Source organism: Peromyscus maniculatus, chromosome 11 (genome assembly GCF_049852395.1).
Source record: "Peromyscus maniculatus bairdii isolate BWxNUB_F1_BW_parent chromosome 11, HU_Pman_BW_mat_3.1, whole genome shotgun sequence".
In the NCBI taxonomy this organism is placed as follows: domain Eukaryota; kingdom Metazoa; phylum Chordata; class Mammalia; order Rodentia; family Cricetidae; genus Peromyscus; species Peromyscus maniculatus.
The window spans coordinates 43,802,091-43,940,449 of record NC_134862.1 but is presented as its reverse complement, the minus strand read 5'-3'; the positions used below and the strand labels follow the sequence as shown (position 1 = coordinate 43,940,449).

Sequence of the window (138,359 nt, the reverse complement as noted above, 5' to 3'; positions counted from 1 at the left end):
CTCTGAGTGCCCCGCGGGCACAACACACCATCTCCCTAGGTTCCTCATTCTCAGTGGAACAGAGGAAACCTCACTGGGGTTGGCATCAGCAAACAACAACCACCAAAAGCCCTGTTTGGGCACTCCTGACGAAGATGACCCCAGTAATGGCGTCTGTTGAGAAACTGAGATCCGGGAGAGCCAAGCGCAGGTTCAAGGTCACTCCTGTAGCTGGTGCAGGTCAGGGATTCCCTCAGAGATGGTTTAGAGTTCATTGACCAAGGTGCCTCCTTCCCAGAAATGGCTTCTGTTCAGCCCGGAAGGTGGCGAGCCAAGGAGACCATGGGGACCCTGGTGGTGCCTGTAGGCGTTGGCCACTTTTGGTACTAGGGTGGAGAGTGCAGGGCAGCACTTAGCACCATCACCTAGCATGACCTGTTTGGTCATCCGGGATGACGGCCAGGTCTGGTGTGCTGACCCGCAGGATGATCCAGGAGGAGAAAGAGTCCACTGAGCTTCGCGCGGAGGAAATCGAGACCCGTGTGACCAGCGGCAGCATGGAGGCCCTCAACCTGACCCAGCTGCGCAAGCGCGGCTCCATACCCACCTCTCTGACCGCCCTGTCCCTGGCCAGTGCTTCGCCTCCGCTCAGTGGCCGCTCCACACCCAAGCTCACTTCTCGAAGTGCTGCCCAGGATCTGGACCGAATGGGGGTCATGACCCTGGTGAGTCTGCGCAGTGGTCGAGGGTCCTGGGAACCACAGGCCTGTGCCGGGGAGTGTATGCGGGGGCGGGAGGGGGGCTGGTCTCTCTCTCTCCCCATCACTGGCATCCTTTTCCCATGACATGACGTGCTAGGTCACCAGCATGCCCTTCTGGGTAGGAAAGGGCTGTAACATCTCCCCTGCTCCCTCCCTTGGATGATCGCAGAAGGCTTAGGGCCATATGCCCATTGTCCGGCCGCTCTCTCTTCCGAGGGAGCCACGATTTATCTTTCCAGGTGCTCCGTTCTGCTGTGGTACCTTTTCCAGGCTCGTGTGAGTCCCTGACTCCTCTGCTGTCACCCTAAGCAGGCTCACCTTTTCCTCTTTCTCTTTTTCAGCCCAGCGACCTAAGAAAACATAGGAGGAAGCTGCTGGTGAGTGTTTCCGGGCACCCAGGTACTAGCGGGGTACCGGCTCCCAGGCCCTTCCCTCTGGGCCTCTGCCCCCAGCCCTGGGGTCTGAGTTTACCTCCAGAGGCCACGGGGGGCCTCTCTGCTGCGCTCTCCGGTTCTCTGATCCTCTGCCTTGTCGGGGCTGGGTAGGCAGGCCCCAGCTCTCTCCCTCTACCCCCTGACAACCCACTGTCTGTTCAGTCGCCAGTGTCTCGGGAAGAGAACCGAGAGGATAAAGCCACCATAAAATGTGAGACTTCTCCTCCTTCCTCACCCAGGACGCTGCGGCTAGAGAAGCTTGGCCACCCAGCCCTGAGTCAAGAAGAAGGCAAGAGGTAAGCGGGTCAGGCTGCACTTCCGGCCTCCGAGGGGCTGCATCTCACCTGCCAAGGGTGCTTGACTGCCTCGTTTCTCTTTGGGCTACCATCAGGCATGGATGTTCCCACATCCACCCCCCCTTGGTCACCCGCGCTGGCCACGCTCCCTTACCCCCGCCCCAGCGCTGACACTGAGCCCCCTTCCTGAAGTCTAACTTCCGTCTCTCTTGCTGCAGTTGAAGTATGTTTCTTCTTATTCACTCCCCTCCTGCCTGTCATCCTGTAGTGCCTTGGAGGGTCAGGACAGCAACCCCAGCAGCAGCAACAGCAGCCAGGACTCTCTGCACAAGGGTGCCAAGCGCAAGGGCATCAAGTCATCCATCGGCCGCCTGTTTGGGAAGAAGGAGAAGGGCAGGCTGATCCAGCTGAGTCGGGACGCTGCAGGCCATGGTCTCTGCCCCCTTCAGAGCAGAGGGCTGGGTGGGACCGGGGCATCGGCAGCTGGAGGGTCTGCCTCTCTGTCCAGCCTTGTTCGCCCGTCTCTCGGGCCTGTGGGTGTGGACCACACAGCAACAGCTTTTGACTGGAGAGATGGAGGTTTCTCAGAGCTGTCATGGCGGGCCAGGTTGAGTGCCAGGCAGTGGCTGGTGGCGTGTCACCGTGGGGAGTCGGTATGGAGTCAGAGTTGGCTCCCCGCAGAGGCTTCCGCTTTAGAGCTGTTCTGATGTGCACTGCAGCTGTCCTAGCTCTGAAGAGTGGGGTCTCCACTACATCTTCCTCCTAAGCACATCTGGTTTTCACAGCGCTCAGTGTGAGGCTTGCTTTGTTTGCTTCATGACAAGGGATTGAATTCAGGGCAAGCGCTAACTCAGACAAGTGCTCTACCACTGGGCTCTAGCCCTAGCCCTGTGTTTATCTGAAGACTGGGTTTCACTATGCTGTCCAAGCTGGCCTTGAGATTCACTCTGTAGTCCACACTTGAACTTATGATCCTTCTGCCTCGGCTTCTCAATAGCTGGAATTACAGGCGTGAGCGACCAGGCTGGGTTCTAATTATAACTTAATGTGGGTTTTTGTTGTTGTTGTTTGTTTATATGAGTGTGTGTGTGTGTGTGTGTGTGTGTGTGTGTGTGTGTGAGAGAGAGAGAGAGAGAGAGAGAGAGAGAGAGAGTCTTTCTTGCTATGTAGCCTTGACTGGCCTGGTACTTGCTATGTAGCCCAGGGTGGCTTTAAACTCATGGCAATGCTCCTGCCTCTGAGTCCTGAATGCTGGGCTTACAGATTCTCTGGCCTAGCAGCCTTTCTCTTGGAGAAGGTGGTTGGGCAGGAGTGAGTCCTTCTGTTGTCCTGTGGCATGTGGGAGGCACACAAGAGACGTCTGCTTTCTCCTTCCCTTGCTCCACTTCTCTCCTCTCTTCCCTCCCTCCGCCTCCTCTTCTCCTCTTCTTCCATCATTTCCCGGTCATTTGCTCACACACCGAGTGACCCAGTTCAGCACAGCACAAGCGGATGGCGCACAGCTCTTCAGGGGCCCTGGCAGCCAATAGAAAGGGAAACACAGGAGATTATTCCGAACACGGTGGTAGTGGAGATGGCCCGGGTGCTTCAGGATGCAGCAGTAGCTGTGGAAGGCCTGGGGACGGGGACAGGCTTCCTTCCTGTGCAGCTCGTGAGCTGAGGCTTGCGGCCTCACAGAAGTTAGCTAAGACAAGAAGGGACTCTTGGGAGAGGGTGCAGCTTGAGGAAGGGAGAGACATGGGGAAGAGGTCTGTGTGTGCACTGTCTGCTCTGGTAGAGGAGGAAGAGATGGGTCAGAGGAATGGCTGGCTGGCCCAGACCAGCGCCTGAGTCTAAGAAGAAAGTTAGAGGTCCCTCAGAGCGGTGGGAACATTGTAAATCACTCGGGGAGGAACTGGATCCGAAGGAAGGAAGGAACCTTTGGACCCAACTGCATAGTTAGACCTTCCCTGACTCCACATCCCAGGGAAGGCGTGAATCAGAACACAGCTGTCTGAGTGAAGAGGAGGGCTGGAGGGTGGCTGTCTCTGCTCAAGATGTGAGTCTCAGCCTGGGAGTAGGGCAGAGAGGGCAGGCAGGGTGTGCGGAGCCAGCCTCAGGAAGGTCTGCTTGGTGGGCGGAGCCAGCCTCAGGAAGGTCTGCTTGGTGGGCGGAGCCAGCCTCAGGAAGGTCTGCTTGGTGGGCGGAGCCAGCCTCAGGAAGGCCTGCTTGGTGGGCGGAGCCAGCCTCAGGAAGGTCTGCTTGGTGGCGGAAGCGCTCTGGGAGAAGTTGTGTGATTTCTTGGTCCTCACACAACGCTGACACCCAAGCTTGTCAGTGTCACAGAGTAGCTTCTGCGTTCTTCATTTCTGCTGCCACGTGAACCAGTGACCAGGCCTGCGGTGACTTCAGTGACAGTGCCCTTTCTCAGGGGTTCTCCAGGGAGATCGTCAACAGGAGAGAGTGATGTGTTCCCCCTTTGTAGTCTATGCGAGTGAATGCACCTAGAGAAAGAGGCTGGTGTGCAAGAGCACACTCAGAGTGTGTGTGTGTGTGTGTGCAGTGAGGGCACATGGAGGAGACTGTTGTGAAATGCATGCATGTGGCGGCAGGCACAGAAAGAGACAGACAGATACACACAGAGACAGGGAGGGGGAGCAGAGAAGGAGGGAGGGAGAGAAAGAGGGGTGTGCAATGAGTGTAGACAAAGATTTTGCCCAAGAGTTTCAAGAGTTATCAAGTCAGGAGAGTTGTTTCTGAATTCTTGCACATGTCTATACATATTTACTTGGGGTGTGCTTTGCACCCTGGCTCAGAGAAGTCAGGGGCTCTGTCTCGGACACTGGAGTGGGACAACTCGGGTCCGTGTCTCTGGAAAACTCTCCTAGGGCTGAGGATCCCCAGGTTAACCCAGTGTCACTCTGGGGCTGCCTGGAAGGCAGAGACTTTGGCAGACAGCCCCGGGAATACGCAGGGACCCTTCAGATTTGGTTGGGGGTACTCTATGCTTGGAGGCATCCGCTGCTGCTTCTCTGTTCCCTTGGTCCAGGCCAAGGCAGAAGCAAAATGGCTGCTGACATGCCCATGTCTTCCTTTCCAGTTCTGCTGGCAGACTCGGAGCTCAGTCTGCAGGAACCAATGGTACCTGCCAAGCTGGGGACCCAGGCAGAGAAGGACCGGCGGCTGAAAAAGAAGTAAGAGCCTCAGAGCAGGAGCTGCTAGGGTGGCCCCGGCCGCCGGCTGCCTCCCTTCCCCTGTTCAGTCACAGACTGAGCTCAGAGAGACAGAGCCCAGCAAGGCTCGGTCCGCGCGGGCACGTCCGGGCAGTCCGGAGTTGAGAGCAGGGTCTTATGATGATCCTAGGGACCAGGAAGCAAGAGGGCTGGTGGAGAGTAATCTGGGATCCATGGTTCTCTTGCAGGGCACATGGAGATGGCTAAGTCAGTGTGTGTGAGGTGTGAGAGCACTGTGGGCATGGAGGGGGTTCCTGCCCCCACTTCGAAGTTTCATGTTGCTTCAGGCATAGAGCAGAATTCCAGGGTGGGGAGCTGGGGAAGTACGAATGCCAGCTCTTGGCCCAGCCTGGAGTGGTCCCCAGGAGTCAGCCTGGTTGAGAGAGAGAGAGAAAAAAAAAGACTAGTGAGCCTGTTGTTCCTCCCCCCAAGACACCAGCTGCTTGAAGATGCTCGCCGAAAAGGAATGCCCTTTGCTCAATGGGATGGCCCCACGGTGGTCTCCTGGCTGGAGGTGAGGCTGGGCAGGGGACATGCTCTGGGATCTGGAGGGAAGACCGTGTGGGGGTAGGTTTGTCCGTCTCCCCCTCCCTCCCCGAGTCGGGCTAGTCCTCCCTGAACTTAAGTCTCCTGTGTCTGCTCTTAGGGTTTGCGTTGCCTCTTTGTTGGGCGGGACAAGGACTCCTGAGCAGCAGGCTCGGTGCCCCTATAACTTGACCAGGGTGTTCCTCCCAGATCAATGTGTGTGTGTGCCACACCAGGAGTCAGGCAACCGATCCCAGAGGCAGCAGTCTTTCACAGGCAGACTGGCTCTTCCATCGGGCAGCCACCCACGTGATGCTGAGCCGCTCCCCTGTGCTCCATGTCTGCAGCTCTGGGTAGGGATGCCTGCCTGGTACGTGGCGGCCTGCCGGGCCAACGTCAAGAGCGGCGCCATCATGTCCGCCCTGTCCGACACAGAGATCCAGCGGGAGATCGGCATCAGCAACGCCCTGCACCGGCTCAAGCTCCGCTTGGCCATCCAGGAGATGGTGTCCCTGACCAGCCCCTCGGCCCCACCTACCTCCAGGACTGTGAGTAGCCTCCTTCGCCCTCAGCTCTACAAAGGGCCTGACGTGCTGTTTATACAGTCTCCCGCTGGCCTGCAGGAAGAGGGAACATTGAGTTCTGCCTTAATCTCCCATATCCACAGAAGTCCCTCCCTGGTGTTCGGGAGAGTACAATGTCGATTGGAGGAGGATCCCAGCGGGTCTGGGTCCCTGCCTCCATAGGCTCCATTTCTCCATGCCTACCTGACAATAACTGCAGATCTCTGGATAGCTTCTAGGATGGACTGCTTAGAACCAGACACTGGGGAGCTATGGGCTGGGCCCATGGGAGGAGTCAGGAGAAGGGAGAGTTGTACTTGGGGACACTCCTGCTGGGGATCTTGGGGTGGGCATGGGGCACATCCAGGACCAGGGTGCTTTCCTCTCTGCCTGCAGTCTTCAGGGAATGTCTGGGTGACCCATGAAGAGATGGAAACTCTGGCAACATCTACCAAAACAGTGAGTCTGGCCCTTGGCCCAAGCACTAGCGACACCATGAGGTTAAGTGAAGAGTATGGGAAGCCAGAGGGGCTGGAGGAAACCTGCATCCCTGATGCTGGCCCGCTCTGTTCTCAGCGGGGAGGATTGCAGGAGCGCAAGATGAGATTGGGAATCATTGCTGTGTACCTTGGAGGCTCTGTCCCAGGGGTCAGAAGACCCTTAGCAGCTTTGGGCTGGTTCTGCCCTGTTATGGCTCTGAGTCACAAGCTCCCTGTTCTTGGCTTGGTGCTTGGAGCAGGAGGGAAGAATGGAAGTGTCTGGCATCTTGGTCACCCCCAGGCAAGCCTGGGAACCACGGAAGTGCGTTTTTGCCACACAAATTTGTTACCCTCACCGCGAACATGCATGTATGTACCAGCTTTCTCAGCTGTCCCAACAAGCTTATCCTGGTTCCCCGTGAGCTACCGGGGTGTCTTTTCGCCTCTTTTGGGAGCCTGGGTGGAGGCTCCAGGTTTCTTGACTTCCGTGTCTTCCCTGACATGCGGCACTGTTTCCTGCTAGGACAGTGAGGAGGGCAGCTGGGCCCAGGTAAGACCCCTCCCTCCCTCCCTCCCTCCCTCCCTCCCTCCCTCCCTCTCTCCTCAGAACTACTCTCAGAAGGGCAGAGCAGTGTCCTTCACCGGGCTGTCTGAATGGCACAGCTGGCCGAGTCCAGTGTGTGCATGTCACAGCTGGAGCCCTGGACCAACTTCCTTCTTCCCCCCAAACTCCTATTCCATTCCTCCTCTGCTTTCGAAGGACGGCAAGTGAGAAGTCCTGGGGGCGGGGGGCTGGGCCTGCAGCATCCAGACCCTCCACAGTCTGACTCTCGTAAACGATGAGACTTAGATTCATACAATTTTCTCACATTCCTTATCCTTCCAAAGGATGCCCCGGGGAATGAATCTTTCACTCGTTTACCTCATGAGCACGTATTTATTGAGCATCTACAAGATCGGCCTTTCTCAACTTTCTAACCGAATGAAAGGATAACATTAATGAACAGAAGAAAAGGACAGTGTGGGATAGTTGCTACCAGGGTGGAGAATGAGGCAGGGCGGCCATGCTCGCAGTCTCCGGCCATACCAGTGACAGCACATTCCCATGATGCAACACCAGAGGAGTCAGGAGCGTAATGTCAAGTGAAAAGGGCTAATCCTGATGGCTTCGTAGAATCCGATCAATCAGCACACACACAGAGCTAGTGTATTGTCCAGCAAGTGTATACACTGGTGATCGTAAAGCCTCTTTTCTTAGGGCAGAAGGATGTAGGAAACAGAGGATAGCAGTTTCCTGTGGGAAGGGCGGTGGGGAACGGGGCCCAGGGGGACAGAAAGGGCAGGGGCTGTGCTAGGCCTGCACTCGGATGCTGACCACGGAGGATAGCCTCCTTTGTACGCTTGGTAGTGAACATGTGTGGCATACAGTTTTACACTCATCAGCCTGTAACGCTTCCTTTAGAAATAGAACTTTTCAGTCTGGAAACACCCGGCAGTTAAGGGGGAGGTGGTGGAGGGCTGCTCTCAAGACTGAACCTTTCCGAAGCGCAGTGGTCAAGGAGCCCGTTGGCTCCCATCCAGAGGCAGTGCCCGCCGCGTAGCGTGGGCATCGTGAGTCAGGTGACTGTGTGAGTGCGGACATGGACAAAAGGCCTGGCGGGTGCCTGGAGGGATGGCCAGGCCCTAGGGAAACAAGCCGGCTGTTCAGTCACAGGCTGCTGCCCCTTGCTTTGTGTCTCTTTCCCTGGGCTGTGAAGCTAGCCGTTCACCAGAGCCAATCTTTCACCGGTCCACTGTAACCTGGCCTCTCCTCTGGCTCAGCAGGCTGGGGACCAGCTGGGATAAGGGAGGCAGGTTATCCACACACCACTTACACATGCAGAGGTGACAGGAAGGACTGTTTCTGTTGCTCTTGTTCGCTGGTGTGGACAGTTGGTACCTGAGCAGAACTGGGTCATTGTGAGGTCCTGGAATATTCTTTCGCTTCCCACCACTACCAGCTCCTTAGTGCCAAGAAGCTGAAGTATTATTGAACAGCTTGCCCTCTCTCATGGATGGAGGGTGGATTGGTATTTCTCCCAAACAGATATGCCACCTGTAACCTACTGGTACCGCCCTCCTCCCCATGTCCTCTTCCTTCTCATGTCCCCAGACCCTGGCCTATGGAGACATGAATCACGAATGGATTGGAAATGAATGGCTGCCCAGCCTGGGGCTCCCTCAGTACCGCAGTTACTTCATGGAGTGCCTGGTGGATGCACGCATGCTGGACCACCTCACCAAGAAGGACCTGCGGGTCCACCTCAAGATGGTAGACAGCTTTCATCGGTGAGCCGGGCTGGAGCCAGGGCCGCCACCTTGATGTGGCATCTCCCCAAGCCCTGGGGCTCTGTCTTCGGAAATGGAGGGGCCCCTTGTCTCTTTCCAGGGCCGGTTCTGGGTAGTAATCGGTGTTCCTGTTATGAAACGCTCCCATGTTCTTGTCTCATTCTGCAGTTTGTAAATTTGATCTTGTCACTTTTAACCCTTAGAGCGCAAGTCACTTTTCATTAGCATCATCTTTGAGAGTTTTCTCTCTCTCTCTCTCTGAGTATCCTTGCTTGTCTTTGGGCTTGCTAGTTCTCTGTGTTAACTAAGGAGGCTTACAGTGAATCTGGCCCTGAATTTAGGTACTGTATTTCTTCTGAGTGTGTCACTGAGATAAAATACCCTGTCAAAAGCAACTTAGGGAAGGAGGGACTTCTTTTGGTTCTCAGTTCCGGGGTACAGTCTGTCATGGCGGAGGAGTAAAGATGGCGGGAACATGAGGCCGCTGGCCACTTTGCTTTAGTAGTCAGGGAGAAGGGGGAGGTAAATGCTGGTGCTCATTTGGCTTCTCCTTTATCTACAGTCTAGGACCCCAGCCCGGGGAACGGTGCTGCCCACTTTTAGGGAGGACCTTCCTACCTCAGTTAACCCGATCAAGAAAATCCCTCCAAGACAGACTAGAGGATAATCTAATCTGGATAACTCCTCAAAGGGACCCGAGGCTCATTTTTTAGACAATTATAGATACCCTCACACTGATGATCGGTACTAAGCATCTGTATTAGTTTCTTTTCTGTTGCTCTGATAAAAATACCTCCACAAAACAACATACTGGAGAAAGGATTTATTTTGGCTTATAGTCCCAGACCATTATGGTGGGAAAGACGAGGCAGAAGGCAGGGGAGGCCATGGCACAGGAGCAGGAAGCTGGCTGACCATATCACATTTGCACCAGAAAGGAGAGAAAGAACAGTTAGTGAGGCCAGACTGTGAAACTTCAAAGGCCACCCCTACGACTTATTTCACCTCCCGAGGCTTTTCCTCCTAAGAGTTCCGTGATGTTTCCAAACGGCACTCCTGTCTGGAGACCGAGGGTTCAAACACACGAGAGACTGTCACAGGATCAGTGGGCTCGCTGCACTATTACATCACCAATGGAAGTCCCTTAGCTTTGGACCTGTACCTAGTCCTTGTCTTCTTGTGACTGAAAAGATCTGTCAAAACCTGTCATGGGCGAGGTCCCAAGCTGGCAGCCTGTGAGCAGAATGGCCTAGAGATACATTTTATTTGGCCCACATGTTTTTTTTTTTTGTTTTTTTTTTTTAAATCATGAATTTGGTTGCCAGCATTTTGTTTTCATTTTAATTTTTATTATTTTATGTGTATGGATGTTTTACCTGCATGTATATCTGTGAACCCATGTGTACCTATTGCCTGTGGAGGCCAGAAGAGGATATCAGATCCTGAGGAACTGGAGTCACAGACCATCGTGAGTCACCAGGTGGGTGCTGGGAACTGAACCAAAGTCCTCTGGAAGAGCAGCCAGTGCTCCTAACCACTGAGCAATCCCTCCAGCCCCAGTTGCTAATGCTTTAACAGTAATTTCTATACAGATGTCTTTTGAAAGACGGGAAGCTCTGTGGACACATTGTAGCCTGGGCACAACGGCCCCTCTAGCCTGCTCCCCAATAGCTCATGGGCAACAGCCAGTGTCTCTGCCTGGTCCCAGTCAGCACTGGCGGGTGGCCACAGCTCGAAGAGTTGACTCCAATAGATGTTCTCACCCAGCTTCACACAGCCCCGCTTGCTGCTCAAGCCCGGGCTTTGTCTCACGCAGATGGTAAGATGGCAGGTGGCACTGGGCGTCTGTGGCTTTTCTGGCTCCTTCAGGACTCTGTGGATGTCCTTCCAGTTGACACACCGTAGAGATTTAAATCGGGGCAGGATCTGGTTAACCCCCTCGTGGATGAGGAGACGGAGCCGTCTCCCTCATGAGGAAGGAGCAGTAGCTTCGGGGTGATGACTGGGCACAGGTGGAGCTAAGTCTCAGGACTAAGTTCAGTCCTGGGCCCCTGCGCCTTTGTGACCCCACGGCGACTTGTGAGGGCCGCAGGGAAGCTAAGCTGTGGCCTCCCTGCCCTTCACCCCTCGCTGAAAAGGAGTCTTTTGTCTTTGCCTGGGCGGCTGCCAGGCCCAGCTGCACCTGTCACCTCCCGTGTGATTGACAGGTGGGGAGATGTGCTGCTCCTCTCTGCCTGTCTGTCACGTGCCCGGACTGCTGGAGAAGGTGCGCTCCAGTCCTACCAGGACAGCGGGAGCCCCCCTGAAGCCCCACTGTGAGGAGCAGGGAGGAAGCCAGCCTGCCCCGGGGCTCTGGGGCAGCTAGCTCTGCAGCTCCAGAGCTCCAGGGTTCTGAGGTGTCCCCTCTGCCATTCACTCTGGGTTATTCCCGCAACATTCCAATAGCATGTTCTCCCCCCCCCCCCCCCCCGCTGTTGGAGTTTGGGGACAAGGACTCATGCTGCGGCTCACACTGGCCTCAAACTCAGCACTCCTCTCCTGTCTCGTCCTCCAAATCCTGGGATTACAGGCACGAGCCCTCACGCCCGGCTTCCAAAGCATGTCCTTGGGTCTGGGTATTATCTCTCAGCTGCAACCCTCAGGATTGAGCGTAGGCTCTCTACAGGCAGTCAGGCGTGCTGATGCTGAGCTTTACCCTCAGCGACCCCCCCCCCCCAACTTCGTTTTGAAACAGGAACTCATGTAACCCAGGATGGCCTTAAACTTTCTGTATAGCCAAGGATGACCTTGAGTTTCTGATCCTCCTGCCTCCACTTCCAAGTGTAGGGATTATAGGCACGTGCCTCTGTACCTGGCCTCCTCGGCATTTTTTTGCATTTTGAGACAGGGTCTCACTAAGTTGTCTGGTCTTGAACTCATTCTGTAGTAGCCCTTGAACTTGGGGTCCTCTTGCCTCAGCCTCCTGAATAGCTTGGATTACAGGCTTGTACCACCAAGTCACCTTTGGAGACATTCATGTAAGTCATTATTTTTTTACGACCTGAAAGGGTTATTTACGTCTTACTCTAAACAGCGGCGGGAATCCTGCCTGCTCGCTTGGCCAGGTGGAGCTGACACCCTCATCTTTTGACATCTTACCCAGTGCTTCTCCTCAGACTGGGGTAGTCTGTTGAGTGAGGGTCTGCTGTTTGGGCCGACCCCCACCCGACACATACATTAATCACACCTCCCTTCCGAATAGTGGTCCTGTTTCTGAGTCCCTGAGATGTGCTGAGCCCTTCCATTCACGATCATTTTTAATCCTCACCACAACCCTGAAAGAGAGGTAGGACCCCATCTACCCGGTGCCCTCAGGGAGGATGTGGCAGAGTTGGCATTCAAACCTGTCTTGACCTAACGTTAAGGGCTTTATGGTTTTGCTGTGTTGACCAATAGCTTTGAAAGTCACAGGAACTGTGTAAAAGATTACAATGAAACTCAACACCAGGGTCATTTCCCATCAGGGGTTGTGTGTGCTCACGCCTCTTCAGAGTCACCCAGAGTTTAAGACAGCAGCAGCCCAAGCACTAAACCCAGGCCGCCCAGGAACGGGTCTCTGAGCCATGAGTGTTCCGGGCAGGAGAGCTTCGGAGGCCGTCCGGATAATTTCATCCCAAAGTGACTGGAGTCGGGGTGGGCTTCTGTTCTGTTGCTCTGTGGAAGGGAACACCCAGAAAGGGAAAAAGACAGAGTAGCGGTCCAGTCTAGCCAGGACCCTTACCTGTGTCCCAGGGGGAACCAGCTGCCAACCTCTGGAGTGCTCCACAGCCACTGTGGAAGGGCTGTCTGGTGAGTCCTAGATTCGGAGGAGCTCAAGTGAATGGCTGTGGGAGTCCCTTCTAACCCAAGGTTCTCTCCCAACTCACTGTTTATTCACTGCTTATTATGACCTGCTGCTCTCTCTTGTGGCGTAGTTAGTAAGTTAAGTAAATGGTTTAATTTTGTCAGTGAGCACTTACAGAGCACCTATGATGTCTTAGAGATTTATGACCAGTAAGTCAAACAGTCCCCTGCCCTCATGAAATGTATATTCAGACTTGGCGAGCCAAGACAGTTAAGGAGTGAGGGAAAAGATTAGACCTAGTGTGGGAGTGTGGGGTGGTGATGGTGATGGTGTAGGGTGAGTCTACTTTGGGTGACTGCTGAGTTGGACTGAGCAGGAGACATTTGAACAAAGACTTAAAGGTGAAGAAAGAGTGAGCTATTTAGAAAGCTGGGGGGGGGGGTGCCATGTTCTGGGTAGGCATAACAGCCAGTGCAAAGGCCCCGAGGCACCCAGGCCTCAGAAGCCTGCTGTGTGACAGGGTGTCAGTGTGTCTGAGGAACAACATGGGTGTCAGTGTGGCTGCGGCACGGAGAGCATTTGCACAGGGAAGGGGACACCTTTGGCATCTTGTAGGCCGTTGAAAGGACCGAGTGAAATGGCAATATGGAGGAGAGTCTTAGAGTTCCTTTTCCTCTGGCTTGTGAGTGGTAGTTAGTCTTTATCATTCCAACGCCTGCAGTGAAGGGACCGGCTGGTTTCATGCAAGCCCTGTCACCAGTCAGGCCCTTTGTTAGTTTCTTCTTGCTGTAACAGAATACCTGACACAACCTAGGAGAGAAAGGACTTATTTTTGCTTCTGGTTCGAGCCAGTTGAGAAGGGGGAAGCAGAGAGAATGTCTCGGCCATCAGGCCGTCTCCTTCTCCCCTTTTATTCCGTCTGGGTGCCAGCCTGTGGGATGGAGCTGCCCATATTCAGGATGGGTCTTACCACCTCCCTAATCCCCTCTGGGGATGTCCTTGAAGACACACCCAGAGATGCATTGGACTGATCTATTAGGCTAGTGGTGCATTCTAACAAGGTCAAGATTAACCTTCACAGACCCTTCTGGCCTGGGGGTGGGGTAGGGAGAGTGGGGGGGCGGGGGATGTAAGCAGCAGGAGGTGGAAGTAACCTCAGATCAGGTGCAAGCCCTGACAGCAGGAACTTGGGGGTACCAGGTGTTCTTTGTGCTGAGTGCAGTGGGCCTGCCCCTACTATGGTTGGGACAGAAGGGGGCCGTGTGGGCAGGAATGCGGTCACACCAATGCCCTGGCTCAGGTGCTGTGTGCCTACAGAACCAGTCTCCAGTATGGCATCATGTGTCTGAAGAGGCTGAATTATGACCGGAAGGAGCTGGAGAAGAGGCGGGAGGAGAGCCAGCATGAGATCAAGGGTAAGCTGGTCAGGCCTTGTGAGCTTTGCCTCCACCCCGACCCTGGGGCCCACTGAGTCTCAAGGAAGACTCAGATGTGAGAGGGGAATGCAACCCCAGCCTGTCTGATGCCGTGGACGTATTCTGTGTCCACTCAGATGTGAATCCGTTTCCTTCAGACAGTGGCCACCAACCAGACTGATGTGACCTCTGGGATGGTACTGTAGACTGATGTGCTCATCGAAGTTGGCGATCTGGGGGGAGGGGAAGGGTTAGATGGGAAAGAGGCAGGTTGTAGACAAGACTCTAATAAGGCCACTTTGGTCTGAGGTGGGGGGGATAGCCTTTGCTGGGACTCCAGGAAGAAAAGTGGATTGGCAGAGATGCAGTGAGGTGGAGCTGGCCCGCAGGAACCCAGATGCCATGGAGGACAGACAGATGTTGCAAGTTAGGGATGGAGTGGGAGCTAGAGAGCCGGGTAACAGGGGCTCTGCACTTAGGAGAACCTGGGCAAGGCACGCTCTCTTCTTGTCCGTTTCTTCCTCTGCCCTCCAGATGTGCTGGTCTGGACCAATGACCAGGTGGTTCACTGGGTCCAGTCTATTGGGTTAAGGGACTATGCAGGAAACCTACATGAGAGTGGTGTGCATGGTGCTCTGCTGGCCCTGGATGAGAACTTCGATCACAACACCCTGGCCTTGGTTCTGCAAATTCCCACACAGAACACCCAGGTAGCCCTTCAGTCAACCAGCAACCACCTAACCCCCCAGCTCCCTCCTCCCCTCACCACCCCCACCGTGGGTGAGTGTGTGTGTGTGTGTGGGGGGGGGTGAGTGTGTGTGTGTTTATGTGTGTGATCTGTCCCAAGAGGGTGCAGTGTCCTCAGACCTCTGAGTGGTCCCTGTATATCACCAAAGCTCCTAGGAAATGTGTGTCTTTCACATACAGGTATTTTTCTTGTCACCACAGGGCTGTGGGTCATTCAAGCTCTTCCCAAGTCTCTCTCACAGCTGAGGCTTGGTACTTTCCTTATCCTTAAGTTGCTTCTCTGACCCCACTTTGCAGAGGGGGGCCCTGAACAGGCCCTGGGCCTCACCAGGACCATAGAGCCTGCATCTCTTTGGGGATCTGCTCCGGGGGCCCTAGGCTTCAGCAGACTAAATATACCAGTGGGCAGAGCCCAGAGCCGCTCTGTACCAGGGTTTGTCTTCCTGTCAGCAGCTCAAAAGATTAGACATCTCCTTCAGTTACATTTCATAATTATCATCACAACAGTTATCTAGGAATACATCTAAATTCGCTTGACCCTATTTATATTTTTGGCCCTTCCAGCTTCCTGTGGGTAATGGATTCTAGATGCACTCACGGTACTTCCTGGTTTTAGTTGTCCTAAATACTCTTCTGCCAGGCTCCCCCCCCCCCCCCCCCCCCCCGGGGAAAGATCTGCCTCTTTCTTACAGTTTAGCTTGATGAGGATGTTTGTATTTGACCAGTTCTCCCCTTTTGTAAGAACTGTGAATTTCATAAACTCTGATTATATTGCCTCTGGGCCCAAGCCTTTGTCTCTCCAGACAGAATGGTCTTAATTCCTTTAGCCTTCCCTTGTGTAGACTAGCGCTGCCCCTGATCGTTTTAGCTGCCCTTGTCTGAACTGGTCGCAGCTGTCAAATGGCTTTTGAAATTCAGTCACTAGCTGTGCTGGCTATTCTGGGAGCAGACACTTTTCAGCCTGAGGGAGGGTGGGGCTGTGTTGTCTCTTGGTTCTGGACAGCGTGTTGGCCTTGGGGGCAGTGGCAGCATTCAGGGCCAATGTGTTTGTAGATCCTCTGCCGGGATCCCTACTGACCAGTCAAAACACAGAGCATGGAGCCTTTCTTTTCGAGTACACGTTTGGATTTCCTCCAGATGCAATTTCTCTACTGTCCACCTCTAACTTCATTTGCAGGTTTCCTGCCTGCTCAGGGCTCCTCGGTGGACGCTACCCTTTTAACCTCTCACTACCCAGGAGATATGTGAAATGTTACAACATTGTCCTTTCTGATCATCTGTAAGATAGAATGTTCCCTCTCTGACAAACACTATCCTGCTAGAACTCTGTGCCTGATATCCCGTCCCTCCAGAAATGGCTTTCTCTTTCCCACTTCCTGTCTCAGAATGCGGATTTCCTCTTTTCTTCTCTTCTGCTTCTCCCCCTCCTCCACCACTTTCTTCTCTTTCTTTCTTCTCTTTCTTTCTTTCTTTCTTCTCTTTCTTTCTTTCTTTCCTTCCTTCCTTCCTTCCTTCCTTCCTTCCTTCCTTCCTTTCTTTTCTTTCTTTCTTTCTTTTCTTTCTCTCTCTCTCCTCCTCCTCCTTCCTCTTCCTCCTCCCCTTTTTCTTTTTTCTTTATTTTTTTGAGACAGGGTTTCTCTGTGTAGCCCTAGCTGTTCTGGAGCTGGCTCTATAGACCAGCCTCAAACTCAGAGATCCATTTGCCTCTGCCTCCTAGGATTCAAGGCATCCACTACCACCACCTGGCATTTTCTTGACCTATTTATCTGACTCAGGATGGAATCCTTTATGGACAGTGGTTGAAAATACCCGGTGACAGGAAGTTTTGAAAACCTCCCCGTTTCTTTTTTCTCTTGACTTATTTATTTTACATGTATGTGTGCCTGCATGTATGTATGCCATGTGCATGCAGGTGTTGCAGAGGCCAGGAGAGTGCTTCTGGTTCCCTGGCACTGGAGTTACAGGCAGTTGTCAGCCACCTGCTATAGGTACCGGGAACTGAACCCGGGTCCTCGGCAAGAGCAGCAAGCGCTCTTAACTTCTGAGCCACCTCTCCACCCACTCTGGTGGTTTGTTTCCTTAATGAGTTCATCTGGAAGAGGTCTAGAGAAGTGTCTGTGTGACACACTGCTCAGGGCCCTCACTATCCACGATGGAGAATTCTTTGAGTTTGTCATGTATACCCTGTCAGATGAGTTGCTCATTTCGCTTCCTCCTGCCCTCACCAAAGGGTAGTCAGCCATGGTTTTCCCTTTAGAGACAAAATATGGGCTTTAAAAAGAATGATTTTTATTTATTCATAGAGAATTGAGTATACTTGTACAATCTGTTTTGATCATCTCTGTCTACTGTTAACTCCCTCCAATTCCCACTAATGCCTCCATTCCATCTCCCTCCCAACTTCATGTCCTCTTTCTTTTTGTCTGTGTGTCCAGTTAGTGAAGCTAGTTTTTCCAGTAGATAAAGCCTGTCTATTCATGTACTCTGTACTCCTATTCTTAAAATGACATTTACCTTTAATGTATCCCATGTGAAAGAATCTCAAGGTTAACAGTTGACTTGTAGCAGGAAACTATTAGTGATTTATTTGAAGTAGTAGCCTCAGGAAGGTGTGTGAGGCTCCTAATAGGCCAAGTGCACTAATCCCTGCCTCCCATCTCTGCCCTCAGGCTCTAGGAAACAGTTGAAAGATGCCATTAAGGGGGGCGGGGATGAGATGACTCAGTGGATAGAAGAGCTTGTCACCAAGCCTGATGACCTGAGTTTGATCCCTGGGACCTGCATGGTGAAAAGAGAGAAACAATTCTTGAAAGTTCTTTTCTAACCTCCACAGTGCGCGCGCGCGCGCACATACACACACACACACACACACACACACACACATACAAATAAAAACTGAATTAATGTAAATTTTAAAAGAGAAAGATACCAAAAATATTGTTGACCCTCTTTCTTCCTCTTACTGTGTGGGTTTCAGGCCCGTCAAGTGATGGAGAGAGAGTTCAATAACCTGTTGGCCTTGGGCACAGACAGGAAGTTGGATGACGTGAGTACCTGGATATGAGTTTAGAGCCTTGGTCATTGCTGGTTGGTGGATTGAGGTTCATGAGATCTCCTGCTACCCCAGGGCTGAGGAGTGGTGGCTGGCCCAAGGGAAGGAGAGCCAGCAGGGGTGGGGAATGGTAAGGGGTGGGGAGGCATGTTGTTGGGCATCAGTAGGCCGTGAGGAAGTCTCTGTGAAAATCATTTCCGGTATAAAAACCAAAAGCCGGTGTTAAACTTCTAGCACCTTCCACCTCAAGGCTCAGCCTTCTCAACCATGCAGGGTCAAAGGTCTTCCCGAGAGGCCGTATCTTTGGGGTGTCTCAGGTCCCGCTATGTCTCTCCGTGCTTGGTGAGATTGCAGCCTGTCCTCCAGTTGTGTGGCGTTTGAAGACATGCTCTGCTGAGGTGCAGCCGAGTGACAGCAGCTGAGTGACAGCCCTGCTCTCTGCTCCTCTCTGCGAAACAAAACCTCAGGCTTTTGTCACCCCAGATCGCTGTCGCTTCACTCTTCCGTTTACATCCAAGCCATCTTTCCAGCCCTTCTGGCCTGCAGCAGCTGCCCTTTGACCTTCGTTCTGTCAGGCCTTCTTCCCTTTGGGTTCGGGGAAGACTCTGATGCCAGCACTCTCTTCCTTCTCCTGCCAGTCAGTGTGCCTTACCTGACCACGCTTTGAGCAAGTTAAAAAAGAGCCCAGGACCGATGAGGTGGCGTAGCAGGGAAAGACTCTTGCTGTACAGGCCAGATGGCCTGGGTTTGATCTCTGGAACCTATAGAGAGGTAGAAAGAGATATCCAACTCTACAGTGTTGTCTGTCCTCCAGGTTCCACAGATGTACCATGGCAGGTGCACCCCCACCCCACTCATGTTTATTTTTAGGTTCTCCATCTCCAGACCTTGCTAAATTAAGGAAGGGGACTCCAGCTATCCATTCATTTAACAGTTACTGAGGCAGACAGCATCCCCAGACCCCACCCAGGATCAGGGAATGCATTCTTTGGGACAACAAAAAGAATCATGCATTTTGCTCCACGGAGCGTAGAGCATGACAGAGAGAAAGGAGAAGATGACAGAAGGGAGTAGAGAATGCAGGGACTGAGGGGAGCAAGGGGAGGGGATGAGGGAAGAAAGTAACGAAACAATCTTGTAAATGCATGTAAAATGCTTCGGGGACAGGCCTTACGACAGAGGGTTAGAAGCGATTAGAGCATGCGTCACTCCAAGGGCACAATTACAAATCCCAGGGCACTAGGCATGGGAGGAGTCGTTCAGGTAAAAACGGGGGTCAGTGGCCCCGTTCCTGCTCACTCTACCCATATCGTGCGGTCTGTACAGTTCTGAAAACACCAAGGTGGAAGACGAGGCTTGGCTACAAGGCACTAAACCGTGGCTCTGAAGGGTGGGATGGGTGGCCTATATCCATGTCTCTCTCTGCTTGTCTGTCTGACCCATCATGGTCTGTTCCGGTCCCACTGGAGTAGGTAGCCTGAGAAATAGGTGAGGCAGATGTTGGAATTCCCGTTTGACAGATAAGAAAACTGAGGCCCGGAGAGGTCATGTCGCTAGTAATTCACCTGAACCAAGAGTGGCAACCTAGAAGTCATGATCCCTGGCAGTGTTTTTCTGTCAACCTGGGTAGTATCTTTCCTGAGGCCCGAGGAGGACAGGAGAGCAATGCTGGGCTGACCAGACTTCCCACAGGGAGCCTGAAAAGAGAAATATTTTGAAAAAGCAGTGGACTCTCCCAGCTCAGTTTGGGAAGATTGGGGGAGGGGGGAGTAGAGCAATGGAGTTGGTCGTTGGACCAGACCCGATGGGGGGGGGGACCTCCTTCTGGATCTTGTGTGAGAGGCCACTTGTAGTCATCCCCTGTAGCTTCCATTCGTCTTACAGGAGAAAACACAGAGCTAGAGAGGGAGGTGATACCCCTCAGGGCTTCAGGGCCTGGGGCGGCAACTCCAATATGCCCCTTGGTGCAGGGGGAAGAGAAGGTGTTCCGTCGAGCACCCTCCTGGAGGAAACGCTTCCGGCCCCGGGATCACCACAGTGGTGGCATGCTGGGCACCTCGGCAGAGACCCTCCCGGTGGGCTTCCGTGTGTCCACGCTGGGCCCGCTGCAGCCCCCACCCGCCCCGCCCAAGAAGATCATGCCGGAAGGTGAGTGCGGGGCTGGCCGCGGGCGCCCTCCCCGCCGCACCCTGGGGCCGAGCGGGCTGGAGAGGGGCGAGGCCGAGGCTGCGCTGCACTAACGCTGCGGTGGGGCGCGCACTAACCCGCGCTCTGTGTGTTCTCCCGCCGCTGCCGACTCCTGCCAGCCGGGACGGCGGGGGCGCAGAGACTGGAGCCCTCCACGGTCCGGACCTACTCCTGCTGACCCCCCACCCTCCCGCCCCGGGTCTGACGGGGGTGCGCCCCCGGCTCGGGGTAAGTGGGCCTGGCCGTGGCTGCGCTCGCCCGCCTTGCCTCCGCCCCGGCCCGCCCTGCCGCCGCCGCCGCACCCTCGCTGCAGCACCGCCCGGCTTGCCCTTCCCGCTTCGCTTCGTGCTTGGCCGCATGCCGCACCTACCTGCTGCCCGCCCCCAGGACCACCTCCACTTACAGATCCGTCTCTCTCTTCTCTCTTAGCTCACTCCCACTATCTCTACGGACACATGCTCTCCGCCTTCCGGGACTAGCCGCAGCCCCCAGGGTGGGTGTCCTGGTTTCGCAGGCTCAGCCGGCCCTGACCCCTCCTGCTTGTTCCCTTTCTCCCTTGGCTCCCAGTCTCTCCTCTGTGACTTTCCAGTTGCCCGGGATCTCAGAATATGCTCATCCACTCCTTTGGCATCCCACCATCCGAGTCCTACTTCGTGCCCCTTTTCTAAGTCTCCGGTGGATGTGGCCAAGGTCTCCTGTGTGATGCGGCACCCAGGTTGTTGGTGCTTGGAATTCTGTGGGAGGGACAGAAGGGCAGCACCGAGTGAGCGTGTTACCACTTACTTATGGGTTCATCAGGCTCACGATCCCAGGCCAAGGACTGAGATGGCCCTTCCAATAAAAGGCCATTTCGGACTCCGTCCTGCTTGGACTAAGTGGCCTTTGGTCCCCTCCACTCTGGCCGCGCCAGATGGTCTGAGTGGTTTTGGTATCCCTTTTCACAGTATCACCCACTCTTCCCCAAACCCCGTCACCAGTGTCTGTAGCTCCAGCCTCCAAGTCTTGCTTGGGGGCCATGGGGGGTGTAGAATACCCGAGCCCCTCCAGGGCAAGCCAGGAGGGGAACTGAGAAAGACGAAGGTAGAAACTCTGAGCCCAAGCTGGTGACGCATCCCAAATATGTGGGAGAAACGGACCCGGAGCTTTGGGCCAAGGGTGAGGGCAAGGCAAAGTCTTCAGCGCCTTGCTCAGTAGGAGGTGCAGTCAGGTAAACTAGGAGAGCGGAAGATGGCCTTACTACCTAAGCGCAAAGGGCACTGGGAACGCTCCAGCCCCAGCCACAAGCAGAGAGCTGCTACCGGACTGAATGGATCAGATTGTGAACTGTTGACTCTGCTCTGAAAGGGAGGAGGGGGAGGTATCCTTTAGCCAATCGTGTCCCAGGTCCAGGATATTTAATGTGGCTTGAGGCAGTCTCCCTTTCGTGTCCTTAGGCCCCCCAGTCCTCCTTTAGGATTCTTTTGGGGTCAGCTGTCTATTCAAGAAATTCTTGATCTCCTCCCTCTCCACGATTTTAGATGCTTTTCTGGCAGCATGGTGGGGCAGGACAGATTTATGAGGAATGTCAATCACCTCCTCTTCCAGACCCATTTCTTAGCCTTAGGAAAGCTCAGGACCTCATATCAGGGTGGGTCCATAGAACCTGATACTTAATGGAAGAGGAAAGGAAGTGCCTGGATGGTGTTTGCTGGAGAAGGCAGTACAGTGCCATCCTGTAGGTGAGTGGAGTAGCTGGCTTGCCATCTCATCCATCCACTGGGATCCTGAACAGGGGCTAGGCTAGCAGGTGGAGAAACGAGCCAGAACTCCGTGTCTGAAAAGGGCTTAGAGCTTTGTGCTGTTGCCCAGGAGAGGAAAGCTTGACTAACGGGATGACTGAATGGGCTCACCTGGGCTGGGGCAGGCGACTACCTGTTCTCCATCCCATTGTTTCTGCTTGCCTACCAGTCAGGCTGCTGGGAATGGAGATGGGGAACAGTTGAGGAGGACGTGAATTGGGTAGAGAGAAAGAAAACCCAACTGTGAGCTCTGGAGTTACAGGGAAGTACCAGCATCCTAAAATGGAAGGAGTTGAGCTGGAAGACACCACCTGACTCCTTCTAAGGACTCTCCGTGGACTAGCCATGTGGGGGGCGTCAGCCCTGCCCCTTCTCTACCACGTGACCCTATCATGATTTTCCATGTCAGAGGTAGCAGCTGGGGAGCCAGGTGCATTCAGGGCCAGCAGGGCGGATGGACCAGGGGATCCGCATGCAGTGATGGAAGGCTGCGGTCATGGTGTACCCCTCGCCTCACAGTCAATATATATGTATGTATGTATTTTTTTTTTTTTCTGGAGAGTCACCCGTGACCTGAGCTCTCCTTGCCAGCCTCCTGTGTCTCACCAGGTCCCTTCTCAGTACTGTATTGGCTCAGTGCTTCAGGAGTGCGTGTGGGAGTGTGCGTGGGTGTGTGTGTGGGTGTGAGTGGGTGTGTACGTACCAATAAACAACCTGGTTTTAAGACAATGTACAAACGGCTTCCATTTCTTTATTAAGCACTTCGTTCACCTGATGTGTCCAGCTCCCTTCGCAGACCTTAGGTGGCTGTGCTCTGGGGAGGAAGTATCAGAGTTTTGAGCACACAGGCAATACCCTTCTGTTTATCACGCACTCGTGGGATTGATGGGAACGTTAGGGTTTGGGTGGCGTGTACCAAGGGTTTATAGAACAAGGTGAACGGGTGAGAAGCCTGGTATCAGGCTGGTTCGTTTTCTCATCTTTATTCATCTGCCCAGGCTTCCTCCACTTGGGTCCTTTCCCGCTGAGCCTGGAGTCACTGCTGCTGCCCAACTTCCAGGAGCTGTCTTAGTTACTTTTTGGTTGCTGTGATAAGATACCATGACCAAGGCAATTTATGGGAAAAAAAAAAAAAAAAACATTCAACTGGGTGCTTGCTTACAGCTTCAGAGGGTTAGAGTCCATGACTATCATGGCGGGGAGTGTGGAAGCAGGGCAGGCAGGCAGGCAGACACTGGAGAAGTAGCTTAATATTGAGACAACTAAGAGGCAGAGAGACAGCTCACTGGGTGGCATGGGCTTTTAAAGCCTCAAAGCCTGCCTGCCCTCCTTGACACACCTCCTCCAATGAGGCCACACCTCCTAATCCTTCCCAAACAGTTCCACCAGCTGGGGACCAACCATTCAAATATATGAGACTATGGGGGGCATTTTTTTTTTTTTTTTTTTTGAGACGGGTTTCTCTGTGTAGCAGCCCTGGCTCTCCTGAAACTTACTCTGCTCTGTAGAGCAGTCTGGGCTCAAACTCACAGAAATCCGCCTGCCTCTGCCTGGGAGTAAAGGCGTGTGCTGCCTCTACCACCACCACCACTGGGTGGTGCCATTCTCCTTTAAACCACCACAGGGGGTCTTCACTGCCTCCAGAAGAAGCTATTCATGACTGGGATCCCTGGCCCTCTCCTCTTCCCCCCAGTTTGAGTCTGCCTAGTCAGAAATGTCGCGTCCTCCAGAAGACAGCTCAGTGCTCTTTTCCTTACCTCTGAAGCTTTGGCCCTTCAACTCCCTTCCAAGTCTCTCACGGGAGGCAATGGCTGGCGCTGCGGCAGAGCGAGGCAGCCGACGTCCTTCCGCTCCACGCCCACTCTACAGGTGTACATGTGTACACCTTGTCTCCGTGACTGTCTATGGCCCTGGGCTGTGACGGGGCTGTGACAGCGCTCCTTAGGTCAGTCTCTTTGATCCCTACAATGAATGAGCGAATCGACTGACCTCATCTTGGGGAATGGCTGAGAGGGTTATTATTAATAAACGCTGACAAATCCCTGAGTACTGCTGTGTGCCAGACCCTTGCCTGTTCCTGCCGCTATTGCAAAATAACCTTACACGGGTCGTTTTTAATCAACAGAAATGTGTTTCTCACAGTATTGGAGTTTGAGAAGTCTAAAGGCAAGCCACTGGCAGAGTTAATGTCTGATGAGGGTCCAGTCTTCAGACATGGTACTTTGTCAAGGTGTTCTCATGTGCTAGAAAAGGTTGAAGGGAAACAAGGATAAACAGGCTGCGAGGCCTTTACATAAGGACACTAACACCATTCACGAGGGCACAGCTCTCATGTCCTAATCGCCTTCAGAAGACCTGTCTGTTAATAATATTGCACTAGGGATTAGATATTTTAAAGATTGAAACAATTTTTTAAAAAAAATCTAAGTGTGAATGTGCACATGTGTGTGTGGGTTCCAGTGGAGGCCAGAAGACACACGGGGCCCTTGGAGCTGGAAGTACAACATTTGTGAGCTGCTTGATGCAGGTGCTGGGGTCCAAGCTTGGGTCTTGGTGACAGAGCAGCAAGCCATCCTAACCGCTTTTATCCAGCCCCAAACATGAGCTGAATATGAATTTGGAAGAAGCCCCAACATCCAAATTATAACTTGTAGTAGGCAGATTAACTTGTAGTAATCAAATTAATGAGTTAATTAACCTAATCCTCACAAGCCAGCAGTGTGGCATCACTGTCACCTTATATAACGGAATTGTCAGGCTAAGATCACGCACCTTGGGAAAGACATGGGTTTCAAGCCTACCTCGGAGTCCAGTGTGCTGTCCGTAACTGTAAACTGCATGGTAAATTCCTGACCTAGCGCCCCCGAGTGCTCGGCAGCTTAACTGCTACTTCTAAGAGAGAGCATCATGATTTCTCCAGCCATCCTAATTCTCTTTCCCTCATACCTTTGTTGGTAACCACGCAAGTGGCCCTTGGCGTCCGTGAATCATCCTGGGGTCATCCGTCCACTCATCTGAGTGACGAACCGTGTGGTGTGACACATACAGCATTCTTGTGTCCCTTCCATAGCCACTGGTGCCCCAAACACCGATGAGACGGGAATGACAGAGTCCATGGGCACAGGTGACAGGAAGAGAGCCAGATACTAACTCAGGCAGAGCCCAGGCAAGGCCAAGAGAGGTGAGATGTGTCTGCAAGCCGCTCAGTGCCCCCACCGCTCATGGTCAAGGGAGGAACTGATGAGCTGTAGTAGCCGGGCTACAGGAGAGAGGTCTGACGGGTCCAGAGAGCCACGACTTCCCAGTGTTGCCAGCCACTAGGTTGGGGATCTAGAAAGAGCAGTCCTGTATGGAAATGGGTATTCAAGCATGCTGGGCTCCAGATAAGACCCTATTAACATCATGTTTCACCTTCCTTCCTTCCTTCCTTCCTTCCTTCCTTCCTTCCTTCCTTCCTTCCTTCCTTCCTTCCTTCCTTCCTTCTTCTTCCCTCCCTCCCTCCCTCCCTCCCCCCTCTCTCCCTCCCTTCCTCCGTCCCTCCCTCCCACTCTCTCCTTCCTTCCTTCCTTCCTTCCTTCCTTCCTTCCTTCCTTCCTTCCTTCTTTCTTTTCTTTTCTTTTTTTTTTTTTTTTTTTTGAGACAGGGTTTCTTTGTGTAGCCCTGGCTGTCCTGGAACTTGCTCTGTAGAGCAGGCTGGCCTGGAACTCACAGAAATCTGCTTGCCTGGGATTAAAGGTGTGCACCACTGCTGCCCAGCTTTTTTTTTTTTTTTTTTTTTTTTTTTTTTTGGTTTTTTCAAGACAGGGTTTCTCTGTGTAGCTTTGCGCCTTTCCTGGAGCTCACTTGGTAGCCCAGGCTGGCCTCGAACTCACAGAGATCCGCCTGGCTCTGCCTCCCGAGTGCTGGGATTAAAGGCGTGCGCCACCAACGCCCGGCTGCTGCCCAGCTTTAGCATCATGATTCTTTGGCATTTGGAGAAAACAGGGAAGAATCTTTCCAAGGAAGGGTCCTTAGAAGGTTTTCCTCTGCTCTCTCTGGAAATGTTCTAAACAGAGTGAGAGACAAGGAGTCTGGGTCTGGGCGGCCACCCACAGCTGAGAGAATGTAGGAGGAGGGACATCAAATGGCGGTGACACACGTTCCTATCAAGGCCTGAACTGGGCTTCTTTAGCCAACTTCACTGGGAGCTCTAGCTCCCCTTAGGCATCTGTGCCCCGGTTTGGGCCTTAGAAACCAGGAAACTAAAGAACACAGGGCATGACATGTTAGGGGATAATGGGGTGGCATTTCTTCCATGGAGCAGACACCTGAGTTGAGAGGACTCCTCTCCTACCACTGTTCTTCCACACCAGTTGCCCCAACCACCTAGCACACCTGCAGTCACTAGTGGGAAGGTTTTCTGGGAAGTTAGACACTAAGAATGTTTACTGGAGGGCACAGATGGTACTTTAATAAGCATCCTGTAATTCATAATAATTAGCCAAACACCAGGAAGTTCCTATATGCACACTAACAATTGGTATGCCAGTTTTAAGTAATTCTTGCGTTTTCATTCTTGTGGATTCCTTAAAGTCCATTATTAGGCAACATTTGATTAACCCAGTTTGATTTATTGTACTTACTTCCACTGATTGAGGGAATTTAAGTTAATTTCCCTAAAGAACGCCACCTCATTATTCATTAACATGAGTGTTATCTGTAATTCTATTGTCAAGGTGGCGAATTTGTTAATTTAAGGAAACCCTTACGCTTAATAACATTTTGTGAAACTACTCTGGGCTCCTGTGTGGCAGAGTTAGTCATTCACATCTGCGCTGTGCTGTCGTATTGTGACTTGAGGACTTGCAAGCCATGATTACACCTGCCAGTGCAGGGCTCTCCAGTGACTCCGCTGACTCCAGTGACCATTGCTGTTCTTTCAAGGGGGGATATGCACCTCAGTTTCCAGTTGACATAACTGGAAAGCACGGGCTTGAACGCTATATCCAGCAATCCCAGAGGCCACGAGCTCCCTGGTATTCATTGAGTGCCCTTACTGTTAGCCAGCGCTAGACCCTTGGAGGGGCCTGAGAGGGCAAGGGATAGACCCAGCATCACAACTGAAGGCAGTGGGGTACTATCCACCTAAGAACACTGGGAGGCACTGGGATGGAGGACATAACTCTCAGAAGGGCCCTTTTTGGTTTCGTAGTTGAGTGTTTTGGTGGCTGTAAGGAGAGCACACTAGATTAGTGGTAAGGTGTGGTGATGCAGACACTTACTTCACCTCAAGGACAGTAGGTCAAGGCTAGACTGAGATGTTGGACAATAGATCAAGGCTAGACTGAGATATTCCTCTCCAGGCTATCTGGGAAACTGTAATTCAAAGACACAAACTCAAAAAGAAGAAAATCCCACGACTCAGGATGAATGGTTGCTTATTTGAGACACACAGACTTTGATGGGACCTACCTTTTCTACCTTCTCACTCTCTCCATGTTCCCAAAGCTCTGCCACGTCTCCCTCATCCTGTCTTTAGGTATAGTTTTCCAGGTAAGGTTGGGAAGGCAGTTGGGGAGGGGCCCAGCTGAGCTTGAGCAAGTGTAGAGTGACCATCAGCATCCGCTCTCTTCAACTGGCTCGAGTCAGTTGCCAAAGGGCCCCGGAGAACTGCAGAGGGCCCGGGATGTACCATGTACTGAATCCCTGCCTGCAGCGGTTTGGAAATGATCTGCAGTAAACCAGACCAATGGCATGACAGGGCTGGAATGAGTAAAGTTGAAGTCGGTGTTCTTGGTCCATTCCCATTCCAGGGCCTTTGGACTCTTCTGTTCATCCTCACACCATCTCCAGCCGTGATCTTCGCTCTCAGTTTCCCACCCACCTTCTCCCCTTGGGAAGCTAGTCTTTGAAAAAGGAGCAACCATCACCCAGATGCATCTGACCAGGACAACTTCCTGGAGACCACTGGGCAAATGAAACACTGGGAGGTGGATGGCAAACCCATCAAAAGGAGACATCCCAAGAGGAAGAGTGGGAGGGTAACCTGGGAGACAGCAGCATTTTTAACTCATCAAGCCGAGACCTTGGGGAGACAAGGACACAATTCTACTGACCCAAAATGATGCTGTTATATTTATTGACTGTAGTAAATGTTAACTCTCAGCTTGTTAGCAAAGAATCCAAATGCTTTTTGTCAGGGGGGATAGAAGGCATGCCTGTGACAGGAGACAGTATGGTGTTGTTTTCCCATGCTAAGCATTGTTTTTAGGCTTTTTAAATTACCAATCCCAGGAATGATTACTGGCATACTATCGAGGACTATGGGGGTCCAGCCCCTCGATAGTCCCCTCCCAGGGCCCGGGAAGAATCTACAACTAGCTGATAATTAATCTTTGATGAAAAGAAATGAATCTATGTACACGAAACTCCTTAGTCCATATACTTTATTATTCTGTGACAGTTATAAGCTTATATTCTGCTCTCATATTTAGGTCATCTTTAGCCTGATTTCTCTCTACATTTGTCTACGATCCCCTCTAGGTTCTATCTTAATTCCTTCATCTAGTTCTGCCCCTTCTAGGTTCTCATCCACTTTGTTCCTTCCCATATCATCTCCTCTCCCGTCTCCTCTCTCCTCTTCTCGTTCTACTTCATCTTGTTCTTCCCCATCTGGCTCTTCCTCATCTTCCATCTCGTTCCTCTAGTACTCTCCTGTAGCCCTTCAATCTACTTCTTTCCCATCTCAGTTTGTTCCTCTCAAGTTCTTACCCATCTAGTTCTTCCATTTTCTTCTCTCTTCTCCCTGCCTCCTGGAAGTCTCGGTATAAAAGGGAGGTCCGAGCTAAATTGTGTAAAGCTATTACTTAACGTCCACCTCTCCTAGGCGGTGTCTCCTTGTGGAATTTACCTCAGGAGACTTGCATGTGGGCTGTTATCATTGTTAGTCCACCTGGGACTAACAATGGGCGCCCACCTGGGTGGTGTTTCCTGTAGTCCTTGAAAGTGGCCAAGGGAGATAATCTGATTCCAGAGAAAGCCTTTCCTGAGGCTGTTCTCCAAATACCTGGAATGTGTATGTCCAGAGAGTGATCAGTCTACACTGTTAGCCCTTCTTAGGAAAAAGTCAATTGGGAAAACTATGAAGGCACACATGATTTTCATAACAGAAGACAGCTGATATATAACAAGCCAAGTAACACCAAAAACTCCTTGGGATTTGGCTTCCTCTGGAGGAATTCCATGATCCCTCCAGGTAGTGACTTTGCCATAACCAGCTAAGTTCTTATGATATATTCCTGTGGCCCGCAGCAGCATACAAAGAGAGGTTTCACCAAAAAAAAAAAAAAAAAAAAAAAAAAAAAAAAAAAAAAAAAAAAAAAAAAAAAAAAAGAAAGAAAGAAAAAAAAAAAAAGAAAAAGGAGCAACCATAGTTTCGCCTCTGATTCTTCTCTGACTCCCAGCTCCCTCAGCAGAATCTCCTCATCTTTGAGCTGGAGGTGGGGACAGGAATATCCCTGTCCTGGAGGGAAGGGCAGAGGGTGGTAAGGGGACATGCTATTTGTCCTATGAAGGAATGACAGTGTCTGAGTCCACTTGCTCTGTGTAGCCCCCTTCTATTTCTCTGTAGAACGTAAGGTCATGTGGATCTAGGGGAGAGACAGGGCCGAGGGAGGAAAGTCCTGCAAACCCAGCTCTACAACCCTAACCCTACCTGAGCATAAGGTGTGAGCATGCTCAGTGGACCTATTGGGCCGTAAGTCAGAGCAGACTGCCCACAACCTGCACTCTGTGCAGACTGTGAATGATGTCTGAAGTACAACAGAGTGCATTGTAGGACTGCCCTGGTGTGCCCAGGATTTCTGAGGACTCTGGGTCTTTCCCAGCTGCGCATCACCTGGCTCCTGTCTGTAAGGACCCGTTCAGGACCACAGCTCCATTCACATGAATCCACCCGAGTCATCCCCCCTCCACACCTTGGGTATATGGACCCCCAGGGGAAGGGACAGTGTTGACAGTGTCCCCCCTTATACATCATTGCAGACACTTTTCTAGCAACCAGTCTTTATTCGTTTTTTAAAAAAGGAAATCCAAATAAGTTAGCAAAAGGATTACAAAAAAAAGAAATTGGCAAAACCACACAATGCTTAGTTAACAAAAGAAGCCACCCCAAGAGCCCCGCCCCCTACCCTGCCTGTCTCTGGCAACATCAGCGCAGGAGACCTTGGTCAGATGGTAGCTTTACAAACAACACACAAAACAACACAACAATACACAAACCACAGGAAGGTTCCCAATCTCCACTGCAAAAGCTTGGCCCCCAGGGACTTTGGAACAGGGCGGTTCCTCACCCTTCTCTCTCAACTCAGGGCAGGCCCAGCCCAGCCACTGGCATCAGGAATAGATCGGAACAGATGTGCATGCTTGTCCAGATCAGGGCGCTGTCTCTGTCTCTCATTTGGGGGGGTGGAATTAGAGGCATATTATGATTAAAATAAAAAAGCTCCTGAGTTTGCCCCATTGGGGGACATCCACAAGGGGGTTCTCTGGACCCCATCTTTCTTTCCTTGGAAGGGGATGCTCTCTGCTCTAAGGAGTCAGTTAAATGAGGGCATCCATTCCCTCGCTGGGCTGGGTGTTAGCCTTACATGAATGGGGAGTAGGTAATCTGGGCTGTGGCAGTCTGGGGCTCTTTTCCTAGCACCAGGACAGCCTCACTTAAAAGGCCCCTGCAGCAGAAGTCGTGGCCTTTGTCACCAACTTGGGGGCTCACACGGACACCCAGCCTGGCAGACAATCTCAGTTGGGCATAGTTTCGTCTGGGAAGGCAACAGACATATCCTCCACTGTGATGCTGTCCACGATGGAGGTGAGTGAGTGCAGGTTGTGGGCATCCGTAGGGTCAGCTGCAAGCAGATGATCTGTAAGGAGAAGAGGGGAATGTTTCCTGGGCAAGGGGGATGGGACCCTTGAGATGACACAGGTTTTCCAGGACAGATAGGTGAGCAAGAGTCAGGAGTTCCCCCAGCCATGCTGTGTGTGTGTGTGTGTGTGTGTGTGTGTGTGTGTGTGTGTGTGTTTCTGTGTGCTGCCTCTCCGAACTCCTCTCATGCACTTAGGTTTTGGAGGGTGAAGGTGAAGCCAGGATAGTGTATCCCAGGGAACTGGGCCCAGTTTGGCCGCACTGACTCAGCAATTCCCAGAGACCCCTGGGGCAGGGACAGGCCCTTCTCCCTGAGGTCAGCCACCAGACACCAGCTGGGAAGCTGTTGAAAGCTGTGACTACTCCTTAGCTGGTCAAGGCTACCGGGAGGCAAAGGGCTTCCAGCCTACCATTGGGGGCCCTCAGGTCAGCAGGTTCTTGAGAAAGCCACGGGAAGGTGACTGGAGCATGGAATAAGGTAAGGGAATAGCCCAGCCTAGTGAGGGACTGAGCGATCTGAGCCATGGCTACCAGGGTCAGGATTCACTTACCTCCTGGGTTGGGACCGAACTCCAGTGCACTGCCCCACTCTGGACTGCAGGAGGCGCTGTGGGAGTTGCATTCACTGGGCACCTGCAAGACCAGGCCAAGATCCAAGCAAGGTCAAGTCCACTACCATCCTCAGGTATACCATCTCTTTGCCTGGGTTACAGGGTGGGTCACCCACTCTAGAAGGTTCACCACAGACACCCACCCTACTTTCTAGGTCTTTCCTGGCTTCTAGGATGGGAATTTTGCCTTCACTTTGGGGATAAGGGTGATAAGCTGGAGAACTTTGTTATGGTGACCTCTGAGCAGGCCTGGGGGGGGGGGGATTCTAATGTATTTTGTCAGCTCAATCATGGAGGTTGTGGGTTTGGGGCAAAGCAGTTTTCTTTGGCCACTGGGTCTGGCCTTTTAGATGCTGACTCAAGCATGGCAATCGGCCTCATCTTCATGGCTCACCCAAGCCCTTACTGCAGGCTTGTTTCTGGGCCCCTTCTGCTCCCTAGTGCCAGACCACCTCACCCCATCTGTATTTACCATCCACTGCCTTTGTCTGGTCTGGGAGCAGTATGAGCACAGGAGGCCTCTGGGCAGCCTGGCTGAGGGGGTCCCGGGATTCCCCAGGGCCCCGCTTTACACCTGTTCCAGCTCCGGTGGCCCGAGGCTGAGCAGGCGCCTCCCTCTGGCCCTGGCCCTGGCACTGGTGCACTAGCCACTTACCACCGGCTGGGGCCCGCCCCCGCCTCGGTAGCGGAGATCTCGCTCCTCCTGGTTGAGGGAGCTGAGCAGGGCCTGGAGGCGCTCAATGTACTGGATGGCACTGCGCAGGATCTCCACCTTGGGCAGCCGCTGGTTGGGGTTCAGAAGGGTGCTCCTTTTCAGGGCCTCGAAGGCCTCGTTCACCTTCTTGAGTCTGCGCTTCTCTCTCAGTGTGGCCGCTCTCCGCCGGTCCACAGACACGGACTTCCGCTTACACACCTTACACGCCCACGGCAGGCACTGGCCGGGACAGTGCTCAGGGGTTCCCAGTCCCTTCTCTTCCAGGGGCCCTCGGGCTTCCGGGCTCAAGCTGAGCTCGGTCCGCTCATAGCCTGGGGGCTCGAAGCCCTGGAGGTGGACAGGCAGGTAGTTTTCCCCATCGTAGAAGTGGGGCTCCTGGTAGAAGTAGGGGGACGTCTCATACAGCTCCATCGGGTCGGAAAAGACTTGTTCCTGCCACTGGCCCCCAAGCTCCTGCAGCCCCTCACGCCAACTGCTGGGTGCCATTTAAACCCTCCCTGCTGGCATGGACCCAGAGATAAATATAGCCAACGCCACGGAAACCTGAGCCCACCTCTAAGCTGTTGCTGCACATCAAGACGTTTACAGTGGATTACATGTGATTCCCCTCCCCTCTCCTGTGCCCCTACCCCACCCTGCCAGCCTGCCCCTGGCCCAGGCAGCTCCCGTGCACGGGTCGGGAGGCCGTCGGCTGTAATTTGATTAGTTTTCATTTCTCCACAGCCCCTGTGGGGCAGGGAAGGTGGGGGTGGATGCATTCCCCCCCCCCCCACCTCTCATCTGCTCCTTTCAATTACTCCTACCCGGGCCGCCTGCCTGCTCTTCTCCATGGTCCAAGGCAGCTGGTGGTGGACAGGGGCAGGAGGACCCAAGAATGGGGTGGCTTTGGGCTAGAAGCGGCCTTCCGAGTCCATCTAGCCTTCTCTCCGCTGCTTGGCAGCGCCGTAAACCATACAGCACCAGTCCCATGAGACCCCTGAAGACCTACCACCACAGCAGGGCCACTCCAGATTTGGGGCCATGTGTGTGTGAATCCCTAGAGTCCATGGAGGCAAAAGACAGAAACGCAGGAGGGCAGATGGATTCAACTCCTGGGTTTCCACAGCCGTTTTGACCTTATGTGTTCTCTTGGGCATAGATTGAAGCACGAGAGCTCCTTAATTAAGGGGTATTCTTAAGTAGTAGGGGCCAGGGGAAGTCAGTGTTGAGTGAGGATTCGAACTCACAGCCTCCTCACTGCCGCCTCCCCCCCCCCTCCAGCTATTCAGCCTTCCGTCTCCCTCCTTGGTCACTCTTGATCGTCTCTCCGTACTTTGCTCTCAGTGATGTCTCCTGCCCTGTTTTGACACTAGAAGCATCTTAACTCCTTTCTGTAGATGGGGTAGTAAGGAGAAGAGTCCTTCATGTTGTCTGTGTCCCTCCTGGGCCACCAGGCTAAGTTCTTCTGTCCCTTCCTGCTCACGTCATCACCTTGTATGTACCGTACACTCTAGAATAACGGGGGGGGGGGGGGCTTTCCATTTGGTCCCCGGCTGCCTCAGTCAGTGGTTACCTCAAGGCGTTGGTGGTCAGGTAGGACAGCTCTAAGAGCAGGCTGCGGGCCACCGGCCACCTTCTTTCACCTCACCTCTGATTCCTGAATCCCCTTCCTGTGGACGTCACATGACAGCCTATTCTACTGACCCATAGCTGAAGGAATCCAAAAACTCTTACCCATGGGTCAGGATTTTCCCCAGGACCCTGCATACTACGTGTGAACCATCCTGCTCTCCCCAGTCCAGGGGCGGAGGAGATGGATGCATTGTGACCAGCAGTCAGGACAATCGGGGGAAATAGAGTTGTGTGTGGTGGGATCTCAGGAAGGACTCACTTCACGGTGGAGGTGAGAGCTGAGGGGGGCTTGAAGGACCAGCTTTCTCTCCTCCCTTAAGCCACAAGGAAGAGCCAAGAAAATGCCGCTGTCCTTTGAGGGAGAGAACAGGTGGGAAGGAGACAAGATGGACAATGAAAGAGCCCCCAGCACACTGGGACACGGAGAGGCCTTAATTCAGTTCTTGACTTCACTCATGGGATACAAAGCGCAGTACAGTATGTGGGTTCTAAACTTGGCCAGACAGTAATCTCCGCATTCAGCACGCTCCCCATCCCCTCAGAAAGAAGAAACAAACAAAAGTTTACCTTGCTTCAGTTTATACTCGAGTCCTGTAAGCCCTGAAAAAAAAGGGGGCCGGGTGGGTGCCATAGCCGCCTTGGAAATCTAAAATTGATATCTTTTTGTCCTTGTGGGACCCAGTCAGACTTACCCCTAATCTGTCTTCTTCCTCTGAGAGCAGAAAGGACTTGTTCTTAGATGGCTTACAGGACCCTGGTGAGCCTGGCTCCTCAGCAGAGAATGCTCCAGGACCAAGCTGTTAATGCCACAGCCAATGGGATGGGTGGGCATGGTGGCATACACCTTTAATTCCATAGTTGGAGAGGCCAAGGCAGGAGGACTGCCAGTTCTAGGCTAGTCTGGACTAGTTGGGGGACTCTGTCTCAGTCACTGAAGGCTAAACCTCTGGGGAGGGTGGTGGAGGGGGGAGACAAGTGCTGGATGGGGTCTTGGGGAACCAGCAGAATGAGGACATGACATGGCGAGAAGATGGATCAGCTGGGTGGGTTGATCGGTTTGTATGGATCTCAGGGTTCTGGTGAGGGGGTGTGGCTGAGAACAAGTCTGTAAGTATCAGAGGACCAACTGGGCATGGACGGACTTGAAAAGTGAGACAAGGAAACCACATTACCCACAACCCCCCTTGACAGTAAGTCAGGAGTGAGATGGTAAAGGTCTGGACTGTTGACTTGGGCAGGAGGGTGGGTTTGACTGGGAAAGCCTGCATGTTTCAAGCTGGCGTGTGTGTGTGTGTGTGTGTGTGTGTGTGTGTGTGTGTGTGTGTCCAGCACATGGAAGCACCCAGTGAATAGAAGACTTACTCCGTTCTCGCCACGTCTCTGCTTCTGTGCCCTCACTTGCTTAACCTCGTGCTCCTCCATCAGGTGTCTGCTGTAACCGCCTGGACCACAGGATCGGGACTGGAGGAGGGACGTCACCCTCCCAATTCTTTCAATCAGGAAACTGTGTGCTGGGCACTGGGTGGCACGAGCAGGATGTCATCTACCTGACACCCTGTGCTCACAGTTGAGTGGTAATTGTGTACCCGCACTCTCCAAGATAGAAAGTGCTGGGGGACAGAAGAGAAGGCAAGAGAAGGCACAGGCGTAAGCCAGAGGAGAAATGGATTCACTTTCTCCTTTCTCTGTTCAACCTGCTCTGTGTTGGTCCCTGAGTGGGGAGGAGGGCTGTGACCAGACACAGCTCTGGCCTGCAGGAAGCAACCACTGGATGCGAATGTGAGGGCGGGGCTGGGAGCTGTGTGTCTGAGTCCCTGTGAATCCTTGGCTGTAGACATCTTTGTGTATTGTGAGTGAGATGGACTGGAGAGTTTGCCAGGCCCCACCGTGGGGCAAAGATGCTCTTGGGACTGAGGTGGTGTAGTCACTCAGGTTTCTCCGAGCTCTCAAAATCCCAATGCAGACGGTAGGGGTGCTGGCCCTTTGGACACCTTATTCCCTCATCAGCCCGTGAGACACGCGTAGCCCTTGGCCTTTCTTCCCCGCACACCCCAGCACCCCACAAGCTGCCCTCTGATGGACGGGAACACATTGGTGCCAGGCACAGAGCAGCCTTTGTGTCCGCCATCAGTGGTGATCCATCAGCTGGGACCTGACAGCAGGACATCCAACCTTAATCCCCACCCCTGCTGCGTGGGCATGTGGGGGGCCCTGCCCCTGATGGAGCCTCCCCAGGCAGTCATGCTTTCTCCAGGGGAAGCCCCGATCTCCTGCAGAGGCTTCAGACCCAGGCTGGTGGCCTCCCACCCTGGCCATCTCAACTTGACTTTGTCCATTTGCATGCTGGCCTGACCTCATTTGCATGGTAGCATCGGGTTTCAGAAATCCCCTTCACCTGCTCCCGGTTCCTTCCCCTTCTGCTGCATACCGTAGTCTGGCCTCCAACCCTTTCTAGTCCTTACAGATGAGCTGACCTGGGCTGCCAGGTTGCTTGACTGGAATCAAGGCAAGTGTCTCATTCTGGAGTCTCATGTGCTTGGGAACAGAGGCTCAAGAAGGCATAGAGAGGGGAGCCCCTGGCCTCTCCAAACAGGCTGCATCTTTCGCTTTCCGAGGCAAGGTCTCTGAGAATTATTTGTAGGAACTAAGTGGGGGATTGGGTCTTGGTAATATGTATTTGTTTCAGTAAGTATTCATAAATACACTGTGCAAAGCCACACTATTTAATTGAGGCAGTAGCTTTTTTAATGGGGTGTAAACAGATCACAGGATCATAGACCATCGAAGTTACAAGGCAGTTGGGGATCCGCTAGTCCATCTTCCTTCTACACAGGAGGAAACAGAGGCCCAGAAAAGGGACTTGTTCAAGATTGCTGAGCACTCGAGTTAGGTTTCAAGGGTGTATCTTCTTGGAAGGTCTGATCTTAGACCTTGGGGCCGAACTTCTCTCCCTCTGTGAGGTCGCAAGTGAGAAAGGGTACAGCAGGTGGGTAGACAAGCTCAAGGTGGGGAGTGTGAGGCCACATACCTGTGGACCTCGGGACGTTCAGGGAGATCTTCGGGGGAGCTGTTATGGAGAGAGGAACAGAGGAGACAGGACAAGTATGAGAAGAGACACTGGGGCCTTGGGATGAGAGGTTTAGAGGTACATGAGATCAGAGATGAGCTGGGAGGGGGAGAGGTGCTGGCCTTTGGACCACATGTCAGGCAACCACGGGGAAATCCTATCCCCGCCTGGAATCTGGAGCTCAGAGCCAGGATCATCCTTTAAGAATCTTTGGCTTTGGGGTGGGGAAAGGGGTAAACCTGGAGGCGGGAGAGAGAGAGCTGGGGTCAAGAAGAGGGGGTTGTTGGAGACAAAGCGGAGAGCTGGTGACCAAAATAACTGGAGCAGGGCCCAGCAGAGCACATGGCCATGTGAACTCAGGGCCTGGCTCCTGTAGGACCTTTGAAAATAAGGGTGAGGATTGTGAGTATGCCACAGCCCATCATAGTGGCCCTTTACCCCCTGGTTGGGGCGGAAGCTGTCAGGAACTTAAGGGAAGTAGATGGATAAGGAGGATATGAGGCGGGGTGGGCGCTGTACCCCCCACTCTGGTCCTCAGTTTGCTCATCTGTAAACCCAGATGTTGTACCCAGTGGTCCAAAAAAACGGCCTTCCCCTCAACTCCACATGTCGGCCTGGAGGAAGTGCCAACAGGTGTAAGGTAAATCACATTGGTAAAGTGATTTGTGCTGTTTGTACTTGTGGAGAGCAGACTCTGGGAGTGAGGAACCTCCTCCCTCCATCTCCAATTCCGTGCTGATTTCATGTGTCCTACCAAACTTCCTGTCTTAGGGCAAGCTGGCCACCTGGGTCTGAAACAGGGAGCAAGGTGCACAGCAAACAGCTAAGGGTATTAAAAACATTGTGCCCTCGAGAGTGATGAAAGGTAAACCACTTCCAGTGGAGGGTGCTGTTCTTTATCCCACTGTATAAAAATGCCCGCAGCGGGAATAGAGGCCAGAAACATCCATGGGGAGAATGTCCTGCTTTGCCTAGAGATCTCACTCAGGAACTTCAGAACGACTCTTCCTCCGGGGCTTCCCCAGCCACTTCTGGGGGGGGGGGTTCCTGTGAGTGCCCAGTCTGATGCGGTCCCCTGTGGGTTGCTTGTGCCCTGTTCTTCCACTTCTGTTTGCTGCATACGTGATAAACTCTCTCCTTCAAACCCGAAAGTGTGGCCACGTAGACCATTCTCTGTATGGAGCATGGACTTGGGGCAGGAAGACATTGTTTTTGTGGTTGCTGTCGACTGGTCGGTCTTGCGGTGCTGGGCACAGGAGGCAAGGCCTTGGCATACACACTGGGCAAGCGCTCCACCACTCCTAGCTGGAGGAGCGCTCTGTAGGTTGGTTCAAGCAGGTCTTGCCCCAAGGGGTGAACCACTTGGATCAGACAGACATTTTTCTTTAGGGTATGTTGGTCCCAAATTTATTTTCGCTCCTATGCTCAGCCTCACTAGAACTGTGGGGTGAGTGCTCTTCACACTCACCTTTGGTCAGCCTCTTTGTCCCCTTCTCTCCTGGCCACGCTCTACATGGCTTCAGAAGCCCTAGCATGCTGCCCCACCCCCTTCCACTCCCAAACTGCTTCTATTTCTGCCTCTTTGACAAGTTGTGACATATTTGGGAGCAGCTGCTGCCTGGGTGGAGATGTCTTTGCTTTCTCTTGGCTCTGTCCTCCGCCCCATCCCTCTGCCGACAGCAACCCCTTCCCAGAACGCATCTTACATTATCTTCTTGGCAACCCAGACACTGGCTTTCTCTAGATTTCTCCAGGACTGCCTGGGGCTCCAGGGTGATCCAAGGAAGTCTTCTGGTACAGAAAGTTGATGGGAGTAGAATCCCTGTCAACCCCGGAGTTGTGTGGTTTGCGGCAAATATCCTCCACACTGAGCTTCACCCTTCTCTCTTTAAGATGGAGGTGATGACTAATGCCTTCCCTGTTAATCTGTCACTGTGGAATAAGGGAATTCCTCCATTACTCGCGTCTGCTCTGAGGGTGCCTTTCTCTGCTGGCCTTTCTTCTGACCTAATGAATGTGCCGGAATCCCTTCCATCATAAAGGTCCCTCACCTGTGGCTCTGACTCTAGCCTTCCCTTCCTCCCCATGTTTCTGGAAAGAGGAGTTAACATTTCCTCACCTCCCAGGCACCTGTCTGCTCCTTGGCTTCCACCTCCGCTGGGTCACTAAGGCCGTTCTCCCCAAGCCGAGCAGAGACCCTCAGCAGATGGCAGCTTGGTCTGCATCCCACCGGATTGCTCCGTGGCATCTGGTGGGATGGACCATGTCATTCTTGAACGGCCTCCTTCTGCCGATCTAAGCCTCCATCTTTGGGCTTCCTCATCTTATCTCCTGCATTCCTCTTCCTGCCTCATCTGTTCTCCTCCTGCTCTTCCTTGAGTCACTTTTCAGGAGGACTACTCTATTCCTCTTTTTTTTTTTTTTTTTTTTTTTTTTGGTTTTTCGAGACAGGGTTTCTCTGTGTAGCTTTGCGCCTTTCCTGGAACTCACTTGGTAGCCCAGGCTGGCCTTGAATTCAGAGATCTGCCTGCCTCTGCCTCCCAAGTGCTGGAATTAAAGGCATGTGCCACCACTGCCCGGCTCCTCTTCTTTTCTGCTGTGATCCTTGGCAACCTTATTCTCTTACCTAGGCTTCAGTGACCATGTGAACACATGCCTTGTGACCGTGAGCTGCTCCTGACTGTGATGGACCATCACTTCCTTGAGTCCCAGATCACGGATACATGGTTTTGGTGGAGGGCTCTGCTTAGCTGTCTTACAGGCTCCATTCCAGTATTAATTTTACTGCTGACTGATGCCACCATTCACCAATAATTTCTCATCATTTTTTTAATCCACCCACATTCAGTAAGTTTCAACTTTGTAATTTCTTGATTCACATAGGACCAGAAATCAGTTTCCACTAACCAAAATGAGAAATCTCACTGGAAACATGAACATTTGGCAGAGATCACAGCAGAGATATGCCTTAGTGTAAAGTAAAGGCTACTCCGTATCTGTCTTTAAAAAATGTTTAGAAGCAAGCGTAGGTGTAGCTCTGTGATTAAGCACTAGCATGCATAAGGCCCTGGGTTTGACACCTAACACACACAAGAGTTACAAAAATAAGCCTCAAAGACACCAACTTGATGTAACTGTCTGAAAAATAATGCCCAGTACTCCTCAAAGGATTACAATAAAATCTAACAATCAGATGTGCGAAGTTCTCAATGATCGTCCTTCACTTGACACCAGTAGACAACAGGGGCTGGAGAGAAGGCTCTGTAGTTAAGGGCACTTTCTGCTCCAGCAGAGGACTTGGGATTGGCTCCTAGCACCCACACAGCAGCTCACAACTGTCTGTAACTCCAGCTCCAGGGTATCCAACACCATTGTCTGGTCTCTGTGGATAATGCATGGCTATGTGTGGTACATATACAGATAAGCCAGTAACACACACACACACACACACACACACACACACACACACACACAACTAAAAATACAACGAAATAAAATAAAAAGTAGTAGACAACAAAGAAGCAAGGGAAAAATGTGACCCCCTAGAATCAGTTCATTCTAACACACTCAGAAATGTCAGGGGCGGTAGATTAGTACTCAGGCCCCTTAAAATAGCTGCTATAAATACGCTCTATATACTCAAGGGTTTAAAAGCAGGAACGCAATGAACAGACAGTTCTGGGGGCTGAGTGTGAAAGCCAGGTACCAGTGTGTCCAAATTCCTGTGAGGACTTTCTTTTTCTTGTTCTTATAAAATGGCAGCCTCCATGCTGCTGTGGTCTGTTTTGATGTGTTCATGGAATGGTCTTCTTCCCTTCCTTCCTCCCACCTTCCCTCCCCATCTCTCTCTCCTCCTTTTCTCCATTCTCCCTGACTCCATGTAGTCCAGGATGACCTGGAGTTCTTGATTCTCTTGCCCAGGCTCTTCTGTGTGGTGGCCTTACACACCTGTGCCACTCAGCCTGGCTGTGGCTTTTCCTCTGAGCACTGGTCCCATTGGATCAGGCTTCCCCCTCTTTACCTAATTATGTCTCAAAGACCCCCACCTACAAATCATATTATATTGGGGTTATGGATTCAACTTCAATTTAGGGGAGCATATAAATCACTCAATCTGTAATAGAGTAATATATGATTAGACACTGTAAAAAAAGTTATTGACGAGGAACACAAAAGCAATGGAAGCTATATAAATGAAATAGAAAAAAAGGACTAAATAACCAAACCAAACCAAAAAGAGCTTCAGTGTTCTATGGGAAATACCATACCTAGTAGATTGATTTGTATGTAACTGAGTCCCAGAAAGGGGAAGAGAAATATTAGAAGAAAAAAACCTGGAATTTTCAAAGTTGATAAAAAAATACAAATTTATATATCTAAAGCATTCAATTAGCCCCTGAAAGAACAAACACAAAGAAAACCACACTGAGACATATCACAACCAAATTGTTAAAAAACCAGTGATTAAGAGAAAATGTGAACACTTGGAGAAACAAAGGTGCATTTTATATGGAGGAACAAAGATAAGTAGTGACGGCCAATTTCTCACCAACTTCTAGGAAGGCCAGAAGAAGTAGGCCATCTTTAAAAGCTGAAGAGAGGAAAATGAGTCAACCAAATTCTGTATACGGTGAAAATAGCTTTTGAGAGCGATGATGGGATAAAGGCCTTTTCAGCCAAGAGAAATTGGCAGGATTTGTCACCAGCAGATCTTTACTGTGAGAAATGTTACAGGGAATTTCCTGAGAAGAAGAAATTGATAAAAAAAAAAAAAAGAAAAGTAGAGACTTAAAAGTACCTAAAGGAATAAAGAACACCTGAAGTGGTAAATATAAGTAAATAAATATGTAAAAGGCTATTACCTTGACTTTAAAATATAGTTACATATTTAAAGCAAAATAATAATGATGCATTAAAGATTTTATAACATATATATATGTATATAGAGAGAAACAAAATATATAATAACGGTAGCACAGAAAATAGAAGGTGGGAAATCAAGGTATATTGTGATTGCATTTCTCCTTTATAGATGAAGTGGTAACAGGTGGAGGTAAACTGTGATGAGATAAAGATGTACATTGCTAACACGAAAGCGGCTACTCAAATGTAAAACACAGAGGTCTATGGCTGATGAGCCCATGCTGAAGATCATTGGGGATAGTTAAAATAGCTTACCTAGAAGAAGGGAACAGAGAGAGGAGGAGAGATGAAACCAATGAAAAAGTCCGTGAGACGGTCGGCTTAAACCCAACCTCATGGGTAAGTGCACAGATAAGAACAGAGTACATTTTTTAAGAGCAAACGCCAGCTTTGGGCTGTCCAGAAGAAACTATGGTAAATGTGAAGTCAGGTTGAGAGTAAAAGGGTGGGAAAACACATACAATGCAAACACTATCCACAAGAAAGAGCAGTATCAGTATTAGTATCGGATAAAAGGGTTCCTGTTTTCACTGCCACGCACCCAGCTGTCCCCTCCCCAGCATGGTGGACTGACGGCTCCTGGAACATGAGCCAAAACACAGCCTCCTCCATTAAGTTGCTTCTGTGCGCTGTTCGGCCCCAGCGACGTTATACACTGTCCCCGATACCCTGGGGATAAAGAGGCCCATTGCATAATGATAAAGGCGCCAGTTTATCGATAGGATGTGATGGTCCTGTCTCTAATATGCCTTCAATATCTATGAAACAAAAACTGAAAGGAGAAAGACAAACACAGAGGTTTACAGATTTCAGCACTCCTCTCAATGATGGAGCAAGGACCTGAAGCAAGTGTGGAAACGGGGTGGGGTGGGGTGGGGCTTAAGTAGCCCTGTGGGTTTATTCAATGGGTATTTGTAGGATAGCCCACCCAACAATCACAGAATACTCTATTCTTCCCAAATGTGTATGGAACACTCTTCTAGATCCTATGCTGGACAGAAAAATGGGTCTTGGTAAATTTTGAATAATGGTGAACCTAGGTCTTGACCACAATAAGATGAAATAGGAATTGTGCTAAAATATGTCTCGTTTGATCCTTCCTAATGACTCCAGGCAAGTGACAGGTGTGCTCTACATAGGAGCAGAAACTCAAACTTGTGACAAGCTGAAGCCCAGCCCGGGATCACTGTGATTCCACTGGTAACCAGCTCTAGCTAGTGCCCCGGAGAGGATGCCCACGGGAGGTGCGGTGAGTTCAGGATTCCCAATGACTGATGAATTGCTACCATCTCATCTCAGGCCTGTACTCCAGCAGCTTCCCAAGGAAAGAAAGGCTTTTAGTGGATGTGCCTGGGTCCTCCCCACAGTGAGTGCCTGTGTCTGTTCAGTGAGGGTGCTCCTGACACCTCACTGACTCTCCTTGGGTGCTCTATCCAACTTCCTGTCTGTCATCTTGGCCTTCCTCCTCAGGGGTCTCCCTCACTACCTTTGTTCCTAGCTGGCCTTTCTCAGCTCAGCAGCCTTGCTCCTCGAGACAGGGCCTGAGGACCTCCTTGAGGCACGAGGTAGCTCAGGTAGCATACCCAGTTCAAAGGGCCCTGGATACTTGACTGTCCAGCCCTTTCCAGCGCCTCCCTTTATCTTTATGTCATTTGAGAGACTCTTCGGGCCAGACTGCTTGAGCTGAAATAATAGGCATGTCCCCCCATGGCTAGTTTCCTTATTAGTGAATCCAAATTCTTCTGCCTTGCCCTCCATCAGATGGGACAGTCCTAAGAGCAGTCTTCTGTCAGCCTGGGAACATTCTGGTGAGAGGGGCAGCATTTTCCCTCAACAGTGGGTATTCCTGATGGCTCCCTGATATCTCTTCTCAGCTAGACAGGGGCCATCTTTCATCATCGGACCCTGAATTGCCTTGCTGGCTGCCTGCCGGTGACCTGGCAGGAATGTAGTGGGGATGCTGGGGGGGGGGGGCACTTTAGAGGCTCTGCCCCGGGAGAGGAGCCCTGGGATCCTCCACAGAGGTTTCTGTCCAGGGCAGGCACATAGACCTATGCCAAGCAGCTCTCAGCACAAGTCATAAAGCGACACCAGGGGCCGTTCTCCCCGCAGGAAGGGGTAAGCTGGAGTGCTCTCCCATGACCCTTTTGGTCACTTACGTCCATCTTACTCCTCTGCAGAAGACAGGACATGCTGAGAGGCATGGGCACAGCAGACCCAGATGCCACGGAGCCCTGGCTCTGCCACTTGCTGGCTGAGCAACCTTTTTATTTAATATCTTGGAACCTTGTTTCCTCACAAGCCAAGCGCTAACCAGAGAACCCGTTTCTCTGGGATATCATGTGGTCTGTGAATGCAGGTTGAATGGAAGAATCCATATTCGTTCCCTCTCTTTGGGGGAATTTGGGAGGGGTCGGTCTAACTAGCCTCCGATAAATTCTAGTGTCTGTGGGTGGAACAGGTCACTGACATGACATTTAGTCCATTCTCGGCCTTTAATCCATCCCAGGCACACACTTAAATAAGTTCCCAAAATGGAACCCTTGGTAATGCATTCCTGAGCTCTGGTCATGAGAAAATCCCGTCCAGTGTCACCGCCGCCGCCCCCCCATGGTAAGTGGCTGGCGCGTCTTTCCTTTGACTCTTCTGGAGCTGGAATGGGGAATGTGGCGTAACTCACTGGGTCTGGATTCTAGATCTAGCGCTGCCATTAACCCCCCATGTGACCTTGGGAATTGGAGGCTAATGTTTACCGAGCCTAACTGCTAGCTGCCCGCCACATTCTTCACACGTTACCTCACTCATGCGTCACAATGCATCTGTGGGGCAGATGGTAGGCTCCCCCTTTTACAAAGGAGACACTCAAGGATCAGAGAGGTTTAGACACTTGCACCCAACCACACAGCTACTAAGGACTGCATGGAGAGCTCTCTGACGCCACAGCCTCTTTCCACAGCACAGCAGCATTCTCCAGGTCCCAGAGTCTCCTGGTCTGTAAAACAAGAAAGTTGTATTCAGTTCTCGAAGGTTCTTGCACCGGGCTTATAGAAAGATCTCTGGAAATTTCAGCTCAGCTTCTTGGCTCATCCTCTTCACACTTCCCCAGCCTTCTCTTTGTCTCTCCTAGAGAGACCCTCTTTGCCACCTTCTCCAGTGAGTTGGTGTGAGACCAAATGTTCCTCTGGAGTCTGGGCAGTCCATCTGCTGCGTTCCCCGCATAGCTGGCTGTGGGAACACTGCGTTCCGCCCTCCTGACCCTGAGGTCTGGAGTGTTTTCCCCAAGCCTCCTTTCTTGTCTGCATTCTCTTCCTACAGAGCTTAGGGCTGAGGCCACCGGTGGCAAGGCATGCTGGCCTCTCGGCCTCTGAAAGCAGATGGCCTCCCGGCATTCGGGGTGGAGCGGGGGTGGGGGTGGGGGTGGGGGGGTGGGGGGGGGTGGCTGTAGTGGCTTCCTAGGCTTGCGGAGGGAGTTCACACAGCCAGACACTCAGCGATGCCATGTTCACACTCTCTCCGTAGTGCCCCACAGCCCTGACTTCATCTCCTCAGCCTAGCTTTGGCATCCTTAGCCTCGTGAATTGCCCGTCTTCCAACACCAGGTGTCTGGCTTTCCACGTCCCAGGGTGTTCGTCACGCTCCTGCGTGGTAAGCAGGCTGCTGGAAGGAGCTGCTTCTCTCTTGGCAAGGGAGGCACTCACACTCCCTGGTCCAGGGGGTGAAGAGCACTGCTTTCTGGAAGTCTTAAACCCAGAATTAACTGCATTCTCCATCTAGTGTCATATGATAGGCCCAGAGTCAGGGAACGTACCCTGGGCCCAGCACAGGAAGCATGGAGGTAGGGGGACACTGATAATGTGATATCTTCCCATGTCATCAGCAGTAGCGAGGCCATCATTTAGGGCTTTCCTGTTTACTGGGCACCAGGAGAAATGCTTTGGACACATCGGCTGGTTCCCGCAGTGAGTCAATGACATGGGTTGCATTACCGTTTTCAGACTGAGAGTCGTGGCTTTGACGTTTGCTAATGGTGCTGACAGAAGGTTGAACCCTGCTTCAGCTAAGCCTGGCTTCCTTTAGGCAGTGACAGTCCTCCTCACTAAGTTATTCCTCTTCCGGCCTTGGGCAGCCTCGGTGGCCAGCTTGTCTTCAGAGTGTATATGCGTAGGCACCCTGCAAATGCACACCACGGCTGTCCAATACACACTTGTCAAACCACTGAGCTCAGTGATGGAGCTTCGTATCAAAACAAGTCCCTTTCTGTTATGCAGAGAAGTTTCAGGGCCATTTCACAGCAGCCTCCTGTCAAGGCCTTGGTGACTTCCTGCCCTCTGGACCTTGGCGCTACTCACCAAGTAGGAAAATTGAGGGTGTCACTCAGAGGGGCATAAAATGGTAGACCAAGAGGGCCAAGTGTCTTGATCATTAAGAAGGGGAGATGCCACCTCAAAGGTAGGTGAACTGATCAAGTGGTTGGGGGCTTTCTTTGTTCCGAGGCAGATAGCCTTACAGAGTCATGAATTTCTGAACATTCCATCCTCCCAGGAGAGGAGGAGCCTGGCACCAAAGCCTGCAGCCCCAGGGGTGGGTGTAGAACGGATGGAACCCCCCCCACCCCCACACTCCCTACACCCCCCACCCCCACCCCGCTCCATGCTATTGCAAGCATGGCCTAGAGCAGATGGCATCTTGCTTTGCTCTTGTTTCGCTTTGCTCTTGCTGGCGGTCTCACCAAGGCTTGGCTCCTGGCCTTGGAGGTTGAGAGCCAACCTCTGGCCTTTGACACCTTGAAGTACCGCGCTCCACCCCCTACCCCCACCCCCACCCCCGCCACGACTTGTTAACCACAGTGAAATCATAGATGTGTAAATCATCAGAGCTGGGAAACATCTTAAACCAACTGTCTCATTTTAACGAGGAGAAAACGAGAACTGGTTAGGGAGTGTCTTGCCTAAGGCGACAGATGGCAGAATCGAGAGAACCATATTGGACTTCAGCAGTTGGCCTGCCTTGTCCGTAAGAGCCAGGAAATGTCTCATGCCTTCCACACGTAATTCCATTACCTTTACCTGGACGATGATCACACAGGAACTCTCTCTCTCTCTCTCTCTCTCTCTCTCTCTCTCCTTTCTATGCTTCTCTAAGAGGCAGATATTTGTCTGCTACATAAAGCTTATCCAATTAAACCCCAGAGGATCTTGCCTCTGTTAGGGGGTAAGAAGCGAATGGGACATGGTGGAAGATGTCTAGACCCTTGGCTGCTTCTCCTTCCTATACAGCGCCAGCAGAGAGCCTCTGCCCACAGCTACCAGGCCCTACAATCATTACTCACTCCCATCAAGCCTTAGTTTTTTCATTTTGGAATCAAGGATAATAAGGCTCTTGGCTTGGTGCCTGGCACACCATCGCTAATAGAATGTTAACCATTATTTATTATTGGTGGAACTGTAATTACTCCTGAAGCTAGTGGGTCTCTGCAGCACTTCCCAAATAGTCTGGAGGATTGACCCTGGGCTCCATGGCATTTCCATGTGGTAGCCACCCCACGGCTCTCTCACTGCCCCTGCAACTTACATAAGCAAACTCTTACACTCTAGGGGTCCCAAATCATTGTTAGCCAAGCCTCTTGAACTTCACAGGTCTCTTCCTGTTGTGACGCATAAATAACCCCAGGCCATCTGTCTATGAAACCCCAATAGTTAGTAAGTGAAAGTTTCCTAGATCCCTGCCGCCATCCATCCTTGTCTTCCTCTGTTTCTGGCAGGCTTTTTATTTTTTCCCCTGCTGTAAGATGTAAAGCTCTTGTTTGAGCGGTTTTCTGTGCGCAGACGCTTCATCACAGCAGATGTGGAGGAAATCTCCCGGGAACACTTCTCCAGGAAGGAAGTGCCCATTTAAAGAAATTGCACAGAAGCGATGTGCTCCCTCCTCAGCCCGTGGCTGGCAGGGTGGCAGCTGCAAGGTAGGTGGGATATGCCCAGAAAACATGAGGGTCTGTGAGGCAAGGACCACTCACGGCAAGGGGCTCAGAGAAGGGCTCCTGCGTCTCCAGAGCCAAGTAACTCGTCCACCCTGTTGGGAGAGGAGAGGAGAGCCCGGGGGCTCTCTCTTTCTCTCCCTCATTACTTCACCTGCTAAGCAAGCATATCCCTAACCAGTCCTGGGTACCTTGGGCCCTCTCAACCTGTCAAAGAGACAATTAGTTGATGTGAATGGCTGTACGCTGTGGACCGAATGTGCCACCCCTTAACATTCATGTGTTGAATCATCACCCCAGTGTGATGGTATTTAAGGGAAAAGCTTGAGAGGCAATTAGGGTTACATAAGATTATGAGGGTGAGGACTCCATGATGAGATCAGTGCCCTAATAAGCAGAGACACTGGGGAGCTTGCTCTCTCTGCATGTGTACATGGAGAGAAGGTTAGGCCGACCACAGCAGGGCAGCCGCTTCCAAGCCAGGAAGTGAAACCTTACTATGACCTCAGCATACAGGCATGACGATGTCCAATTCCAGTCTGTAGCACTATGAGAAAATAAATTTCTGTTGCTTAAGCGTCTCAGTCACTGGTGTTTTGTTATGGAAGTCTGAGATGACTAATAATCACAGAAGTCAAAAAGGCAGGTCACTCTGTGTTCTCACTGTGCTTGCAGGGGCTTGCTGTACCCAGTGCCAATGACGGGAGCTAGTCCATTTGTGAAGCCGAGGACAGAAGCAGCCATACTTTTGTTCCAATTTGAGCCACCCAAGCAAAAAAATCACATGTGCATGAAATTTTAACTAAAAAGAAAAGGACATTTATAAAATTGCAATACACAGAATAACAAGTCAATCATAATCGTGGGTTAACTAGACTTTTTCCTGGCGATTATCAAACACCTGAGAGAAACAGCTTCGGGGAGGAAAGAGTGACAGAGGTTCTGGTTTCCATCTCTCATGGCAGAGAAGGCGTGGCGGGTGCCGCTCATTTGATGATGGATGAGAAGCAGAGGACAGTAGCAACAGGATAGAGCCAGGCAACAAAGCCCCAAGGGTGCACCCCCAGTGATGAACTTCCCCCCAAGAGGTCTCACTTTCCACTTTCCAATAGCATATTCAAAGTTGGAACCCATCAGTGACCTAAACCACTCATTAGGTCTGAGTTCTCATGATCTAACTATCTGTGGAAATGTCCTCCTGGACACAGCCAGAGATCTGTTTTACTGCTTGCCTGGGCATTTCTCAGTCCGGCCGACACTCAAGACTAACTACTCTACCTCATATCCCCTACCGCTCAGTTTGAGAAAGGGTCCAGCATTGTTGCTTCTGAACGATTCTCTCCCATTGCCTCTGTGAGTGGAGGTGACTCAGTTAATTCTGTGCTTATGATTCTTTTATAAGATTGCCCCATTTTTTATTTCCAGAAGGCGTATTTTTCAGTTGATGTGTTTTTAAATAATTTATTATGAAATCAAAAGTGTGTTTTCTTTTATGACTAGCATCTTTCATCTGGGCGGTGTGTTACAATCCTTTCCGATATGATGTGATGAATTCTGTGAAGGGAATGACATCACAGTTACTGAGTTCTGTAACTTTTTTTTTCCAGTTTTAGGATATCGGACACTGTTCCAGTGAGTACTGAGTTTCAAGCTGCCTGATTTCCTGTGTGGAAGAGTTATCTAGAATCTATATGTAGAAGTGGGACTGCCGAGGCCCAGAATTCATGTATTCTAAATGTTGCTAGATGGTGTAGAAATTGTTCCCCAAAGTGATTGTACCAATTTATAATGCACACTTTTTGTGTGCGCATGTGTGTGGTGTGGTGTATCCAAGTATGTACACACGCATGTATCTATACCCATGCCTGGAAGCCAGAGAGGATATGAGGTATTTTCCTTTAACCCTCTCTGCCTTATTCTGGACTGACAGTCTCTCACTGAACCTGGAGCTCATCATTTTTGGTCTAGGCTGGTGGCCAGCAAGCCTCATCGATCCTCATGTTTCTACCTCTACCAGCTTTGGGGTTATTGGTGTGTGCAGCCATGTTTGGCTTTTTATGGGTGATGGGGATCCAAACTCAAGTCCTTTCATTTACACACACAGCTTATGTTCTTATCTGTTGAGCAATCTCCCAGCCCTGATAATCCTACTGATAGTGATATTATCAGACTTAGATTTTGATTTGTCATTGTTTTTTTGAGATAGAATCTCTCTATTTAGCCCTGACTATGTTGGAATTGGTTATGTAGACCAAGCTGGCCTCGAACTCACAGAGATATCCACCAACCTCTGCCTTCAGAGTGCTGGCATTAAAAGTATGCACTGTCATTCCTGGCCTCAGACTTAGATTCTTGCTATCATTTTGTTTACCCAGAGGGAATAAGGTAACTTCTTGGTTAATGTCTGAATGTTCTTCTAGCCAAGCTTTTGCTTGGAAACTTATTGGTCATGGAGATTTTTCTATGAAATCCATTTTTGTTTATTTTTATTGGGTTGAACTTTACATCATTGTTTGAAATACTCGAGATAAAGAAACTTACAAGAAAGAAATCTTTATTTTGGCTCCATGTCCTAGTTTTCTTTCTATAGCTATGATAAAACACCATGACCAAAGGCAACCCTGGGAGGCAAGGGTTATTGGCTTACCTATCCCAATTATAGTCCATCACTGAGGGAAGCAGGTCAGGGACAGAGGCAGCAAACACCACAGAGAAGGCTGCTTCTTGGCTTGCTCAGCTTGCTTTCTTCTATCATCTAGGACCACCTGCCCAGGGGTGGCACCACCCAGAATTGACTGGACCCTCCCACACCAATCACTAATCAAGAAAACACCCCCACAGATTTGCCTCCAGCAATCTGATGGAGGCAGTCCTTCAATTAATTAAGGTTCCCCTTTTCAAGGTGACTATTTGTGTCAGATTGACCAGAACAACTAACCAGCACATGTGTGAGTCCATGGCTTTTGGCTCCATTGATTGGGTGCCTGTAGCAAGGCAGAACATCATAATATGGTGTATTAGCTACTTTTCTGTATGTAGCTGTAACCAAAAGTTTCCTGTCCCGATTGCCCAGTCCCAAATAGCCAACTCAGAGGCTTACTATGAATTATAAATGCTTGGCCAATAGCTCAGGCTTGTTACTAACTACTTCTTACAACTTAAATTAACCCATTTATATTAATCTAGGTATTGCCACATGGCTTTACTTGTCCTATAGCATATTTTGCTTCCTGGGTAGCTGGCTCGAATTTCTCCAGACTCTTCTGACTCCACCCTTCTTCCTCTCATTATTTTCTCTGTGTCAGGCTGTCTTGTCCAATCTGTTCTTGCCCTGTTCTTGGCCAATCAGTTTTTTTTTTTTAATTAACAATGAGCATAATCTACAGCATGTAGCTATGGCAGAATTCCTAGCAAAGGGAATGTAAAGAGGGAAGAGTTACTTTGGCCCACAGTTTGAAGGCATGCTCTGTCATGGTGGAGGGTGAAGCGGCTGGTCACACTGCATCCACTGTCAGGAAGCAGAGAGAGAAGTGAATGCCTATACTTGGATCCCTTTCATTTAGTTTGGGACCCAGGACCACAGGATAATGCTGCCCACACTCACGATGGGTTTATTGCTTACGCATAGAGATAAAATAGGTTTTTAATAATAATTTTATGTAAGTGCTAAATGAGCCTACAAGTTTTAATAGTTCCCGTATAAATTGTGTAGAAGCATTATGTTAAAAGTCAGTCATGTTATTAGTTAATAACAAGGTTTTCCTTTTACAGTTTTATTCCATTTTTCTTCTTTGATTTAAAAAAATATTTTTCTAATTAATTAATGCGTGTGTGGGGCAGATGGGGACACTTGAATGCCTCTGCATGCTCAGAAGGCATTAGGTATCTTCCTCTATCACTCTGCCTATCTCTTTGAGTCAGGATCTCTCCCTGAATCCAAGGCTCCCATTTTCTCCTCCAAGCTGAAAGCCAGCAAGCCCAGCCACCCTCCTCTGTCTCTGCCCACTTGAAGCTGTACTTACAGGCTTGTTACAGGGGTGCTGCTATCTGAACTCTGGTCCTCATGATCATGCAGCAAGTGTTCTTAACTGCTGAGTCACCCATCCATCCTCTTCTCTCTCTCTCTCTCTCTCTCTCTCTCTCTCTCTCCCTCCCTCCCTCTCTCCCCCGTCTCTCTCCCTCTCTCCCCCGTCTCTCTCCCTATCTCCCCCCTCTCTCTTTTTTGAGACAAGGACTCACTATGGAGGGCAGGCTGGCCTTGAGCTCCACCCGAATCTGCCTGCCTCTGCCCCCAAAGTGCTGGGATTACAGGCGTGTGCCCCATTTCATTACCTCCTCTGCATTTTAATTTTGTATTGCTTGATTGCACCGTCTCTGGCTCGAGTGTAATGTTGAAGCCGCAGTAGCAGACATTCTTATTTATACCTGATCTCAAAGGAGAAATCTTGGTATATTTTATTACTAAGCAGGATATTTGATATTGCTTTTATAGCGAGACTTTAAAAATCAGATTAATGGAATTCTTTCCTAGCCCCACTTTACAGTGAATTTGCTCTATTAATGAGAGTGGGGGAGGAGAGCTGGAGAGATGGCCCAGCAGTTAAGAGAGAGTACACCCTGCTCTTCCGAAAGACCTGAGTTCAGTTCCCAGCACCCACATCAGGTGGCTCACTCACACCCACCTGTAGCTCCAGCTCCAGGGGATCCAAGGCCTCTGACCCTCTGGGCACTGCAGTGATGTGCACAAAGGCACAATGTACACATAATTAAAAATAAGAAAAGACATTTCAATAAGAGACTTGGATATTATCCAATAATTTTTTGCATATGTTGAGAATGTGATCCTTTTGTTTTGTTCCTTGCTATCTATGTATTATCATGACTGCACTGATTTTTAAATGTTGAATTATTTTCATACATAATGTTTACAATTTTTATCTTAGATATCACTGTGCTTAACTAGTTGATAGCATATCTATGGCTTCAATTATGTGCATGAGAGGGATTGATGTGTGATTTCTCTTTCTTCCAAGGGTTCAGTACCATGAGTATGCTACTCTCGTAATATAAATTAGGAAGCGTTCTCCATTAGCTTGAAGAATTTGTTAAGCAGACTGGTGCTCAGTCCTTCATTAAATATTTAGAAGATTCCACTTAGGAGCCCTTGCAGTGAGTGCTGGAGTTTTGTTGATGCTGTTTTTGTTTTTTGTTTTGTTTTGGAAAGAGGATCATTGAAGCCCCTGTGGAGGTGAGGGTGGCCTTGACCTCTCGGTCCTCCAGCCTAAATGCTGAGATTACAATATCACCTACCATGCCTGGCTACTCTATAGTTTTGTTTGTGAGAACTTTTTGCTAAGAGTTGTTTTTTTTCTAGAAACAGAACAAATCGTCGTCGTCGTCATTTCTATTTCCGTTAGTGTTGATGTGAGTGATGGAAACCTAAGCTGGGTCCCCACCCCCCCAAGAGCAGCGTGAGCTCTGCCCACTGAACCACCTCTACTGTTCCTGGTGGGATCACTTAATAAAAGGGTTAGCCTGCCCCACCCCACCCCCCATTATGCCTCCCACCGTGTTCCAAAGCAGCAGGAAGGCTCTCGCCAAGTCCAGCCCCTCCCCCTCCCGTCTTGGACTTTTTAGTCTCCAGACCACAGTTAATAACTTGTTTATAATCCACCCAGTCTGTGGTAACCTGCGGCGGCCGCAGAAGCTGGACCAAGGCACTCCTCAGTGGTCAGACTCTGTATGCGCTGCAGCTCACCAGGCTTGGTGGCTTGTGAGAGATGCACCATGGTAAGTGACACGTCTGTGTTCGAACAGTGCTTCATGCAAGTGTTGAGTTTAGAGTGTGGGTCAGGACTGCTCATCACTCTACTCAAAAATTCCCTAGGTGTGGGCTGGAGAGATGCCTCAGCGGTTTAAGAGCACTGACTGTTCTTCCAGATGGACCCAGGTTCAATTCCCAGCACCTACACGGCAGCTCACACCTGTCTGTAACTCCAGTTCCAGGGCTTCTGACACACTCACACAGACACACATGCAGGCGAAACACTAATGATCATAACATAAATTAGTTAATTAATTCTCTAGGCCTCACGGTGGTTTTGGCTTTTTAGTTTGCCACTGTCTAAGTTAGGGTATGATAGTGGCATGTGTATGTAATAGGTCTAATGTATAATAGTCTTCATGGTAAAACATCATGACTCAAAGCACCTAGAGGAGAAAAAGGTTTGTATTACCTTACAGTTTACCATCCATCGTCCAGGGAAGTCAGGGCAGGAACTCAAGGCAGGAATTGATGCAGAGACCATGAAGGAATGCTGCCCTGGCATGCTCAGCCTGTTTCTGATACAAGTCAGGATCACCCATAGTGAGCCGAGCCTGCCCACATCCATCATCCATGAAGAAAACGTGCCACAGGCTTGCCCACAGGCCAGTCTGGTGGGGGCATTTTCTCAGTTGATGTCTTCTCTCCCCAAATGTAGGTTCTAGTCTATGTCAAGTTGGCATAAAAATCAATCAGCAAAGTCACTCACTGATAGAGATATGGCAAAAATTCTAATTACAGTTGTGTGTTTATCTGTTCATTTGAGAGAAGGATGCGTAATGTATTTCAAGGCTATATTTACTGAAACACAAACACAGATTTTTTTTTTAAAAAAATCTTTCTGCTGAATTTATTTTTTGTTTGTTTTTTTTGAGACAGAGTTTCTCTGTATGGATTTATTCTTTTAATTATTGTTCACTTTATTTCTGGTAATGTGTTTTAAGACTCACTTTGTCTGAGATTATTATTGCTACCCAAGCTTACCTTCCTACCCCCTCTCTTTGACAAGATCTCCCTCTGGAATTCACAGAGGTCCAGCTCCCTCTGCCTCTGAAGTGCTCATAGTGAAGGCGTGCGTCACCGCGCTTGGCTTCCCGACTTTATTTTGATTAGTGTTCGTGTGGTATAGTTTTTTACATCTTTTGAATTTCCTTTGATCTTATAAAGCATATCACTTAGCACTAAAAAAGTTGATTTTTTTTGAAGCGTTTGATTCATTATTAGTCAAACAATTACAGGTATGAGGCTAAACTCTATCATGTTGCTATATGTATCCTATTTCTCCTGTATGTACAAAAAAATTCTTGTTTTCTTTATAATCAGTTTGTTCTGTTATTCGCCTTATAATATTGTATTATTTTATTCTCTTAATTATGGTATGCTTGCATCTTTGGCTTGCTTTCCCTTCAGTGAGTGTCTGTATTCCTCGCTTTGTGTTGCTGTGACAGAATGCCCGGCAGAAACTACTTAAAGAAGGAAGCATTTGGCCAGGCAGGGGTGGCGCACGCTGTTAATCCCAGCACTCGGGAGGCAGATCCAGGTGGATCTCTGTGAGTTCGAGGCCAGCCTGGTCTACGTACGGAGCGAGATCCAGGACAGGCACCAAAAAAGAAGGAAGCATTTGTTGTGACTCCTGGCCCTGGAGAGTCGGTCCATCAGGACGGAAGGCACATCCTGGAGGCCACTCATACCATACAGCATACTCTACATAACTAGACATGCAGGTTAATCACGAGGGTGGGGGGGCGGGTAGCAGCCAGGCCACAGCCTTCGCAGGCATGCCCCTGGAGATGCTAGGCTCCTCTTCTAAAGATTCTTTACGCCCCGCCCCCTACATTGCCACTTACTAGAGGACAAGCCTTCAAAACAGGGACCTCCCTCCCCACCCCACCCCCGCCCCTGACCCAGGAGGCTGCACATTTCAGATTCAAGCGTAGTAGTGTTTGATGCTTTTCAAACAAGGTGATAAAGATCTCTCGCCACTTTAACGCGCTCCTTCTTATGCCGTCATCATGGATCTTAAGTCCACATGTACTTGAAGCCGCACAAGATGTATTTGTTTTCAGATAGACTTTTATTGTAACACTGGGACATTTCGGCCTGCGGTAGTCATGAACTCTGGATCCCCAGCAGCAGCAGAACCGGGCAGGGACCTTAAAGAAGCAGTGCGCTCTGGGAGCTGTGTGGGGCGCCTGCTTCTCTCTGCCCCAAGAGCAGCGGGATGAAGGGGCTCTGAGTGGCTGTGGCACTGCCAGGCGCTGGGGTGAGGGAGGAGGAGGACTCACTGAGGACCAAACCCGCAGGCCCCTCGGCCAGGTCGCCATGGTAACAGCTTCCAAGACATTACTTTTTCACAGGCGCTATTTGTGAGGGTGAGCTCATATTTTATTCCGCTTGGTCTTGGATGTCTTTGCCTGCTCTGCTGGCTTTTATTCTCAAGTATACTTGAAGTGTTGGTCTGCTGGTGATAAACCTTAATTACTTTGAGAATCTTTAGACTATATCTTTTAAGGTTATTTTTTGCTGTTTATTCTTTTCTACGTGTATGGTTACTGGTGGTCAGCATTTATAAGGTTTTATTTTATGTGTATGTGTTCACCTGCTTGCCTGGATGAGTACTGTGTGCCTGTGCATGCCCTGGAGGCAGATACCCCTGCAGCTGGAGTTACAGGCAGTTGAGAGCCAAACCTGGGTCCTTCGCAAGAGCAAGTGCTCTTAACTACTGAGCCATCATCTCCCCAGCCCTATTCCCCAGCCCTGTGTTCTGTTCACATTGAGCACTTTAGAGAAGCCATTTGATTTCTTTTGGCTTTCATTGTTTTTCTGTTGAAAAGTCACCCAGCAGTCCTACTTTTTCACAGTGTCTGGCTTCCTGCTCTTAAGAACCCTCTCCATAGCCGGCGGTGGTGGCGCACACCTTTAATCCCAGTACTCAGGAGGCAGAGCCAGGCGGATCTCTGTGAGTTCAAGGCCAGCCTGGGCTACAGAGTGAGTTCCAGGACAGGCACCAAAACTACACAGAGAAACCCTGCCTTGAAAAACCAAGAGAGAGAGAGAGAAAGAGAGAGAGAGAGAGAGAGAGAGAGAGAGAGAGAGAGAGAGAGAGAGAGAGAGAGAGAGAACCCTTCCCTCCATTTGGGTTCTTCCTAGTCTTGCTATGCTGTACCCTGTACCTAGGAATTTAGCGGGGAGGAAGTCACAGATATTCTTCAATCTGTGGTTTCATTTTGGAACATTCTAGGTATCTCCAAATCCGGCATGTATTTTATCTTCTCCTCTTGTACTTCAGTTGTGTGTGTGTATGTGTATGTGTGTGTGTGTGTGTGTGTGTGTGTGTGTGTGTGTGTGTGTTGGGCTTTAACCACATCTCTCACATGTCTCACTATGTACTGTATTTATTACTTTGGTGTATGTGTGCTGCATGTGCGTTCTATGTATGTGCACACACAAGGGCATATGGAGGCCTGAGGACAGTCTCGGGTTTTGTTCCCTGGGAGCTTTCTGTCTTGTTTTTGTTTTGCAGACAGTGCTTCTCATTGGCCTGGAGTGTGCTGAGCCTGCTAACTGGCCAGCTTGGGAACCCCAGGAGCCCTCTTGCCACCACCTCTGAAGCACAAGGATTGCAAATGTGTGCCATGCGGCTTGGCTTTTTCACATGGGTTTCTGGGCCTTGAACTCAGGTTCTCGCATTGAGCGGCAAGCTCTGTCCCAGCTGAGCGCTCTCCCCAGGTCCTTCCTATGGATTTTAATCCGAGTATTTTCTGTGGCTTCATATTCCAGTTTGCCAGTCTTCTCTTTCACTGTGTTTAATCTGTTATTGAACCCTCAATTCTTGCATCAAGAGGCCCTGCCATGTGACTGACCTGCACATCTAGTTTGTGTGCAAGGATGCTGTGAAGGTCCCACAATGATGACCTCACCCTAGTGATACAGGCCGTGAAACACACTCCCATCTGAGTGATGCATATTGGGGACTTTTCTCTGGGACTGCTTTTTGGTGACTTCTCTTTCTGATATTGAAAGTGTTAGGTGTCCTGACGTTTCCCTGTCATGTTTTAGATACTGCTTGTTACTGACAGCGCTCACCTCAGTGACCTGTTTTCAGAGCTGAGAAATCTTCAGCCATTTACTCCTCGCCCATTTCTGCTCCCTTTTATCCTCTCTAGCCTTCTGGAATTCTGGTTTGATCTTTCTTTTATTATTCCATCTCCTTGCCTGTCTGAACTGTATTCTGGGTAATTTAGACCTGTCTTCTAGTATCAGAATGCTCAATTCAGCTTTTCCCACTTTATTTTGAAAATATTTTTAGTTGGAAAAATGCGACACCATTCAGAAAAATATGGGATCATAAATGTCAGCTTGACAATTTTTATTTGTTTAAAAGATTTTATTTTTATTTTATGTGTGTGAGTGTTTGCATGTATGTGTTTGTACCACATGTGAAGGAACCCACAGAGGCCAGAAGAGGGTGCTGGAGTCCCTGGAACTGGAGTTACAGAAGGTTGTGAGCCAGGTCATCCAGGCTGGCTCTTGGTGTCAGGCGCCAAACCCAGGTCCTCTGCAAGAGTAAGCACCCTAACCACTGAGCCATCTCTCCAGGTGCTTCCTTCCTCCACCCCCATTCCCCCAACCAGGTCTCTCTATGTAGTACTGGTTGTCCTGGAACTCACTATGTAGACCAAGCTGGCCTTGAACTCACAGAGACCCATCTGCTTCTGCCTCACAAATGCTGGGATCGAAGGTGTGCACCACCATGCTAGGCCTTGACAATTAATTATAAGGCAAATACCCAAGTCACTAACTGAGTAATTAAAAAACATGACCAGTAGCCCCAAAGCCATGACAAGGCATGTTCTCTCTTGACCCCTAATGTGGGGCATACATGGGCTGCAAAGAGGGTGCTGAGAAATTTAGATAAATAGAGCTTAAGCTTTAAGCTGTTTGTGCAGAGAGTGGATACAAAGGATGGCTAAGAGGAAGTTAGCTTGGGTTGTTTGTATGGAGATTAAAGACAAATGGTGAGGAAGGAAGTTAGCTCAAGTTATTTATGCTAAGATAAGATACTAAAAAAACAGGAGATAGTGTCAGGGCATAAACAACTTGTAAATACGGTGCCCTTTAAAATGATTGGTCGGTTCCTTCACCCCCTCCTAGGGTTCTGAGGTTTTCTGGTATTAAAGAGGCAGACTGCCTATCAATAAACGAGTTCTTGCTTGACTTGACTCCCCGCTGCGCGTGCGTCTGACTGTCTTCTGGTAAGAGGAAGGCTGACAGGTGAGCGGCGCGCACTTACCTTTCCTCCGTTCCAGGCCACCTCTTCACAGGTGACCTAAGTTCCCGGTGGGGCAGGTCCCCACACCCTAATATTCCCTTCATCAGAGGAAACCCTAATAGAGTGGTTCTCAACCTTCCTAATGCTGCAGCCATTTAATACAGTTCCTCATGTTGTGATGACCCCCAACCATAACATTATTTTCATTGCTACTTCATAAATGTAATGTTGCTATAGTTATGAATCATCATGTAAACATCTGTGTTTTCTGATGGTCTTAGGCGACTCCTATGAAAGGGTCGACCCCGAAGGGGTCATGACCCACAGGTTGAGAACCACTGCTCTAATGGTCATGTAGTCGTTTCTTTCCTCTTTGACAGTAATTCTATCGGCTGGTCGGTTGTTTTACTTACACCGTGGCTGTCTTTGGGGTCCACTTCTTTTATCCAACATTATTTTTAAAAGGCTAATCCACATTTGCACTCATCTCTCATCTTTTTTTCACGGCTGGGAAGTATCCTTCTGTGTGATCGTTATAACTTATCATTTTATCCTGGTTGATATTTGAGTTAACTTATCATTTTATCCTGGTTGATATTTGAGTTAATCTTCCCCCTTTCTGGAAGGGTAGTATATTCACTGAACATTATTGTATATTTGAACAAATGTACATGAGTTTCTCTAAGTTATTTACTAATAAATCAATCTTTGGGCTATACATTACGTGTAGCCTAAGGGTTTCTCAGCCTTAGCGTGACTATCTTAGGGCAGTTAAATCTGTAGTGGGAGGGGTTTTCCTTTCCTCCTTGCGTGTCTTTTGTTTGATATTATCAGATTCCTGTGGGTGCTGCCAGCCCAGGATCATAAGAAAGTGAATTCTTGGCTCACAGGTTTGGATCACCATCGCCTACATGAGGTTAGCTGGTAGGTATTTCTCAACAGAGAGGCTCTTCACTTTCTACTCCGTTCCAGGTTCCAGGCCGGCAGAAAGGGTGCTGGCTTATTTTGAAATCACTCTTATATTGAATTGTAGCCTCTGGGTTCCAGATTCACTGGTTTATGCTGAGGGTGGGATCGCCTGCCAGAGACCCCATCAAACCCTTGCTGCCTTGAGTGTTCTTGAAAACTGAAGGTCAACGTACGCGATGCTGGTGCGACACTTGTCTTTCTGGATGCCTTTCATGTGACCTTAGGATTTGGAGTTTATCTTTCAGCTTGCCCCAGTTTATTGATGCATTTAAAAAGAGGTTTCATATATTCTGCCCACTATTTGTTGTCCCTGCTGAGAGGATTAATCAATAAACCACTCTGCTAGCCCTCAGAACTGACGTCTATAACTTTTAAAAATTAACAACTGCTGTGGAGCTGGTTGAGCAAATACTGGGTTATTACCAGCAGTACAGAAGAGCTGGATTTAGCAGTTGCATGCACATATGCTTTCCTGTAGATCTGTGCTAGATGTGGGTCGACCTAAGAGACCCATGAAGTCCATGAGGATGCGTACGTAATAAACGGAGCCTTGGAGTGTACTTAGAGCACATCTCAATAAAGGCTTCAGATGTTCTTGCGGTGATGGCTCTCAGGATGAGTCTCACTTGGGAAAAAAGTGGACCAGAATATAGTGGATGTTAGGTTGTGCGACTTACCCAGTGCTCTCTAAACTTCTAGGAAAACAAGCTCCTCCTCCTCCTCCTCCTCCTCCTCCATCTTCTGTTCCTTCCCCCACTTCTTCCACCGCATCTATTTCCTGGTGTTTTGGTGTTCTGAAACAGTATCACTACATAGCCCAGGCTGGCCTGGAACTCCTGCCTCTACCTCCTGAGTGCTGGAGTTAGAGCATCACTATACCTGGCAGAACTGTTTTCCGGGAGAGCACAATTTCCTTTTACCGTATTAAGTTCCCCCACAAGTCACACCACTGTTGCACCAATCGGTACATCTTGCTTTGCATTTTTTCTTTTATATTTTGAAATTAACCTCTGTTGAATGTCTCTATGAAAGGCACAATTCCTTTCCTTCCTTCTTTCTATCTTTTCTTTTTTCTTTTCTTTACTTTTTGGCTTTTTGAGACAGGGTCTCATGTAGCTCACAGAGATCTGCCTGCCTCTTCAACTACTAGGATTAAAGGTATGTACCACCACACCTGGCATGTTTTCTGATTGAATTTGAAATCAGCTACACAGAAAGGAATTCACACCTGACTTTGCAAACCTGATCAAAAGCACATAGCCAGGAGTTAGAGAGCTGCCTCAGTGTTTAGGCGCATTTGCTGCTCTTAAAGGGACCAGGTTTTGGTTCCCAGCTCCTACATATTGACTCATAACCATCCGCAATTCTAGTTCCAGAGGATCCAATACCTTCTCCTGGCCCTTAAGGACAGCAGGCATGCGTATGCTGCACATACATACATGCATACAAGCAAACACTCATACACAAAACATCCTGAAAAGAGAGAGAGCGAGAGCCAGGCATGTTAGCACACACCTTTAGCGCCAGCACTTCAGAAGCAGAGGCAAAATTTCAATGATTTGGAGGCCAATCTGGTCTACCAGACCCTTCCTCAGACACAAGCAAACAAACACACAAGGCAAGGAAATCACAGGCCCTGGGTGGCCGGTGACTGTAGTTTTGTTAAATGGAGATGTTATCAAACTGCCTGCTAAAAATTCGCATTACCGCCTTGGATTAGGGCTACCTTCAACCTTGATTAGAGAGACTTCTTCTTGCGGTGGGCTGCAGTTACTGTAGAGACTCACAGCCCGTCAGAGTGCTGAAAACAATGACTGTTCAGTCTCAGGTAGGGGGTCCGTATCAAGACCCTTAAGCACAGGGACTGTCACAGAACATGATGTGGACATCGTGTAAGCACCAGAGGGCCAAGGAGGAGTGCCGCAGCAGCCTTCTGATGTGATGTGGCTGCTGCACTCACGGACTCAGCAGCTGTGGCCACCTGCCCAAGACCAAGTCAGTCAGCATCCCACATCCCAGCTACGGATGCTGCAGAGGCTTGAGAGGCCCCGCCCCTGGCTGAGGAGCTATTCCCAATGGATGGCTGCTAGGGCTTGGAGGGAGAGTCATTTCTCTTTGGGAATGTGGCCACTGTTAGGATGCTATGTACATGCAGGGAGCACTAATTGAATTCAGCAGGTTATTAAAAAAAAGAAAAAAAAAAAGGAAGAGGGCATGGAGGTGGGAAGGGGACATGTTGGGAAGAACCTGGGGGAGTGAGGGGTGGGTGTGGGTGTGTTCAAGATGCATTTTATACGTGTATGAAATGGGCAAAGGGTATTTTTTTTTATATTCTTAAAAAGAGTAAGCCTGAAGCAAACTCACACTTGTCAAATCTGAGTCCCTTTCCTGTCATGGGACTTTGTGCCCATCAGATAGTGCTGCATTTCTTTACAGCTGGGGATAATCAAGCAGTGAGAAACAAGAGCCGTTCCAGGGGTCAGCCGTTAGGCCACACATTCAACATGGACATCGGCAGTGGCAATGTGTCAAACAGGATTTGAGTGTTTACATGTTTTGAATAGCCCTAAAACTGGCAGTCTGCTAGGCTGGGTCCCTGAAAGCCTTTTAATTCCCATGGCCCTTCCTCCGGGGGGATAGCAGCTCAGTAAATCTTTCTAGTAAGTTTCCATGAGTTCACCACCCAACACCATCGACATAAACAGTCCTCTATCCTCAGCCTCTCCCCAAGTATCAGTTGATTCAGAGTTGAAGGGCAATGTCTTAGTTGCTTTTCTGTTATTTGGCAAAACACCACGACCAAGGCAACTTGTGGGGGGAGAAAATAGTTTATTGTCCCAGAGGGCTAGAGTCCACAATGGTGGTGACAACGTGGTGGCAGGCAGGAGGCATGGCGCCTGGAGCAGGAAGCTGAGAGCTCCCATCTTCAAACCACAAGCAAAAAGCAGAGAGAGAGAGAGGGGGCACTGGGAACGGGAAGCCTTTGAAACCTTAAGGTAACTTCCACCTCTGTGGCAGGGCCCTGTGCTGCTGTTCCCTTTGGGGGAGGGGGCCAAGTAGGTGCAGAGTCAACGACACAGACTCTGGGAGAATGTTGACACAAGCTCAGTTTATTCAGGAAGAGGCAAGCCTTATATACCCTCCACCCCACCCCGGGGTGAAGGTCTGATGAATAGTTATCTGCTGGCATGACATGGCTGCCTCTCATTGGTCCAGGTCATCTCAGATCATGTCTCAGCTGCTGTTGCTAAGGCCTTTAGGCAGACCCAGGTTGGCTCTCAGAAAGTATCTTTATTACTGGTTTGGGCCAGCTGGCCCTCAAGCCTGTTAGGGACGAGTCATCCCACACACCTCCAGGAACTTCCTCCAGCAAGGCCACACCCCTAAACCTTCCCAAATAGTGCTACCCACTGGGGACCGAATGTTCCAATACATGATCACATAGAGGACATTCTCACCCAGAGCACTGCACACAAGACACAAACTTTCATAATTTTGGAAATTTCCTCGGCAGCAGCATGGGAGAAATACGATTTGCCCATAGGACATGCTCTTCAATTGCCATGCAGCCCCCCTTCCCTGGGGAAGGACCACTGAGAGCCCTCTGCTTCTACCCTTTACCTCTCCCGTCCACCGCAGGCTTTCATCTTAGTGCGGGGAACTGGCTTTTGTATATTTATAGCCATACTAGTAGTTTTTTTGGGGGGGTTTGTTTGTTTTTTTGAGACAGGGTTTCTTTGTGTATCTCTGGCTGTTCTGAAACTGACTCTGTACGTCAGGCTGGCCCAAACTCAGAGATCTGCCTGCTGATGCCTCCCAAATGCTGGGATTAAAGGCATGGCCATCACTGCCCACCCTACTAATAGTTTTAAGACAGACTGAGTTCTAGTTTTGTCAAAAGCCTCCTTTGGAAGGCCTTTCAGGGCCGGGGGCATGTGTCATGGAGAGATGGGGAAAGGCACTGTTGAGTGTGGATCCTGCTTTACATTTCTGTGCTGTGGGTTTGCATTAGTATTTATTGGACACTGTGCAGGTAGTGTTCTGGGGATGTCCCATGTAAGTCACTCATGGGAAGGATCACTGGGTCCTTAAGTCACACCTTGCTTTTCGAATAGGGCCGAGCCAGAAGTCCATGTAAAGATGATCATTGCCTCCAGACAGCTCCCTGCCTCTCTTTCTACTCAGTTGACAGCGTCTCTGTTCCTGTGCCCCTGCCCAGACCCCTGAAAGCATGAAACTATAACCGAGGGGCCATACTAGACTTGCCTGGAGAGCTCCCACAGCCACCATCCATGAACTGTGGTGGCCACATAGACTTGACTCTGTTGTGTTGCTTCCACACTGATCTGTAAGGATCTGTCTATCTGTCTGTCTTCCCCTCTTAGGACATCCCTTGACTTCAACCTCTCCAGTGGCATTCACTTTGTAATGAATGGAAAAGTGCTATCGTTTCTACCCCAGGATGTCCGGAAGTAATTCCTTGGATCCCACTTGGTGGACTGCTCCAGGGTAAGGCAATGATCTGTCTCACTTCCTAACGGATGTTTCTGCTCCACTCCTGCCTGCTTTCTTCGTTGCCTCAAGGGCTCACTCTTTAAATTTTAAAAATTATCGTGTGTGTGTGTGTGTGTGTGTGTGTGTGTGTGTGTGTGTGTGTGAAGCCAGAGGACTTGCAGGAGTCACTTATCTGCCTTCTACCATTAGGACCTGGGGATTGAACTCAGGTCATCAGGCTTGGCATCTTGTTGAGCCATCTCACCACCCCAGGGGTGCCCCCCCAACTAATCAAGTATGCTCTTGCTCTGATGCAGCTCTTTGGTGCTTCTTCTCCTCGCCCCGTGGATAAGCCAAGGCTTTCTTTCCTCCTGAACCCTGTGTCTAGTCATATTCAATGGTAAGGTGTGTGGTGCCGGTATGTTCAGACCCCAGTGCCTTTGCACACGTGCCTTCCCTCTGGAACGCTCTGCCTGGCAATCTCCTGTCCATCCTTTGAGGGTCACATTCAACATCCCTACTCTGAAAAACCCTCTGGGACTCTGCATCTTCCACTTCCAGGGGATTACGTATTATGTTAGCGCTTTGCAACAGCTGTAATAGTTGTCCATATGTGTATGCCTCTGCTTCCCGCACTCCACAAGACTCTGGCTGCCCGAAGCACACACTGCTGGGTGTGGTGTCCTTATCTCCTGGTGGACTTCAGAGAGTACTAGAAGGAATAGTCGGGGGGCCAGAGGTGGACGCAAACTTCTGTGCACCGTGAGAACTTTGTCAGCTTGAAAGGTCTGGAAAGAAGCATCTAAACGACACTGGCTGTCACAGTTGTTCCATAGTTCAACCTTCCAAACACAACTACAGTCTCCCAATATCATTTTTCTGCCCCCTCCGCTCTTCCTCCTTTTCCCCTGTCCTACTATTGCTGTGATGGAACACCATGACCAAAGCAACTGGAGGAGGAAAGGGTTTATTTGGCTCACACTTCCACATCACCGCTCATCATCAAATAAGTCAGGACAGGGGCTCACACAGGGCAGGAACCTGGAGGCAGGAGCTGATGCAGAGGCCACACAGAGGTGCTGCCTACTGGCTTTCTCCCTATGGCTTGCTCAGCCTGCTTTCTTATAGAACCCAGCACCAGCAGCCCAGGGATGGCCCCACCCACAATGGGCTGGGCCCTCCCCCATCAATCACTCATTAAGAAAATGCCCTACAGGCTTGCCTACAGACTGATCTTAGGGAGGCATTTCTCAATTTAGGCTTCCTCCTCTAATGACTTTTACCTTATGTCAAGTTGACATAAAACTAGCCAGCACCCCTTCCTGCCCCCACCCCCCACTTTCCTTCCCTCCCCTGTCTTCTTTCCACTGCTGTTTCACTTCAACATTAGCCATCTGCTACCCAGACAGCGCTGTAGCAGTCCGTGGTGAGCAACAGTATCAGTGCACCCAGGATCCTACCATGGTGTCCAAGCAGGCTGGTTTCATTTGTCTATATTTCCCATCTTTGTATGTCTACATCCTATTGCATACTTGTAACCATAACAGAGTTTTAATTTTGTAGCCTGCCTTTAAATTTAATATAGAAGCATTTTTCCATGCTCCTACACAGTCTTCACAATTATCACTTTAATGATCTCATAATATGCCACTGAGTGGACGCACCAAGTTTCACTTAACTGTTTCCTTTCTGGTAGGAGGCTGTGGTCCTGTTGCAGACGGTGCGGGGATGATGAAGCACGTCTTTCACTCCTTTTTCTTATTCCTCCTCTTTACTCCTTCACTCCCATCCTCTTATTTTTCCAAATATCTTTGTCCCTTCTGGGTGGAAAGAGGAATCACCTTACTAGACTACAAGATTTTGGAAAAAAAAATGATTAAAATTTTATTTTTAAAGTGATCTAAGGACATTGTGCTTCGTAGACGTTAACCCTTTTCTTTTGGGAGGGGCGTGTTTCGAGACAGGGTTTCTCTGTGTAACAGTCCTAGCTGTTCTGAAACTCTCTTTGTGGACCAGGCTGGTTTTGAACTCACAGAGATCTGCCTGCTTTTGCCTCTCAAGTGCTGGGATTAAAGGCGTGTGCCACCACTGCCTGGCAACTCTTTTTATTCTCAAGGAGTAGGAACACAGGACCAAGCAGGACCAGATTAGAGAAGGCTCAGACTTGTGACAGGGACGTATTGTTTATGATGGGAGAAAACAAGGGGTGGAGTATATGGCTGTCCGTAGGAGATGCTAACAAAATGGTGCCTGATGCGTGTCCATGCTGGGACGGGAAGTGGCATTAGAAGAGACTGCGGAGCTGTGTGTGCTGCTGTAGACAGGCAGGCCTTTAAAATTCTGTTTTTACACTTATTTGGTGTGTGTGTGTGTGTGTGTGTGTGTGTGTGTGTGTGTGTGTGTGCTCATGTGGATGTCAGAGGATAACTTTCATGAATCAGTTCTCTTTCCACCATGTGCGGCATGAGGATTGAACTTAGGCGGTCAGGGTTGGCAGCTGCTGCTTTCATCCACTGAGTCATTTTACTGGCCCAGGTAGGGCTTTTTATATCAAATTCATTTGCAGACTATTTTCAGGTTACTACTTACATAAGAACAATAAAAACTCAAACCTGTATAAAAATGCGAGTGCTGTAATATATGTGTGTATATAACACATGCATGCAAGTTCTACAAATATATGGTAAATGCTTGGAAATACCCCTAAGTGGTCGCAGTGATCGCTTCTGCTCAGAAGGGTCTGGGGAGGGCATTGGTCAGAGGGATTCTAAGCTCAACTGTAGTGGCTTCACTTTTTTATTAAGAAAAGTATATTCAGGCCAGGCCTAGTGGGCCACACCTGTCATCCTAGCACTTGTGAGGCAGAGGCAAAGGAATTGGGAGTTCAAGGCCAGCCTGGGCTACATGAGTCCCTGTCTCAACAAACAAACAAACAAACAAACAAACAAAAACCACCCCCACCCCCAAAAGAAAAGTATATTCCCATGTTACTTGTGGAACAAAGAATTTATTTTAACATGTTCTTGCCTGGGAGATGCCTCAATCACTATAGTACACACACACACACACACACACACACACACACACACACACACACACACACGTGCACACATGCAATTTTCCCACTGTCTTGTTTTTCTATTTGCCATTGTACATTGATAAAGGGCTTGGCCACGAGGAAATGAAATGAGAATGTGTTTAAATATGCAAAGACCCTCCTGGAGAGAGTAGGCTGTTCGTTGGCTTCAGGTGAAAAGATAGGTTGTAGGTTGTTGGGGACAGCGTTGGTGGCCCGGGGAAGAGAGCCGGGGAAGCCCTCCTGGTGGGATCCTGTCTCTCAGCCAGGCCTTCCTACCCGCTCTAGGCAGGTGGAAGCTGGGAGTTTTGAAGTGGAGTCTTTGCCCCGAGTCCTAGATGGAGGGCAACAGATGGGGCCCCACAGCCCTGCTGCCCAGACCGAGGGGAACAGGTGGAGGCTGAGGGGTCAGAGTGTGAATGCTGGCGATTCATGAGTGCTGCAGGTGGGCCGAGTGCCCAGCACAGGGGCAGTGACAGCTGGGCAGCATGTGGGCGACAGAGAGAACAGGGAAAGGGGCGGGCGGGGGAGGCCCTAGAGAGCAGAGGACAAGGGAGGAAAGAGGACAACTCCCCCCACCCCTACCCCCCACCCCGCCGCAGCTGCGGCAAGAGTGAGGTCAGAGGTCCCAGGCTGCTAGCAAAGGTCTAGGAAGCTGCAGGATGAGGGAAGACACTGAGCGGGCAGGGTGCCCATCTTCTCCCCGTCCTCCTTCTCCAGCTCCAGCTGTCCTTTGTGTAGCCCTAAACCTGAGGCATTTGGGCCACTCCAGCAGCTGTGCCAGCCAGGCCTTTGGCTGGGTCAGGGACTGGGCAGCCGAGGAGGAGCAGCTGCTGCTCCTACCCCTGGAGACTGGGTGGGAGAGCAAAGGGCTAGGTCGGGGAAATCTCAAACACGTGGCAGGGCCATGCCGTACTTGTCTGTGGAGAACTCTCTCTTGCTTACTGTATTCGCCCGGTTTCTCGTGAGTTAAGTGTTAGGGTAGGAAGGACCGAAGAACTGCAAAAGGCAGTCCGTCTGAATATGCGTCAAACGCTCGGTCACAGTACCACCGACTTCTCCCAGCTGCTCATTCAGAAAATTCTATAGTTTATACTTTACAGACGGGAAAACTGGGGCTTCGTGGCCATGTTCTCAGAAGGGACGTTTGGGCAAATTTACTAGGCCCTAGAGACCAAGCTCACACAGCCTTTGAGGGCAATTGGGTGAGCGAGGGTTCTGTGCCCAGACGAAGGAAGGTTCCCAGAAGTACCGGAGGTGGGAGGTCAGCGCCGAAAGCAGATTCCTGAGGCGGGCTGGCGGGAAGCAGAGGGTGCTGGGAACCCTATCTTTGGAGATCTTCCCAGGGCGGGGAGGGCTCCCAGCCCATGCACTTTGGGCACTTTCAGAGTTTGCCTGCAAACACGAGGCAGCGGGGTGCGAGCAAAGGATTTTGGACTGGGCATCAGGAGACCAGAGTCGCCATCCGGGTGGCATGTTTGCTGGGCATTCATTCCTGGGGCTGGTCCCCTGGCCCTTCAGCTGAATTTCGGCATCTGCGTCGTCCCATCTCCATGTTCATTTTAGCTGTCACCTGAGGGGTCCGCCCTCTGGGCCCAACGCCCCGCCCAGGCTCCAGTCCCTCCAGCAGGGGGACCCAGAGCCCCAGACAAGGGCGCAGAACGGCGCTCAGCTTCACTGTCAGAGGAAAAGGGAGGAGAATCGCTGTCCTGTCACCTGTGATGCCACAAGGGGCAAACGAGCCCCCCCCCCAAAGATAACGTGGTCACATGTCCTGCGGCACCTCATTCTGCACCGTCGGCCATGTGCTACTGTGCCGCAGGCACCGGTCCCGTGTGATGAGATCGTCCAACTTCGGGGTCTGCGGAAGCAGCTCAGTGGTAGAGGGCTTGCCTGGCACGAGGGCACCCTGGGCACTGGGGAGGGAGAAATGAAGACGCCTAGCCATCGAAAGGCCCCTCTGTGTCCCCAGCAGGAGCCACCAGATCGAGTGAGTGGCTTTTAGGAATAGGAGTTAATTTCTGATCTGTGGGTCCACAGAGTGGGCAGACGGCGGGACCACAGGCCACCTCTCTTCCACACCTTAGGCAAGTGGCCCTGCTCCGGGTGCGAATTCCTTCCGGGTTCAGGGATGAGGTGACGTTGATCTGAAGGGAGTGTCTGTAGAATGGCATTTAGGATTGTGCTTGAGATGAGGGAACGAGGGCCAGGAAAAGACAGGCGCAGGGAATGAGCCTGTGTGACCAGTTTGGAATGAGTGACTGCCCACTGTCTCACGCCTCACTTCCACGCCTACTGGAGAGGAACACAACCTATGAAAATGTGTGTGCTAGGCCTTCCCGGCAGGCTCGCTGCCCTGGGGCCCCAGCTGAGCAAACGGCGCTCCACCCCAGCTGGTTCTCTGCTTGGCAGGGTGAAAGCTTTTCTGGCTTCAGTGTTAGCCCTTATGCCTCAGATTGGTACATAGGGCACCACACTAGAGCGCCATTGTAAGACCACTGTGCTCATTACTGCTTTTCAGTCTCCTCGGTTGTTCCCTGAGCTGTGGGGTGTGTGTGTGTGTGTGTGTGTGTGTGTGTTGTTCATACTCACATTTCTACCTGACCTTTTTGTAGCAGCATTGTTCACCATAGCCCCAAAGTGAAAACAACCCAAATGCCCATCAACTGAAGACTGGATAATCAAAATGTGGACGGTCCATGACATGAAATCTTATTCAACCACTGAAACTGCGTATTGAGCTAATGAGATGTCTCAGTGGGTAAAGAGGTTGGTGTGCAGGCCTGATGCCCTGAGTTCGATCCCTAGAACCCACAGTGGGAGGGGAGAACCGACTCCCAAATTATCCCTCTGACCTCCAAAATAATAGGAGGAGAAGGAGGGTGGGGGAGGAGTTGTTGTTGTTGAGTACTGATACCTGCTACAACTCAGAGGAACCTTGACAACCTCGAGGTATTTGAAGGAAGCTAGCACAAAGGACCATCGGTGAGCATCTGAACAGGCAAATCCACAGAAGGAACAGTTTGTCGCTGAGCATGGTGTCCAGCCCTTTAATCCTAGCAATTCATGAAAGCTGAAGCAGGAAGATCACAAATTTGAGGCTAGCTTGGGTTACATAGTGAGACTCTGTCTCAACTCTTCCCACCAAAGATTTGTGTTGTCTGGGGCTGGGGAGGGAGAGTAGTTGCTAATGGGCACAAGAGGGAGATCATGAAAATGTTCTAAAATGAAATGATGGTGGTGCTTGCACAATTCTGTAAATCTGGTCTCAGAACCACTGCCTGCACACTTTAAATGAGTGAACTTTATCATACATAAGTTGTTTCTCAATAAAGCTGTTAACATTTTTTAACTGGGTGTCCTGAATGTATTCTGGTAACTCTAGTTGGTGAACATTTGGCTTGTTTCTGCTCTTAAGCTATTCTGAGTAACACTGCTGTGAAAATCTGTCCTCTCTTCCCCTTTCCACATCTCAAGGGCTAGTTCTCCATGAGGAAGCACACAGAATGTGTTGTGGCTGCTTCTCTTGGCCGAAGGGGCAGTGATGGATGGCTGGAGAGGAATGCAGGAGGTACAGAGTATGGAAGCCAGCCCACCTAGCCTCTAACAGAAGTCACATGATCTCTCCCTTCCTTGATTCCCCTTCTGCCCAGTGAAGAAGGGGGAAAACAGTCACATTTCCTTGTCTTCTTAGAGGTGGTGTTGAGGAGCCCAGGAAGGTGCTACTCAGGATAAAGTGTGCTGCCCTGGGTAGCAGGGGTTCTGATGACTCTGTCAGGTGGCAAAGCCAGTCTGTGTCTTTTGGATGGTGAAGGGTGGCAAGCAGATCACCCAGAGGGACCTCTTTGGCTACAGATAGGGTCAGAGAAGCCAAGAAATTCATGAATGGTGCCTGGTGAGCTGGGTTGGGGTGTGGGCTGAGCTATGGCCACCAGAAGGGGAGGAGATGGTGCAGGGCAAGGCCAAGTCTTTATTGATATGAAATGTTGTTGTCAGACTATTGGCTATGTATCAATAGAGCTGGGCTTCCTGAAAAGACCTGAGAGCATCCCTGAAACAGTCAATAAAGGACCGGAGGCCTAGGGGATGGGGGGGAGGGGAAGCTGGGTGTTTCCAGGTCTCTGGGCAGGTAGAGCACCAGGCAGAGGGCCAAGTCCAGGTGGCTGTGGATATCTGCTCATGTCCTCATGGGCATGCAGAGGTGGTGTGGAGAGCCTGGCCTGTGCTCAGCATCTCGTCCTCTGATTCATCTCATTATTGCCTTCTTCACCGAAGCTGTGAGCATGCTCAGATCTCCCTGCAGCTAAAACCAACCTCTTTTTGACCTCCTTCTCCTGCAGCCAACCATCCATCTTTTGTTCTTTTTCCCTGCCTAGCTCCCACAGAGACTAGTTTGCACCCACGACTTCCACCGTTAACTAGCTGCGGCAGCTTTAACCCCTGAGAGGCCCTCATACACCCACCCTTCCCATGAGGCTTCTTCCAGGTCTCCCTTCCCTTCCTGTCACCAGAGGTGACTGTTCCCCTCTCCAGCCACTCAGTGCCTCTCTTCCTGAAATGCCTGCACTCCGCTCCTGGCAGCTTTCCCTCCTGGTCCTGGGGGACACAGCCCAGCTTCCTTGCACCCTCCCTTGAGTAGTCTTGCCGCACTCCCCAGGGGGAATCTTGTTCCCCAAGGTCTCTATTCCCACCTGGACAGAGATGACCAGATTCCTGTTCCACACTCTTGGCTTTTTCAGAATCCCACAAAAACCTGCCAGGGCCACATCTCACTTGATCCACCCTCTCTCTGCACTACCAGGGTCTCTTTCATCAGCCATCCCTGTCTCCCCTGGACCATCTTCACCTTTTTGCTTGCCCTTGGTTGCTGTGTTTGGCCAGCCACTGAGCCCAGGAGTGCTCCCATGCAACCTCTGTCCATCATCTCTGTCCCCACTCTTCCTCTTCTGCTCGGCTTCTCACTGTCTTTGATCAAGGTTGCTGATGAATCGCCAGCCTCCAGCTCCTTCCTCCGGGCCCTTTGGGTTGTCTTTCTAAGTTAGATTGTCTTGGCTTAGGCTGAAGTTCAGCAGCATAGTGTTTGCCTAACATGCATCATCCCCAGTTCCACCCCCAGAACGGCAAGAAATAAAGTACCACCAGCTTCCAGATCCTTCAGGCCCCCGTTCAAAATCCTCGAGAGCTTTCAAATACCAACAAAGTCGGCTATGGTTGGTTGTTTGCATCCTGAGACGCACTTTCACATAACAAGAGGGACAGGGCTGCTATTTCTCCTCCAGGATAAGAGAACTGGGCTCAGGGAATGTGGGGAAGTATTGGGCTTGCCCATGCGCAAGGTGGAGCTGGGAGCTCTGGCCCTCTTGGTGCCCCACCCTGGAGGTTTGGTCACTGTCACTGTGCTGCCCAGACTCAGGTTGAAGCCCCTCATCTTCCCCAAGATATAGCACACACTTTGTACCTTCAGGCTGTTTGTTTTGTCTACCCACAAAGGTCCCTTCCCATGCCACCTGTCTTTCTCCACAAACACAGAGCATCCTGCCCCTCCTCAAGCCCAGGCTCAGCTTGCTTTCTCTGGAACCCTTCCAGCCAGCTCCTGCTCAGGAAGCTCCCTGGCTAGTCTGTGGCACCTGGAACACACAACCTGGCAGACTCTGAGCAGGTGGCACACACACACACACACACACCTTCATAGTGGACTTCGGGCAATACAGAGGGGTAAATGAAGGAACGGGTGGTCGGCTGAGGTTCTCTCCCTCCGGGAGATCTCAACCCCTCCTGAGCCTAGACCACCTCTGTGGTCCAGTCGGGTCTCAGCCATGCACAGGGCTCCACTTGAGCCTTGCTAAGCCTTGACTTGTCTGTGGTTGGGGGCCCAGAGCTTCAGCTTCCTCCCAGGCAGGTGTGTAGTGAGCAGGTCCAGGGATGCTGTCGATGGGGAAATCTTCCTGAGTGCCAAACTGTTACAGGGTCTTTATTGTGCTGTCAGCATGGGTTGCTGGCTCTCCCAGGGTGTGTTTGCATCCTGTCTCCCTTCCCAGTGAGGGGGGCGGGGGGAGCTGGAAGCTGAGGACTCTCTCTGCCTCCTGAGACCTTGGCAGGTAGGGCTCAGAGTTCACTTCACCTCTTGCCTCCTCCCCAGGCCTCAGTTGGGCCCTGACTTACAGGGCGGTTTGGGTAAATTTATTCCATGTTTGGGTTTCTCTGGTTTGTCCATGGAAGCGTTGGGTTAAAGCTCAAATGTTCATTTTTTTTTTTTCACATGGCTTATAAAAATCCATGTTCAAACAAAGTTATACAATAAACAAACAAAAACCAACCAAACAACATCATATATGTAAAACAGAGAATTCTGCCTAAAGCAGACATGGCTCCCCGAAGACCCTAAGAAACCCTGATCCTCCTCCCTCACCCTGGGGCTCTTCTGCCAAGTTCCCAGGCATCCTTCGTGTGTCTAGATCCCCCACATGAGAGGGCGTGGCCTTCCTTCCTCCACTGCCTTTGCTGATCCACAGTTGCCAAAAGACTGAGGTCAGAGGTCAGAGGCTTGCCCTCGTCCTCCCAGAGAGAAGTGTATATGGGGGTCCTTTGTGTTTATGCCTGTGACTGTGAACTTTTTCTGGAGGTTCGCGCCTTCTCATCCCGGCCTACCCTCTGGTAGGTAGAAGGGGCAGAATTCTTAGTTGTCACTGAGTAGAACACGGTGAATGAAATGATGACCATGTGGTTAAAAAGAAATGACCTCAGTCCCGACCTGAAATGGGAGAGAGGGAGGAAGAGACCTACGTTTCAGTCACCACCAGGATGGACAGAACTGGAGTGGGGCGGCATGCTCCCCTGCTATCCTGAAGTCTCTTTGTCCGTCCCGACTTCTGGTTCTTTTTTTTTCCCCCGAGACAGGGTTTCTCTGTGTAGTTTTGGTGCCTGTCCTGGATCTTGCTCTGTAGCCCAGGCTGGCCTAGAACTCACAGAGATCCACCTGGCTCTGCCTCCCGAGTGCTGGGATTAAAGGCCTGTGCCATCACTGCCCGGCAACTTCTGGTTCTTATCCGGGTCTCCTTGTGCAAGCAGGGCCCAGAATAATGCTGAAAACCATGACATAGGAACCAGAATAATCTGCCTGCTGGAAGAAAACAGGAATATACGTTTCTCCTTTCTTTTTTTATTTCTTTCTTCTTCTTCTTCTTCTTTTTTTTTTTTTTTTTTTTTTTGGTTTTTCGAGACAGGGTTTCTCTGTGTAGCTTTGTGCCTTTCCTGGAACTCACTTGGTAGCCCAGGCTGGCCTCGAACTCACAAAGATCCGCCTGCCTCTGCCTCCCGAGTGCTGGGATTAAAGGCGTACGCCACCACCGCCCGGCCTTCTTCTTCTTTTTAATGGCACAAGGAACGGCACACAGGACTTTTTACTACATTCTATCCCAGCACCCTATGACTGAAATATACCCCCAGCCTCAGAAGAAGTTTTTGTGTTTTTGAGTCAGGGTCTCACTATGTAACCCAGGCTGGCCCAGGCTGGCCCAGGCTGATCTTGAACTCCCAATCCTCCTGCCTAAGCCGTCTTAGAGCTGGGAAAACAAACATGTACTGTCATGCCTAACTTCAGAGGAGAGTCCCTAAGACCTCTTCCTCCCCCAGGCTCTTCCGGAAGTTGGACCCAAACCTTGGCACCCTCCTTTTCTCTTCTTGTTGGTGTCCCCAAGGTGAGCAAGCTTCTGGGGCACTTGGGGGAGTTTGGAGAAGGCTCAGGGCTGCTGAACCGGGCTGCCCCAGTGGCATTTCCGCCTCTGCCCTCTCTTCCACACTCACCAGGCCCGCTGTGGAGAGCTGGTGGTGTGACATGCCAGCAGAGAGACAGAGGCAGGGAGCTTGGAAGGAACAAGACAGGACTGGGAGGAAACTGGGTGAAGACCGGGCCCTGGGACTTTTCACTTACTGTGGCATCGTCTTGCCCCAGAGGGACATGCTTAGTAAACGCTTTCACTTGGGTACCTTTAAGGGCACTCAAGCCTGGTACCTGTGGGATTTAGTCCCAACATAGCTCCACTATCAGCACAGGGCAGATTTCAGTATTTTGAACTTTGGACTCTCCTTCCCTCCCCTTCTCCCCATTGGCCTGGCGCTGCCTGCTTCCCTTTTTTTTTTTTAAGATTATATTACATTTTATTTATTTAGTACATGTGCCTCTGTGTGTGTGTGTGTGTGTGTGTGTGTGTGTGTGTGTGTGTGTGTGTGTGAGTGCCACAGTGCGCGTGTGTGGAGGTCAGAAGACAACCTTTGGGAGACAGTCGTCTTCTGTACTGTGGGTCCTGGGGATTGAACTCACTTTGTCAGGCATGGCAGCAAGCGCATTTATTCACTGAGCCATCTTGTTGGCCTTAAGCTGGCTTTTTAATCCATGGTCTGGGCTCGACTCTCCTAAAACATGCGTATGCGGTTCTCATAGCCTTCCAGGAGGTGCTCTTCCTGGTCAAGCCGTCATACAGATGAGGAAATCAGGGCTCTGCTGGAGGCAGGGAAATCATGGCAGGTCATGTGGCTGAGGGAGGAGGGTCATCTAGTCAGGGATCTGGGGCATGTGTGAAAAGCAGCATCACATTTTTGGCTCGGCGTCCACCCCAGGCACTTGGCTCCTCCTGTTCCACCCTGTCCTTCCACAGTGTCCTCTCCCTCAAGCCTCTGGCTGCCCCATGCTGGGTTTGCCATATGGCTGACCAGAGGCAAATCAAAACTCAAGAGAAGATCACAGATAGAATCAGCTGTAAAACGCTTGGCCAGTATGCATGAGGTCCTGAGTTCCATTCCTCAGCACCAAACAGACAAACAACAAAAACAAAACAAAACCAACCAACCAAACAAACAACCAAACAACCAACCAACCAAACAACCACTCTCTTTGCCCAGCATGGTACAGGATTGTATCTTTAATTCCAGCATTGGGAAAGAAGAGCTAAAATGACTGAGTTTGAGGCCAGCCTGGGCTACATAGCAAGTTCCTGTCTTAAAAAATTAATTAAGAGAAAGACTTTGTGCCTTAAAGGCTTTGAGCCAAGGAAATAAAGGGCCAAGAGGCAGAGACCTCAGCCTCCTGGCATGGTGTGGGCAGTGGGAGAATGTCGTCAACTTGCTCTTAGGAATGGGGAGGAATGCGAAGTACACAGGGAGGGAGGGTACCTGGCAGCTAGCCTTCCTAGAAGGACTGCCCTTTTGTGATCAGACTCAGATTTCTTCTTCTCTGAGGATGGGAGTGGAAGATGCTGTCTTCTCCCACATTGGACTTCCTCCTCGGAAGACAACTGAATTACCTTTACCCTTCTGCCCAGCCACTCAGGTTCCAGAAACTGTTCCCTACTGTGATCTTGCAGCAAACACCAGCAGAAGCGATGGCTGTCCCTCCAGCGGTGAGAGCCCTTCTCATCCTGAGATCCAGCAAGGGGGCAGGAGGGGCGCTGGGGTTCCCCCAGCCTAACCCAGCTCCTGTGCAGTGCAGGCCCTTCTCCAACATACAAACGTGATTTCTCAGAGAGGGATCTCTGTAAGGCACCCAGAAGGAAGGCTTGGGGCTGTGCCTACTGATTGGAAGCAAGTGATGAGGTGTGGGCTAGGGGCGTTATGGGGAGGGCACTGTGTGGCGGCTTGGTCTGCTAAATGCTGTAGTCCTTGGCAAGTTCCTTTCATTTCCCAGCCTGCTTCTTTTTCTGGAACACAAGGGACTGAACTAGTTACTGTTGTGGTCTTAGGTGCTGGGGAGGAGGAGGTGGAGGAGGAGGAGGAGGGAAGAAAGGAGCATCGTAGTGTGACACTGACAGTGGTGATCTTGAGAAGCCGGTCACTTCTCTGAGCCTCAGCATCCCCATCTGCAAAATGGAAATTGCTAAGAGCCCGCAAAGCGTTCTGAAAGATGGATGAGAAAGGGATGTAATGACTCAGGATATCGCCTGAGAAGTAACGTGTGTGCTGGAAGCCTGTGCCTTCCTGACAGTGCGGGGACCGGGTTCCTGAAGAGAGTAGGTTTTGGGATTAGGGGAGGAGCCGTGCTGCCAACCCTTAGTGGTTGTGGGAGATCAGAGCAGGGCCTTCTGGAGTCCCGCAGGTGATCAGGGCTCACTGCCACCCACCCTCCTGCCGCATTGAGAGGGGAGGGAGAGAGCACGGGAGGCCGCACCTCTGTACTGTCCCGAGGCCGGATTCATACATCACACCGTTCGGGAAGCTCACGTTTTCTCAGCTTTTCTCACACAGAATCACTTCCTTTGTTTAGAGGAGGGGGTGGGGGAGGAGACGGAGGGCGACGAGGGAGGGGCCCGCGGGTGCCGCCGCCGCCGCCGCCCCCGCCCCCTCCCCTCCCGGTGTGCGGAGCCCGATTGTCACTCAGCTCCCGCTCCGGGGGCGACGAAGGCGCTGGCGCCAGAGTGGAGTCTCGGTTAGCTACCATCCCCCTGGACCTAACAGGCTAGCCCTGGGTTCTCCTGGCATCTTCTGAGGGAGCGACTGCCCAAGGCTTCGAGATTTGGGGACACTTGGCTAGACAGTTCAGGTGGCTAGGAGGAGCTCTGACAGCTTTGGTGTGACCTTGGGTAAGTCTGTGTCTCAGTTCGTGCACCATGAATGTGCAGGAGAAGGGTGGATGAAATGATTGGAATGCCCCCCCATGGGGCAGTCGATGGGCAAAGATTCTAAGCTGGAGCAGGACCAGGCGACTGTTAAGAGTCGGACACCAGCGGCGTCCCAGGTGGGTGGGCACAGGGCGGGCGTGCGCGCACGCGGGAAATGAGAGCCCGTGGACCCGCCAGGTCCTGGGCTTAGTCCCTCAGATTCACGCCTGCCATCCAGTCCCAGGTACGAAACAGGGGCACTACCTCTTTAAAAGCGTCCGGGGCTGAGCCTCTGCCGCACCATGTGATTGCTTGAAAGGCCGGGCTGGGAGCGCAGCGGCGGGAGCCTGGAGAATGATGAGCCGGTGCGCGCACGGTGCCCAGAGCCCAGCCCTGCCCGGCGCGGCTCCGGAAAGCCGCCCGGGGAACTTAGGGCAACGCCTTTGGGACCCCCTACTGGTTGGCAGGCAAGATGGTGAGCTCCCTGCCTCCGGGTCGGCGGACACCTGTGGGCATTGCGGAGGCATAGGGGATCGTTGTGGAGTGAGTGTACTGGGAGCTACCTCACACCTGATACAAAAGCCAGTGGTGGAGTGAGTGTTGCTATTTTAAGTTGCTGAATGGAACCTCTGAGGACAAGGGGAGGGGACAGAGGTTAAGAAGATAGAGAGGCTGAGTGCCTGGCCAGCCTGGGCAGGCGCTGCATCTGCTAACTGGGGCACATCTTCGCAGGGCTGCCTATGTCCCCTCCTTCCCAGGCTGGCATCCCCACCGCAGGCTTCCTGACCACAGGTGCTGGCCTCGTGCCCCAGGGCGCCTGTCTGCTGATGTGCCCAGCTCCTGCCCACCATGCCGCCCTACATCTCGGCTTTCCAGGCTGCCTACATTGGCATCGAGGTGCTCATTGCCTTGGTCTCTGTGCCTGGAAACGTGCTGGTGATTTGGGCTGTGAAGGTGAACCAGGCACTTCGCGATGCCACCTTCTATTTCATCGTATCCCTGGCAGTAGCTGATGTGGCCGTTGGCGCCCTGGTCATCCCACTAGCCATCCTTATCAACATTGGGCCACAGACCTACTTCCACACCTGCCTCATGGTGGCCTGCCCTGTCCTCATCCTCACCCAGAGCTCCATCCTGGCTCTGCTGGCTATTGCTGTGGATCGTTACCTCCGAGTCAAGATCCCTCTCCGGTGAGTTCATAGCAGCCCAAGGTACTCTGCGAAACTCTTATGTTGGGTGGCTTGGGGGATGAGTTAGAGAAGATTAAGAGTGCATAAGGCCCGTCCCTAGTCAGCTAGGTGTTCTCTGGCTGTTGGATCCCAGCCCACACTTGGCCTTCCTGGGCTCTGTGTAGGGATGCTTCGCTTGGCTGTGGTGAGAGAAGCAGGAGGGGGCTGGGTGGCTGGAGAATCACCACCCTGACGGTACCCATGACCTCAGTGCTGTAGCCTCTGCAGCGAGGGAGCCGGAGGCAGCAGATGGGGCCTGGAGTCGGGTTAGAGCATTTGGAGGGGTCACCACTGTCGTCCCCAAGACAGGGGACAGTGCAGGGTTGAGAATGATCTGGATTCCACAAGGAGGAGGAGAGCAGAGCTCTAGGGGAGGGCTGAGGACGTGTTAAGGGTGGCACACCAGGGCCAACCTGCTGCCGCTTCTCGGATCAGACCAGGCTGGCTTCCGGAAGACACTCTTTAGCTCACTTGTTCTGCCAATGTCTTGTACCAGCCAGCTCCACCCTCCAGACTCTCCTGCTGAGCCCAGAGGGCTAGTTGCCTCTGCCCAGCGCCTACTGAGGGATCTCTTTGGCAGGCAGGGAGAATGCTGCTGACTGCCCCTGTGTTCTGGCTTTGGCTTGCAGGCTACACCAGAGGTGCGTCTGCTGTTTCTGGACAGCTCAGGGAGCGAGGCTTAATGGTGGCAGTCCTTGTCGTGGGGTGGGGGGAGGTCCCGTCTACCTTGAGGCTCCCTGCCCAGGCCTACCAGGCCATAATCTTGGCACCAGGCAGTGCCTGGGTCACCGAGTGCCAGCAAGTGCCTGGGCACACTGCCAGGAACCGGCTCTGCTGGGACACACTTTTGAGTGTGTTTCCCCCTCTTTGAATTCTTGTCACCAGTAGGTTCTGTAATGGTGAGCTTTAGCCGTGTCCAGGACCTGCCATCCTATGCAGCGTCCTGTGCTCCCGTATCTGGGACTTGGGGCCTCTGATCTCACTTGGCAGTTTGCCCGAGCAGGCCTAGGTACCCAGAGTTCTCTCTTTGGTCACATTTATGCACGTTTAACTTTTCCCAGCCTCTTCTCACGTCATGCATTCATTCCCTGTGTCCAGGGAGGGAGGTGGAGCAGGAACTGGATGAGGGGAAGCCGGCTCAGAGGATCTCCCGGAGCCAGGTGTGGAGAGCCCGATTCAACCGAGTCCTCCCTCTGACTCCTGTGCCCAGAACCTTGTCGTCAGCCTCTCGCACCCCACCTCCAACCTCCCTCCCTCCCAGTCACCAAGTTTCCTAGGGAAGGTGGGGTGCAGGAAGGAGGAAACACAGTGCAGAAGCCACGGAGGCTCCGTTTCCGAGGGCCTTTCATGCTGCCATTAAACCGGGGTTGCTGCTGGCCTGCGCTCGCCACGCTAGTCTCAATCCATTAGATGGGCTGGGCCTCGGAGCCCGACCATTACAACAGCGTGGCCACATTAGGAATGCACAGAGATGGGCAGCCGGAGGAAGGCTGCTGGAGAAAGTCTGCCTGCTGAGTGGGTGCCAATGCCTTGGCCCTGTCCTCGTGCCACAGAGGTCACAGGCTTCAGAATGTGTCCTCCTCACCCTTTGGGCCTGGGGAATGGAGTGGCCATACTGGTAGGAATGGCAGGCTCATTCCCCTCAGAGGCAGCGGCTGTTGCTTCGAAGCTGGGGCCGTGGGAGAACAGTCCTCTGGGAATTGAGGGTGGGCACAAGTGGAATATAATACAGGCCTGGGCTTGGATGCGTTTACAAATGCCTGGCTGTGTCACCTTGGGACGGTCACCTTTGTAACCTCTAGAAACTTTAATTTCTTCATCTATAAAAGGGGACAGAAATAATAGCACGACTGCCTGGGGTTCCTGGAGGGATATATAGCAATTAGTATTATGCCTGACGTATTGAATGCAGGCTGTAAATGAAAAGTCTAGCTTCGTTATTAATATATGGCTTGAACAGGGGCTGGGCAGGCAGGCTCTGTTTCCCCAACCCGAGCATGTGTGTTCTTAGACTGACATGCGCACAGCACATTCCAAGAAGGTGTCAGAGAACTGTTAAGTTACATCTGTATATGTTTTCCCTCCCCCAGTGGGCTGCCAGTGCCTCAAAGGCAATGTCCGGGGCAATGATCACATCTTGTGTGTTTCTGTGAATGATCTAGAATGCCCAGCAACATTGTGTAGTCCTTGGCACTCTGTAAATGTTGATTAAAACGACTGGGTTTCCAGATCACATGGGTGAGTCTCAAACAGGCTTTATCTTTCTTGTTGAGGACTGCTCTCCCCCATTTTGCGTCTCCCCACTTGCTCAGCAGGGATCCTGGGAGTGCTCTGCCCTGCAAAGAAGAGCCTCCTCTCAAGTTAAGGGCCAGCTTCTAAACAAGGCTCCTGGCCAAGATGTCGATGACTCTAGGTCCAGACCTGTCATTGCCCAGGTACCCTGCAGGAGGTACAGAATGCTCTGTATCCTTCTGGGCAGCTGGAGTCAGTGGAATGCCAGGCTTTTGAACCTGCAGGCACCTGGCTCCCTGCCCTGATATGCTAGGCAAAGGCTGATGTGGCCCTGGGCCCTGAGAATAATGTCACTGAGTGTTGGGGAGGTGTGTCTAGACATTTGGATATAGGAGTCATAGAGCAAGGATTAGGTTGGTCAGTGAACCACAGGTTTTATTTTGTTCCATGTAGCAGAAACTTGAGAGAGAAAAGAGTTTTACCTTATCTAATGTGACCCATTTGCATTTTTTGAAGTTGGAATGGTTGATTGTCAATAATGTGTGGTCTTTTACATGCAGCATGACACCCACCCATGCTTGTACTGAGAAGCTAGTCCTTACTTCCAGTTCCCAGGACTCTTCAATATCCATCCTCCCACCTCCTCACCCAGGGCTGTCTTGGGACTCTGTAATCATCTGGGGTCTGCTCCAGGGTGCTCCCTGCTTCTGTGAGGAGGTTGTCCTCAGTTAGATGGGTTGCCGTAAAGTGAACGGTGGCAGAGGTTTGGGGCTTAGGTGTTGCTGTGTTACCAGATAACTGTGCAGCCTTAGAAGTGGTTCAACCTTCCCAAACTTTTCTCTGCCGTATGCATGTTTGGATCCAAGGTCACCGAGGTTCCTTTTGGCTCCAACTCGCTGTGTGGTTCTTCTTCCTCCTGGTTCCTGCCAATGCTGTCTCGGGATCCCGGGCAGGTTTTGTGTTGGATTTTTCCACTCCCAGTGATTGATCATGTGGTAGCTATGTTTTGTTTTGTGTATGTTTTATCCCATTGACTGTGTGTAGCCTCTCAGTAGTGGAGGCTGCTGCCAGCTTCATTCTACAGTTCTTCAGATAAACTGGGATCAGGAGCTTGAAAGTTTCAATCATTCTCCAACACAAACCGCTGGCCAGGAGCAGATTCCAGGCCCTCTATCAGCCACTTTGACCCTCTAAGCCCAGCGCGCATGCGTGGACCTAAGCGGCGGTCTTGTAGGCTGTAGGCCCCAGTTTCCCTAAAGCTATCACCAGCTATCACCTTTGCCCCCTCTCACTTTTGCCAGTGTTTGTGCACTCTGCTTGGCTCACACTCAGCACCTCTCCCTCCCCTCCACTCTAGTGGGCAGTTGGGTCCCTTGGAAGGCCTGCTGCTGCTGCCCACAGCTGGGGGCTTGCTTGTCTGGGAGGCTAGGTACGCTGGGTTGCGCTTTTTGGAGGAAAAGGAAGCTGTTAGATTAAGATGTGTTCGCTTTCGGCAGCTGGCCTGGCAGTCCCCGATCTGGTCTGGGCTTTGTTTATGTATTTATTTGACAACTAAAATGGCTCACGCACTACTAACACCCCAGCAGCCATCTGTGACCTCTGTGTCCCAGAACAGTTGCTCTGAGTCTCCATCCGCTTCCAGAAGGAGCAGGGTGTCTCCAGATGCGTGGTCGAGGGATGCATTAGTCATAGGCTGGAGTGCACGAGGCGAAAAAGCAGCCAGAGCAAGCCACGGCGAGGAAACCAAGGGCCAGGGGAGCGGGAGCTTGTTCAGGGTCACTGTGCTGGGAACTCGGTGCTCCTCCCCAATCAGCCTCTTCTTAGCCTGGGAAAGAAAATGTAGCTTCAGTGGACTGGGTCCTTGGAAGAGTGGTAGGCTGCGGGGTGTGGTGGAGGTGGCTTCGTGTTTGTGTTGGGGCAGCCTGCAGGTGCTTATGCTGGATGTGGCTGAACCAAGACACGTGGCTTTCCTTGCAGAGGTGTCCGGGTTTGTTTCAGGGGTGAAAGCACCCCATCTTCCCACATTGGGATGGCTTCCAAGAAGCCTCATGTGTCGGCAGGGTGAGGGTGGGGGGCAACTTGTTCAAGCATCCGCTGTGAGGAGGCCGAGGAAAAACAAGGTGGTTTGTGGAGAAGCCCGTCCACCCCTGGGGGCCCTGAGTGGAGCCTTAGGGGCTGCACCTCGAAGTTTTGTGTTTATTTGAGAGCCTCAGAGAACCGTGCTGATTGCGAGGAATGTAGAGAAGAATAAAGACTCCAAATCCACCAGTACTTCTTCCACCTACAGAGGACGACTGTTAACATTTGGTGTTCCAGAAAATTTTTCCACACACATGTATATATTTAGCTACATTATTTTTGCATATGGCAAGTATCTATCTATATATGGTTTTAAATCCTATTTTTCTCACTTAACATTACATTACAAACATTTCCACATGTCAACTAAAATTATTTTGTGAGGGCTTTTATGACAGTATAAGATTGTATTATTATTCATCTTTTAGGTTTCAGGGAATCCACCTCCTGCTCTTGCCTGCCAGGTTCATTTTGTCTGTTAGCTTTTCAGACTGGATGTGTGCCTCCTTCCATATTACTTCAGGCTCAGGGAGTTTTCTATTTAAAACTTCTCTCTGGGGTCTGGGTAAGCACCAGAGTTCCAGGACACTCTGTTTACATACTCAGGTGTCTTCCATGTCTGGAACTTCTTTGGGATAAATTAACATTTGGGTAGCACGTTTTATTTATCTATTTTAAGTAGGTTGCTAATTAGAGTACTACATTTATTATTATTATTATTATTATTATTATTAAAAAACACTTCAGAGGCTGGGGAGATGATTCAGCTGGTAAGGTCCCTTGTTGCCAAGCCTGATGGCCTAAATTCAATCCCTGAGGCATACATAGTGGAAGGAAAGAATGAATTCCTAAAAGCTGGTTTGTACTCTGACCTCCGCACTAGTACCCTGAGTACCCCAACACACACACACACACACACACACACACACACACACACACACACACACACTGGGGGAGATAATGAATGAATAATAAGTATAAGTAAATGAAAATTTCAAACAAACAAAAGCCAAAACACTTCACTGATTCACATTGTTTCAAGGGCCAGAGCCAAGGCCTAGGACCCTGGACGGAACCTCCTAGTACCAGCTTGCCTATGTCTGGAAGTATTTTCATATGAGGCTAAATATCTCCCAACTCCTTTCATCCTTCCCCCTCTACCCCTTTCCCATTTCACCCACACTGCCATTCCCAGGAGGCTTCTGGTATTCCTCAGCCCATTTGTCCTTCTGGGCTAGCGCGGCAGGACTGTACAGGCTTGGGAGCCCATCCTTAGTAGCTGTTCTCTATTTCCTGAGGCTCGGCCATCTTGTTTCTTTGCCTTTTATTGAGGAGAGAAGTCTCCAGAATGAAGGGCTTGGCGTGTGGTATTTCTTGGTTAGCCCCGTTGGGCAGGAAGGCGTAGACATAAGGGGCAGAGCTGAGAGGAAGGAGGCTGAGACACACACAGCTTCTCGGGCTGGGAATCCCGCCTTTAATTTGGGCCCCTTCACTAGAGCCCAGAAGAGGTTACCAGTTGTTATGGAGCAAAGGGCGTGGGAATGGGAGAGGAAGAGGTGGCAGGGTGTGGGCCTTGTCATCCATTTCTCTTTGCCAACACTGGCTTGAAGGTGGACAAGGAGATGGAACAGCCAGGGAAGAACACCCTTGACCCCAAAGAGTAGACCGTGGTAACTTCTCTTGCCTGGCAGTCTTCACGGACAGGATCACAGAGATGTGGGGCTGGGGGAGGGCAGTGCTAGGCAGTTCATTGGGCTGCAGGTATGGAGGGATGTGCAGCCTGGTCCACTCTACCTGGGAACTCCCAGCCACCGTTGTGATTATAGCTTTCCACAGTCCAAGCTTGCCATGGAGAGATTCCTGACCTCCTCTGTCAGGAGTCAGGATGGCAGGTGACTGATGCCCGGCAAGTATCAATACTTGAGCTGGCAGCCGGTCCCGATCCCATAGCCACTTCTTCAGCACAGGTCATGTGGGAAGTTACCCTTTGGGACTTCTTCCTGCTGCTTGCTCTCAGAACTTGTCTGACTTTTGAGAAAGAAGGGTGACTGGTCATTCTCACTTGTCCTTATCCAGGACCCTAATGTAGACAGATCTCGTCCAGTGGTTCTCAGCCTTCCTAATGCTGTGACCCTTAATACAATCCTTATGTTGTAGTGACCCCCCAACCATAAAATTACTGTCGTTGCTAATTTATAACTGTAATCCTGCTACTGTTATGAATCATAATGTAATCATCTGTGCTTTCTGGTGGTCTTAGGTGACCCCCGTGAAAGGGCCATTACACCCCCCAAGGGGTTGTGACCCCCACAGGTTGAGAACCCCTGATCCAGTGACTCATTCATCCGCATAGTCATTCATTCCACAAATGCTCATTGAGTGCCACATGTGTACCAGCTGATGCTGTGGATGCTTGTGATACAGGTCCTGGCAGGGCCTGCTCACTGATGGCCTGGGGGACAGATGTCAGATCACAAACAGGAGGCTTAACTTACATAGAGTGTTAAAAGGTAAAACGTGATGTAGAATCAAGTCAGCATGAGTGAGACTGGGTGGCTAGGCTGGGGCTGGGGAAAGAGTTGCAACGTAGCCCTAATGACTTCCTTGAGAAGGTATCTTAGAGCAAAGCTCCGGTGAGGGGACATGACACACGGACATCTGAAAGACACATGATGTAAGGGAGACAACCAGGACAAAGGTCCTGGGGTAGGAATGTGCTTGAACGAGTTTAGACGTGTGTATTGAGATGAGGTGAGGAAGGGGAGGGTGGGGAAGATAAGGCGTGCAGACTGACACACACGTGGCTTGCACACCCCTGGAAGACTTTTACTTTGAAGGAGGTTGGAGCCATTTCCCAACTCCGAGCAGAAAAGGGACATCATCTGGTCCCCGAGGCTCTCATGCTGAACATGTGCTTTAGGGCCGGGGGTGGGGTGGGGGGGAATGAGAGACTGGTCAGGAGCTGTCACGTTGCCTCAGGTGTGAGAGACAGCTGAACAGTGGCAGAGGGAATGATGAGGAGTGCTTGACTCTGAATGTGTGTTCTTAGATGTATGGAAGCAGGAATTTCATACAGTAAGTACATGGGCTGCAAGTATGTAGCTCAGGTTTGTGGTGACTTTCTTACATTGAGAAAGAACATCCTCAGCACCCTGCGCCTCTCCCAGTCAGTACCCTCCCCAGAATAACCGCCCTCTGACTTTAGTCCCTCGGACTTGTTTTGCCTGCTCCTAAGTTTCTACAACAGAAGCAAGCCGTGCCTACCCTCTTGTGTCTGGCTTCTGAGGCCCAGAACGATGATTGAGCTTCACGTCTGTTTCTGGGTGAACTCGGGTAGGTCCCCCACCCCACCCTTGCTCCTGTTAGAACTTCACTTTATCAATGTACTACAATGTACTACTATCAACGTACTGCTGCTGAGGTTCTGCACAGGATAAGAGTGGATCTGCATATGGATTTGATAAGTCCTTATCATTCCCGCTTTCTCTTTATCACCGCATCTCAATACAAAGGCCTCCCTGCTGCGTCTAAACTCTTCAAGTCCATTCCTACCCTAGGGTCTTTGTTCTAGCTGTTTTCCTTGCTTGGTGTGTCTTCCTGAAGGCTCTGTGGTATGTCTGCTCACCTCTAGAGCTCTGCTCAAAGACACCTTTTCAAGGTAGCCATCTTGTCTACCTTGTACTCTCCCTCTAGCCCCAGCCTAGCCACCCCGATCTCACTCACCCTGGCTTGTTTCTACAGCACATTTAACCATTAACACTCTACATAAGTGAAGCCTCCTGTCTGTGAATTTAGTGATAGATTTGATGTGAGGAGGAGTCAACAGGCATTTCTCATCCTAAGCAACTGGGAGGATGGAGTTGGTATCATCCAGGATGGACGAAGCCTCAGGTTTTAGAGGCAATAGGAGTTCAGTCGTAAGCACATCGGATGTGGCATGTCTGGGCACTGAGAAGTTGGGGAGAAGAGGACACATCAATAAGGAGACCAAAGAAGAGCCAACAATGGGGGTTCCTGGAAGCCAGGTGTAGGAAGTGTACCAAAGAGAAGCGGATTAGTTCTTCCCGTTGCTGCTGAATGATGTGAGCGGAGGCCTGAGAAGCAGCACTGGCCGTGGCTAGTTCAGCATGGGTGAGCGGGACAAGGGCAATGCCAGTGAAGAGAGTGGATAGAGAGCCTGAGTGCAGGAGGCTCCATGGAGAAAAGGGGCGGAGTCGAAGGCTGCTGGTTTCTATCTGAGGAGTACTCTATCTGAGATTACTATCTGAGGAATTTGATTGCAAAGAAAGCAAAGTCACGGGAGCCGCAACCGTCAGAATCGGGAAGAGAGGACTTTGCTCTGTGTCGTTTCTGGAGATAGGGGGAGGTCAGCGCGTCTGTGCGATGCCTACAATGGTCCAGTGGTGAGTGGTCTGCTGAGGGTGGGGCCATGTCTGTGCAGCAAGAAGGGTTGGACTGAAGAGACCAGCTGTGTGGGCAGGCTGCTGGAGGCCCTTGAGCGGCCCGTGGAGCCAGGGACAGATGCTGGCAGCTGGCTGCTGCCATCTTCTCATGAAGTAGGAAGCAAGGCAGTCGGTCAAGAGCAGGGATGCAGGAGGAGGTGTTAGAGAGTGTAGCGAATGTGAAACAATTCTCTAGGAAATGGGTGGTGACTAGAAGTCTGTTCTCTGGGGGCAGCCTGAAGGACTTCCTGAAGCTCATGGGGATGAATCTGAAGTTTCCCCAGCTTTGTGGTTATGAGTGTAACACGGGCCATGTTCATCTACACAGGCACAGGCAAGGAGGAGGCAGCGAGTCCATCCTTCCACAGCTCAAAAGTACCGGATTCATGATAAGATGGGGATCTTATCATGGTCAGAGGTTGGTTCATGGTCAAGAGCTTGGATTTTATTTTAAGTGCTTTATGAAGCCTCTGAGTGATTTAAGCAGGGGATGGCGTAATCCAAATTACATTTTTAAAGGGCAAAAACTCCTTAACATAATATTAGCAAATCCACTCTAATGATAAGAACAGAGTCATATATCATCAGGGAAATGGTTTTTTTTTAATGTATGCACATAGTTGAGCATGTAAAAAACCTCCATCAGGGCCATTATGCTTTCACACGAGGTCGGCCTGGTGTGTGTGGAGGATGAGCAGAGTGGAGACTGATCATGACAGGGCTCAGGCAGAGTGGAGGAGGCCGTGGAGTAGGACAGAACTGGAAGGCTACAGGCATGGTAAGGTTAGAACCATCGGGAAGATGTTCAAAAGGATCAAATGTCAGCCTAGGCTTGTGGCTACCGGTGTCAAGTCCTAGAGTGGGACAGGGCTGTTGCTAGGGATGAGGAGGAAACTGGGGAGAGGGAGGCTGAATCTGGAGTGTTCTTCCCATTTTTGTCCCCCCTCTTGCTTTAGGGAGCAGGTCCTTCCATCTCCAATTAGCTTCCTGGGCACCTCCAGTGGCTTCATCTGCTCTTGTCCCACCTCATTTCTCAGGAGGCCATTGGCTTCCTCAGGCTGGGACCAGTGGCAGAACAATAAGGACATATGGCTTTGGCCTTCCCAAAGCATCTAGGAGATTGCAGAGTAGGGGGTCCTTCCCTTTGATGGGCTCCACTCAGAATGGGCACAGTGGCTCCTGGGATACTACTTCTTGCCCCAAATGTGTCCCCATCCTGAGGATCATGTCCTGCATGGTATGTCTCCAGAAGTTGATTTCTCTCCTGGCTTGCTGGCACGTACCCTGTGTTTAGGGTTGTGTTAACTGTTTGCACAGTGGCTGTCCCCTGGTGCCCTCTCACAGCTGCCGCGGGGCACTGAGTGGCCGGGTGGCAGCTAATGCAGCAGAAGCTGGTCCGTCAGTGAGCAGAAAGCCCTTCGTCAGTGGCAGAGAAGGTAGCGTGATGGAGTCCCCAGTGCCGGCCTAGGCGCTCACTGTGTCCCAGCCACTGTGGCCCTCCACACGGGAAACAACCTCTTTTGCCTCCTGGAGCTGAGTGGGCTTTGCAGCCTGGCTGGCAGGTTTGGTGTGGGTACTGCCTGCTCTTGGAGACAGCTGGTTTCCCGTCCTCAGCTTTCCGCCCTCGGGGAGCAGGGCACAGGCCGCAACAGGGCCAGGACTGCTCCTCAGCCCCTATCCATCTCCACGGAGCCAAGGGCTCCGATGCACGCCCCTCCCCTAGGCAGGCAGGGGCCACGGATCATCAGCCATTCTCCTGGGACCCTGGATACAGGACAAGGATAGTCCAAGACAGCTCTCTCCCCCTCCTCCCCCGCCCCCTGCTGCCTTTGTTCAGAATCTGGATCTCACATATCCCAGGCTGATCTGAAACTCACTCTGTAACTGAGAATGACCTTGAAGGCCTGATCCTCCCTTCCCCACTTCCCCACAGTTGAGATTACAGACTTGTTTCCAATGACCCTTTCAGAGGCATCTTCCTCCCCCTGTTTTACAGAGGTGTGTTAGTGTCACGAAGGGTAGAGAGCAGTCTCTGTGGGCAGAGAGACCTGTGTGAGAAACCAGCTTCAGACACTCTGATGACTGCGGTGGTTAACGTTTCTGCCTACCATTTCCCCCTCTGTAAAGCAGGCTCCCCGGGCTTCCTTTCTAGGGCCGTGGGGTGTAGGGACGATGCCTGGGGAGGGGCTCATGCGTAATAGGCACTCGCAACGGGACTGTTACTCCTGTTAGTATGCCAGAATTTCACTTTCTTCTTTCTTCCCTCCTTTTTTCTTCAATATTTTGAGACAGGGTCTCATATAGTCTCACTTAAAGTTTCCTTAACTCTTTAATCCTCCTGCCTCAGCCTCCCACGTACTGGGGTTCTACGTGTCCACCGCCACACTAGGCTAGAGTTTTGTTTTCATTGAACACTTGGTGTTACTGGCATGACACACTCTGGACTCAGGTGATGTCATGGAGAGCTGCCTGCTCTAGAGGGCAGGGTGTGGGTCCTGTTCGTGATGGCCAGTGCCTGCAATATACCTGACCGACCCTTAGTAGGCGATTTAATTCTTTTCTGCAGAGCATGGGCCTGAGAGAAGGCTCATCAGCAGGAGGCCGGGAAGAAAGTTTATTGGGGAGTGAGCATCCAAAGCAGGAGGAAGTTGATAGACAGACAGACAGACAGACAGACAGACAGCCCATGCTCACCTGCACAGGACAGAGGTTGCCTAAGAGAAATGTTCCCAAGAGTGCAGAGACAGGGTGCGGAGAAGTGAGGAGGTCCCCAGGCTATCCCTGCAAATGGGAGGGTGAGGCCCCTGGCTCCTGGGCTCTCAGCTCAACTCCACCTGTGTATGAAGTCAAGTGTGGTGGTGGCATCTCCCGCTTCTAGAATGTGATCAGCTCTTCCTGCACTATCCGCCCCCACCCTGGGGCTTCGTCCTCCTGTGGGGAGCTAGCCTCTGAGGGAGCCGAAGCAAGGGCTCCCCTGGGGGTTGGCGGCTCTGTGAATTGTGTCTGGGCCAGAAGCCATTCACTGTGTTTGGGGACTCACCACATTGAGCAGGCACCTGCCAGCAGGGCTCTGTCCTCAGTAGAGGACACACAAACAGCCACCCCCACACGATGGGCTGTGACAGAGAGCTCTCTGGTGACGTCATGCAGATGGCTTGCAGAGCAGCTGTGTGGGCCCCAAGAACTGATCACCGTCTAGGATCGAGCGATGTGAAGGCGTAGACTTCATCCGTTACCTTCACTGGCTGCGTAAATCGGAGTGGCCTTCTAAGCATCCAGATTGTTCCCTCAAGCGCACTTGCTCACTTCTGGGCCCACTCTGCACCTCAGTTCCTTATTCTCCAGGGTCCAAGGAGAGCCCAATCAAGGCATTCCATCTGGGGCCTCCCTTTCTTTATACTGCTCTCTATCATGGGGACACCATTTACTTATCAAGCCATCAAGTGTCTTCTGACATCATTAGTCCTCAAGGGCACAGACCAGTGGTCTAGTGATGATACTGAGCGTGCCAGCTGGCACACTGCCAGGAGCCTGAGTAGCCTGGACCAACCAACACAGGCCAGGCCACACCCAGGCTCTCTTACCTGTGCCCTCAGCCAGCCGTTTTTATTTTACTTTTTAAAGATTTGTTTTATTTTGTGTGTGTGTGTGTGTGTGTGTGTGTGTGTGTGTGTGTGTGTGTGCGCTGCATGTATGTATGTGTGCCATGTGTGTATTTGGTGCCCACCAAGGCTAGAGAAGGGCATTGGATCTTCTGGAACTAGAGTTACAGAGGTCTGTGAGCCACCATGTGGATGCTCAGAATGAAACCGCCGCACCCTCCCTCCCTCCCCACGTTATGCTGTTTACTATTCTTACGTTATAAGACTTTTAAGAAATTATCCATTAAGCTGCGTTATATAAGGCCATTTTCATGCGAGTGTGTAACGTGTTCTGAGCGTCCTCCTCCCTTCCCCACTCCCGTCCCATCTCTTCCTCCCCTCCCCCTTCTGTTGCCTTTATCCTCCTATACATTTTGTTACACTTTCATGCCATCTGTATATATATGATTCTATGTCTATAAAATCTAAGACCCACTAATGAGAGAAGACACATGGTTTGTTTTTCCAAGACTGACTTAATTCACTTGACATGATTATTTCCGGTGGTGCCCATTTTCCTGAGAATGGTGTAACTTCATTCTTATTTATGGCTGAAAAAAACAATCATGTGCGTCACACCCCCTTTATCTGTCCTTCTGTTAACCCTGCGTTGGTTTCATGACTTAGCAACTGTGAACAGTGGGAAAGAAACCGTTGGAGATTGCTGGCCATCCCAAGAAACGCGCGTTAGAACTGCACTGAATTCCCATGCTCCTTTAGTCTGCATGACACTGAACAGAAGAAAACAAATGGGAACCCTTACCTCTGTTCCTGGGAATATAAACCAGTCCAGCCACTATGGAAATCAGCATGGAAGTTCCTTTAAAAACTAAAAATAGAACGACAATACAACCCAGCTGTACCACTCCTGGGTCATTTACCCAAAAGACTCCAGTCAAGTGTCACAGAGATATTTACATATCCATGTTTATTGTGAAACAATTCACAACAGCCAATCACTTCTTATCTAGACTGCAGAGTTGAGAATAAAAGAAGAGGGTTTGACCTCAACATCACCTACAACTTATGCATATGCATAAATGAACTTCTCACACCTACCCTACTTTTTTTATTTTTATTTATTTTTTACATTGGGAGGAGGGGCAAAATGGGTCACACCATGGCACGCCTGTGGAGGTCAGAGGAGAATTTGTGGAATTTGGTTCTCTCCTCCCATCATGCAGGTTCCAGGATTGAACTCAGGTCATCAGACTTGGTGGCCAGCATCTATATCCACTCTTCTCTCTCTGGTTCCTTCCCGCCTATTCTTGAACTCTGGGCATTGCTCAGATGGCACCTCTCCATGAAGCTCCCTTTCTTCTGTCTCTGTATGCCCATGCTCCCCCTTTACACAGCCCTTCTGAGATGCACTGGCCTGAGAGCCACTGGTGGTGTGTGAGGGGGGTGGCAAGCCCGTCCATCTATATGCACAGCACACCGCTTAGCGCCTGCCCATGTTTTGTGTCCAGTGACTCACTGAATGCATGTCACCGGGGTGATTCCTGAGACTGAGAATTGCCAGGTCTTGTGTCAAATACCTGGTATGGATGGTCTTGTTTAAGAGCTTGTACAGAGAGTATTCTATCCAGGTGGTATTACACAGCCCCATTTTCCCACGTGGAAGCAGAGGCTTCCCAATTCAACAAAGCTAAGGCCCACAGCTGCGACTGGATGAATGACTGAATGGAAAGTGAAAAGCCTTGAACGGAGCCTTGACTTCAACACTCCCTCGTGGGTGATCTTGGGTAAATCACCCCTTCTTTGGGTATCAGTGCTCACGTTTACAGAATGGGCATCATTCCAACCCCTATGGCAAAGGGCCTAGGAACTGGAAGGAAGAATGGCTTTATTGTTCAGTGGTGAGCTGGCTCTGGTGTGTGTGTGTGTGTGTGGGGGTGGTATTTCAATTCCCCTGGTTGATCTCTGGCTGATTCCTGGCCTGCGTAGCTTGAGGGTCTGGTAGCGAGGGACTAGAAGAAGCAGATGACTGGCTGGGGGCATGTGAATGGAGCAGAGATCTGTGAGACCTACAAGACAAAAGAAGCTGGACTTGGGAAGGGTGGTCCAGAAGTGCTTGGCAGACAGTTGCTGCTGGGAGCACTTCCCTCTACGGTGCATTGTGCCTTGCTGCTGCTACCTGCTGGAGTTGTGGACAGCTCCAGGCTCTGGCGCCATCTCAACCAGCAGGCAGGCTGGACACTCCCACTGACTCCATTGACGAAGACCAAACCGCAGAAGACAGAGGCTCACTCGGGTGGAAGGTCCCCCGAGGTTGTGTGAGCAAGCTGGCACTGAGCCTTAGTCCCTGAGGGACCTCACAGCCTTAGGCCTCTGTACAGGGTGTAAGTGTGAGTCCACATACATAGGGAGCAGACTCTGTTACAGTGTTCCTGGGGTCTGACCCCAATCCACAGCCATGATTTGAAGAAAATAATGTTCAAGGGAAACACCAGTGACAATTAAGAACGGGGATCCCCCTGTCGGCTGGGGAGAGACTAGGAATAGGTGGTTTCCCCAATATGCCTGGTATAGAGAGAGCTGCAGGTCGGGATACCGGGAGGCATGAACTCTGGACCTAGGCTGCCATGTGCCCACATGGACCTCACTCCTTTGGATCTGTATCCTTTGCAGCAAACAGGACTTACTGAGCCTGAATTTTGACTGACTCTTCAGGGCTGCTGCTGCAAGGACCAGTACAGGGGTACAGGGTCTGATAGAGGATGTGATACTCAGAGTACATTCGAGTGATAGGCAGCACAGGCTTTGGACCAGCTGGCCAAGCTGGTCTCCTGGTCTGCCACAACTTGACCATTCCTCACAGCCTCAGTTTCCATATCTACCAACCGGAAACTATATATACTTTATGGAACCGTGGGGAGGAATGTACATGAAAACAACTGTGTGATCCAAAACCACCCTACTTCTTGCTGTTTGGTGGCAGAGAGGAGGCTGGGTGGATGGGGCCTGCAAGTGTGTGTGTGTGTGTGTGTGTGTGTGTGTGTGTGTGTGTGTATGCACGCATGTGTGTGGCTTGTGGTTGGTGTGGACAGTGTGGCTGGAGGAGTTCCTTCACAAGCGTGCCAACAGCTGAAATTAAGAAGCCGGTCTTGGGGAAGTGGCTGTGGCCAGGCCGGGAGGCACCTCAAGCCCCGTGCACAGATGAGGATGTGTTCAGCCATGGTTCTGAGGGCAGTGCCAGGGGCACTTGCCACTGAGACTTCAGCAGTCACCTACCTCCCTTAAGCAATCGTTTCTTTCAAGCAGATTGCTGCTTCGAGCCACTGAGGAGCCCCGGGTCTGCCTGGCATAAGAAGGAAGACTTAGAGTCCAGTGGGGAGGGGCACCTATGGGTTGATTGTCTCCTCAACGTCAGGTTCGGCTCTGTGATTTGTTTGCTAGCATGTTTGATTCCACTCAGTCATTTCTTTATAAGGAGAGCAATGGAGAACCAGGGGTATAAGGCAACTTGAAAATTATTCTCTATCTTGCAAGTAGCAAAACTGGGATTTGATCACATTTGCAATAGGCCACTCTCCTCAGGGGTTTGCAGACTCTGGGGGACTACAGCCCCATCCTTGAGGGCTTTCAGGCTGAGAAGGTGATAGAAGACAGAATCCGGCAGGTGGCAAGAGAAATCAGCCTTGCTGGAAGGGCTGGCATTTCTGTGATGGAGGCTGCTGATGGCATGGGTGTGCACAGTTATGGCCTGCCCAGCTGCCTGGTTTCCTTTAGACCAGTAGTTCTCAACCTGTGAGTCTCAACCCCTTTGGGGGACAAAGGACCCTTTCACAGGGGTCACCTAAGACCATTGGAAAACACAGATATTTATATTATGATTCGTAACAGTAGCAAAATTACAGTTATGAAGTAGCAATGAAAATAATTTTATGATGGGGGGGCGGTCACCACAACCTGAGGAACTGTATTAAAGGATCGCAGCATTAGGAAGGTTGAGAACCACTGCTCTAGACCCTGGGTGCTTTGTCTCCAGCCCCAGAGCCTGATTGGATTCATTTGCATGGCTCCTTCAGTCACAAGTGCAGGGAGGCTAAATCAGGAGGTGTTGCTAGCACTGTGTGGCAGAAGCAATCCCAGGAGGCCCTGGGGGTGGGGAGAAGGGTGAAAGTGAAGTTGGAGGCACAGACCAGAAGGATCTGGCTGGGTCCTGGGCCTGGATGCTGTGAGGCCCTTCGCCCCAGGGACACTCTCTTTCCGTCAGTCCCTGGGGCGAAGCAGGGCTCAGCCTAAGCTCAGGTAAAAAGCAGCTAAGCCCTAGCCTTGGACCTTTCACATCTTTCGGAGCCTCAGTTATCCTGCCTGTAAGATGGTAGCACTCTATCTAGTAACCCTAGATACGTAGGAGGCTGAGGCAGGCTGATTGCAAACTGAAAGCCTGCCTGGGCTGTAGAGTTAAGTTCAAGGCCATCTTGGGCAACTTAGTGAGATCCTGTCCCCAAAATTAAAAAAAAAAAAAAAAGTTGAAGGTATAACTCAGTGATAGGGTCTTTGCCTAGCTTGTGGAGCCCCAAATTTAGTCTCTAGTGAAAAAAAGGGGGGGCACTAATAGAGCAGTTCTGCCCGTCTTACAAGCTGACTTGGGCATCCGTGTGCTGTGGTACCGAGGCAGCTGTCGCCTCCTCTTCTGCCGCTCGGCTTCCCGGTTCTTTCTCGCCTATGTGCAGCCGTATTTTTCCATCGGCCTCAAACATGTTGTGTAGCGGAGGGTGACCTTGAACTCCTCCAGATCCTACCCAACACTGGGAGTGTGGGTGTGCACCACACCTGGCTCCCCACATCCTGCAGAGCGCTTGCTGAGTACCGAGTTCCTGCGTGATCCACAAAGAGAACCTTTCCTTTCCTGAGCCCTTCTTCCTCACCTCCTCCCCAGACCAGGGTGGGGAGAGCTACTTCTGCGTCAGATATTGGGCCGAGTGCCACTGGGCCCTTGCGAAGCCAAGCCAGGTCAGGGACCAGCGGTCTTGGCATTTCCTGGGAGCTTGTTGGCAATGCAGGATCCAGCTGCACCCCAAGCTTGCTGACTCATAATCTGATTTTGAAAGGGCCCCAGGTGATTCATATCCACCGTCCAGCTTGGAAAGCTCAGACGATCTGGACACTGGGGAATGGAGGAGCACATAGTCCTGCCCTCACAGTCCTCACAGCCCCTTGGGGATGTGAGCTTGTGAAACATGAGCAGGCAATTATGAAAGCAGGGATTTGCTCACTACAGAAGGAGTGCATGTACTGAAGCATTGCTGTATACCCCCGTAAACATACACATTATTATTTGTTGATAAAAATAAATACAATTCGGAATCATCCCGAAACAAAGTTAAAACAAACAACAACAAAAATCATGTTTAGGCCTCAGAGGTGCCTGACTTGAGCTGCAGTTCCAGTTCCAGCCACTAGGCAGATGTCCTTGGGTAGGGCATCTGGGCTCTTGTACAGAGATGGGTCCCTGCCTCCTGGTGCAGCTTGGGAAAGAGCAGAGAGGCCATTGTATACTTCTGTGCCAAAGGCAACTACCACCGCTGGGAGGCAGGAGACTAAGGTTCTAAGAAGTGACGTCATCCACTGAGAGGCAGGTGTGACTACACCCCAGGCCCTCTGTCCCTGTTAAAAGCCCATGGCAGAATCCTGTTGCCTTGGCCTGTTAAGAAAGTGACTGAGGCTGGGAGTGTATGGAGACGTCGCCAATCTTCTGTGGGACTTGGGAGCTGGGGCTTTTGAATGGACACTGGCTGGGAAGGGAAGCCCCACACATGGCTCCGCTGCTACTGCTCGAATATCACCCCATCTTTCCAGAGGCTGGAGTGCCCTCCCCGCCAGATGCTCGCCTGGTGAGTTCCCCAAGGCCTCTTACTGCTGGCTCTCAGCATTTTCTTTTTCCAGCTCTGAGCGAAGCCCTTCGAAATTTTCGTGAATGGTGGATGGAAAAAAGAAAGGCTTTGATCTAATAAGCCCCTCCCCCCACACCTCATACCCAAGATTCCCTCACCCGGGGTCACACAGGCTCCTGTGATTCACGAGGCTGCGCGGAAGTGGAAGAAACAGCTGAACGTGGATTTATTGATCAACCCTCAGAGAAGCTGCCTGGCCAGGCTCTTCTCTGGTTCCCCGCCAGCAGCTACATGCGGCTCTGTCCCCGGGATGCAAACCGTAGGGCATCGTGAAGGCTGTTCACCATTTCTGCTCCGGCCTGCCAGTAAAGAGAGGGTCTGGTCTTGCCGAAGGAGGACTGTGGACAGACTCTTCACGGAACCAGCTGATTTAGTGGAGTGAGGGAGGTACAACCTCCAGATGGAAACCTGGAGAAATCTAAAGAGGGACCCTCTGTATGGGAGCTGGGCACAGAGCTCCTCTGCCTTCTAAGAAGGAAGTTCCTCTTGAGAAAGGAGGAGACGTCTCAGGCTGGCTTCTTCTTACTGACCCCTCCACTTCAGCCACATGTAGAGAGATTATTGATTTTGTTAGCTGAATATATGCCGTATTTCTAGCTGCTTTTTAAGTCATTGTGTCTTTTTCTCCTCTTTCTGCTTCTTCTTTCTTTCTTTTTTTTAAATAAACACCTTTTATTTACTTTTTTGACAGTTTTACACATGTATAAAATGTGTCTTGATCACAGCCACTCCAATCCCCCCCGCCCCATGTGCCAACACATACCCAGCATGCCCCTCCTCACCTTCGTGTCTCCGCCCACTTCGGACTTGGTAACCCACGGAGACCAGTTAGTACTGCCTGCTGGGATGCTGACCCACCTAGCTGGCTTGAGCTTGTGCGGGCAGCCACAGCTGCCATGACCTCAGGAGTGCAGCGGCCGCGTGTCACGAGCTGCCGACAGCGTTTCGCAGCGCCCTCCTCGTCCTCGGCTCTCCCATTCTTTCTGCGCCCTCTTCCACAATGCCGAGAGCGGCTTCTCTGATCAAGGCTGACAGTTACACTACCCTAGGGAAATAGATACAAATATTTAGAAGGTAGTTTGACAACACATTCATTTAGCAAAACAACATTTAGTCCATGGACCTCCTCAGCCGTGGACTTTTGACCAGGTTAACAATGGCACCTCTTTTGTTTTAACTGAGCATTTTTTTTTTAAACCATTCCATTTCCCTTTCTGGGTATTCCTGGGTGCCTACTGTGTGCAGGTTCCATGGTCTAGGGAGTGGGCCCTGAACTGGCTTTGTCTCTGTCATTGGGCACTTGGTATTTCTGATTGTCCTGTCGGGAGGAGTAGGAAGTCAGCTTCTACTAGACCCAAGGATCTGCTGGCCCACTTCCTTCTGAGTGCTGCTTGGGAAGGAGGCCTTGGCCTGGGTGTCTGCGCCTTCTGGGGTGTCTGTGTTCCCGGACTTCCTTCCCCTGGAGCACAGGCAGGGAGCAGAGCTCAGGAAGCAACTCTTGCTGATGGCTACCGGCTAGGAAAGGCTGGTTTCTGGAAGCCTGGCCAATGGGGCAGTCCCTACAAAGAAAGCATCAGGGAAACACCTCGTAGAGACAGTGGGCAATGTCTAGGGGTGGGGGTTCCTGCTGCTGGCATTCTGCGATCTCCTCTAGACCAGGTTAGAGGTAGGGAAAATCAGATGCTGGAGAACACTGTAACTCTTCTCCCAGACTTTAAGAGCTGCGTCTCCCAATACAGCGGGAGGGACTGAGTTTAACTCTGGAGATCTGAGGGTGCATGCGGATTCTTTCTCTGGGATGTTTTCCAAGGTGGAGAGATTGCCCTGTCCCACTCCCACGGTCCCCCATATGTCAGATCTTTTCCAGAGCACAGAGCTAGATTCTGGGAGCTTCAGTGAGTAGCTTCCTCCTCACAGCAGAGTGTCCCCATCTCCCTGACCGTGGAAGGGCTGTGAGGGCCTCAACTCTCGTGACTCTAGGCTCATTGGTGCTGCCTCTCTGGTTTTAGCCTTGACCTTTGGCATGATTTAGAGTCTTCAAAGCTATCTCCAGCAGGGGCAGTTACAGTCCTATGGTGGAAACAGGCCATGGTTGCAGGCAGGCCAAATGTTACTCTGATGGAGTTGGGAAACGGAGCCTCTGGCTCCCCTAATTGGCCTCCTCACCTTCACCCTCCACACTGGGTACTGGCTAAGAGAACTTTCCATGGAGCACAGGTCCAGGATCCTGGGGTGGTGGTGGGGTGTCTAATGCTGAACTAAGTGAACTCCCAAGCCCCTCCCACTCGAACTCCCAAGCCCCTCCCACTCGAACTCCCAAGCCCCTCCCACTCTCATCGCTACTCAGATAGAGCTGGACACACCGATTCCCCAGCCCTGGGAGAATGGCTGCGGAAACAGAAACTGAACCGCGCTTGTCCTTCCAAAGCCGAACAGTGTCTTTTTGTTCATCTGCGTCCCGGCACCCTGTTTGTATCTCTGCAGAAGCTGACTGTTTCCCACAGATTCAGCGGGGAGCTTCTTCTGACAGGCCGGGCCTGATAACACAGTCAGCCAGAGCTGCTGGCTGATAAACTCAAGAGGCCCCACCGCCGCACCCTCCGAAGTCTAGAGAATTGCTACTTCTCAAGGCCCCAGGCTGAGTGGGGAGAAGCCCAAGGTGCAGCCTGGGCTCGGATTTCATGCCCTCATCCGTTTCTTCCCCCAGCAGAACATCCATTCTCTTTCCTTTCCATCTCGCCCTCTGCCTTCCTCTCTGTGGGGCAGTTTGTAACAGGGAAACCCCCCTCCAGGAGGGGCAGCCTCTGGGGAGCAATCAGAAGCTGCAAACTGGCTACCGGGTATCTCAGTGTGTCATGACCCTTCTGCTAGTGCTGTGCTTGGCTCTCCTGGTGGAGAGGCTGACACGTTCTAGACTGGAACCATGATCTATCTACCAGACCTTTAGCACGTCTCATCCCTTCCTTGTGCTTCAGATGAATACACAGATGTCTCAGATGGGAAGATCTCACCCAGTTCCCATTCACTGGTGGCAGAGCCTGGACCACCACTGCCATCTCGGGACCTTGCCACAGTTAGCCATTCGAAGGAGGACAGCCTGTCTTTGGGGTTCCTGACAGCAGCAGCATGGGCATCGGTACTTTGCTAGTCTGAGAAACGTGCATCTTGCCGGGCCCATCCCGGTCCCACCCATTCTGTGCACCAGCTGGGTTGGAGAGCCCCTGCTGCCCCTTTAAGTGGCCAGTCTGCAGAGCTGGAGAGACCTGTGAGAGGCTGAAGTAAACCACCCACCCCCACCCACCCGCAAAAAAACAATAAACAACAACAACAAAAAAACCGACTATGGACTTCTCCATAGTGTTGGAAAAGGAATCGTGCTCGGTCCTGTCAGCAAGGACAGTCCTACCAGGAAGCTACACACAGGCCACTGCATCTGTGCATCTGTGCACACATCCCATCCCACCAGTGAGTCAGTTACCCAGAGCAGGTGAGGCCGTTGTCCTTGGTTTTTTCTTCAGCCTGGCTTTTCCCCAAGGACTGAAGAAACCAACCTGGGAGCAGCACTGGCTGGCAGCGCTAAGCCTTGCATCCAGTTCCCCGAATGTACCCCCTTTTCAAGGAATGCCTCTCACTGGGATGTGGGCACTGGATCTGGCCTTCAGAGAGAAGAGGTGACTGCATCTCACGGTCACCCAGGCAGTTTTAAGGACCATCAGCTGGGCCTCCTATTTTCAAGGAAACACCCTGTTACATCTCGGACCAGAGAGAGAAAGAAAAGGGTGCCATAGGCAACTCTGTTTTGAAATTCTACCCTCCCCAAATTTGAGACCCACCCTCCACACCTCATCCCTGCAGCGTCCTGGGGATTGGAGCCATTGGGCACACCCAAGCCCCTTTGTAGGGATGATGGACACATCCAGAGCGGTGATCGCTTCATCTCAGAGTGTGTGGGTTCGTGGCCGACTGGGAAGGCAGGTGTCTGTGTGACCCAGGAATCGGGGTCACTGCACAGGGTCTTCTGTCTTGAGCACTGCGGCACACGCAGCTCTTCTCTGACTGCGTAGACCTGGGCCTCCTTCTTCAGACCCGGAGTTCCTTTGCACGGTGACTGTGTTTCTTCCTTCGGCCTCAGCACCCAGAGATGGCTCTGAATCGGAAGGAGGAAAGGGGTGGTCGGTCATGGCTCAGAGACTGTTTCTGAATCACACACGGGGAGGACTTAATTGTCTTCCCCACCGGGCTGTGGAGTTGTTTGTCCTCAGCAAGTGACCAGGAGCTATTTGCAAGGTCCATTAGGCTAACGACCTAATTAGTTTATCCAGCTCTTTTCTCTCAGGAAGGTTAGAGACCCCCCCCCCCCCCCCGCGCCCCACCTCTGAGCTGCCCTGAGACTGGCCCACTGATTCTAGCTCACCTCTCTTTTGGGGGTCAGTGGATACTGATGTTTGGGTGGTGGGTGACGTCACAGGGATCAAGAGAGCAGGATTCTTAAGCCCCTAACGTCTGGCTCTCTCCCTGGGCCCCTGAGCCAGACTCCTCTGGGAAATGTTACTATTAAATATTTGGCCCCCGGAGTGTGCCGAGTGCCTTTGATCGTATCTGATTTCCTGTTCTCCTTTGGGAGGAAAAATTTCTCTGCAGGAAGTAGTTTAATATGTCTGAAAGCCTTACTTCCCCGGTCTTGAAATCCAAGTTTCCAGTTACAAGTGGCTGAGATTGTCCTTAAGAAGGGAGGCCGGAAGGAGGGGACCAGCGCTGTGAATTACGGCTCCATCTCTGCCAAGGCTATGGAAGGAAAGATGGAGGATGTCCCATGGAAGATGGAGGCTGCATGCACGCAGAAAGACACAAGCTCAGCCCCCCCCCTCCCCAATCTCCTTTCCCTGTTCCAATGCCCAGTGCTGCCTGGCTGAAGAGCAGGAGATCGGAAATGGGTGTGCAGGTCCGAGGACACTGCCGGGCTCTCAGCAGCTGACTGGCACTCTAACAAACCACACTCAACCGTCTCCAGCCCCACCATGCAGCTAGCTTTCCCTCTTTTCTGAGCCAATGCCTACCTAATGCTGGCCCGCTCACTCACAGCCAGCGCCCACCTCTTGCAGCCATTCTTGGAGATGACAGCCCGGTTCTGCCTGCTGCCACTCCCTATGTTCCTAGGGTTGACCCAGACATCATCCCAGGTGTTCCCAGCACCAGGGATTGCATACGAAGTAATACAGCAGCGGAGACACCAACCAGAGGGTGCAGTAACCAGGGATTAGCAACAACAGGAAAAGACCCCGAGGCTGAAGGCTGACGGGAAGCTGGGCTGTGGTGGGCCTGTGTGGGGGAGAGGGGAGAGGCGGGGGATGAAGCCGTAGCCTGAGGGCCACAGGCTAGGATGAACAAATAGCCTGGCTCCCTGCTCCCTCCTGGGCTCTCTAGCATGCCAGTGTTTCTGAGACCCAGCTTGCCCAGGGGTCAGCCACTCTGTGCCATAGAGCAGGACAAAGATGGGAGAGAAAGCCCAGGACAGCTTAAGGACCAGTGCGCTCCAGTCTTCCTTCAGTAACAGCGAGGTTCCTCTCACCTTCCTGCCTGGCCGGTCTCAGCCATTCAAAGAGAATTCTTTACAGCCCTGGGCTCCCTTCTCTCCCCTCTACTCTCTCTTCTCTCTGTCAACATCTTTGCCTACCCAGGTCTCATGCTGGGTTCTTCATCTGATGTCCATTGTGAGCTTTTCTTGTCCAGAGGGGACTTATTGTTCATGTTCTCAGAGTCAGCCTAAAATCTATTCCTAAAGGCAGTCAGACAGAACCCTCTTCTGATGCTGTGGCTGGGAGAGGCCACCTGCTGCTCATCCAGCCTCCAAGGGGAAGTGATCTCATCCATGAAAGAGAACATTCACGAGGCAAAGGACCCATGAGGAGCTGGCGGCTGTAGAGGATGAGGACTCCCTCTGGGTTTTAGCAGGTCACAGCTGCACTGGGGTGCAGGCTGGAGGACCAGGAACTTGCTCTTCTGGTCTCAGTGTGCAGGGGCAGTGTTGGACTCCAAGCTGTCTGGCTGAATTGGTGACTGACTGGTAGTACTTGCTTATCCCTCTTACCAGAGGCCCTTGCAGACTTAGTCTTAGGTCATAGGGCCCAAGTAGGAGGCCAGTGATTGCCTGTTGGGCCCCAGATCCCTGGACTTCCAGTGCAGCAGGGAATAAACCAGGGCATGTTGCTCCATGGTCCTGCTCTGATCTGCCTTTCCAGTTGACTTTCTTACTTTTCATTTGTTTGTTTGTTTGTTTGTTTTCCTATAGAAAGGATCTCACTATGTATCTTTGGCTGCTCTGAAACTCGCTATGTAGACCAGGCTGGCCTCAAACTCACAGAGCTGCCTCTGCCTCCCGAGTTCTGGGATTAAGGGTGTGCGGTGCTACACCTGGCAGCATCTCTTAAGCCTGGAAATGAATTTTGTCACTCCTTTGCAGAAAACGGCTTCCATGCACTTAGAATAAACCCTAGGACCTATGGCCTTAGGTGACAGTCACTGGCCAGATCTCTGCTGAACTAGCCAAGCACCTGACATTGTGTCCTCATTTCTAGCTCCCTAGGATGTGTCACATGGTGGCTTCTCAGTCAGTCATTCTGGATTAAATGATGCGTGGATTCACTAATCCATTTTCCCATGGATTTACTTGTTCATTCAATGCGTGGTTACTGAGTACTGTTCTAGGTGCTGGGGGTGCAGTGTGAGCATGCTAGTGAGGCTCTATCCTAAAGGACCTTTTGCACAGTTCTAGAGGGAAATACATATACCACCAATGCCAAGATAGAGCAAAAAGTGATCTCTCTGTCCAGAAAATTAAGTATGGTAAGAGCCTCCAGGGTGATGGGACTGTTTCTGTTTTCAGGATGATTCTGAAATATTTTCTGAGGAGCTGACATCTGAACTGGGATCTGAGTAGGGGGAGAAAGAATCTCCCAGATAAGCAGGGAGTACAGAAGCCCTGAAGTGATAGGGTACTCTAGATATGCGAACAATGATTGTTCCCTATGGTGGGGTTCAGTTCTCAGGTGAGCAGTGTGAGGTTCAGTGCCAGGTAAGAGGGGGTCAGGGGTGCTTGAGGGATGCTTGATGGTGGCCCTGTTGCTCATTTTGGGCAGGATAAAATTCAGAGTCATCTTGCTTGATTCTTTCCTCCACCCAGACTTTTAGCACTTAGCAGCAGGTCTTGTTTGCCCTGTTCCTAAGTACGTTCCAAAGCCATACCCTTTGCCCCAGTTCCACCGTGTCTACAGAGGCGTCCGTCCTCGTCTCCTGCCTGTGTGACTGAGCTAGCTGTACCGATTCCCTTGCTTTCCCTCGGTTCCTGCCGAGACACTTCCACTCAACACTGTACATCATCTCTTAAACCTGGAAATGAATTTTGTAACTCCTTTGCAGAAAACGGCTTCCATGCACTTAGAATAAACCTTAGTACCTACGGTCTTAGGTGACAGGCACTGGCCAGATCTCTGCTCAACTAGCCAGCTCCTCCTCTCCTGTGGCTTGCGTGCAGCATTCTTTCTGTTCCTTAGGTTGTCCTGGCCTCCATGCTCACAGTGCCTTTTGTCTGGGAGGCATCAACCCGGGTCTTTGCCTGGCTAACTTGCTGGTGGCTAGTCGGCTTTCAGTTTGGGTCTTGTCTCAGTCATGGGCTCTGCCTGCCCAGCCCCAGTTCTCAGGGCTCCTGTGCTACAAACTTATCCAGTCTCTCTCTCCCAGAGTGGCCCAGTTGATGTAGCACAGGCTTTAGATGTAGACACATCTCAGACTTAGAAATTCCGTCTCTGTTTCTCCCAGGCTGAGAGGCCTTGGCTGTGTGTCCGGTCTTGTGAGTCTCAATGACTACAATCATCCAGTGGAGATAATCATAGTACTTAGGGTCCCGCAGAGTGGGGGGATCCTGTCAGCAGAGCCCGTGTCCAACACAGACGACAGTGGATGTTAGTTCTGAACAGCCATGAAACTGTTATTATCACCAGCTACCTGTTATTTCCGGGTAGTCCTCCCTTAGCCCGCTTTCATGGGGCAGCCCTGATGAACGTTCAGGGGAAGAGCATGGCTTCCTCTGCCCTGCCGTATTTGGACACAGATGTGTAAACCTCTCTACCTCACACCGAGAGGTCAACAGCAGCCTTCTACTTCTTTCCTGGGTCCTCACTGTCCATCTCAGGTTGTTACCACTCCATTACTCCAGGATTTTCATGTTATCACCACTCACAAGGAGATGCCTGCTAACACACTATGCTGTTAGTAACGGTTTGACTTTTAAAGATACCATGCTGAATACCCGTCAGATGGTGAAGATGGTTCTTGCTGCCAAGCCCAGTGATCTGAGTTCGATCCCCGGAACCCACAAAGTGGAAGGAGAGAACCATGGTATCCGTGTGCCTGTACACACACACACACACACACACACACACACACACACACACACACTCATGTAAAGACAAAATACTGAGGAACTGTTCAAGAACAATGGGACTCCCTGCTCAGTGAGGCAGACGCCAGAGGTGGTAGGCTTACCCTGGTTTCTCTGGTTCCTTGAGTCACATTTGGGAGTGGTAGTGAAGCAGGATCTCACTTACCTAGCCTAGGATGGCCATGAACTCGTGATCCTTCTGCTTCTACTTCCAGGGGTCAGGTGCACAGGTGTGAGTTACCATACCCAGCTCAAAGCCTTCTGTTAAATCTTGTTTTTTTTTTGTTTTTTAATTTTTTTTTGAGACAGGGTCTCATGTAGCCCAGGCTTGCTCATGCTTATTACTTCGCTGAGAATGACCTTAAACTTCTAATCTTTCAGCTTCTCCTTCTCCTCCCAAGTGCTGGAATCATAGGCAAGGGCTTCCGTGCCTGTCTCCTCTGCTGGATCTTTAAGGAGCTGTTAGGCCACTGTTTTCACATTCTGTCTGAGACTGAGCACTCCCCAACACAGCCCCTGAGGGTGGACTTCAGAGAGACTTCCCTAAGAATGGGAGACATTTTCCATGGCCCCACCCCATGCATCAGCCTCCTATTCCCAGACATAACGAGAGATGAGTGTCTCCCCTGATCCCAGGGAGCCTGCCCTACCTCAGCCAAGGTCCTGGGTCTAGTTTTTCCCACCAAGGAGAAAATAGCAAGAAAAACAGATGAGAACTGATACCCCGTACTGTAAGGTCGACTGGGACCTGGCGCTGGAGGAGCCCCAGGAAAGCTTTAACCTCTGCCCCCAGGGGCCCTCAGGCAGTCAGGAAGGGTAAGTGGGGGGCAGGGGAGAAGGCCCCTTTCCAGGGTCCCCTCTCTTCCATCTGGGATAGTGTCCATTTCCCCTGTCATTGGTGTCTGTATGTGGTCTTGGGATGGACCCCATTTTCAGCACTTGGGGTCACCTGATTCACCCTCCATCTTTGGGTGGTGCCCTCCTTGAACAGGTCTAGTTTTTCCCACGCCAAAGCAAAGGATATTCGGAGTCTGCCACCACCTGCATCTAAATGACCCTGTTAGCCTGGGTCCTGAAGGAGCTTTGGAAGTAGGAGATCTGGGCAAGCAGACATTCAAATCCATACTACTGCCGTTCTGTTGCATGCTGCACGCCCACACAGTGTGGTTATCAAGTTCCCCTGAGACCTGGCTGTGAAACGGCTTCCCAAACTATAAAAAAGATGGAGAGGAAAGATTTGCTGCACAGTGATATGGAGCAGAACCCTTGACCCCACCCTTCCTGCACCCCCTCTGGTCTGGAGGAGGTTCATCTTGGTCTATCCACCTTCCACCAGATGAAGGTCAAGGCAGTACCCCATAAGGTGATCTGCCTTTCTGTGTTCTTTCCCTATAAATTCTTGCCTACCTAGAACTTGCTTCCCTGTGTCTGGAAGACCATGATGGAGAGGCTTGGAGATCCCCATGAGACAGACCTGGCTGAGCTGTTTGAATAGTACCCGGGCTATGTTTGCTGAGCTCTGAGAGGCACTGGGATGTTGTAGGTGTGTGTTTGTCTAGAAGCTTGGTGGGGTAAGAGCTCAGGCTAGGGAGTACTAAGAGGGTGTTTGCAGAGTACTTGGACATATATTATCTCGATCTTATCCTTACCCTCCAAAGGAGGGAGGAGGAATTGAGTTAGCAAGCTACAGACTCGGTGCCCACGTTCAGGTCGTCTGCCTATGAAGCATGCAGGAGCCTGGCGGTTCTGCTGCAGATATGAGGGAGGAGAATAGTTTCTACTGCAGTGGCAGAGTGAGGCACCAGGGAACGAGCCAGCTTTAAGGCTTCTTGATAGTTTGGGAACACAATAATCCTGCTGTCACAGAGTGGGGGGCAGTCGGGGTTTTAAAGGTGCTAGAGTGGGCTGGAGTCCTCACGGTTTTGGTTGGAATGAAGGAATTGGATATGAGGCTCCAAAGCCCCCTCCAGTGCTGGCCTTTCAGAGGGACATCTGCTTTCTCCTACCTATCTCTTCATCTCCGTAGCCTGCAGGAGCAGGTGGGTGTCAGTGGATCCTTATGGTCCAGAAGAACTGTGTCTAAGAAAGAGGAAGAGAAAGCTGAGGATCCTTCCGACACAGGACAGAAGGAAGCAGTTGGAAGCCTTCCTTCACAGCCCAGTGCTCAGGAGGCCACCCCAGCCCTCTCAGGAGCCGCACTGGAAAATAACAATTGGGCAAGCTGCAGCCACTGTGCCAGCTCCTTGGCACAGACCTGGGCAGGCCCCAGCCTCTGGCACTCAGTTCAACACTAGAGTGCAGGCAGGCAGAGGACACTGTGGCTGGCTTCTGGATAGCAGGACTTTAAGGGAAGTGGGAAGCCCCCGGGGATAGTATTAAAACCCTCAACCCTCAGTGGTAAGAGAGGCTGTCACCTCTGGATAATAGGCAGTCTTGTCTCCTGTGAGTCATTCCAAATGCCTGTGTCTTCTGTGTCTGCAGACCTGGAAAAGGGTGGAAACTGTACTGCTTGGCATTACTTTGCTTGGAAGGGCACATCGTGACGTAGAGCCCTTACGGCACATGATGACGTAGTGCCCTTACGGTACATCGTGACGTAGAGCCCTTACGGCACATGATGACGTAGTGCCCTTACGGCACATCGTGACGTAGAGCCCTTACGGCACATGATGACGTAGTGCCCTTACGGTACATCGTGACGTAGTGCCCTTAAGGCGCATGATGACGTAGAGCCCTTACGGCGCATGATGACGTAGAGCCCTTACGGCACATCGTGACGTAGAGCCATTACGGCGCATGATGACGTAGAGCCCTTACGGCGCATGATGACGTAGAGCCCTTACTTCCTTGCATCTGTGCTGTCGTCACTTGATCCAAAACAGGAGCAACACAGGCCAGTGAGATGGCTCAGTGGGTAAGAAAGGTACCTGCTGTCATGCCTGTCAACGATCCCCAAGACCCACTCAGTGGAAAGGAGAGAACTGGTTCCCCCAAGTTGTTCTCTAATCTCCACAGGAGCATTGTGGTGAACACACACACTTACACACACACACACACTTACACACACACACACACACACACACACACACACAAAATGTAATAAAAAATTAAAAAATATTTGGAGCAGGGGCTGGAAAGATGGATCAGCAGATAAGAGTGCTTGTTGTTCTTGCAAAGGACCCGGGTTCAATTCCCAGCACCTACATTTTAGCTCACAACCATCTGTAACTCTATTTCCAGTGGTTCGGATGCCCCCTTCTCACCCCCTTGGTTACCAGGTATAAACACACAGTACACATCCATGCAGACAAATCATTCAAACACATAAAATGAAATAAATAAATAAATCTTTAAAAACAAAAACAAAAACAAAAATGATAAACAGGGCCCGTAGAGATGGTTCAGTGGTTAAGAGCACAGGTTGCTCTTTCAGAGGATTGGGGTTCAATTCCCAGTACCCACATGGCAGCTCACAACCATCTGTAACTCCATTTCCAGGGGATCCAACACCCTCACACAGATATGCATGCAGGCAAAACACCAGTGTACCTAAAATAAAAATAAATAAATCATGTCTTTAAAAAGATAAACAAACATGAGCATGTAGAGGCAGAGAGTTTTATCTTGTTCCCAGCACAGAGAACAGTGCCCCAAGCAGAAAGCCTCTGAGAAGCCTGTTCAGAACTGCATCCATTCAAGTGTGCCAGTGAGTGAATGGGAGGGAGTAGGAAGTGCTAGCAGATGCTCAGCAAACGCTGGGCTTTCTTCCCTGAGAATCAGTCCCGATTAGTTGAGCATTGCTGAGCTTGTCCTTGAGGCCGACCTGTGCTATGACTAAAAGGGGAACTGGAAGCCAAGGAAGCCAGAGATGCTTACAGCCAAGCAGAACAGGACCCGAAGTGGGCCCGGTGTGGAAAGGATTCTTGAGACCCTCTTGGGTGGTTCATCATCTGGCTCTTTGGGGGAATGGGGACATGTTAACAGGCCAGTGCTGTTAGCTTCTGTGTGGCCTCGGGAAGGCTTCGGAACCTTTTCCACCCCATAGTGGGCTGTCCTTATACTGCTACCCCAGGGCTGTTACAGCCCAACAGTGAGAAGCCAGGAAGGTCAAGGTGGGCACAGTCAGCGGTACTTAGCCATTTGCTTGAAACTCTTAAAAGAGGTCCTTTATTATTTCTTCCCTCCCTCCCTCCCTCCCTCCCTCCCTCCCTCCCTCCCTCCCTCCCCCCCTCCCTCCCTCCTTTGTCTTTCTTTCTTTCTTTCTTTCTTCCTTCCTTCCTTCCTTCCTCCCTCCCTCCCTCCCTCCCTCCCTCCCTCCCTCCCTCCCTTCTCCCTCTTTCTTTCTTTCTTTCTTTCTTTCTTTCTTTCTTTCTTTCTTTCTTTCTTTCTTTCTTTCTTTCTTTCTTTCTTTCTTTCTTTCTTTCTTCAGGACAGGGCTTTTTGTGTAGTCCTGGCTGTCCTGGAATTCACTCTGTAGACCAGGCTGGCCTTCAACTCAGAGATCCACCTGGCTTTGCCTCCCAAGAGCTGGAATTAAAGACGTGCACCGCCACCGCCCGGCTTCTGTTATTATTTTTGTCACTACTCAGAATTTCCTCTCTCTGTTGGAGGAGAATGAGGCCAGAGTTGACAAACTCTGGGCTAATCTTAGATCTTAAAGATTAAGTCCCTGAGCTAAAGACACACACACACACACACACACACACACACACACACACACACACTCTCACACACACACACTCACACACTCACACTCACACACACACACTCACACACACTCACACACACACTCACACTCACACACACACCACCTTGGAGGTGGAGAAATCTCCTCTTAAAATCCTAAGGGCAGATGGGCCTTAGGGGAGGGGTCCGCAATTATAGTCATGGGCCACTTCTCATACCCTGTCCTTCTTCCCTCCAGGTACAAGACAGTGGTGACTCAGCGCCGGGCAGCAGTGGCCATCGCTGGCTGCTGGATCCTCTCCCTGGTTGTAGGCCTGACACCCATGTTCGGCTGGAACAACCTGAGTGTGGTGGAGCAAGCCTGGGCAGCTAACGGCAGCGTGGGGGAGCCCGTGATCAAGTGTGAGTTCGAGAAGGTGATCAGCATGGAGTACATGGTCTACTTCAACTTCTTCGTCTGGGTGCTGCCGCCGCTGCTCCTCATGGTCCTCATCTACCTGGAGGTCTTCTATCTGATCCGTAAGCAGCTCAACAAGAAGGTGTCGGCCTCCTCGGGTGACCCGCAGAAGTACTACGGGAAGGAGCTGAAGATTGCCAAGTCTCTGGCCCTCATCCTCTTCCTCTTCGCCCTCAGCTGGCTGCCACTGCACATCCTGAACTGCATCACCCTCTTCTGCCCGACCTGCCAGAAACCCAGCATCCTCATCTACATCGCCATCTTCCTCACGCACGGCAACTCAGCCATGAACCCCATCGTCTATGCCTTCCGCATCCACAAGTTTCGGGTCACCTTTCTGAAGATTTGGAACGACCATTTCCGATGCCAGCCCAAGCCTGCCATCGACGACGACCTCCCAGAGGACAAAGCTGACGACTAGACTCCGCCTCGCTCCCTCCAGCCCACATCCAGTGGCTCTCTGCTCATCCCTCGGATCCCAACGGCCCCACTGCTCTTCCTCAGTTTCCCTAGCTGGGCTGTGTGGGCTGTGGGCACCAGGGAGGCTCTGAAGAGATGCTGTAGAGCAGAGCCCCTTCTCCAAGGAGCCAGTTGCCCTGTACCTTGGGGAGCTGGAGGAGGTTTGGAGGTGGGTCAGGCTATGGCAGCGAGCTGGGTACCCTGAGGTGAGAGGAGTGTGTTGAGTGCCCCTTATCCGGCTGTTCTACAGTCAAACAGGGGAGCCTGCTGTTAGGTGTTGGTGGCCCAAGGGACCAACTTCAAGGAGAGGATGAGACCCCCTCAGAGGATGGCTGGAGAGAAGTGGGTATACCCTGGCTTTTCTTTCTCTCCCGTTCTGTAGGAAAGATAGCAAAGTTCAGGAAAGGAGACCTCATCCCCACCTCCAAGGATTTTGTGTTTCTGGCCGTACAGGTACTGTGATGCCTGCAATCCTTACCCCGACAAGTCTGGGGTTATACTTGGGCAAGGCAGAAAGAATGGGACCAAGGATCGTTTCTCACATTTTCTTTATTCACAACCCTGGACTGCCTGCCAGGGGGCCTCTAAGCACTGGGGAATAAGCATGGTCCAGTAGGTGCTGGCCTCACATAGCCAGCAGGGGGCAGCACTGAGCCCTTTTGCCCTGAACTTCCTGGGAGCTCCCAATGTAACTTGCTGTCTTCTGGGCCACCAAATGTCACCAACTCCCAGAAAGAGACAGGCCTGGACACTCCTGGATGACACTATCCCTGCTTCTGGGCCCCAGGAGAAGAGAGCCCTAGAAAGGACAGCCCTTGGGAGCACTCTGCTTGAGTGGGAAGGAGGAGGAAGTCATCCAAGAGGGTCTCAGGCGACTATAGGCACTCCTGGTATGGAGTACAGTAGGCCAGACCAGACCAGAGGAGACGCTCTCTTGAGAGTGTGAGCGATTGCCTTGCCAGCGTTGAAATACCCAAAATGCTCCTGGGGGCGGGGGATTAAGATCAATTTTTAGGGGGCTTCAAAAGCTGTGTTATGAACAGAGTGTAGGCCTTTGTGGGTCTCGGTTAGGACCAATCCATACCCTGCTGAGCCCGGATTTCTCCCTTGTGTGGACAGCAGGCAGGGGAGGGTGACAGGTTCTGAGTGTGAATATTGACCCCAAGTCTTGATTCCAGGCTCTTCCCTCAGCTGGAGGTAAGGCGTCCCTGGCTCTCAAGGAGGTCCCTATGTCTAATAAAAGACTGTGAACCCTTGTGGAGAGTGTGGTGCTGGCACTACCCCAGCATTGGCCGAGGGCAACTAGACCACCTCAGCAGAGAAGATTGGATGAGGGGAAAAGCTGGGAGAGGGGTGTGGAGGCAGATGGGAGAAGGAAGGTTCCGGAGATGGTGTATCTGTTGCTATAGTTACGCATTTAGGGTAGCACATTGTGAATCAGAAAGCAAGATCCAGAACATTCACATGTCTAAAAAAATGTCCTGTGCTACCATGCGACCCTTCCGGCTGGCACCTTCCTCATGGTGACGGTGTCTGCTCTGCATAGTAACATAGTATCTTCCCATTCACCGTGACACTACCACAGAAGCCCCATGCTGGAACACCACACACACATTTATTTGACTGCTTCTCACCCAGTGTACAGCTCTGCAGGGGGGGACCAGTCACCGCACCTTTGGGGCACTCTTGTACCCATGAGGCCTGACCTGAGGCCTGCCAAGCCCACTCCTGGGTCTGGACTCCAGCCTCTGGCGGAGGGAGGCCTGCAGATACCACAGGCCTCTCCATTAGCTGTTCCTATGGAGTCTTCGTCTTGGGTATCCGTGGAGAGACATTTGGGGCCTGGAGGCCCGATCCTCGGGTCTGCAGGACCTGGCAGAGAATGTCCTTCTGAGCCCTGGTATGTGACCCAGCCGCCAGAAGAGAAGTTGGGGAGTCAGGTAGAGAGCTGCCTCCACCTTTCTCTGTCTTTCCTCAGGCTCAGTTCTCAATGCTGAACTCTGCCTAGTGTGTAGCTCTAGAGACTTCTAGTTCATCCAGAGCCTCGGAGCCACCAAATGAAGCAGGTAGGCCAGGGCTGGGTCCCCACTTCTCTGAGGAGGAAAAAGGTGCAAAGAGAATACCTATGTTTACAGTCACTCAAAGCCAAGACTAGACCCTGTCCTGTGACCACCCACTGGACCCTTCCCTTCCAGACCTCACCAGCATGGCCAGCCCTACACTGTCTTTACCAAACTGAACGTGCATGCTAGTTGTCTTTAGCTGCAAAATTGTACCCACATCTGTCCACTGCCTTCCCTCCCTAGCCCTTCTCCAGTGAAATTTTGGGCCTAGGAAGTGGGTTCTCCCTTCCCAGTGTCCTCTTTGCCCTTGCTCTCACTGGAGGTAGCTGAAGGGGTGGGTCCATCTGCTCACCTGTCTCCTTGTCCCAGTCTCTTGCCCATATTGCTTCTCAGTGTGTGGCGGAGGCTGAAAGAGATCCTGCAGGTTAGAGCTTGGGGGAGACAGGAGGGAACTGAGAGGTTCGAGGTCAGTGATCTCCAGTGCCCCAGGCCCCAGCGAGAACATCTTCCCACTTGGAAAGCCACACAAACTGTCCCTACGCCTTGTCTCCTTCCCGCTCCAGTTTTCACTCTAAGCTCCAAAGAGGGACTCTGCCTGTCCCCTCATGGCCAGGCACTAAGGGGAACCTTTAGACTCCCACCTTTGACCTCCAGTCGGCAATCCACAGAGGCCTCCCCTAGCACGTTGATGGCCTTGCAAGTGTAGACCCCAGAATCAAAGGGGCTGGGCTTCCGGATCTCCAGGGTGCAGATCCCTTGCTCAGAAACTGCTCGGTACTTGGGATCACCCTGGATGTCCATCTTGTTTTTCATCCAGATGATCTTGGGCTGGAGGCAAGGTCAGATGAAGGATTAATGAAGTGAAAACATGGGTTGGAACCAGCTCTCAAGAGACAGTTTCAGCCCTCGCTGCCTCTGCCCGCCCCGCCAGCCCAGGGCCCCCTCACCTTAGGTGATGCTCGGACGCTGCAGAATAGCTGTGTGCTGTAGCCAGGAGTGGAGGTGTGGTCCGCCAGGGGCTGGGTGAACGAGGGGGCTTCCGAGAAGTCTCGTTCAACAAACCCCTTAGGTTTGGCAGTCATATCTGGGGAGAATTTGAGGTTATAGGAATGGAGGGGGGGGGCTTCAGAAGACTGGCCTCAACCCCCAACCCTTGGGAAGCTCAGCCTGGTCAACAACATGTGGAGACTGTCAGGCACCAGAGAAAGCCTCGCTGAGCGGAGTTGAGGCAGGTCAGAAGGCGAACGGCGAGGCATGGGCGGGAAAGCCAGAGCCACAGGGGGGTGAGGTAAGCTGAACATCACTTTCCATTTCTGTCTGTCTCTGAGACCTGAGTGGCTTTCCTTTCTTCTAAACACAAAACTCTGACGGCCGTGCTGCTTTGTGTGGCTTCCAGGGTGAGTGAGGTGGCTCAGTGGGTAAGGGTGCCCGCCACCAAACTTGCCACCCTGAGTTCAATCCCTGGGACCCGGAAGATAGAAGGAGAGAACGGACGAGTCGTCTTTAGAGTCTCCATGCGCGTGCACGCGTGCATGTGAACACACACTCACACACAAATAAATGTAATTAAAATGAACAATAACTAAGCGTGTGGCTTCCAGGGTCGCTGTATGTGTATGTTGTGGGGAGGATCTGGGAGAGGCAGGGGTCAAGGTGGAGTCCTGAAGTTTCACATTTGACCCCACTGACCAGATGCCTGATGGAGACAGTAAATACCACAGCCAGTCTTTGGATGGGGAGGTGTCTGTCTTTACAGGTTGCCAGTGTACCTGTCAGGTCTACGTCACCCTTTAGAGTGTGCACCTGGGGACACCGTACAAGAGACCCAGTGACTTCTGTGATGTGAGCAGCCGCAGTCGTCTCTAGGAGTACCCAGCCTCCTGAGGGGCACTGCTCACTTGCATGGCGATACTCTGGTGTTTGCTAAAATCTGTCAGTCACACGGGCTATTTACAGTCACTCCACGTCAGTGTGTGTACGCACTTGCACATACACTCACGCAGAACTGTTGAGTGTTGTTGGAGGGGGGAGGGGGAGGCAGCAAATGTTCCAAGGAGCAGTGACTGAGGAGAAGCCTAGAGGGATGTGGGGACTCCGAAGAAGAAGTAGTGACAGATGTTGGTAATACCACTCCTGATTTCGGTGTCCTGCCCGGGCTCGAAACCGCTTACCTGCCTTCTGGATGTGAGCCAGCTCCTTGGTGGTGGTGGCCGAATCACTGAGGCCACACAGGTTTTCTGAGAAGACCCGGAAGGAGTAGGAGTTGCCAATGATGAGGTCTGAGATGGTGCAGGTGGTGGGGTGGTAGCGCTCCAGCACTGTGAACCATTGCTGCAGGGACCACGACTGGGTTACCCTCAGCCCTTACCCCGTTCCTGTCTCCCCTGCTTACCCTAATCCTCCTCGGAGGGGCTCATTCCACGCCCCAGCTTTGGGAGGCTGAACCATTCAGCATAGGACCTGAGGGACTCAGAAGTGGGAGAAGGACTTCCTGGGTCACTCTTACGAGCCCAAGAGCCCCCCTCCTCTAAGTGAGGCTGGCAGACAGGCAGCCTCATTACCTGGGCACTATTTAGCCATGTGGGTTCCCAGCCCCCAGCCCCAACCGTCTGCATCAGGGTCTACAGTTAGCGGATTGCCAGGTGATTTATATACATGATAAGATCGTTCCTTAGCAGCCCAGTGCAATGCACCCTGAAGACGGAGGTATGGAGAGGGCAGAGGCTTGCCCAGGACCATATAAGGAGTCAGTTAGCAGTAGCTGGCCCAGTCTTCATCCTGAGCCTCTTATTGGGAAAGACCTTCTTGGCCTGGACCACTTCTCTCCCATCCCTCTTATGCCCCAGCCAGTCTCACCCCTGTCTTTTTGTCTGCCTTCTGCACTGTGTAGCCCAGGAGCTCTGTGTTGCCTGTGTCCTGGGGTGGAGTCCACTCGAGAGCCGCATTGCAACCCCAGACATCCAGGAGCCTGATGCTGCTTGGGGGCCCGGGCTTCTCTGCAGGACCAGATGATGAAGGGAGGTGAGGGGAAGCAGGCCTGCTACCAAGTCTCCACACTCAAGATTTGGCACTTGCCGTGATACCCTAGCCTTCCCTCACCCACCATCAGCCCTGGGATGTGGGGGACAAGGGTTTTGAGACAGCTCTTCCCCCTCTGCCCTTGTACCAATCACTAGGATGTCAATGTTGGCCTTGGCTTCCAAGCCTTCCAGATGTACAGTGAGCTCATAGCGGCCTGAGTCTGAGCGCTGAGCTGAGCGAATAAAGAGGATGGAGTCCTGGTCTCCGCTGCGCACATTTACCCTCTGGCTGTCCAGGGCATGGCCGTTGTGGGTCCAAGAGGCCTGCGGCTTGGGTTTCCCCTGACAAAGATGGGTTTGGTGTAAGTACAGATTGGGACAAGCGCCCCACCCTAGCTGCGCCTGGGAAACCTGTCCCCGCTGATCCCACCGTTACAACCCAGAGCCACATCTTCTAGTGTGGGGCCTGCCCTGGCGGCTGCCCATCTGTCCACTCACAACTGAATTAGATGCAAAACTGGGAAGCCAGCCATCTGTATGGGTCCCAGGCAGACTCCAGTGAGAATCCTGACATTCCCAGGCCCCACTCCTGACGCATCAGGCCCTTATCAGCGAGGCATGCTTACCTGGAAGGGGATTTGCAGGTTGATGGACTCTCCCGCCTGGCGGATGTAAGTCTGCCGAAGGTGTCGGGGAACACGGATCTTGGGGGCTTCTGCGTGAAAACAAGTGTCTGGGCTTAGGCCAACTGAGTGAGGGTGTCTGAGGCAGAAGGGGGAAGCAGTTGTGGGCTCCCGGCTAGGCAGGACAGGTCCTATTTAGTATGTTCCCACCGGTTTGGGCTGCCTCTTCACTGGGAGGGCAAAGCCTTCAACGCTGAGATTGAGGGACCCAAATCCCTCTAGGCCTTTGGGTTGCTGAGAACTGAGAGGCTCCAGAGAGGTCAGGGACTCGACAGTGTGAACTGGTTGGTATCTCCGGCACTCCCTTGGCGCCTCAACCTTGCCAGGCTGGGATTTACCCTGAGGCCCAGGCATTCTCAAGGTCCAGATGGGCCTGGCTGGCTCTCTGTCTCCCCCTGGAGGGCGGCAGGTTCTGCACCTGTCGGCCAATGTGCCTAGAGAGGGAATGAGTGTGCGGGCTTCCTGCCTGCCGATACACAGCATCCAGGGTCCCGGCCTTTCCTGAGAATGTGGAACCTTGTTGGCTCAAGTCTCTGCCTCTAGGGCTGCTGGGAGGCTCAGGCTCTTCGCACAGAAGCTAGAGCGGGTACCCAAGCTTCTGCTCAGTGTCATGGTGGTAAGTCCTTCCTGAAGTCTTAGTTCAGCCTCCTTACTCTGGTAGGAACCACTTTCCCGACTATGGCCTAGTCAGGTGCCATTGGACATGCCAAGAGAAACTGCAGCAACTGCCATTCCTGTCCCTGGGGGACGGTGTGGGGACTGAGCCTGAGCCTCCTAAGCAGTAAACAGGTGGTAGCAGCTGGTCAGTGGCATGTAGGAGGACATAAGAAGGAACACTGTGTCTCCAAGGATTAGCTGAGCAGGCACTTGGCTTGGAATGCTCCGGGGACCTCTCCAGGAGGTCAGGCATGCCTGGCAGCTCCAGGTGGCCAAGAGGAGGGGACAGCTGAGCAGCTGAGGATCCTGGACAAGGCCCCCGCCCTGGCCCGCCCAGCCCATGAGAAGTCCGGCTGTTCCCCACTTTCTCTCCAGGAAATCCCCTTCTCTCCTGCCAGAGGAATTTTAATGGAGAGGTGGGTGCTGAGTCTGGCTATCTCCTTCAACACCAAGGTCTCAGAGGCATTTCAAAGTCTGAGCGTCTTGGGGCCCTGGGGGAAGATCTGGGACTCTGCCAACCAGAAGGACTTCCTAGCACCTCCAGGCTGGAGTCAGCACAGGCATCCTGCTGCTCACAAGGTGGTGGGAGGTGGTGCTATCTCACCCAGAGAGTGAGGCTTTTGAAAACCACCAGAGCAGACACGGAGCAGCTTGGTGGCTATGAACAGTCCTGTGTGGGCACCAGAATCTGAGACTGTTGAGAGACTGGGTCACTCTGTGGGAGTCTCTGGGCCCTTTGGAACCTGCCTGGCTTGAATAAGCTATGACAGTCTGGGTTCTGGTTTTCCATGTCTTTAGACCTTAAAGCCGTGTATTTCCTTGAATCCAGATCTGAGCCCTCCTATGGCCGAGATCCCTCTCTTCCCAGATGCCTCGTCTGGAAATGCAGGGTCTATCTCCAGCCTCTGTCCATCCATCCCTCAAGGAACAAGAAGGAAGATGGAGGAGGTCTCAGACCACCTGCTTGCCCATGTCTCTCTTCACCCCGGGGGCCCTGCACTGTCCCCAGAGACCTGAGATCAGACCAAATGACTCACTGTCATTAACAGTCTGAAACCTGAGCAGCTTTGGGAGGGGGGTCGGGGGACTAAGGCTAACGCACCCTGCAAATAGAAATATTAGCAACAGGGACAGCAGCTGGTCCTGGGTCCTCTCAGAGGCACTGTCCCTTGGGGATGGAAGAGCCTCATAGACCCTTTGCACAGCCTCCTCTTCCTGCTAGGGCCAGGGTACAACGGGGGGGATGGGGGCCTTCCCTGTGTTCCAGAACCTCGGGAGAGCCTGGAGCCCAGGTTTGAGGAAACAGAAAGGCAACTCCCATGGCTTCAGAGATTAAGATTAGGGAAAAGTAAGAATGGATGGCTTCTAGCGCTGGGAGCCTGGGCGTCATCCCTGGGCAGCAAGGATCTGCTCCCTGAGGGTGGTGGTGGGGGAGGAGGGGCTGGACCACTCAGGGAAGTGGCTTCTTGGACCTCCTTCTTGCTGCTGAAGAGCCTGAACCTTTCACAAGGCAAGACACGTTAGCATGTGGCTTGTGCATGTGAGTGTGAGATGGGGGGAAGGGCTGCCTGGGTCCCATTGACCGTGGCCTCAGTTTCCCCACTGTATCCAGTCTGTGAACAAGAGGCAAAGAGGGGCTTTACCAATGAGCTCTTGGATGTGGACAGGCTGGTCCAGCACAGCTGCGGGGCCGGCCCCCGAGGGGCTCACTGCAGTCACACGCAGGAAGAACTTGTCTCCCAGGGCCAGGTTTCGAACCGTCTGCTGGGTCACCATCACGGGCCGGGGATTTACAGGCACCCATTCTGAGGCTGAGGGCAGTGGAGAGTGTCTGGGTTTTAGTGGTGTGGCAGGGGCATCCTTCTCACGGGGCTTCCCTTCTCAAGGGTGATGGACAGAAGCTGACCTCGCTCTTGGGCTGCAGTCTCTCTTGCCCCCTTCCCTGATTTTGTAGCATCATGTAACACCAAAGACAGCCAGTGTTAGAGCTCTGGGAAGATGGCCAGAGGCGGGGATGCAGAAGGCCAGAGAGGGTTGGGCACGTTCACCAAGTCACACAAAGTAAGGCAGGGGCAGAGACAGAAGCCAGGCTGAACGTGGCTGTCAGGGTCTACTTTGCCTAACGCTCCTTACTGTCTCTTATTTAACTGCCCCCCTCCTCTCTATCATCACCCTCCACCCCACCCCTACCCCACCCCCGCTTTCTGCCTCCTGGGTTAACTCCCCATGAAAAAGGTTTTCTGAGATTCGGTACTTCCTCCCCTTCCTTCCCCCACCCGCTTCTATTACCCGAAGTCTCCCTGGAGCTGGAGGATGGGAGGTCTCCTGAGGTCATGGGACCTCTCTTTTCCTTCAGAGGTTCCTATGGAGCAGCAGGTGGCAGCCAGGCAGTTAAGACCACGGCTTACACCTTCTCCCTTTCTCTCCCCCTGAAATGACCCTTTGCAGGGACCGGGCTTGTCCCTGCTGTCCTGGCCCCCGTCATCTGGGTGGAAGTAGGGCTAAGCCTGGTACTCACCTCCCTCTCGACAGAGCTCCAACACGTAGCCCTGGAGCCCCAGTTTCCCCAGCTTCTCGGGGGGCTCCCAGCTCACAGTCACAGAGCTGTGGCTTACATCCTCCAAGGTCAGCTGCAGTGGGGCACTGGGGACATCTGGGGGAGAGGGGACCAGGGTGAGATGAAGAGCCCCTCCCTGCACACCGGCCTCCCTTCTCCACCTGCCCCCTCCACGTCTAGTCACCTTCACTTGGAGGGTCAGGCTTAGTGGTTGCGGGCACAGCAGCATCTTCAGGGGCTGCAGGGTCCAGGGCCTGAGATCCAGGCTTCTGTGGCTCTGGAGCCTGCTCTTGCCCCGGGGACTCTGATGCTGTGGCCTCTCCAGAAGGCTCCGTGGTTGGCATTTTGGCAGGCTCAGGCACGGTCTCCCCTGGACTAGAGACAGACGCTTCAGAGGTGTCTTTTCCTGTCATTTCTGAGCTGGTTGTGGGGAGGGGGGTCAAGCTGGAGTGTTTAAGGGTCAGCTGCAGGTCTGGGCCACCAGGGTGCCTGGGAAACCTAGGTCTAGGCTTATATAGACAGGGGCTGCCCCACCCCCAGCAAACCATTCCCAGCTGTGGGGTCAGGTCAGGCAGGGGGGGCGGGGGGCAGGGAGCACCCAGGCCAGGAATAGCTCTGGGGAGGAACTGCAAGGGCCCCTTGAGGAGAATACTACCTCGACATCACCAGAGCTAGACCTCACAGCCAGGGTGCCAGTGCCCAGAGTGGGGAGGGCATAGATAGGTGAGCTGGGACATCGCTGGGCTGGGCAATGAGACTGGCCATCTGGAAAAGGAGATCAAGTTAGTTCCATGAGTCTGGTTTCCTTGGGGCTCCCCTTGGGCCCCAGTCTCCATGGAGTGGAGCCTGGAATTAAGGCTCTGTGAACCGGCCATCCTTGTGAACATTCCCACTTTTACCTATTCACTCTACCTTGGTTCCCCGTTCTCTGGGGGACTCACACTTGTACGGTGTGAAACTAAGGCCCCCACAGAGGAGAGAATTGAGATGCCCAAGGTGAGGCTGGCCAGAGGCAGGCGCTCCAGTGTGAATCCTAAGAAAAGGGACCATCTTGGTTAGTTCAACTGCTGTGGCATCGTGCCATAGGCTCTGTGAATTGTAAACAACAGAGGGTGATTTTTCTCGTGGCTCTAGAGTCTAAGCCCATGGCTCCTGGCATCCAGGGAAGGGCTTTGTCCCGAGTCAGAATATAGAGGATGGGCAAGCTGCACAGAGAAAGGGGCTAAACGCATGCTTTGCATCCAGTTCCCACTCTGGAGATAACTAACCCACTCCTTAATAATGACGTTAACTAAGTTATGAGGGAAGTGCCCCGTGGCCTAATCACCTCTTTAAAGGCTCCACGTCTTATCACTGTTAGTGACAATCGGAGGAGTTTTAGAGGGAACATTCAAACCATAACAGGGACCAAGTAAGCCTGTTCCTGTTTCTGCGGCAAGGCTTGGAAACCTCCATTTTCACTAATTCCCAGGCCTACTGAGAACCCCCACCCTTGAAGATAAGACAAGCAGACTTGAATTTCCTAGCCTCTTCAGAAAGGGACGTAGGCACGGACTTCCCCAGTGTGGAAAATGGAGCAGGTTCAACCCAATTCTTAGTCTCTGATTCATTTATTCAAGAAGCTGTTAAGATTGGTAATAATTTGAAATCCAGAAAATACCATGTGTCAGCAATTCTCACTGTGGGTGGGAGTGTGGATCAGAGCAGTGGCTGAGAAAAAACCAGGCAGGGACATTGTGCCTAGCCGGTGGCTCTGGGCATCCACCTCTGTGCTCCCAGGAGACACGGATGAGACTATTTGTGGAGCTATCACTTGTAACAGCACAAGTTATGTGGCTATGTAGTTCTAAAGCAGAAGCCAGATGACGGCGAGACACCCCAGCTGACCAAAGGGCGAATCACAGAAACACGATGATCATTTTGTCCTTGAAATCCAAAGCCAGAGCCACACGAAGCCTCGATCTTCAAAGTGCATCCATAGGTGGTTAGCCCAATAAAAAGGAAGGTAAGGCCAAGGTTAGCCTAAAATGACAGCCTCTGGCCGAGGGGACATGTGACTGTGGAGGCTGCAGAGTGTCACTGAGGCTTGTTCCCCCTTCAATATACAGAAGCACTTTAGATTAGATGAGTATCGCTCACACACTCTTAAGCAGGCACGGTGCAGCCCACAGTTTAGGGATAAATGGACGTGTAATTTATTTAGGGCTGTCGACAGCATTCTGGTTCTCCCTCTTGTTGGGGATGGGCACAGCAGTATGGCTGTCTCTCAACCCCTACTGTCCTCTACGGAGTGTCCGCAGGGGGCTGAGGAGCCTCTGGGTCCAGCTCTGCCTGGGCGTCCATGCTCTCGGTGAGGTGACTCAGTGTTGTGCCGAGTGGATCCGATCTCCACGCTGGCTTCTGACACTGAAGCTATAAGCGAATGTGACTAACTCGGCAGACCCTGAGTCAGCCCTGAGAACCTGTCCCTAACTGGGGGAGCGGGGGGACGACTCAGGAGACAGGGGAGCTTCCTACAGGAGGCTTCAAAGACCTTGTGTGGTAAGGTGGACAGTGGGCAGGAGTCAGGGACCGCGTGGCCCACTAGTCAGCACAAAATGCCAGGTATCCTCTACTTCTAAGACCCTGGCCAAGCACCTTGCTTTTAGCAGAGTGGTAACCTTGGAAACAGCCGCATGTGCCCGGCTCCAGCTGGTTCAGATTTCAGGGCAACAGACTGCTATTGGCTTCTCTACGCCTCAATGCAGAGTCCCCAACATCCAGCCAGCTAATGATTATCCCAAGTCGGATAATCCAAACATCAAAGAACCCACAGATAGAATCCCAGTTGGTTTAGAATACAGCCTATCCAGGCTGCCTGAATAAAGTCATGTCCGGGCTTCTGGAAGCTCCCAAGACCCTGGTGAGAGCGTCCCCTCCCCAAAAAGGCTGGAAAACTGGCTTGTCTTCGGAACCAATGCCTTCCATTCTCCTCACCTGCTGTCTCAGGCAGGCCAGCTTGGGCAAGGAAGCTTTGATCTCTTCAAGAGCTGAGGGAGTAGTGTGAAGGGGGAGTGAGCTCAAGGACAGAGCTAGGGACAAGGACACTGGACTGCTGACAGCTTTCAGTCCAGCAGTTGGGTGGACTGCCTTTAAGATAACGAACGGTGGGACACTCAGGAGTATGAGGCTGGAAGGCCACCTCTCAAGGGTCTGGAGAGACCCCAGTCCTTTACGGCAGGAAGGGTGCCTGAAACGGCACTGCCTTTCTTTCAGGCCTTAATGTTCTGGGTTCCTGAGCTTTCTAACTGCATCCTGTGGCTGCCCCTCACCACCTTTAGAGGGTCAGAAGAAAGGTTGGGCAACAGTCTCTTCCCATGGGACCCTACTTTGGGAGTCTGCAAGACTTGAGTGGCTTGAGTGTCTGGATTGCTATCACCCACGCTTAGATAAAGCCTACCGTTTCCAGGCAGTCTGAGGACACCACCTCCCAGAGGGCCCAGCACAGGGCATCAAGACCTCACTGTCCGCTCTGATTCCCACGTCTCATAGAGAGAAATCCGGAAAAGATGGGGGAGGTGGGTACCATGGTCCCGTGGACCCATAGAGATGACCGTAGCAAGAAAGAGACACTGTTAAGCTCTTGCGCTTTATTGAGCAGCTGCGGAATTAGGAAATGGAAGTGGGACAGAGACACGATTATGTTCCTAAGAGATGGTTTCAAGTCGGGCTTTGCAGAGGGTATAATTAGTGTGGCCACCGCATCTTGTAAGATGCTTGCCTGCTTGATGGTATAACTTGCCAAAATGGTGTCCTTGGGTCAGGAGAGCTGAAGGAAAGGGAGTTGAAGAAACTCCCTTGTGCTGGGCTTAGAGTCTGAGAATTTCCATTCCTCAGCAGAGATGTACTGAACCTGACCTCACACTTCGACTCTCTCCACCCCACTGTCCTACCCTGCTTCTCTCTGTTCACCAGGGCTGAGCCCAAATCTCAATGCTGTGGCCCCTACAAGGGAGGGAACCTGAGGCCCAGCTGCGGGGGGAGGGGGGGGGCGCTTAGTGGTGCAAGTGGCCAGACTCCGGGCCAGAGGGCGTGGGGTCATGTGGGGTCACGTGGGAGAGGAAGAACTAAGCCGCAGCAAGTGCCTCCTTGATGGCATTGGTGAGCGGGAAGCGCAGGTTCTGCCCACAGAAGGAGCCCCGGAAGTCATCCAAATCCAGCGCCCACACCATGGCTCCAGCCAGCTGCTTGCTTTTCAGGTACTGCACCTGGTGGAGGAGGTCCAGAGCAGGTAGGGTTGGTTCTCTGGGTGAGATGTGGGGGAACTGGGCTCTGTGGCCTTTCCCCAAAGGACCCGTACACACCCAAGTTCAGCCCTAGTGCAGGAGAGCAAATCTAACTGCTTGGAATGTGCCCCCTACACACACACACACACACACACACACACACACACACACACACACACACACACACACACCTTTGTCCTGGGGTATAGCTTCCAGGGAAACCTACCTTGTTTTTGACACTTTCCTGGTCATCATACCCCACCCACTGGTTGCCCTTGGTAGCATAGGGAACCTGCTGGCCAAGGATTCTTTGTATTGCAGCTCCTTTGAGGAAATCACAGATCTGAGTAGAGAACAGGGTGGGGGTGGTGTGGGAGGCTTGTCAGGTCACTAGCAACCATCCGGTCTGTAGCCTCCCTCTCCTGAGGCCACGGGCTGTGGGCTTCATGCAAATTTATGAAAAACAGATGCAAATGTCCCAGAGTTGAACTGCTATAGCCTGAGGGCTTTAGAGATCTGACTGCCTCCTCCATCTTAAACAGGGGTGTGAGGAATGTGAGCTGGTACCCAGGGCTGGCCTCAGACCACTTGGAGCATCAGAGGCCCACACCCACAGAGAATCTTGACCATTGCTTTTCCTGAAGACCCAGGTCTGAGGTCAAGAGGAATATTCTAGGAGCCTGGTGCCTGCTGGAGGCTTTATTCAGGAATAAAAGGCTTAAACTCCCCTGTTGTCATCCTAAGGAATGCTAGGGCAAACAAGTGTGTTTTTACTCCCAAAGGAGAAAGTGTGTGTGGTGAGGGAGGCCCCTCTTCCCTGGGGCAGCCTGCGAAGCGACATCATTACCTACCTCATAGTAGGCAAGGGTCCCTTCCTCCTTGGTGAACCGGCCTGGTAATCCTGGCCCCGAGATTGGCGCTCCCACCCGCGTCTCAGAAGATGCCAGCGTGAAGCTCTTTCCAAAGGTTGGGATTCCCATCACTAGCTTGCTGGCCGGGGCTCCCAGCCTCAGCATGTACCCCACCGCATAGTCCTGGGGTGAGGCGCAGACAGCAGGAACGGTTAGCTGGGCTGGGTGGTGTGCGGATGGGGCTGCACAATTAACACTGCTGCCTTGACAGGCGCGGTGACAGTTACAAGGCGCAAGTGGGAATCCCCATCCCTCTGGGAACCGATAATGCCGGTTAAAAAAAAATGACTTTTAAAGGTTTGTTCTTGAAAAGCTCCTTGTAGGCATAAGAAGGGATTATTAATGTGTGACAGACACAGAAGTTGGCTGGTGGCTTGGGTCGCACGCGAGTAAATGACAGGCCGAGACCCCGACCTCTAAGTTCCCAACCTCTCTTCCCTCTGCTCCCTCTTGCCTTCACTCAGCCTGCCCAGCAAGACTTTTCTCGGTTTCCCCGACTGTGAAATGGCTTTCATAACCTATCTTGCAAGGAAAGGACTGAAAAAGAGAAGGGGCACCAGCAGCTGGCAGGGCCTTGCGACTCCCTCCCATATATATTCCTTCCAGGAACCCACCACATTGCTGAATCTGTCAGAACCAGTGTCCTTTTGGCCTCGGAAGAGGGGGCTGTGATGTCCTGCGGTTTGGCGCCAGACTCCGTGGAAATCGTAGGTCATGAGACTAATGAAATCCAGGTGTCTGAGGAAAAGGAGTTGGAGGTGAGGTGGGGAGTTAGAAATGTTCTTGACCTCACGGCCAAGGCCCAGCAGGCTGTGGGGAGCAGGCATCTGAGAAACAGGGCATTGACTCAAAGCCAGTAGCTTCAGAGACTGCTGTGCTGACTGCTAGTCTCACTTCTCCAGAACCACTCCCAGGTGTGGGCTCTGGAACACACACACACACACACACACACACACACACACACACACACACTCCCAGGTGTGGGTTCTGGACACACACACACACACACACACACACACACTCCCAGGTGTGGGCTCTGGACACACACACACACACACACACACACACACACACACACACACACACTCCCAGGTGTGGGCTCTGGGAACACACACACACACACACACACACACACACACGCACGCACGCACGCACGCACGCACGCACGTACACGCACACACAAGCGCACAGGCACGCACATAGGAGCTGTTCTCGCCTTCACCTCAGCCTCTACTCCTGGCATGCTTGTGCCGGCTAAGAGTGCCATGGACTGCCTAGTGTGGGAGGAGGCATCAAAGGCTGCCTCAGCCTACATTCGCTCGTGGGGAGGGAGTGGGGAGGGAGTGCTCCATAGCCCTCTGGAGGGAGTGCTCCATAGCCCTCTGGAGAAGGGCTGTGGGCGGAAGGCAGTAGGTGAGCACAGACGGGCGGGGCGCACCACCTCTTTCCCACAGGACGTTTAAACACCGGACTAACTACGTCCCTAAGGTTCTAAAGGAGATCGAAGATCCTTGCTCCTTCCTCCTGGGTTTCCCGTGACTTGCCTGTGCCCTTGGGAGAGATGCTGCCTGTCTGACGGCTGTGGAAACTCACATGTAAGGAGGAAGGGCTGGATGGCAGGAAAGGGAGCGGCCTCCTCTGCACTCTGACACACGGTGGTTTTTTTTTCTTGTTGTTGGTTGTCTCTCCCGGATCTAGCACTCTGCTGAACTCAGGGTGGAGAGAGCACCCTGGAGTGTCTGCCACACTGTAGAACTCTTTTTTTTTTTTTTTTTTTTTTTTTTTTGGTTTTTTGAGACAGGGTTTCTCTGCATAGCTTTGTGCCTTTCCTGGAGCTCACTTGGTAGCCCAGGCTGGCCTCGAACTCACAGAGATCCGCCTGCCTCTGCCTCCCGAGTGCTGGGATTAAAGGCGTGCGCCACCACCGCCCGGCATGTAGAACTCTTTCTACGACCTCTTTCTAAATTAACTCACAGCCACTCTCTCACTTGGCCAACAACATTGCAAGTGACAAAGGAAGGATAGGGCTCATTGTGGCCCATTTGACAATTGGGAAACTGAGTCACCGAGAGGGGAGAGACTTGCCAACATTCAGATATCCATGTTTTGGAACCCCTGAGTCTTTGTGGGATGCTAGGGCAGGCTGGGAAAAAGAGTGTTGCCCGTCGAGGCCCCTGAGGCACTGCCAGGGCAGAAGACTCACTGGGATATCTGGGCGATGTCGTAGCCACTGTCCAGGGCCACCTTCCCTGCTGACACAGCTAAGCTGAGCAGGAGTTTCTCTGTCCCTGGTTGGACTTCCTTTGTGAATTCGGCCTTCAGTTCCTGGGTGGGAGGCAAGCAGAGAGGCAAAAGGGGTCAGGTGCACGAGAGAGGCTTACGAGGGGAGACCAAGGTCCTGAGGATCTTGCTGACCTTCCCCACCTGCCGTGAGCACTGACCTGCCTGGCGTGCAGGCAGAGTGAGTGGTCTGCCACCGCCCCATCCTCAGGGCACCCCGTGCTTTTTGCTAAAATGTGATTGGAGAGCTGGGGGAATAGCGTTGTCTGTAAAGTACGAGGAGCTGAGTTTGACCCCCAGAACCCACATGAAAAGAATAAAAAACTAGGCGGAGTGGTACTTGCTTGTAACCCTCACACTGGGGAAGTGGAGGCAGGCAGATCCCTGGTGTTCACTGACCAGCCAGCCTACTCTATTTGGTAGTCCCAGGCCAACGAGAGCCCTTATCTCAAAAGAGCAAAACATGGTGGATAGTGCTTGATGACACCTGAGTTTGGCCTCCACACACATTTTGCATATATGTGCGTGCACCCCTACACATGCACATTCACCTCCCTACACACACACACACACACACACACACACACACACACAAATATGGTTGGGACCAATATTATCCTCAAAACCTATGCACACCCATCAGCACTTAATGGCTCCTTGTCCTGGAGGAGCCACCGTATGGTGGGTGATGAGTTTGGAAGATATGTGCCTCTCAGTCTGCATTTTGTCTTACATGACATTACAAGGTCAAAGGGATTCACCATGGTACTGCAGATGATTTGTTTACACCATCTCTCAGCCTCAGAAAACTGGGGATATTTGGCCCTCAGATTGAGCTGTGTACACAGTGCATGTTGGGTAGCTGGTGGCATCAGTCTGGGATTGAACATTAGACAACGGATACCTCTCTAGGTGGTAGATAGGTAGGGGCTCCCTGCTCAGCTATGGGCTCTGGCCTCTTAGGACTCCGCCCCCACCTCCCACAGTGGTTCTAACATGTCTCTCTTCCTTGCTGAAGCCCCTCTGCTCATCCCTGGGAAGTTCTTGGGTGAAGAGAGCTTCACTGTCCCACATGCTGATGCTCTCCACACCTCTGCCCTATGCCAAGCACCTTGATCAGGGTGGTGAGATGTTGCTTGTCTCTTGGGCCAGGGTAGAGCCAGGCGAGATCCAGTCCATCAAAGCCATGGGCCCGCAGAAATGGGGCAACCGATTTGACGAAAGCCCTGCGTCTCTGAGAGTTGGAGGCAATCCTGGAAAATCTAGAACAAAACCACCACAGAACGAGCTTGGCACTCCTATGCCGGGGACCCTGTCCCTACAGTGGGATTTCCAGGGCTTGGGAGCAGGGGGCCTGAAGTGCCAGATCTAGGAGAGCCTTCTGGGACAACACCCAATCTGGGAACTTAGAACGGTAGGTATGTGCTTAGGGGCCAGACATTCCTAGTGTCCCAGACTGGCCTGCCATTTTGAGCAGGTTGCAACCTGACTCACACTTCCCTGTCTGTAAAATGGGGTAGTAACTGTAACACCTGGCACGGCTGTGTCAGCAGGGAAGGGTCCTGGTGGTCTTCCAGCCCCCTCACTGCCCTGGTTCTGATCTGATGACTCCAAGGCCCCTTTAACAGTCTCAACCCTCTCCATCCCCATTGCTTCCTTCCCGCCCCTCCCAGCCTTCTTGGCCATAACTTGGAAGTTGTCCTCATGCCTGAGATGTAGTAAGAGGAGTTTTTACAAGAGCTAGGTGTTGGGATTCTGCAGCACTCCAGCTGCATGACCGTGAGGAGTCTTGCGTCTTGCGTCATCAGTGCGCGTTGGTGATTGCGTGCTACTCGAGCTGTGTGGTAATCTGCGCATGTGTGGTGTAGCTCTGTAAGCCCGCCTGCGCATGTGCATGTGCACAAGAATCCTTAAAGAGCCGGACGCAGACCCCACCCCCTCTCTATTCTGTTCTCTTCCAACACCATCTTTCTCTCTCTCTCTGCTCTCTACACGTGCCTCTCCCCCAGGCCTGGGTCTTCTGCCACCCCCCACTTCCTAATAAAGCTCTGATACTTGTTTTTGTTGTGGCTCATGACCATTCTGCACTGTAACCAGCGCCACTTTGTCGTTTTTTAAAAACCATCACTAGGCAAACTGGCACATGCCTACAATCCCAGCACTTAGGGATTGAGGCAGGAGAATTGTCCAAAGTTTGAGGGTAGCCTGGACTACATAGTAAGTTTGAGGCAAGCCTGGCAACTTACAAATAAATAAATAAATAAATAAATAAATAAATAAATAAATAAATAAGCATTGCAGAAAACAAATAGACGTTTTGTGATTTCTTTTCTTTTCTTTCTCTCTTTTTTGCTAAGTCCCTCTCTGTCTCTGGCCCAGGTTTTTCAAATACATATAAGGCAACCAGCTCTGAGGCCTCTGTGCCCTGCTTGTCTGGAGCAGCCATAACCCTCAACATCAAGCCTGGCCTCTGCTCCGTCCTGCCCCAGCAAGGAGTCCTACCTCTGTGAGCCAAAGTTCCATCCTCCGACGGACAGGAGGGTCTTCAGGTTGGGGTTTCTGTGGGGCAGGGTAGTGGGGAGAGGAGGGGGCACAGTCAAGCCGTGGTGACCCCGCGGACCCCGCGTCTGCAGCCCACAGAAGAGTTCTTGCTTGCAGGGAGGAAGGGTTAGGAGCCTGCCCCTGACATTGGTGTCAGCAGACATGGGCTCCATGGTGGTGACTCGGGGGTTCCCACAGTGGGCAATGAGAGGTAAAAGGGGCTCTCAAGTGGCACCATGCTCCACAGAGCTGCTGTGGGGATGAGAGACGCTCCTTCCCTGAGCTCTCAGTGATGCTTCCTGTCCCCTTATCCCCATCCCAACACACCACCCACCCAGGACATCCTCCCTCAGGAGCCAAGGCCCCCTGGCAACCCTTCCCCAGGAGGATCCTTGGATCACTGCTCTCCTGGACCAAGATGTCCTGCTCTAGGACCAGCCCAGCCACCTGTCCTCTCCTCTCCCAGTCAGCTTGTGACCCCACCTGGTTTTAAGTGCATTCAGCGTGCCATAGAGTGTCACATCATTCCACTCCCATGTGTCGATCTCATTGTTGCTGATGTTGGCAAAGCTGTAGATGATGTGGGTGCAGAGGAAGTGGTCGATGGCATCCGGGAAGCAGCTCCCATCGCCTTCCCGATACTGGGACCAGTTGGTGTAGTAGCAGACCAGCTTGTATGAAGAGCCTGAAGGAGAAATCTGGGTTGGGACTGAGCACCAATGTGGTGTGGAGGTGTGGGCCAGGGTGTGGGGACAGAGTGCTTGAGCAAAATGAAAAAAATCTTAAAGAAAAGGAGCTGGCCCAGCCTCCCCTGCCTGATGCAAGCTGAGAATGGTGTGACTCAGTCCAAGAACTGAGGACTTCCTGGAGGCAGTGGCTTCCAAAAAGGACAGAGGCCTGGCTGTGCCATCCAGTGTCAGAAGATGCCCTGCCTGCAGGGCCTGCCCTACAGTGGGGTCTTTATTAAAGAGTAACTTTGTGGGTCTCTTCTCTGGGAGTGATCCTACCTGGTAACCTGTCCAGAATGGCAGTCCCCAAGCTGGGACTCATTATCACAGGGGCTAGAAAGTTCTTCCTTTGTTCTAATTCGAATTCCTCTTGCTGTAAATGAAATCCCTTTTAGCCACTTGGCCATGGAAGGAGAACAGTGGGCCTCACTCAGGCCTGTGGTTCCTCATAGCTGTCCCCTAGGGCAGCCTGTAGAAGTCTTCACTGGATCTGAGCCCTTTAAAGTTTGTTGTTTTGAAAAAGTTGGAATAAATGGAAGAGTGGAGACTGAAACATACATATACATATTCCCATCACCTTGGCTTAACAAGTATTCCCAAACCCTGTGGGCCGTAGAAGAACCCCGAGGAGCATGCTTTTGTGCTAAGACCTCCTTCAGGAGGGGCTGGGAGGTGGGTACTCACAGCACTGGAGCAGCATCAGGACCGCAAAGCCTGTAGGGAAATCCAGGGTCAGACCTGGTGGCAGGCGAGGGGCAGCTGCTCTTCCTCCTGCCCCCTCCCCAGGCAGGGGGAGGCCTTACCACCCGCTGCCCTCCTCCTTTCCTAACTCCCTGACAAGCTTGGCTCTCTCCACCTGCCCCCATCCCCTTCCTCCTGCAGTAGGAGGCTGGCCCCTGTGCAGTAGGCTCTTCGGGCAGTCTGAGCCCTACAGCCTGAAAATCCACAGTCCCACCTGACCCAGCCCAGAGACCTGCCAGCGCCACCCTCACACCCATCCTGGCTTCAGCAGAGCTGGGCATGGTGGCCTCTCCTGGTGCCCAGCTTTCTAAACAGGGTCTCTTCCCCAGGCTTCACACTTCCTTCTTATATCCCACGCCACTCCCCCACACCCCCAAACAAATCTCCTGACAGGAACTGAGCCCGTGTGTAAACCCAATTGTTGGCCAGTGGAGGCGGACAGCTACTAGCGGAGGATTGGGAAACCCTGGAGTTTTGAAAGCCTGGGGCCAGGTCTTACAGGACCTGACGGCTGAAGGGTCATGGGGGTGATGATCGAGGGCCTCCCTGGGTGTGACAGTCACATGTCCAAAACCTTCCTGCCGTCTCTTCTCTCCCCACCACTTGCTTCCCTGGTAGTTCCTGTCTGTGGCTCCAGCCCTCCACCCGGGCCCTCCGCCAGGCTGAAGCAGGCACAATTGGGTTATGTAAGCCATGGCACCCAAACAAGGCCACCATTATGTTGCCTGGCCTCCCCTCAGATTTTCTCTGGTTCCTGGCTGTGTGCATACTTGGCTGGAGTCTAGGTAAGGACCTGAGAGCCTCGGGGGCTGGGGAGGGCTCCCAAAGCGCCCCTTTTAGCATTTGCTGATTATTGAATCTGGGAAATTGGGACAGGAGAGAGAAATTCCTGAGAAGGCTCTGGGCCCGAAGGCTGCCTCCCCCTGATTTGAACGCCAGGGCGGAAGGGCGAGAAAGGCTCTGGGGTAAGTCGAAGACTGTGGTGGAGAGACGCAGGGTAAACACGGGGGCAGTAATGGCCAGTGGTGGGTTCTCCCGGGAGCGGCCGCTGCAGGCGCTGAGAACAGTATTGCCGATCCTCTCGGTGATGCTTCTGAAACCCAAACTCAATCAGGCATCTTCACTCTGAATCCTACAGTGGCTTCCAGGGCTTAATGAGAGAAGAGCAGGGTGAAGCAAGGGCTCTGCCCCGCGTGGCCCTGGCTTCCGCCCTGCGTGGCCCGGCTTTCTGGCCCGCGTGGTCCTGGCTTTCCATCCTGCGTGGCCCGGCTTTCTGGCCCGCGTGGTCCTGGCTTTCCATCCTGCGTGGCCCTGGCTTCCACCCTCTGCACTTACAAAAGGCATTTCATTTTCCACTGTTGTTTTTCCAAGACAAGAGTCAAGATGTCGGGGCTGGAGAGATGGCCCAGTGGTTAAAAGCACTGGCTGCTCTTCCAGAGGACCCAGGTTCAATTCCCAGCACCCACATGGCATGGCATAATTGCATGTGACGCCAGTTTCAAGTGGATCTGAGACCTTCACGCAGACACACATTCAGGAAAAACATGAATGCACATGAAATAAAAAATTAAAAAAAAAAAAAGAGTCAAGATGAAGCTCAGGCTGGCCTCAAACTTAGAGCCCTCCTGCTTTAGTCTCCTGAGTGCTGGTGTACACTGCCATGTTCACCTAAACAACAACAGCCACAACAAACAAAGAAAAAAAAAAAAACCCCACAAAACCCAGACCCTGATGGCTGCACAAAAACAGAGCAAAAAGCCCAGCCAGAGCAAAGCAAACAAAGATACTTCTCTGTGAGCTCTGGTCTCTGTTTATGGACATTTGTTGTTGTTGTTGTTGTTGTTGTTGTTGTTGTTGTTGGGACAAAGATCCAGGATAGTCCCATCCTTAGCAGATCATATATAACATACAACTAGTAGATAGTGAAAAGTTCAGGACTGGGGTGGGGGGCAGAATGGATTAGAGAGAGGCTTCCCAATCAAGCCCTCGTTTTTTTATAGCTCCACTAGGCAGTGATGACGTCACCCCTCGGCTTTCTCAGATCCTCTGGCTCTGCCCGAGTAGAAACCCTTGGTAGGCAAGCAGTCCTTCCAGTGCTGGCCTTCAGCCGCCTGGGGGAGGGGGGGGGCTCCTCCGCCTTAGACAGCAGAGAAGCCAGCAGAGAAGCCGAGGTGGCAGCAATTGGGAAAAGCAGCAGGTGGAACCTTCTAGACGCCAGGACAGGGCCTCTACAGGTGCTACAGCCCTTGTGCTGACCCAGGAAATATGGGTTCCTTAGCCTTTGGCAGCAGCAGCAGCGGCCAGCACCACACCTTCCTGGCAGGTATGGGCACCAAGGTTCCTCAGCCACGGACAGCAGCTAGTGTTTCACTCCCTGGTCTTGGGGCGCTGAGACCCTGGACACTTTGTAGCTCTTTGGAGCTCTTCCAGGGACCAGAGCTTGCAGCATCTTCTCGTCCTTTCTCTGGGTCTCGCCTGCTCTCCATCTCCCAGCCCTCCATCTCCCCTATCTCCACCATCGCCCTGCGCTGCCCTGGCCACTCTCTCACACTATTTAACCATCTTTTCTCCAGCTGTCAGGGAGTCAGCCGCTGGCTGATTTTCTTGTTGCCTCTTCTTCTGTTAAGCAGCAAACTGCCTTCCCACCTCTTGGGGTTGCCTGCTGCTGCCGCCGCCCCTGGGCTGCCCCGTTTCTGCAGCCGCCCCTGGGCTGCCCCGTTTCTGCCGCCGCCCCTGGGCTGCCCCGTTCCTGCTGCCCTCCCTCGGCTGCCCCGTTCCTGCCGCCCCTGGGCTGCCCCGTTTCTGCAGCCGCCCCTGGGCTGCCCCGTTCCTGCCGCCCTCCCTCGGCTGCCCCGTTCCTGCCGCCCTCCCTCGGCCGCCCCGTTCCTGCCGCCCTCCCTCGGCTGCCCCGTTCCTGCCGCCCTCCCTCGGCTGCCCCGTTCCTGCTGCCCTCCCTCGGCTGCCCCGTTCCTGCTGCCCTCCCTCGGCTGCCCCGTTCCTGCCGCCCCTGGGCTGCCCCGTTTCTGCAGCCGCCCCTGGGCTGCCCCTTTTCTGCTGCCCTCCCTCGGCTTCCCCGTTCCTGCCGCCCTGCTGTCTTCGCTGCGTTTTTTTCTTGTACCACCAGCTCAGCCCAGACTACTAAAAGTAGACAAGAAAAGAACGTTCAAAGGAAGGCTTTATAGGGCCTGAAGTCACAACAGTGAGAGACAGTACAGCAGGATGCCCCCAGCCAACTCCTGAACAGCCACACATAAGCAGAGACCTCTGTTTGGACCAATCATAGCACACCTCACAGGCGACGGGAATTTGAGGACTCACTAAAAACATTAATCCTTCAGCTAGGCCAGGAGGGGACATGCTTGAAGAGGTGGAGAGGGTTGATGGGTCATCTCGAGTTTACTAAGGCAAAAAGGTCTGATGCAAACTGTTTGAAACTGTCCTGGCTGACACGGGGCCTCCAGGAGTCCAAACAATCAACTGGGGTCACTGTGCACTTTCATCAAGGCGCCCATGAAGGATCCAGAATGGCTGGTGCTAGCAGAGGGGTAGACTAGCTTTCTTATTCGTTTGATTGTATACGATTTCACAGTGTGGTCCTGGCTGTCCTGGAACTTACTATGTGGACCAGCCTGGCCTTGAACTCACGGAGACCCTCTTGCCTTTGCCTCAGGAGAGCTGGGATTAAAGTACTACCACACTCCTCCTGTCTGTCTGTCTGTCTTTAATATCTTTGCTTATTTACGGGAGAATTAGCATTAGGAGGAGTACTTACAATAAGGAATTAATCCCTAACACAAAAAGTGGTTTTAAGATTATTAAAGGTGCTTTAACAGTGCTTAACATTTGCCCAACACCCCAGGGAGAGGAAAGCCTCCCCCCATCTGCCTTAGATGTTACCCAGAATAGATTCTCAGCCTTCCCTTGAGGACCCTCTCAATGCCCCTCACCCCCACCCCAAATCTTCTAGCCCTTTTCTGTAAATAACTACACAAGAAGGCTGGTCCTGAATTAGACTCTTGAGTGGCAAAGTTCACTACAGGTTTCTTTAAGGTGACAGGCTTCTTTTGAACCAAAGATGATTGACAGCAATGGTAGCCACTGAGGTGTGTCTCCTGTTTGTTTGAGGCACTGTGAGGAAGACTTCCTTCCATTTCTGATGAAGACAGTGCATAGGATGTGAAGAAAATGCCGCCTGTTTTCATCTTTTCCTTTGTTAGAAGTCCTCTCATGGGCTTGTATTGCTGTGAGCCTTCTAGTCCTGTGAGTCCTTAAACTCAGTGTATTAATGCATGTGTTCCATTTTCACTTACTTACTCAGCACTTACTTACTCAGGGTCCATGGCTTAACACCTCCTCGTTCATCTCACACCCAGTTCCGTTCAGTAAACTCTTTCCAGTACCTTCTTTCAGAACTTTATGCTTATCCTGTCTCCCACCACAGGGCCTTTGCACATGCCATATGGAATAACCATGAAAGGCTGGAGATTTTATGATATGCTCAGCAGCCGCAGTCCACGGACTCTACACAGAGATTGTTCTAGTGTCCTTTTTATTGCTATGACAGGCATCGCTACTAAAGCAATATGGCGGCAGCAGCAGTGGGGGGTGGGGGGTGGGCGGGGGTGTATTTCAGCCTCCATCACTGAGGGAAGTCAGGACAGGAATTCCAGCAGGAACCTGAAACAAAATGGTAACGATGGAGGAATGCTGTTTGTTGACTCACCGGCCTGTGCTTGCTGGCTCTTTTACTGTAGACCAGAACCATCTTCCCAGAACTGGTGCTGCCCACAGAGGGCCAGGCGTGCCTAATCAATTAAGAGTTGGGATAATCCCCTACAGTCACACCCACAGGCCAACCTGCCCTGGGAAATCCCTCGAGGAGGCTCTCTTCTCAGGTAGGCTGTGTCAAGTTGGCATTTAAGACTAATTAGGACAAGGCTAATGTGCTTTTTTTTTTTTATCACCCAGGGACAGCAAGCAGCGTGAACTTCATGTTTGAGCGACTTCCACTGGGAACCCACGCCTGATGCGGTGGCAGCCTGGGGGTGCTGTGGTGTAGGCATGGGTTGCATCACCACAGAAGAAACCCTCATTTAAGGAACTTAGATCTTTTAGAAGTAGCAGTAAGCACGTGACCCTGGAGGGAGACATTCTCCTTCTGAAATGCCCCGCAAACACGCTGTGCACTGTAGCAGCAGCATCAGTGAAAGGGAGCCAGAAACCACTAGCCATGCGTGTGTGGAGAACGCGTGCACAGTGCAAAACGCACCCAGTGCTGCCCGTCTTTGGCTAGCCTATCCTCCTCATCCTCCTCAATTCTGTGGGCTCCTTGTCTTCAGGAAAGGCAGAAGCTGGAGGGAGGGTGGCACTCGCTGGGCCTGACTGCCTACTCTGTGTCGCTCTCCCCAGTCCCTGGCCTGGTTATAACTGCAGTATGTGTCTGGGGTTTTATGATGTCCAAGTCCCGAGCTAGACTGTGAAGGACATGGCCACTCACCCTCCTATGTTCCTACCTGAGTGCCGATGCCCAGAGGCTGCTTCGTGTAGCTTGTGTGGAACGGCCAGAGAAGCAAATGTGTGATCCCAAAAGGGCACGCCACTCTAAACTCAATTTTAAGTTTGAAACCGAGTGTTCTCACACTTTCATGCCGCTCATCAGTTCTGGACACCTGTGGATGGCTGGCTCAGGAGGTAGCACAAAAACCACAGTGTCCTGACTTTGTTTCCGCCATCAGATCTTTCTAGCCTCCAAGCTCCAGTGGTCATTATTCATTGGCTCATCCAATCAGTGCTTACTCAGAACGCGCTGGATACCTGGCATTGTGGTTGGTGGTAGAGACTGGGAACAGTCAGTGTCTGTTCTTGTGAAGTACAGAGGCTAGCAAAAGTGATGGACGCCCAAGGAAGAAAACAAATTACCTGCATTACATGTGTGACAAGTTGAATGAGGCAATCCTTCCTGAGGGTGGGAGACCTCATTAAGAGGGAATGGTGATCAGGGTTCCTGAGCAAATGGGATATATACTGAAGAGGGAAGGAACCATGTAGTGGAAGATTTCCTGTGTCCCGGATGGCAGTCGGGACAAATCTCTCCCACTCGCGTCCCCCAAGTAAATACACAGAGACTTACATTAATTATAACTGCATGGCCATGGCTCAAGCTTTTAGCTAGCTAGCTCTATATCTTAAATTAGCCCATAACGATTAATCTGTGTATCGCCACATGTTCTGTGGCTTTACCTACGTCTCATTACCTGTTGCTCCTTGGGCAGCTGGCTGGCGTCTCCCTCGCCTTCTTCCTGTCTCTCCCTTTGAATTTCCTGCCTGCTTCCAAGCTGCCTTGCCATAGGCCAACCGGCTTTATTTATCAAGCAATCAGAGAAACACATATTCGCAGCCTATAGAAAGACTTTCCCCCATCAGAATCAGGCAGAGGTATTGCCTTGACAAGAGGAAAAACCTACAGCCACGTCTAGCCATGTAGACCTGTGATCACAGCTTCTCAGGAGCTCAGAGCTAGCCTGGGCTATACCACAAGTTCAAGCCCAGCCTGAATAATGCAGAGAGAGCCTGTCTCAACATAAAAAGTTGAAAAGGGGGATGGGGATACAGCTTAGACGTAGTCACTTGTCCCAAACACGCAAGGTCAAATGAAAAGGAGGAAAGGGAGGAGGGGAGTTATATAATGCAGTAGGAGAAATGGCAAAACCCTAGGCGGGAACAGATTACTACATGGAGGGCA

At 51.7% G+C, this 138,359-nt stretch overlaps 5 protein-coding genes across 18 annotated transcripts in view; 2 read left to right on the top strand and 3 right to left on the bottom strand.

Moving 5' to 3' along the window:
* Positions 1-22,313, top strand: part of Ppfia4 (PPFI scaffold protein A4) — a 47,938-nt gene extending 25,625 nt beyond the window's left edge. Inside the window, exons 15-30 of one of the 4 annotated variants that reach the window (XR_001578829.3) lie at positions 464-704; positions 1,082-1,117; positions 1,337-1,470; positions 1,739-1,902; positions 4,550-4,643; positions 5,115-5,196; positions 5,555-5,755; positions 6,167-6,229; positions 6,773-6,799; positions 8,402-8,577; positions 13,718-13,815; positions 14,350-14,525; positions 17,540-17,608; positions 19,585-19,762; positions 19,921-20,029; positions 20,231-22,313. Coding sequence is in view for 2 of the 4 variants with exons in the window: in XM_076547441.1 (XP_076403556.1) it covers positions 464-704; positions 1,082-1,117; positions 1,337-1,470; positions 1,739-1,902; positions 4,550-4,643; positions 5,115-5,196; positions 5,555-5,755; positions 6,167-6,229; positions 6,773-6,799; positions 8,402-8,577; positions 13,718-13,815; positions 14,350-14,525; positions 17,540-17,608; positions 19,585-19,762; positions 20,231-20,280 (1,789 nt within the window). In the remaining 2 variants the exon portion in view is untranslated. The remainder of the gene's footprint in view (positions 1-463; positions 705-1,081; positions 1,118-1,336; positions 1,471-1,738; positions 1,903-4,549; positions 4,644-5,114; positions 5,197-5,554; positions 5,756-6,166; positions 6,230-6,772; positions 6,800-8,401; positions 8,578-13,717; positions 13,816-14,349; positions 14,526-17,539; positions 17,609-19,584; positions 19,763-19,920; positions 20,030-20,230) is intronic. The other 3 variants (XR_013043270.1, XM_076547441.1, XM_076547442.1) reach the window with 3 other exon arrangements.
* A 7,298-nt stretch (positions 22,314-29,611) lies between these two features.
* Myog (myogenin) lies at positions 29,612-32,334 on the bottom strand. Its single transcript, XM_006982470.4, has 3 exons — positions 31,748-32,334; positions 31,033-31,114; positions 29,612-30,479 (listed from the first exon to the last, which is right to left on the bottom strand). Exons 1-3 carry the CDS (start codon positions 32,291-32,293, stop codon positions 30,358-30,360), a joined length of 750 nt encoding a protein of 249 aa, XP_006982532.2. The 5' UTR covers positions 32,294-32,334; the 3' UTR covers positions 29,612-30,357.
* Positions 32,335-63,837: 31,503 nt separating this feature from the next.
* Adora1 (adenosine A1 receptor) lies at positions 63,838-114,816 on the top strand. Of its 7 annotated transcripts, none has more exons than XM_016001026.3 (3): positions 77,359-77,588; positions 78,339-78,796; positions 110,494-114,816. In XM_016001026.3, the coding sequence occupies exons 2-3, from the start codon at positions 78,456-78,458 to the stop codon at positions 111,131-111,133; spliced, it is 981 nt and encodes a 326-aa protein (XP_015856512.1). In that variant the 5' UTR covers positions 77,359-77,588; positions 78,339-78,455; the 3' UTR covers positions 111,134-114,816. The 7 variants fall into 7 exon arrangements, with proteins under 7 accessions (XP_076403551.1, XP_015856512.1, XP_076403550.1 ...); XM_042258168.2 differs by lacking the exon at positions 77,359-77,588 and adding an exon at positions 77,828-78,081; XM_076547436.1 differs by lacking the exons at positions 77,359-77,588; positions 78,339-78,796 and adding an exon at positions 63,838-63,956.
* On the bottom strand, positions 112,765-120,657 carry Mybph (myosin binding protein H). 3 transcript variants are annotated; one of them, XM_006982472.4, is made up of 11 exons: positions 120,336-120,656; positions 120,113-120,247; positions 119,238-119,405; positions 116,881-116,969; positions 116,401-116,596; positions 116,091-116,230; positions 115,406-115,565; positions 114,182-114,318; positions 113,876-114,062; positions 113,587-113,640; positions 112,765-113,264 (listed from the first exon to the last, which is right to left on the bottom strand). In XM_006982472.4, the coding sequence occupies exons 1-10, from the start codon at positions 120,562-120,564 to the stop codon at positions 113,624-113,626; spliced, it is 1,458 nt and encodes a 485-aa protein (XP_006982534.1). In that variant the 5' UTR covers positions 120,565-120,656; the 3' UTR covers positions 112,765-113,264; positions 113,587-113,623. The 3 variants fall into 3 exon arrangements, 2 of the variants coding, with proteins under 2 accessions (XP_006982534.1, XP_015856509.1); XR_013043269.1 differs by having other exon boundaries at positions 113,587-114,062; positions 120,336-120,657; XM_016001023.3 differs by having other exon boundaries at positions 112,765-114,062; positions 120,336-120,657.
* A 3,108-nt stretch (positions 120,658-123,765) lies between these two features.
* On the bottom strand, positions 123,766-132,221 carry Chi3l1 (chitinase 3 like 1). Of its 3 annotated transcripts, none has more exons than XM_016001029.3 (10): positions 132,122-132,221; positions 131,561-131,590; positions 130,632-130,833; positions 130,110-130,166; positions 128,719-128,869; positions 127,531-127,652; positions 125,942-126,065; positions 125,268-125,450; positions 124,643-124,759; positions 123,766-124,398 (listed from the first exon to the last, which is right to left on the bottom strand). In XM_016001029.3, exons 1-10 carry the CDS (start codon positions 132,138-132,140, stop codon positions 124,258-124,260), a joined length of 1,146 nt encoding a protein of 381 aa, XP_015856515.1. In that variant the 5' UTR covers positions 132,141-132,221; the 3' UTR covers positions 123,766-124,257. The 3 variants fall into 3 exon arrangements, with proteins under 3 accessions (XP_015856515.1, XP_006982533.1, XP_076403548.1); XM_006982471.4 differs by lacking the exon at positions 132,122-132,221 and adding an exon at positions 131,850-131,991; XM_076547433.1 differs by lacking the exon at positions 132,122-132,221 and adding an exon at positions 131,832-131,929.
* Between the last annotated feature and the right edge of the window lie 6,138 nt (positions 132,222-138,359).

Coding starts and splice junctions, on each gene's coding strand:
- Myog (XM_006982470.4), bottom strand. CDS start 32,293: ATGGCACCCAGCAGTTGGCGTGAGGGGCTGCAGGAGCTTGGGGGCCAG. Junction 31,115..31,747: donor GGGGCGGGCCCCAGCCGGTG/GTAAGTGGCTAG, acceptor CTGGTCTTGCAG/GTGCCCAGTGAATGCAACTC. Junction 30,480..31,032: donor GTTCGGTCCCAACCCAGGAG/GTAAGTGAATCC, acceptor TTCTCCTTACAG/ATCATCTGCTTGCAGCTGAC.
- Adora1 (XM_016001026.3), top strand. CDS start 78,456: ATGCCGCCCTACATCTCGGCTTTCCAGGCTGCCTACATTGGCATCGAG. Junction 78,797..110,493: donor CGAGTCAAGATCCCTCTCCG/GTGAGTTCATAG, acceptor TCTTCCCTCCAG/GTACAAGACAGTGGTGACTC.
- Mybph (XM_016001023.3), bottom strand. CDS start 120,564: ATGACAGGAAAAGACACCTCTGAAGCGTCTGTCTCTAGTCCAGGGGAG. Junction 115,566..116,090: donor AGGCAGACAAAAAGACAGGG/GTGAGACTGGCT, acceptor TGGTCCCTGCAG/CAATGGTTCACAGTGCTGGA. Junction 114,063..114,181: donor GCGTCCGAGCATCACCTAAG/GTGAGGGGGCCC, acceptor CCTTGCCTCCAG/CCCAAGATCATCTGGATGAA.
- Chi3l1 (XM_076547433.1), bottom strand. CDS start 131,898: ATGCCCAGCTCTGCTGAAGCCAGGATGGGTGTGAGGGTGGCGCTGGCA. Junction 130,834..131,560: donor CCTGATGCTGCTCCAGTGCT/GTGAGTACCCAC, acceptor TTTCTCCTTCAG/GCTCTTCATACAAGCTGGTC. Junction 126,066..127,530: donor GACATCGCCCAGATATCCCA/GTGAGTCTTCTG, acceptor CCTTTTCCTCAG/ACACCTGGATTTCATTAGTC.